At 36.8% G+C, this 144,179-nt stretch overlaps 1 protein-coding gene across 1 annotated transcript; it reads left to right on the top strand.

Annotated features, from left to right (window-relative positions):
* Positions 1 to 41,869: 41,869 nt before the first annotated feature.
* Positions 41,870 to 126,340, top strand: TBC1D32 (TBC1 domain family member 32; the record flags this gene model as incomplete). The annotated part of the gene is made up of 33 exons (XM_084284720.1): positions 41,870 to 42,024; positions 44,729 to 44,890; positions 46,657 to 46,834; positions 47,474 to 47,545; positions 48,749 to 48,874; positions 49,825 to 49,903; positions 50,041 to 50,141; positions 50,228 to 50,289; positions 50,726 to 50,870; positions 51,628 to 51,687; positions 53,256 to 53,355; positions 53,627 to 53,764; positions 55,324 to 55,416; positions 55,667 to 55,809; positions 60,699 to 60,826; positions 62,031 to 62,232; positions 66,004 to 66,086; positions 67,757 to 67,895; positions 68,548 to 68,635; positions 70,145 to 70,263; positions 70,948 to 71,064; positions 72,805 to 72,893; positions 83,452 to 83,574; positions 85,300 to 85,408; positions 86,197 to 86,290; positions 96,322 to 96,447; positions 103,782 to 103,865; positions 117,860 to 117,929; positions 118,772 to 118,887; positions 119,868 to 120,022; positions 121,672 to 121,812; positions 123,005 to 123,193; positions 125,659 to 126,340. The coding sequence occupies 33 exons, from the start codon at positions 41,870 to 41,872 to the stop codon at positions 125,776 to 125,778; spliced, it is 3,906 nt and encodes a 1,301-aa protein (XP_084140846.1). The 3' UTR covers positions 125,779 to 126,340.
* Positions 126,341 to 144,179: the final 17,839 nt, after the last annotated feature.

The raw sequence follows: 144,179 nt of genomic DNA, 5'->3' as shown, positions 1-144,179 counted from the left end.
GTGAAGTGATACCAATGCACCTTGCATGATTTTTTGTTTCTATGACTCATAAATAGATCTTTACTTATTCAACTTTTGTTCCCTGCCCTCAATACCATTTGATTTCAGTAGGAATTTTACATCAAGAACAAATAGAGCCTCTACTGACCTTTGAAATGGAAATGTAGAAGTTTTAGTGTGAAATGGTAAAAGTCCTTGGCATGCAATCTTCTTGACCCACAGACTACATTTGAAAAGTGCTATCATGTGTTTTAAAAGCTCTGGTATTATATACCACCATAAAAAAGCTCACTTCTACCACTGATCTCTGCTGTAACAACTCACCATGAGTTTTTTTTTTAAAAAAGAGTTTTGATCTGATGATGGATATGCATACATTTATAAAAGGACAGGTGATTGAGAATTAAGTATATATTGCATATAATTACTCTGAATATTCATGAAGTCTAGGGAAGTGCATTTAAGACAATACTATGCACTTAAAAATGTGTGGAATGTCCTTTGGCTGCCCTGCAAAGCAGGCAAAAACATTTTGTTTCTTTCATTCTGGAAGCTGTCCCGAGGAAGTTTTATTCCCATATACCTAATATTGGTTGCCAATGTTTTCAGCTTAGGGGTGAAAGCAAAAACAATGAAAGAATGAACAAATATAGACTGTCGTATTCTTGAAGATACTAAGAATATGAAGGAAAGCAGGATAGCAATGAGCTGATCAGATCCATAAAAGGATCCTAGCACTGCACTTCTAATCAATGAAATCATAGTGATGATCACCACAAAACAAACAAAAAACCTATTCTAATTCCTATTCTAGCTTAGAAGGATGCTTTCCTTACATAGACTCCACAGGCAGAGGCATCAAACAGCTTCATGCTCTCAAGACTGGCATACTTGCATACATTCACAGCAGGAAGCAATTAAGGAACTTCTCAGAAAATTAGGTGCCTCCAGATACAGCAATTGCTGACTTGGAGCTTCCAGACTATTACAACAGTTCAGAAAGACCTAAAACATAATTCAGCACCAAAAATTTGTGTGCCTTCCAGCCAAATTTTTATCTTAGTTCTATATGTTATTCAGAAATGTAATCTTTCTTTACATCACTGTTAATTACTGGTTTTACTACATGCTTGTATTTCTGAGTAGCTCTGCAAATGAAGTTTTCAGATAAATATTAGACACATTTTTTCAGTTTGTGCCAAGAAGAATAACTGCTACTGGGTAAAATGCCTGACAGATTGTTTAACATCCCAGTCCTAAGCAGGGTAAGTTTTGATGGCTAGAAATAGTGTCATCTGCAGTCACAGCAAATTAACCTGGAAGACACTGAAGGACAGCACATACAGGCCTCCATGTCGTCCTTACTCAGCTTTGCACCACATCTAAAGCTCTGTACTCAGAAAACATATGAAAGCATACCTTAAGTCACTAATAAAATGTTCAAAAATTAGATATTTTCCATTTTAAAAATGTTTTCTTCGTGGCCATATTATTGAAGAATGACAGACAATATATGATTTTACTCAACAATAAGGCTTAGCAAGAAAAGATTTGTTTAAAGACATGAGGTTTATAAAAGGAGGGATTTGGATGCTCACTCTTCCTGCCAGATCCCGCTAGGGGGAGGTGTGAGATAAAGGAGCATCCCTGGATGCCAGGAGGACAGGCGCTGGTGCTACAGCCAGTGCTACTGCTGTGAATAGGCTTTGCTACAAACGGCTAAAGGCAGTTGCAGCTGGCATTCAGGGATCAGATTTAGTCGGGGTGAAGGCAAAGTGAGAGCCGAAGAAGGGTGCAGACCTGTAGTAGCAGTGCCTGTGGTGGTGCATCCATTGTAACTGCAACAGTGAATAGCCTGTACATTAATCCACATCAAACCGAAAGGAACCTCCACTACCTTTCTGTTTCATCGATTCCTTATACCTCCATCAGCCTACGCACATGCCCATGTATACAACCACAAATAAGCACTTTTTATATTACATGTTAAAAATAACATGCATATTTTGTGGATCTACCAACAACAAAGAGGTTCATGGAAGCAAGAATTAACTGTAAAAGTAAAAAATGTCATTTGGACATCAGAAGTTTTTTGGTTCATTCTGGTTATTCTTCTCTTCTTTCAGGAGTGAATACCCAAGAATTTGAAACTAGTGAGTTTGAAAGGCTTCCACCTGAAACAGTAATGAATCTTGAAATACATTTCAAGGCTTTTTATATCATGGTCTATAATATATACTTGCCATAACATTTTCAGACTTTGACAAACTGATAAAATACTTGTGTTTGGTTTTATTTTTCTAGTGAAAGTCAAGATATGTCACAGAAATGTTCGCTTAGCTATCTATCAGCTTGGAACATCTGCGCAATCAATCAGCTTTCACCAAGAGCAAGTACATTTCAGAAGGTCAGTCCTTTTTCCTCTTTTACAAGGATTTCAGTATCATATATGAAGTACCAAATGTATATAGTGTAGCAATTTGGCTAGCACCCCAGAACTTTCAAGGTCTATTAGTACAACTAATTAATTGTCATTAACTGTTTTCTGTGTTCTTTATTATCATTCTTATTACTCTATCCAAATGTCCGGGCTCTTTTGGGAGCAATATGTTGCATTCTTTTGTCAATAAACGTACAACATAGACATTTTTCATTAAAGGTGTCAATCAGCTCTATCTGAAGTGAGCACTTATTTATAACTGAATTGGTCAATTCCTTCTAGGTAACATTATAGAACAACTATTTTAACAATTTAATCTTCAGAACATGTATTTCAAGCCATAATGTTTTTGTCTGGGGATTGTGTTCACCTGCAGTAAAACTAGGTACTTAGATCACCTGAGATCTAATTGTATTTAAAAATATTGTAATTCCCTTACAGTAAGTAAATAGAAAAAGTATAGATTAATAACAATACTTAAGGACATGCTGTCACATGCTGTCACTTCCAGAAAAGACACTGTATGTGTTTGGGACATACAGAAATACTGCTGGGGCCAGTCATGAGTGTCATTCCCCAGGGCTCAGTACTGGTGCAGATTTTGTTTAACATTTTTATCAGTGAGGGGAAGAGGGGTTTGAGTACACCCTCAGTAAGTTTGCAGATGATAACAAATTAGGTGGGACTATAGGTCTGCTTGCGGGTAGGAAGGCTTTGCAGAGGGATTGGGATAGGCTGGATCAATGGGCTAAGTCCAATTGCATGACATTCAACAAGGTTAAGTGCCAGGTCCTGTGCCTGGGTCATAACAACTCCAGGCAGTGGTATAGGCCTGGCAAAGAGTGGCTGTAAAGCTGTTCGGCAGAAAATGGCCTGGGGGTTGATGGTTTACAGCTGATTGAACAAGAGCCAGCAGTATGCCCAGGTGGTCAAGAAGGCCAATGGCAACCTGGCCTGCATCAGAAACAGTGTGGCCAGCAGGACTAGAAAGATTGTCCCCTTGTACATGGCACCATTGAGACTACACCTCAAATACTGTGTTCAATCTTCTAAGTGTTTGCACTAATGTATTCCTACCTCAGGAAAGCTCCTGATATTCATCATTCCAACTCTAAATTCCCACAAGTTATTGGTAGGCTATGGTTTGTGCTGCTAGTGTTTTTTACCGCTTCATTGATTTCATCTTAAACCCACACTGGACTTTCTAGGAGATCATGTGATGTCCTCTAGGTCATCCCTAATAAAAACGTATTTTAAAAAGCATGTTAATTTGATTCTAGTATAGCAAAAAAATGCCTGTAAATAAAGTTTCTCCTGTTTGACCCTAAAAAAAAAAAACAAAAAAAAAAACTATAAGGATACAAACATAACAGGTAAAGTGCTTAAGAAGCCAAGATAATCCCATCTCCTCTGTTGGCCATAAACTACATGAAGGAGATATGGGTTTTAATTAAAAAACACTTTCTTACAGAATTTGTCCTTTTTTAAATCTATGTTTTTCATATCTATGAAAATCTTCTAATGCTGGCTGCATCTGAATTACATAGAAACAAATCAAGACAGTAGACAAAACAGTATAATTTACAATCCAAACCCATAATACACAAATGGGAAATGAATTGGATAATGGCAAAGTTCAGAATTTTCCTATTTGTCTAATTATTTGATTTTCTCTAGAGAAGAAGAGGAAAAAAAAAAAAAAAAAAAAAGAGGAACTGAAAAAGAATTGAAAATAGAAGGCAGACTACTAAAGATGCTCTCAAATGAAGGAAAACCTTTAGCAATAATCAGAGAGTAGAAACTAAAAGTTCATGTCTTTTGTTCTCTGCCTCCTCAGTCTTTGTATGGCCTGAGTTGTTTATAACTCACTTGGACAAAAATCCTTGAAAGACAGCAATTCTGAAATGGCAAAATCGTAGATGATCTAATGAAAGCTACTTCCACCTCTTAATATTCTAGTTCTGACAGTTGAGGTCTACTCTTTTATTGTAGCGGGGAAAGCTGAAATATAGGAAAATCAGAGATGGCTGTTTCTTGTGTCCTCTTTGAAGGCTGTGGAGATTAATCTCCATGAACTGAAAAGTGTAAAGATATATTGCCAAAGTCATTGGTGATTTTTATACATCAAATCAAAGAAGATGAAGAAATCTGAAAAGAAATATATTACCTAAGGATTAAAACCTCTTACGGGTTTCAACCCATGCACTGCAGGATGAATGTGCATGAACTTGTTCAAAGCACACTTTTGCATGGCAATTTTTAGCTAACTATTGTCATGGCAAAGATAGCATGATATTTTAGAATTTCCAGTAGTTGGAGAGATCTGTCAAACAGGCAGGTCCTACAAGATTGTGAGAGATTTTCATGGGAGAAAAATACATATAGGTCTGTATGAAATATTAATGATACAAAATATACAGGGGTATGATTAATATAGTCTGGCTTTGTTCTCACAGCAAACAGATTAAGGCATTTGCTTCATTGTGATTACCCTACTACCCATTTACAAAGTTGTACCTTGGGACCAATGGATGTCTTAATATGATTTGACAAATGATGAACAGGTCTGTATCTTAGTATCAATAGTTTAAAAGCTTTTTATTGTCTAAGAGCAATTTTAGGTTAAACAGTTTCACAAAAACACAATTTCATGGTGATAGGTATTTTCCTAAGAGTTTATCTGTTTCTACTGGATTCTAGGAGCTGGTTGCCTTACTCACATTTTTTTCCCTGGCTGTAAACAAAGAGAAATTCCTCTCAGATGGTTTTATAACTTGGTTAAAGTAACTTGGCTATCAGATTAACCCTCAATTTCCATTCTTTAGTGTTTTTGCCTCCAAAGAATGATTTTCCAAAAACGAAGACTGTTGAATTTTCTTTCTACCTTGAATCTGGATATAAGAGAACAGCTGGTTTACACAGTGAATTTCATTTTGGAGTTTTGTTACCAGTTTCTCAAGATTTCTGTGTATTTGAATGTTTCTGAATTATTAAATAATTCAGTTGTTTATGTTAATTTGAAACAATTTTCAGTGCTTTCAAAGAAATTTTATCAATGCTTCTAATGGAAATTTGCATTGAGACCCAAGTAGACAGCTAGTAATCTGAACAATTTCTGTCAAAATAAGCCAAGACTATCAGTAGCTATGTATGTGTAGAGCAAAATAATATGAATTTTAATAAAAGGAACTGCTTCCCCTTCAGCAGGATTTTAGTTGACATTTGTTTCCATTATTCATTTGAATCATTTAATAATCTGTTGCAGTCCAATTAAAAAGTGAGATTGTTCTGAATTAGGGCATATCACTTTCTTTTGCTGTCAAAATTCTGTTTAATTAGCGCTGAAATTTGCAGCACCTACCTTTCCACCTAAATTACTCTAGCCAGCTAAAATGCAGTGTCTCCATACCTGTAAAATCTTCAAGATAATCTGGAGAAAACATGTTGCGCTTTAGCTCAGAGTTTTCACATTCTCCTACATATCTAGCTGAATACACTCACATACAAAATCTTTACCAGAAGCAAAGAAGCAGATCACAGACCTGGCAATACATTCAGATCTATTGGAAGGCAATGAGCCTATTCAATAATTCAGGTGAGTTGAATCCATTACTGTCCTGGTCTGAAAGCAAATCTGTTATTTTAATGTTCAGTGTGCTCAGTAGAGCCAGGCTGGTGTGTGTGTGTTTGTATAGAAGGAAGAGCAAAAGGAAGAATCACTAACCACAGAAACATTAAAGTCCATATGTTCCCAACAGCTGCACAAACTGGAAAATTGTCAGAATCCAGGCTATATCGGTCTAACAGTGTCATCTGCCTGGGTGTGCAGGGTGCATGGTTTTAATGTCACAGCCAAATTGCTGCATATGGTGCTGTCTCAATAATAGTTGTGGAGCTTTACCCTACTCCACAAGTACCCTTCATTTTTTAAACGGTTTTAGTGAAATAAACAGGATCTTTCTGCACAGGAACTCATACTGAGTTTCAGTGGGATGATTTCCAGGGTAAGAGACTGAGAAAGCATTTTGGTATGGTGAAGAGCAGTCTTGCTTTACAATTAATTTCTTTTTCTTTTCAATAACTTGCCTTCATCAGTAGTTGGAATTTCTATCTGGACACCAGGAATTTTAGTAAGGGAAGAGCTACATTGAAGCAGTTTGCTGCACAATCATTATGGTCTGTACTGGAGGTTCTTGTCTCATATTTTTTACCACCACTAACTTTTACTTTTTCTGTGGATGAAAGTTGCAGCTGCAGAGCATGGATTTATTCTTACTGAATAAACAGCTCAGGAACCTCAGCGGAAGGAGTATGATGCCTAATTTTCAAGTACCAGTCACTTCCAGACTGTTAAGAATAACATGGAACAAAAATAATTCCTATTTTGTTGCTAGAATATTTTTTATTGTTTTTATATATTTTTTTTTCTCCTCCACTGACACATCCTAAAGCTGTTGCCCAGGTTTGTCCTTGAGAAGATTGAACTAAATTCTGTGTTTCCATTATGAAACTCCCACCATTTTGATGTGCGTTGAACCAGAGCTCTTTCTAGGACTAGGTAAGGAGTTCTTCAAGGTGAATTGAACCGTGCAGCTTTGAAATATGTTTTTGTGTTAGAAAACTGACAAGTATCACATTTTTACCTTGTGCATTCATTCTTTGAAATATAACTACAGTCAGCTTCTAATATGCCAAACACCTAAGCCTCTTTTTCCTGTCATCTGTGAAGGAGTATTTTCTTGATATAGAAAACTGGATGTCTTTTGTGTGTATGTGTGTGTGTCTGTCACTGGAAAACAAAAACTGTGAGTTCTAATTTAAGTGACAACATCACTTCAAAATGATGAGTTGTCACTCTACTTTGAAAAATTCCAAATTGCTAAGAATAACATACTACAGTAGAGATGTAACTTTGATGAAAATCTTCTATGACAGCAGGGTTGTGGTTTTTTGTGTGTGTGCTAAAAAGTGCATTAAACAAGACACTGCTAAGACTACATTGATCTTCAGGTAAGAAATCTTAAAATTTTATTTCATTTCATTTTATTTCAGACATAAAGAAAAGGAGTTGAGTGTCTTCACCTGTCATTCATCTAATAACTTCTGTGTTCATGGCTTTGATCTTACATTAGAATGCATTTCCACATGTGCGTTAAAGTTAGGAGGGAGGATTGTATTACTGAAAAGCAAATAGACTGGACTACCATGTTATACTTAAATGACAAGGCACTGTTTCATACACAGGATATAGGCACCTAAAAACCTAAACAGGAGCTAAGGAGACATTAAGTATGAAATTTAGTTGCATGAATTGCAGATAGTGAAACTGTGTGTATTTAAAATGTGGCTAGTGACATTTGATAGGTACACTTAGGATATCCAAGACATCTACATGGGGCTGGGAGAAAATCACAGAGATACAGGAGATTCTCAGCTCTCTAGCAAGACTTGCCTGTAAGTTCACCTTAAGTTCATTGAAACCCACCTTCACTTTAAGCTCACGTGAAAGAAACACACATGGCTTGACTCAGTGGACTAAAACAGGCATCTAGTGCCATTTGAGACGTCCTAAGGCATAGAGATGACTGTATGTATCTGTCAGATGTGACACAGGACAAACAGGATGCCTACACCCTTCTGGAGCAGCTGGATACCAAACAATGTGCCTCGAGCATCCCAAATGGATGGTATTAGACACCTGTTTTAGACAACTGATTTTGCTGCTTATTGACTGGCCAGCCTGTTTACACTCTAGACACCACTGGTTGTGTTGTCTTGCTTGCTATGGACAAATATGTGAATCTAAGAAAATTGAGATGCATTTAAACACCAACATGTAGACTTCTAAATTTATATTTCTCAGGTTGCCACATGCCCTTAAAGCATGAATCAATTGCACATTATGTTTGGGTACCCACCTCACCTTCAGGTGCTGTCCCAGGAGTGCATGGATCTTACACAGATCCTTGTGACATCTTTACTCATACCATGTGCATTTCTCAAGCTTCCTAGCATATTTCAAATGTACTAGACATCTATGTTTGTGCAGCTAGGTTAAATTTAGAGCTTAAAAAAATGCCCATGTAGCGGACTCTTAAACTCAGCAAACTTATCTCTGAGTTTGCTCTAGATTTCCTAGGCATCCACATTTTGGCTATTGTGAATTTTTCTCTACTTATTCAAGTAATCTTTAATGGTACATGTCCTCATTGTTTAGGATAATGGTATTTGTGAAGGGTGTGTGTGAGGGACAGGGAGAGAATCGGCTGAACTGCTAGAAAGAGGCTACAGGATATATAGAAATCCCATGCCCTCTAAGAAACTTTCAAAGCCTATAGCCACAATAGTGTACTGAGGTATAACAAAAGAAACCTATACTTAACCAAGGCATTTTAATGTAAATTAATTCTGAATAAGAATTGATTTTATTAACAGACATTATTTTCCCATTGTTATCTTAATATTGTTCCAAAGCATTCTCAGTATATCTTTAGGGTACTTTACAGTCCTCACTGACAATGACAACTTCTAAATACCATGCAACGTGGCTTTGTTGCTCAGTCCTGCACAGCAGCATGTCTCACATAGCCAACAGATTAGCACTTGCCCGTACTCCATCACTAAGAGTGTAGGTAGGGGTAGAAATAATTTTATGAGACTCCTTTGAGTTCACTAAAAAGAATGGTTTCATTAATCGTTAATTGTACTTTAATTCTCAGCATTGATGATGGGAAAATTAATGACTCAGATGTAGACAGAATGGAAGTAAAGGCTAGTGATTGCTGCAAGAGCCTCTGAGCTCTTGTGCTTTTCTGTTGCAGAGAGTCTGTCAGGGAAAAAGGCTAAGCAGTTTCATACCAAAAGAGGTCTAGCAGAAAAATTATTTAACTTGAAGTTTATGAATCCATAACTTGACATGGACCACACCTGAATTAATTCAGTTTGTGTTTTCTTTCAGCTCATGCTTATGTGATTCATAATTATGGAGATTTTGAAAATTAATTTTAACCAGTTATTTTAGCCAGAACTCCCACCAGTTCCAATATTGTAAATGAAGGATGGTTTCCAATGGGCAAATTTACTAATGTAAAGTAAGCAAAACCAAGAGAAACAATAAAATATTTTTAGATTGCCTACATGTCTTGTATGCATTTACCAGTGTGCCACTAATCCCTTCTGAATCCATTTTGTTTATTCTCCTAGTTAGCAGCTACTCCATTAAAGAAAGTATTTTTTTTGTCTTGTTTGTTATTCTTAGACCCCTAGAATCATCCCAAGGAACTGGCTTCAGTATTTTATAAACTAGCTAGTTTATAAAATACTTCCATTTAGCAGTTTTAATTAATGTAAATACTTTAAACAAATTAAGGTTTCTGCCTTTATTGTGTTTGAGATTTACAGTTCTAAATGCCTTAAGATTTACCTAGCAGGATACTTAAAGTTCTTGTGGATATGGTAGGAAAGAATAGATGTAGTGAAAGGATGCAAATCAGTGAGTTTACAGAGCTAAAACAGGTAAATTAAAAAACCTTGAGCATTGAGAAAGCCATGGTAAAATATTAAACCAGAAAAGCTCAATACTGTCAGTGTGGCATTTCTGAAGAGATGTGCTAAGCGTATGCAAACATTTAGAGGGTAAAATATCTGCTATGGAGACAGCTGTTCTATAGCAGTGCCAAGCTGAAAAGCATAGGGCAAAGCCTGTGAGAGTGTAGAGACAAAGCATTCCTTGTAGGAATCCGGCTATGGAAAAGAAAACAATCAGAAGAGATTATTATCTGACCTCCTTTAGGAAACACAGTAAAACCTTAAACTTTCTGCTTCTTCTAAGAACCACCCTGCTTTGTGCTGAGAAAGATCAATTCCCCCCAACTTCCTCTTATCCCACCCTAACCCTCCTGGCCCACGTTGCAAAATGGAAAAATATAATTCTTAAAACAATTTAAATCACAACAGCTAAAAATCACAAACCTTAGTATGAGCAAAGATCTATAATAATAATAATAATTAAAAAAAAAAAAAAAAAAAAAGAGAGACTCTTTGAATTCCTTTAGGGACTTCATTGTTATCGTTGTTTGGCTTGAAAGATGATCAGATACTATGATAATGAATTGCAGTATAAAACTACATTGGGAGTTATTTTCAAGATAGGAGCAGTGAGACTGGATAAACAAAATGTAAATCGGATGATCTGGCCTCCCCCAAACAACAGTTGTTGTTTCTGCCACAAGAAAAACAAAAACCAAACCAAACTAAACCAACCAAAAAAGAAAAAAAAAAAAATCCACCAAACAACAGACAATAAAATTGGACAAGCATGCACTAGAAAAAATTCTGAAATAACCTCCAGGGGAAAAATCCTTGACAGACATAAGGACAGAGGGTATGACCTTAAGGGCTAACTTTCAAAGGGCTTTTGGCTTTGGCTGTAAATCGAGTATGCTGCCTGCAGGCACAAACAGGATCTATGCTTGCAGATAAGATTTTGCAATGCTCTCAGATCACTGCTGGGTCAGTCACTTACTTGCCTGCAGTGGATCTGCATAGAGTTTAACAGTCTCTTGTAAAGTTGGTATGTTGGGTCATTTCCTTCTCTAATTCAAGTCTTTGTGTGACAGCAAATGCTAATCTATGAACAGTTTATAGCATTAATGTATTCAGGAATGTTCCATGCTCTACATCCAGCAAGAAACAGTTCCCATCAGCAAATGCAGAAGGCACCAAGCAATTAGTTTACTCCATCCGTTGGCTCACAGCTTTGCATTTCTGGAAAAAAAAAAAAAAAATATATATATATATATGTATATGTATATATATATATATATATATATATATATATATTTTTACATATATATATGTGTATATATATATATATATATATTGTTTATTTATAAGGGTAACTTAAATTTCACTGTGGCTCCTCCTTCAATTTACCTCTTTCACTAAAGTTCCTCCAAACTTTTTCCTCTTTTTCTCCTGGTCTTTCTTTCTCCCCTCCTACTCCAACCAACAGAATCTGTTCTGAGTCTGCAAGAGGCTGCAAGTTTTACTGGGCTTTCTGGCATCCCTAAAGATGTAGCTTTATTTTCAAAATTAGTTAAACTGGAAGAATGAAAGCTCTTAATCCAGCTTCCTTAAAAAGAAATTTCAACATTCAATTTGCTATTTTTATGGACAAGCACCACAGGATATACTGGTGCACTCACAGAACAAATGCCATTATTTGGAGAAGATGGGTATTAAAAAAAAGGAAGTTGGAGTGTTTTATTCATAAGGTATGTTTTTTTCTTGCAATACCACAATACCATTTTTAATTAGTTTCTTTGGTGAGTCTTCTCTCATCTCCAAGAGTTGATGCAAGTATCAGTGAGAAACAGGGAGCTTCAGGGCATGGATACACAGGGATACACAGTGTTTCAGAGTGCTCAGAAGGAGCTCTGAAGGACTGTCCCCTGTCTCATGCTAGTGGAACCTTGTTCCAAACATGGCCTCTTTGGAGTTGTATGATCAAAGTGGGCAGAAGAACCACTGTGTGGCTTGCTACATTTAAAGGAGCCACCTCTCTCACTTTAAATAACTGATACCAGTTGGTGTTTTATTTCATGCCACTGCAACCACTGCAAAATCCATGTGGCAGAAATGATCTCACCAGTTGAGCACAAGTTCAGCCTCTCTGCCTTTTCTCTGTCCTTGATGAGTTCGCCACTGTCATGTTATTCAGGCCATAGACTGTATTTTCTTCATATCTAGTCTTGTCATTAAAATGTATTGAGACATCACTGTGCATCCATAATTCATTTCTGGTTCTCCTTGCCCTCCAAAGACATTGTCAGGGTGCAGTGAGGGCTGGCTGTTCCCTGAGGATTAGAATTGCACTGAACAATACAGAAAGTTCAGAATTAAGAGAAAATCTTAGCTAGAAGCAACATATAAAAATGAAGTAAATGTAGCAAAGAACATCAAGCAGCTGTGTCAGAGGAGGCCAAACAGCAATTGTGCAGTCGGGATAGCATTTTTTGAATGGGCAAAGAAAATATATTTTCTCACATTGCATTTTATTATACTTAAAATATCTGTAATACACTGGTCATCTTTAAAATCAAATGCACAGCCACATCAGTGCTTTGCATTTGTTTACATCATTCCAATGAAAGCTGTACAGTGGGAAATAAAAGCAGCCTCAGTGGAGAGATGCAAAGATACTGTGACTTTTCACTACATCCACTACCCAGTCATATAGCAAGCTTGTATCAGCACAATACCTTTCAGACAGTGCTCAGCTCACACAGCTGCTGAATCAGCTGAGTTAATATGCAGTATTGGCTAAGCACTGCCCTCTTGGTGGTAGAAGTGCAGGCTTCACAGTTGACTCATGCTCTCAGTCTCTTTCTCTCATCTGACAGAGAGCCTTATAGCTCACTGCAACCAAGCTGCCTGCTTGTTTTCTTTGATGGACGACGGTTTCCTGTTCTTCACAGCAATCAGGCATAGGCTGAATGTTTCACAGCAGGAAGGGTTATACATTAACTTACGGTGTAAGCACTATTTCTAATACACATTGTTATACATGGAGTGGTAATTCATGTCGAGAAAATAGTTGATATTAATAAAGAAGGGGGAAGTTTGGGAGTGTGGCCATGTGGGTTGGAAAGCCCCGTGGTTGAGATAACATTAGAAGCGGAGCTGCGCACACAACAGCCTCTCGCTGGTAAGCAGTTGCGCATTATGAGGAATCATACATCCTTAGAAACAGACTGTCCTGGTAACCTTACAGCTTATTCTCCTTATTAACAATCGGACAGTTTATGATCCTGAAACATGGGACCAAATTGAGGTCAAGGTGTAGGACTCTGCAACTAAAAACTTAAAGGATTGTTTGTTACCTTTTCTGATTGTATAGGCATACTAGGGTTTAGTATTGTTACAAATGAAGTCTCAACTCAATCTGAATTTAGTAATATTTATACTTATAAAATGTATAAAAGCTATAAAAGGTATAAAAGGCAAGTAAACAGCGCTGGGTGTGCGGGGAGTCCACGCTCCACCAACACGCACACACGAACATCAAACATTCTAAATATATAGAACATTGCTTTACATACTAAACCCAAGTATGCCTATACATACGTACAATCAGGAAAGTTAACAATCTTCTAAGTTCCATGACTTACTAAACTTGAGTACGCCTATACATATGTACAATTAGAAAAGGTAACAAAAAATCCTTTAAGTTCCATGACTTAACAGTCTCAATTTTCCATTCCTTTTCTTGATTACATACAAGTCTCCATTTTCCATTCCTTTTGAACAGTATGTCTCGCTTTAAGTTGTCAAGCAACTCGGGCTTCAGTATCTTCGGCCTTATGTATCCCGTTATTCCCATATCGAAGGAAAGCATATCCATCTCCTTTTCAAGGCCAATAAGCCTGGGTCAAAAGGCACGCCCAGGTCAGCAGGGGGCGTAACAGCAAAAGCCTGCGATGGCTGTAGCAGCAGAGGGGCCCATGGCGCAGCAGTCGGATCAACGAGCCCACAGCTCCCTCACTATCTGGCAAGCCACGCGTTTGTGACTGTGGCTCCACATGGCTCTTTAAGGCCTCAGAGATTGCTCGCCAGGTGCCAAGCAATCCCACTGCAACCTTGTCATTTTTAGTTGCAGAGTCCCACACCTTGACCTCAGTTTGGTCCCATGTTTCAGGATCATAAACTGTCCGATTGTTAATAAGGAGAATAAGCTGTAAGGTTACCAGGACAGTCTTTGTTTCCAAGGGCGTCTGATTCCCCATAATGCGCAACTGCTTACCAGCGAGAGGCAGTTGTGTGCACAGGTCCGCTTCTCTCAGCTCGAGCTTCTCTCCATTTCCAACTCCTTTCAAGTATGAGCTTCTCTGAGCAGTTTGCTGAGTTTGGCCGAACCTGTCTTCATGAGGCGATCAACGTGCCTGTTCCCGTCCTGGTCTCCATTCTATTCTGCTAGCCTGTTCCTTTTCATTCCTTCTTTCTGCTTGTTTATTGATGACATAACTTCATCACATCGCATTGTCTTTTTTTTTTTTTTTTTTTTTTTTTTTACCTTGAGGACAGGCTCCCCTCTTATACTCTTCTCCCCACAGCAGTTCTTTTCAAAACAACTTTTCATTGGTCAAACAACTTTGAATATAACAACAACAGCAAGCACCCAGAAACTTCCATGCCTTAACTGCTGGAGAACTAGCAACCTGAGACTGCATGGAGTCTCCTGAATCACCTTTCTTTGTTCCCTCTAAACTCTTTTACATTCCTGATGGCCTCACCGTTAAGAGTCTAATGTTATCTCAACCATGGGGCTTTCCAACCCCCATGGCCACACTCCCAAACTTCCCCCTTCTTTATTAATATCAACCATTTTCTCGACACGAATTACCACTCCATATATAACAGTATGTAAAAACAATGTTCTGTATTTTTAGAATGTTTGATGTTCGTGTGTGCGTGTTGGTGGAGCGTAGACTCCCCGCACACCCAGCGCTGTTTACTTGCCTTTTATACCTTTTATAAATATTTCTTTTATAAATATTACTAAATTCAGGTTGAGTTGAGACTTCATTTATAGCACACATCATGGGAAATTCAAATTTTTGCATTTTATTTGCATAGTATATCAGTAGGAATGTGGGGCAGTGCAGTGGGGTGCTGAAAGAAAAGCTTAAAGTGATGGAAGCACCTACTTTTCCCTAAGTATTTTTACCACCACCACAGCTTCACACCACAGAGCAGCTGCTGTTGCTTTCATGGTAATTTCCTAGCCAGTATACTCATAGTCAGGGTGGGCCGAATGGCAGGTGCTTGTGCCCAGATCAATGGCCACAGGCGTTGGCATCAGTGTAGAAGCATGAGATTTATTGTACTGTCCACACAACAGGGCAGAGCTCATCACTACCAATGGAGGAGCCCCCTAGCCCTGCCAAAATCCTGCCCCTCATTTCTGGGAGCAGATTTCCATTCAATGCCATTTTTACAAAGCACACCCATCCACCATTCTTTAAATGACTATAAAGAATTAATAAATTAATAAACTTTTTTAAATTAATTTTTATTATATATATGAATAATACATAATATAAATTATATATAATAATTTTCCAGTGCAGTTCTCACCTTTTAGGAAAGACTTGCAGTCATTGAGGCACCTTGCCACTGCAGCGCAGCTCCCTTGCTGCTCGGTGCCTGCAGACATATCTGTCTTGCTGATTTTCATGCTTTTCTGTTCTCCCTCACTTCAGCAGACCACCAGACCACAACCACAGGCACAGCGGGGAAATGCTCCTGTGATGTGGTTTCTGAAATTTGGCTCAGTTTTTCTTCCCTTGGCAAAGGTTTATCCATTTCCACACTCTGAGCCAATCCTGTCCCAAGTCAATAATAGCTGTGTGAATGCATTTGAGTGCTGCACTTGGCTTTTTGTGTTCATCTGGTTTCATGATGAATTTTTTTAACTCAGTGTTCATTCAGGCAAATAAATTCAATTTTAAGTAAGCAGAATTGCTACTTAGCAAGTGTTCCTCTTAAATTAATAAATAGGTGAATTTCTAATTCACTTTGATTTTATCTTCTTTTTTTCTTAATTAAGAAAAAAAAAAAAAAAAAGGACCTCGTTTTTAAGAACTGTTCAGAGCCCACAGTAGATTAAATTTTCAGGTGAGTAACATATTGTTCAGCATTAATAGATTTTAACAACATCTGGTGTCTCATGTAAGTAGTTTAAAAGTTACTTACATAATAAGCCTTTCAGTAGCAAAAACCTAGCATCATTTCTAAATGTGTCTTTGTCAGAATGCAGCAAGTGACAGTTGTACAAAAGATACCCATCAAAATGCTTCAAAAATCACCAGTGTTTTTCTGTGATACCATACCCTGGCCAAGGGAAAAATAAAATAAAATAAAATAAAATCTGTGGTCTGTGACATCTTTTGTCCTGTTCAGGACTACCCACAGACCCAATGTTTTATCAAAAATCTCAAGAGAAGCTACAGAAGCACAGAGTCACAAACAGCAGAGGTTGGATGGGCACTCAGGATGTCCGTGGCCTAGGCTCAGCCCTGAGACCAGGCTGGGCTGCTCAGGGCTGTGTGAGGCTGGGGCTGGTTACCTCAAGGATGGAGCTGGTACAGCTTTTCTGGGCAGCTGACCACTCAGGGAGGAAGTCTCTCCCTCTTTACATTCTGAACCTCTCTCGCTTGGTTCAGCTGTCGCTCATCCTCACACATTTCACCATTGTGAAAAGCCTCACTCCCTCTTAACCAGCTCCCTGTAGGTACTGGGGAGGTGGGCGGGGGAGGGGGGTGTGCTGCAAACTTGGTGGGAGTGTTGTCCATCATCTCCTCCAGGTTGTTAGCAGTGATGATAAAACAGAATGGGTCCCCAGGTAGATCCTGGCAGTAATCCACTGTCACCGGCCTGCATAAGTACGATCCATTAACTACTGTCTGAGACCAACCACCCAAACAGCTTTTTACCCATCTAGTAAACACTCACTCACACTGTAACGCCTCAGCTTAGATTCAACATTATTGTAGGAGATACTGCTGGAAGCCTTGCTAAATCATGGTAAATGGCATTCTTTGCTCTCACCTGTTCCATAAAATTAGCAATTTTAAGATAGAAGGCAATCAGGTTGGTCAGCCAAAATTTTATTAAAAAAAAAAAAAAAAAAAAAAAAAAAAAAAAAAAAAAAAAAAAAAAGTAAAGAAGGTAAATCCATCCTAGTTTTTGCCAGTCACTTTCTGCTCCTTCACATGCCCAGAAATGTGTTCCAGGGGGACTCAGTCCATGATTTTTCCAGGGATCAGTGTCCTAGAGACTATTCTGTTCATAGATCATTTCATCTTCTCCATAAAAAATATCCTCTTACATTTCCTTTTACTTTACTAGATGAATTGGAAAACTTATGAGTGGATGCAGCATTTAGTTAACCACGCAAATTCATTTTAACTGGATGTCTTTGGGAATCCAATTCATTAAATTCCACTGCTTTCATGATCTCTTTCTCCCATTGCCTGACAATGGAATTTAAGGCTTGGGATATAACATCCCACCAAAGCTGCTGAAATCTGTACATGGATCTGAGGGAAGCCTTTTTTTTTTTTTTTTTTTTTTTTTTTTATCCCCACCTCCAAAAAACAATGATGAGCATAGTCCATTAAAATTAATTCATTATCAAAACAATGCCTTTAGTTTCATTTATTATTAAACTTGTATATACACATTTGTTTGCATATTTTTAACCATGTCAAGCAAATCTGATTTATGGCTTGAAATGTTAAATATGAAAAAGAAATATTACGTTTAACATTTCTTTGCATATTAAACCTGTGTTTAGGGTATGTGCCCAATCCTAGTATACTTAAATGTCTACTGAGATGTCTGAAAGGCAGTTTTACAGGAAATGTTCATGTGACACTTCCAAATTTCAACTTAGGTCTATATCTATTTTTTTCTTTTTAATGTACACAGCTTCTTGCTTGTTCCTGTTATTTGTATGCTGTGATTGTAAACCAGGCCAGGGACTGCCAGTCTTTCTGTTTTGTGTTTAGACAGCACCTGGGGCAATGCAGTTCGGGTGAATGAGTGAGTTTCCTACCAACAGTAGAAGGGAGGGATAGAGGGATATACAACAGATGTGTAGCTGCTAAGTTTTGAGACACTTCTAGGTTATGTTTCACTGCCCAAACTGATTTTGCCACAACTTTCTTCCCGTCTTCATCCCCATACATCTTCATGTGATGAAAACAGGGATGCTAATTATCTGGTCTGCCCATCCGAGGGTCTGGAACATAATTAAGAACATGGACTTTTTTTTTCTCTCCTCCTCCCTATCTGCATCATACATGGATCTTGGTGGGTTCTGCAGCAGATTTGGAGTAGATCTCATTCTACTGTCTTAACATGGTATTTTGTCATCATATATGGGTTGCATTGGAAAGAGAAATTGTTTTCTGCTTTGGCAGAATCAGCTGAGCCATAGAGCTTCACAATTCATGATTATTTCATCTTCCTGACAATATTTTTTCTTTTCTGGATGAAAGAAAGGAAATGGCAATATTAAGCATTTATATCTCAGTAGAAGCCAGCCAGAATTTAACAGGATAAAGAAGGAATATTTCATAAAGCATGATTTTCCTGTCAAAATCCTCCTGCAAGTAATACGAAAAGAAAATATTTCAGAAAGACCTGCATGAATGTTATTAATGGAAAGTGTTAAAAAGCTAAGATCATCCCTACTTCACTTTCTGTCCTTATAGCAATAAAGGTGGGCAGAACCTAATACTCTGGAGATGGAAAGATTTCAGTTTCAACGTAGGAAAAGGAGAGTAACTGATTATCACTCTAAAATATGTTTCCAAAGGTTATTTCTTAACTGTGCCATTAGCCAACATAAATGAGAATGTGCTTCAGCACCATATTCAGAACCGCATTCACTAAGCCAAATGAAGACTGTTTTTAAAGTCCACCAGAATTTTCATAAGACAACATAACAGATTCATTTTCATGCCTGAAATAACAATTGAGTCAAATTCAATGATGTTGTCTCCAAATATACTTTTTCTCAACAACCTTTGAAACAAAATGGACATGGCTGCAAAAGATGCTGTTTCACAACATTTTATTTAAAATCAGTAGGACTTCTTATGAAAAGTAAAAAAAATAAAATAAAATAAAATCAGGAGCATCAAGTGAGAAGTACAATCACAACAGAAACTTCCAAAGAATATACCTGTTCTTAACCCCACAAAATAACATGTTATTTTCTGTTCAATTCAAATCTCCATTCCTCCACATTTTTTTTTCATGTAATGTTAATGATTTTTTCAAGAAGAGAGTCAAAAATAAACAGAAAAATCCTGCATTCCTTTACCTTCTGCCTGTGGGTAAACTACCTGTTCTGATCATTCAGGATGCTTTGTGTTTGAACACCTTCTGGCTTTCATGGCCTTTAAGCAATTTTTATTATCCCCCTTGTACACTCCAGTGGTGTCTTCCTTTCACCTATAAAACACTGCTGCAGGCCACCACACACACATTGTCAGAATATTTGGACTCCAAGGAAGATGGTAATTTAGCTTCCTAGTTTTTAGAGCCTTGGGTTCAGTAGGGACCCTTTGTTCAAATATTGGTTCTCAGAGCGATTTCCAAACCCAATGCTACTGCTGAAAAGATATCCAGCAGCGATATCAATAAACAGATTAAAAACAAAAACAAACAAGCAAAAAAAAAAGCAAGCAAAGAAAAAAGAAAAAAAAAAGAAAAATAATGAGAGGCTGCTATTAAGGCTCATTACAAAGGCTCATTATTAAGGCTTATTACAAAGGGGTTTTGTAATGAATGGGGGGAATGGGCTTAAGTTGCGCCAGGGGAGTTTTAGGTTGGATATTAGGAAGAACTTTACCGAAAGGGTTGTTAGACATTGGAACAAGCTGCCCAGGGAAGTGGTGGAGTCACCATCCCTGGAAGTCTTTAAAAGACGTTTAGATGTAGAGCTTAGTGGTATGGTTTAGTGGGGACTGTTAGTGTTAGGTCAGAGGTTGGACTCGATGATCTTGAGGTCTCTTCCAACCTAGAAATTCTGTGATTCTGTGAATTTGCCATAAATTAAGAAAGGCAGATTGCTGATGGAAAAAAGAAGAAAAAAAAAAAAAAAAGAAAAAAGAAAAGAACTTTCCTCCACTTTCATAAGGCAAAATCTAGATATCTAGTTCTGCATTTTGTACACATTATTCAAGTTATCACAGAAAGCTTGGGACACTGCAAGAAGATATATCAAAGGAAAATCAGAATTCAGAATTAAAATCACTAAAAAAAAAAAAAAAAAGAAAAGAAAACAGTAATACGCTACTGAAAGTGACAGAAAGACTAAGGAATCAGTTCTTAGACTGGCAATCTGATCCAAGCTATACTAAGGTTCTCACCAACATTTGGTTGTGCAACTTTGATTAAGAAATCATCCACACAATCTTGTTATTAACACACAGCACTCTTCAGAGAGCATCACATCAGCAGATTCTCCTCATGAGAATAAGAGAAGGGGATCAATGCACACCTAGGTAGAAATGAAGGATCAAGTGTTCCAGTGTTCTCCTTTCCATGAGGCTTCATAGTGTCACTTCCTTACATGGCAACAACAGCAAAGGCTGTGTCCTGTGTCTTTTCTCAGCTTCAAGTGATAGAGGTCTGAATATGCCTTAAAAGAAGACCTGCAGGAATCCCCTCCAAGCCTGACATTAAGAAGTAGAGGGACAATTCACCATTTACTTACCTGAATGAGAAAACATCATCAATCTCTCCGCAATGTTTAATCATTTTCTTTGTCTTATCCTCTTTTAAATTCTCTTGGACTATAAACTAAATGTGATAAATTATTTGGGGTTTTGGTTTTGACATGAATGATATTGTCTTCTCTCTTGGCTCTGATTCACAGTTATCACTGAACAAACAGCTTACCTGCTTCACAGGATGATTTTTTGACAGTGTGACTTCTGGCTGTGTAAAGTAGCAAAATTATCATTTGTACAGTCACCCCTTTTCTCCTTGATGAAGGATTATTATTTTTTTTTCCTAATATAAACTGCATTGATCATATAAGTTGGCAGAAAAAAAAAATCAAGTTGAGAAATCTTAATAAAATGAGAGGAAAGGATTGTAAATATCAACAACAAAAACATTATCTGTGGACCGGCTTACCTAGAGTTTGTACTGTATTTATTCAACATAACTTTAAAGAACAAATCCAGCACATGACACACACAAGGATTTAAAAACATACGCAATTCTAGTTATTGGGAAGAAATAAAAGACCCCAGAGACTATTCTGATTTAGTTTGAAAGACTTGTAAAATTTTAAAATTACATTTCAGGGTCAAAAGTAACTGGCAAGATAGGTTTACAGAGGAAAAATCTTGTGATCGTTAAGCCAAGAACTCATGAATACCCAGGTGCACACAGTTACATGTGGCAAAAAGAAACTCCAAGCTTTGCACAGTGATTTTTTTAATGGTTCATTAAAAACATAAATGTCAGATGTTCATCTTGCTGTGTCAATTTATCTGTCAAATGAAAAAGTTTGACAAATTGACAAAGTTTGAATGGGATAACTTAGCTAAGGAATTGAAAGTTTTTAAATTCACTTCAATAAGCGGAAGAACATCACTGAATGAAGAAGAGGTTCAGAGAGGAGCAACAAGGGTCAGAAGGCTAGGACTAATCATAAACTAGAATTAAAAGTCCTAAATACATCAAACTTAGGAAAACTTTGACTAAGGGGTAATGTAACCATAGCCACAGATATATATATATATATATATAAAAGGATAAAGTAAAGCTGGAAAAAATTGGCTAAATATCAGTAACAATTGAGAATGGATGTTTTCTGCTTTTCCTGATGAAAATTAGAGGAAGTTGCATAGCCTGGAAATATTTGGTATGTGAGACAGCACTGTAAATTTATAGATAGACTGTATGAATTGGTTGGCTGCTGCACTAAATATATATATATAAACTTTGTGAAAAAGGAGCAAAAATTCTTGATATTACCATCACTGAGAAGGCAATTAGTTTTCATAAAGCTCAAGACACAAGTCAAGAAAGAGCTTCTCACTGCAACTCTAGCTGACACTAGACACAAACGTACACAAACGTACTGACACTAACAACACACAAACGTACAGGGGAATATTAGGGTGAGCATTCCTCTGACTTGCTGGATGAGGTCATTATTGTGCACAGAAACAAATCCTATGCAGCAGCACCAGTTCTATGGTATGATGGTCTTTATCCAAACCTCCCAAATCATCAGGACTCTTTCCACTGACTTAATAGACTTTGACGTCCTCTCATAATAAAGTGAACTTATGGCTAGCACACAAAGTTCAGGAAAATTCAGAGGAAAAAGGGCTGACCTTTCTACGCCCAACATAGGGAAAATGCTAGGAAGGAGGAAAATGTAAGGGAGAAGACTAGGCAAGCCTTATAATAGCAGTTTTGGGGCTTTCTTCTCTGAAGCATGTCTAATGTAATGATACATGCTGGGGCTCTTTTCCAAACTCTTTTCGGAACTTGGAAATCACAAAATGGTTGGAAGCCATCTAGTCCAACCACCTGCTTAAGCATGACCACCCAAAGCAGGTTGCCTAGGACCACATCTAGGTGGCTTTTGAAGATTTCCAAGAAGGGAGACTCCACAACCTCACCGGGTGAACTGTGCCAGTGCTCAGTCACCCTCACAGTAAAGAAGTACTTCTTGATATTCAGTTGGCACTTCCTGCATTCTAGTTTATGCCCATCGCCCCTTGCCTGGCAGTAGGCAACACTGAAAAGAGCATGGATCTGTCTTCTTTGCACCCTCATTTCACATATTGATATTCATCTATGAGATGCCCCCCTGAGCCTTTTAGCCTGTTTAGCTCCAGGCTAAACAGCCCCAGCTCTCTCAGCTTCTTCTCACCGGAGAGATGCTTCAGACCCTCAACCTACATTAGAAGGGAAGAGGGACTGTAAGAGGCTGGGTCAAGGAAGAGGAAAGAAGATCCTGGCAGAGCTTCCATGAAGCTCAGGAAAGAGCTGCATGGATTTAAAATAATCCAGGTACCTTTTGAATCCACCCTGCTCTCCTATTCCTATGACAAAAATCAAGCAAAACTGTACAGCAGAAGAGACAAAGAGGAACAGATGTTCTCTGGTGGTGAACAGAAAGAAATAGGCTGGAACTGAGGGGGGAAAAAAAAAAAAAAAAAAAAAAAAAAAAAGCAAATTAAAGACATAAAATGCAATGTCTTGTGTTTTACTACCATAGTAGTATATACTGAAATATTGTGAACTTCAGGATTGTTAAGAACCCAAAGCTTCCGTGAACTACATACAGATTGGAAAGACGAGGAAATGTATATGACAAAATAAATGGAGATGAAACTTACATTTTCAGGTTTGATATTTTTCAGTAGATAATGGCATTTGGTTCTTTCTCTTATTCAAGCATTGAAAGCACTAACTGCTAGGTGTCAAAATAAGACATATGTCTGGCTTTTGCCCTAGCAATCTGTTTGAAAGCAGCTCTGGATGTTATCCTGGGAAGGTACTTCAATACTTTCTCTAAGGTTCTCTGCTTCAGAGAAGACTGTTCTGAACACAGAAAGAATTGCATTTGTATCAGCTGAGCAGAGTTCATGGCTTCGCTTTTCCTAAGAAAAGGAGTAAGGACTAAATAAGCACACACAAAAAAAGAAAATGCACTGCAGGAAAGTCAGCATCTTTTCAGTACTGATTCAAAAGGACACAGGAGAGCAGAGATTCCCTGAGTTACCCCTGCCTTCAATTCTTTAGAAGATGAAGAACAGATTGCAGCTTAATCCCAAAGATTCCTGATGCTCTGATCAGTAAAAGAAACGAGTGAATGGCAAGTGGTGTGTGCCCAGTGTAGATTTACCATAAGCAGTGAAACAGAGGACAAGCAAACACTTGAGAAGGTCCCATCTAAAAGCAGCAGTTTTGTGTGCCTCAACATGCCCCACTGACTTCAAGTGGTGGAAACTGCATGAAGTTCAACAAGGCCAAGTGCCGGGTCCTGCACCTGGGGCGCAATAACCCCAAGCAGAACTACAGACTGGGAGAGGAATGGTTGGAGAGCTGCCAGGCGGAGAAGGACCTGGGAGTGATGGTGGATAGTCAGCTGAATATGAGCCAGCAGTGTGCTCAGGTGGCCAAGAAGGCCAACGGCATCCTGGCTTGTATCAGGAACAGCGTGACCAGCAGGGCGAGGGAGGTGATCATCCCCCTGTACTCAGCTCTGGTGAGGCCGCACCTCGAGTACTGTGTTCAGTTTTGGGCCCCTCGCTACAAGAAGGACATCGAGGTGCTTGAGCGGGTGCAGAGAAGGGCGACGAAGCTGGTGAGGGGCCTGGAGAACAAGTCCTACGAGGAGCGGCTGAGGGAGCTGGGCTTGTTCAGCCTGGAGAAGAGGAGGCTCAGGGGTGACCTTATCGCTCTTTTTAGGTACCTCAAGGGAGGCTGTAGCGAGGTGGGGGTTGGCCTGTTCTCCCACGTGCCTGGTGACAGGACGAGGGGGAATGGGCTTAAGTTGAGCCAGGGGAGTTTTAGGTTAGATGTTAGGAAGAACTTCTTCACTGAAAGGGTTGTTAGACATTGGAACAGGCTGCCCAGGGAAGTGGTGGAGTCACCATCCCTGGAAGTCTTCAAAAGACGTTTAGATGTAGAGCTTAGGGATATGGTTTAGTGGAGGGCTGTTAGCGTTAGGTTGGAGGTTGGACTCGATGACCTTGAGGTCTCTTCCAACCTAGAAATTCTGTCTTTCTGTCTGTCTTAAATGAAAATCTGAAGCATGCCACACATCCATGTCATCCTGTTGTTTTAGAGATTTTAATATTGTTCCCTGGTATGGGGCTTGTGCCTTATATAAGCAGAGACAGAAGTCTGAAATTGAATCTGCCATGAAAAAAAAATCACATACCACATGTCACAGGCCCTTGGACACACAGGACAACTGAAGGCACAGAGCAACCATAGACTACAAGCATTTCCAGTAAGTTCAGTAAAAGTTATTTTTCGCATTCACTGAGATAGAGAGGTTTATTTATTTATTCCCAGATACATGTATCTACTGGCCTACTGGTAGATGAGCTTAAAAAAAAAAAAAAAAGCAAAAAAAGGGGAAAAGAGGGAAAAATTTCCTTCCCTTCAGCAAGCAAATATATTCACCAGAGGGTGAAAAGCAAAAGGGACCTGAGTTATTAATGAAAGACAGGTTTTTTTTGTTACTTACACAGAATCACAGAATCATAGAATGGCTGAGGCTGGAAGTGCCTTCTACAGATCATCTGGTCCAACCTCCCTGCCAAACAGGCCCACCTAGAGCACACTGCACAGGATGGCATCCAGGTGGGGTTTGAATGTCTCCAGAGAAGGAGACTCCATAGCCTCTCTGGGCAACCTGTTTCAGTGCTCTGTTACCCACACAGTAAAGAAGTGCCCCCTCATATTCAGCTGGGCATTCCTTTGTTTCAGTTTGTACCCACTGAAAAGAGTCTGGCCCAACCCTCTTGACACCATCCCTTCAGATATTTATACACATTGATAAGATCCCCTCTCAGTCTTCTCTTCTCCAAGCTACACAGGCCCAGATCTCCCAGTCTCTCTTTGTATGAGAAAGTTTGATGAAATCAAGAAATATTATTATAATTAAAAGCTATTCTTTCTACAACCATAGGCATACCTGAATATTTACATGTTTACACAGAAGAGAAGGGTTTTGCTCAGAAAAAGACTTTGTGGTTACAGCAAAAGGCCCATAATCAGAAAAGATGATGAAAAATGGGCATGGAATAAATAAACTTGTATTACTCAAGAGATTCCAGCATGGATGAAGTAGAATGGATGAACTTTGAAAGGAATTATGAGAAGAAATGGGAAGAAACACAACATCCACATTAGAGATCTGTTGACATCAATAATAATCTAGCAGCATAAGTGAAACAACAGAATAAGCAGTTAGACTGACTCTGTATCTTCTTCAGCTCATGGAACAAAAGTGAATTGACTACACGTCCAAACTGAAGGATATCCAAGGGAAGTAGTGTATCTAAAAATAATCTATTGTACCTCAGCTTTCTCTTCCTACTCATGTTCTCTACAGTTTATTTCATAAATTAATATTAGAAAATGGTTTAACCTACCTATTTTACAAGGCTAGCAAAATGTCTATGAGGCTGATTACCTGCAACTGAGACAATCCTTAAAAAGTTTCCTGCAGCAGAACATATACCTCTCTGAAACTATCTGTACTTTAGTTTAGAAATCCTTAAGAAAAAGTCAAGACTACCCTGTAGTTATAGTGTTCTTAAAAGAAGAACGACTATTCCACTCATTAAAAACACCCCCCAAAAAAAGAAAAACAATAAAAGACTCAACAACACAAAACCTTTTATCTGCTCTACTGAAGGTATTGCCTGCAGTAAAGAATGCATTGGCATATTTCTGAGATGGAGTTTGTGCTAATAATGTTTTAACCCAAGAGTGTATCAAGATCTTCCTTATAATGCACAAAAGATAGCTTTAAAATATGTCTTTCTGGGATGTGGCAAGTCACAAACCAACTCTGTAACTCCTGGAGAGGGTACAGTCCTTCATTAGGGCAGGAGTCATCTCCCATGTGGCAGGTGATGTACAGGGCTTTCACAAGCAGCAACTGCAGTGGAAGGGTTTTGCCTGCCACCCCCTGCCAGCCAGTGCAGCACAAATATTTAGTCAAGTAGGAAAACAGCAGAAAATAATAAAATAAAAGGAAAAAATAGAAAATCACTTTGTTAGGACAGTGGAAACATTGCCAGAAATTTAAAAGTATAATCAAGCCACTTAAGTCCAGTCATAATGTTTAGATTTTATTTAATCCTAACATATTATTGTAACTTATTTTTGATGAATCAGACTTTTAAAAATCTTTACGTAAACTGTTCTTTGGATTTATATGCAAATACTACCCTTTGTAAACCTAAAGTGCTGGAATATTTTATTAACACAGTTTACAAGTAGCCTAAGTATTTACCTTGCAGATTATTCCTAGGTCTTTTGATGGTAAATAGCATCTAAAATAAGGAAAGTGTTACCTTTTGGTACATCACTAAAACAAACAAGCTTGGGGATCATGAAAGTCCCTCTGCTAACAAGCTGACAAGAAAGCTAATCTGAACAAGACTGGTTAGCTCGATTTCACTCATATTATTTGCTTAGTATACACAGTAAGAACAGTTCAGGCAGTTATCTGCATTATAAACGAGCTACTTCAAAGACTGCTAGAGTGTGTCAAAAGTCGTTTTATCTTCTGATGTTCCTAGTTTACCAAAATGGTACTCATGAGCCTGGAACTGCAGTGAAACCTCTGTATATGAAAGGATTTCCAATTCTCTACTGTTCTATGAAAGGGGAAAAAGCTCTTTAAACTCCAGCCATATTAGAAACATATTTCTACTCACTTTTATAGAAGTTTCCACACTTACATAAATTTTCCTTGTACTACAAGTATCATAATCTCTCTCCAGGAGCCTGGAGAGATCCAAAAAATCAATAAAGCTAAAGTCACAGCCTGAGTTAACAGGGTGAGCAGTGACATAAAAATTGGGTATACACAGTAAAGGGACCAGAGTCATCCAGTTAGATCAAGAAGTCCCTACCCTCAGCTTTTGAGAGGAACAAGATTCAAACTTCAGTTTATGTTGCTTTAGATTTCCAGGATATTTTTCTACACCCTATATTGCAGTTGACAGTCAGAGCTATGATTTCACTAAAATGCCTATAATATTCATACTGCATTTTGGTGCAGCCTATAACTAGGTGCTCATATGGAAGGTGCCAGGTCTGCTTAGTTTCACTCATGTATTTTGCATAAGAAAGATTCACAAAACACTCTGTATAAAATCTGTTAGGCATACAGAAACACATAAAACCTCTCCAACAACACATTGCTAAATTATACATAGCACTGCAGGCCTAACATCAACTTGCACCATTTTCTGATAGCAATCCTATATAAGCACCTTCAAACAATATATTTAAAACGCAAAAAACCAGGATAAGATATAATTAAATAATACACCATATCTCTCCATAATGTAATTTAATATCACTTAGAGACAAAATATCACTTTCTCCTTATCAACAAATTAAGCCTCATTTAAATAGGTACTAAAATATTTAATACTTAAGAAATCAGACATTTTAAAGAGTTAAGACAAAGCTCTAAACAATAGTAAAAAAAAAAAAAAAAAAAAAAAAAAAACTAACAAACGTAACAAGGTTTACCTGGGGAGAGTTTTAGCTCATTCCCACATATGTTGTTTAAATCTACTTTGTCCCTTGGTGGTACAGAAGCAAGTTATCAGTATGTGAAAAGTACTAGGGAAAACAGAAGGTGTACATTAATTTTTTCCTAATTATTAATTAATTTGCTCAGGCTCTGCTGCAGTAATCAGCACTTGGAACAGCTTCACTTGTTCCCAATGAGCCGCGCAGTGTCTCTGCTTAAAATTCCAGGGGGGCCACAGCTGCAGCAGGCTGAACAGTAATGACTGTAGAGAACTTGGTCTTAGTCTTCCTTCTGCGGGACCTGCACTACGTGCTTTTTGTACTACCAAGTATGACTAGATCACTAATGCAGATAGATATGATTTACTCCTGGTGGTTGAGTTACACATGTGTAAAACTGAAGTAAAAGGGGATTCAGGTGATGTAGCTTCATTCTTCTTGTGTTCCTGTTAAATCATAAGGGGGTTAAGACAAAGGCAGGGTTACTGACATTGGAAAAATTATCCAGGACACATGAATTTCCATTATGTATTACCAACAAAGGCTTAGTGCTCTGATATAAGCAATATAGAGTGTTAAAAGATGACAGGTTCTCCTAACATGTAAACAACACACAAATCATCTTTGACAAACAGATGATGTGAGAAGCTAGCTGGAATTTGCTTACATGCTGCTCCTCTTTCAGATTAAAACTTCTAGAATACAGCACAGATAAGTAGTTCCTTGTGCATTTGATCCCTTTTGCATTTTATTCCCTTTTGTGTACCATATAGGTTGTAAATTGCTATAACATCTGTCTGATAAAAAGCCTTTCATTTATACAAAATAAGTGAAAAATTGAAAAAGATCACCTTACTTACATGAAGATATAATACATTCTTTACATCTTATCCTTATTATGTTATATTCTTGGTATCAGAAATTGGTATAAGAACTGTCATTGACCTAGAGAGAATTGAGCAGAGAAACAGACACATGTGAAATGTGGAAAACCAGACTCAACACAGACTCTGGTATAAATGAGATTAGGTAAACTTTATAAGCCAAAATGAAAATTAGGATGCACCCTCCTCTCTGGTTATGAAGATCCCAGATGCCCCCCTACCTCTTTCTGTATGTCTTAAAGTGCCCCCTGACACTGTCCCCCATGATATCCTTGTCTCTGATTTGAAGAGACATGGATTTGATGGATGGACCACTTGGTGGGTGTACTGAGTCTGGCTGGGATGGAGTTAACTTTTCCAGCAGCGACCCATATAGTGTTGTGCTCCGCACTTGCAGCTACAACAGCCCTGATATCACAACAGTTTTGTCTACTGTTGAGCACTGCTGGCACAGTATCAAGTCTCTCTCCAACCTCCCCTACCCCCACCCCCCCCAAGCCAGTAGACTGGGGGTAGGCAAGATGTGGGGAGGGGACATTGCCAGGGACCTAAACCTAACAAAGGAATACTCCATGCCATACGGTGTCACACTCAGCAATAAAAGGTGGGAAAGGAGAAGGAGAGGGAGTGACTCTCATTATGAAGATATCTGTCCTCCAAAACAACTGGTATGCATATTGAGGCCTGGCTTTTCACTATGTGGCTGAACATTGCTCATTGATGGGAAGTAGAGAATAATATAAATTTTTTCTTTCATCTATGCTTCTATGCAGGCTTTTTTTTTTTTTTCTTTTACCCAGTATACTTTCTTCTCTTCCTCTCTTCTTTTGAGCAGGGGGAGTGAGAGATTGGTTGTGGTGGAGTTTGGCTGCCCAACAGGGTAAAACCACCACAAGGAATTGGCTGCATGGTCACATTCAAAGAGTTGTGGTCAATAGCTCAATATCCAAGTGGAGATCAGCAATGAGTGGTGTTCCTCACAGGTCAGTATTGGGACCAGCACTGTTTAACATCTTTGTCCATGACACGGACAGTGAAATTGAGTGCACCCTCAGCAAGACTGCTGATGACACCAAGCTGTGTGGTGTGGTTGACACACTGGAGGGAAGAGATGCCATCCAGAAGGGCCTGGACAGGCTCAAGAGGTGGGCCTGTGTGAACCTCAAGGTCCTGTATATGGGTCAGGGCAATTGCAAGCACAAATACAGGCTGGGTGGAGAATGGATTGAGAACAGCCCTGAGAAGGACCTGGGGGTGTTGGGTGATGAGAAGTAAAACATGAGCCAGCAATGTGTGCTTGCAGCCCAGAAAGCCAACCGTTTCCTTGGCTGCATCATAATAAGTGTGGCCAGTAGGTTGAGGGAGGTGATTCTCCCCCTCTCCTCTGCTCACGTGAGCCCCCACCTGGAGCACTGCGTTCAGCTCTGGGGCCCCCAGCACAAGAAGGACATGGAAGTGTTAGAATGAGTCCAGAGGAGGGCCACAAAGATGACCAAGGGGCTTGAGAACCTCTCCTATGAAGACAGGCTGAGGGAGATCAGGTTGTTCAGCCTGGAAAAGAGAAGGCTCTGGGGAGACCTTATAGAGTCCTTACAGTGCTGAGAAGAGTCCTACAGGAAAACTGGGGTGGGACTCTGTCAGGGTGTGTAGTGATAAAACAAGGGGGAATGGCTTGAAACTAAAAAAGGGTAGGTTTAGATTAGATATAAGGAAGAAGACATTTTCTGTGAGAGTGAGGCCCTTGCACAGGTTGCTGTGAGAAGCTGTGGACGCCCCATCCCTTGAAGTGTTCAAGGCCAGGCTGGATGGGTCTTTGGGCAACCTGGTCTGGTGGAAGGTGTCTCTGCCCATGGCAGGGGCTTGGAATTGGATGAGCTTTAAGGTCCCTTCCAACCCAAACCATTCCATGATTCTGTGATTCTATGTTTATCCACCAGTCTTAGAAACTAGGAATTCAACACAATCACACTCCTAGAAGAATGTTATAGTCGATGAAGAGAAGGCTGGGCTGAGCAGGACTTTCCCCTTCCCCTGCTGAGGATTTGCAAAGGAGTTCAGGATCCACCAGAGAGGGATGGAAAGCCAATAAAGGGGAACTTGGCCCTGCATAATCACTAGGCTTTGTGGGTGGGAATGAAATGATGGAACAGACTTTGCATTTTATATTAAACAGTCATTGGATTTAAGAGTAGCAACAGGAAAAGTACCGACACTCCCACATCAGTACTTAACCATAACAGAGTCAAGCTCCATCCTGCTACAGGAATTTAGCAATTGCTTTAGGCTACTTCCTTCCCCTCCCTGTGGTGCTCACATTAAAGCAGCTGACAGGGGCTTTGCTGACAGGAAGGCTTGGGTTCTCTCATGTTGGAGGATGCTTTGGGTGCATCTACCACTGCAAAGATCTCCTCAGACAGAGCTAGGACATACCAGGAGCTTTGCCTCATTTATTCAAGCCCATCTTCATGAGCACTTACCCTCAGGAGAGAATGTGGACTCTTGATGCCAATAGCAGAGAGAGACACATACCTGCAGCCCTGAACAAGGCACCTATGCTCCACAGTAGGGTTTGATGGACAGTGCCTCACTTTATATTTTCTACCTGCATCTTGCTTATTATGCTGGGGGAAGGCAAAAAACAAGCTGAAGGCTGTGGGCCTCTGAACCTTTCCATGCACTGCCTAAAAAAATGCTATTTCATTGTCCTTTTTGTATATTGGGTCCAATTCTGGAATCAAGTGCATAACGTTAAAGCCATGCAGGGTATTTCTCTAAGTGATTATACCATCTGCAGTGGAAAACTCATCTCGGTAAGCTTAACTAAGAATTTGAACCTCTGATGGATAAGCATTGGAGTGTTCTAGTTAAATTGAAAAAAAAAATCTACAAATGGGTATAAAAGAATAAATGTTTCAATTCTGAAAAGTGAGATTCTTGGCATCCATTCCCTTCAGAAAAAAAAAGAGAATTTGCAATAAGCCTCAGGAATGTTCTTCAAGTAACCTCTGAGGAAAAACATTACAAACATAAGCTAATTTTAAAAAGCAAGTGTAAAAACCATAAAATTATTGCAGAGCTTATTTACTACTTTATACCAAGATCTATGTTTGTATAAAATTCCATGAAAATTGCACCTAATTTACCATGGGTTATTTCTTGAATAAAAAGTAGGAAGAAAGGGAATAATAATTTGCCTATATTTTTTTATTATTTTCATCACAGTAGGCAACCTACCTGTAATAAAAAAAATGCAGCAACACTGTTTTGTAATGCTATGTTTATTGTATTGAGTTATATGCAATATAACACACATCAATACCATATGGTGCATAAACAGGAAAATAAAGGGTATGAAACACAATGGCATTACAATTATTTAGTGCTATAAACACTATAAAGCATCAGAGAAGCTAGTGAAATTATGCTGAAAACTAAGCAGATATGTATTTTTAAAGTTTTGGGATAATTTTGCCAAGAACGGCTCAGCATTAAGTACATCCTACTTAAAACTGGGGGTGAATCCTCCACTGGCAAAAATAACCATCGATCCACCAGCACAAATCAAGTCAACCAACATATAGCAGCTTATAGACTGTATCCACACAGATTCTTCCTGTGAGCTGCTGCAGTGCTCTCCAGTGCAAGCCCAGGAACCACTGTTAAGCAGAAAGCACATACCAAATAGGAAACAAACTTTCAAATAGTAATTAACGCATTATTTACATACTTTGCATTGCTACTGGAGCTCTCCAAGAATTCCAAACAGATTAATCAGTCTTCAATCAAGTCATCACATGTTCACAAAACCAATGCTACAGATGAGATATTCATTATGTGGAAGGACTGAAGGTTTGACTTAGCCTTATCGGAACAATACGTGCTTGTATTTTTTTTGTCTGTAAAGCCAGGTGGTGATGGAGGTTCCTGGTTCCCATCACTAGCTGACTTCTTGCATCTCACAGTCAGATCTCTTTTCCTCCTCAGTAGTACATTGCAAGTCTGGTAAGGTAACTGAGACCACTCAAGACCAGAAAATAAGCTGCATCTTAAATCAAGGGACCTGAATGCCACCATGTGGATTTAAATAAACTTCTGACCCAGGAAAACAGGGAGCTGGTGTACGTTTTTTTTCAGGTAGTTATCCTAAGTGGGTACGCATAAGTGCAATTGCCTAGATGGATGAGCCTCCCTTGAAGGAATTGAAGAGAAGAAATCTTCTGACTTGAAGAAGAGGCAGAGAAGAAATACACTCTGCATTTTTTTTTTTCCAATTTTCTTCTGAGTTTACAAACAGATATTAAAAACTCAAGAGATTTCATGTCTGAGAGGCTGAATATTCAAAGTTGTGGTTGGCGGGAGACTAGATCTGTCCACCTGACTGTACATTTGCACTTTTCCTAAATCACTAGCAGAGAGTCCTAATAATCTCTGTTATGCCTAGTCTGTAGATAAATTTCCTCATTTTGCTCTAAGCCATATGGCTTCCATTAAATTGCATTTTTTTTCTCAAAATACTAAAATAAAGTAGAACATAACTAGTATTTTATTTCCTTGCCAACATCTGGGGACAATGATTTAGTCTGGGATAAAATACGCATTACAAAATTTGTCATAGTTACTGCAGAGGTATATAGAAATATAGAGGCATGTGTCTTATTCTTTGCTGAAATGAGTTTGACTGATAAACCATGTCTCTATTGGAATTTTACTCATGTCACTAAAATAAATGTCAATGAAAATATTAACTATTCTATTTGTTACTTAGATATTATTATTTATGTCAGAGAAATAGATTTGTAGACCTACTGATCGAACTTATCCTTAACACTAACATTCATGGGAATTATACCAGAGAAGAGTGTGGCCTATTGACTAGAACAATACAGAACTATAACACATATATTTTTTTATTTCTCAAAAAAAAATGAGATTCATTATCTTAAGGGATGTCTGTGCTTTGACAGCTAGATTCCATTGCACAACAGATTCTGTTACACAACAATTGCAAAGTAGGATTTTTTTTTAAATAAAAACACATTTTTTTGTGTGTGTGAAGGCATTCAGAACTGATGTTTTTCTTCATCAGTCTTTCTTTACTACAGATACTGTATTTGTTCAGAGAAGCTCCAAAAGCTTTTCTCAGATGCAAAACTCTGTTAGAATCCCATATGTTACAACCTATTTTAAAGGAAAGTAAAAAAAGCATTTTCCAGAATTTAAATAAACAGTGTTGTTACTAAGCAATGTTTGCTTGCACCTTTTCTATAGAACATCACTTTGATGACTGATGAGGTCACAATTTCCTAGGACACAAAATATTTGAAAAACAAAGCACATATTGTTGAAAGTTCACAGAGGAATACAGCAAGGCAAAGCAAAGGCTTTCTGTTTTACCAGGCATGACTTATGACGTATTTGTAGGGTATACCTACAAATAGGCAGTGAAGAGCACAATTGACTTACTTTTCGAGCATTTATTAGCATTCCAAAAATGAAGAGATCAAACTTTTCTGTTTGTCGTATCCTGCTAGATTAATCTGTGCTTCTGGAAGAAGAAACCCTGAAAAACATGACTGTAAGTTGTGTTAACTACATAATATAAAGCAAATGTTTACATAGTAAATGTCTCAAGTATTTGGCTCCCTGCAAATATTAGGATTACAGAAAGCACTTGATGTGATGGTGCAGCGAGGAAATTACATTTTGGTTGACAGTGTTATTCAGAGCTATAGAAGGATAAACCATTGGACAAGGTAAACTGTAGAGTTAATCTGGAGGGATGCAATTTTTAGAAGAATGGGAAACAGAGGATAGAGAAGGTGTAGAGGCTCAGTACAGTTTTCTATAGTACAGTTAGAATAGTAAAGGAAATGACAGCAATCCCACATTTTAAGTAAACCTAAGAAGGGTAGAAATCCAAAAAGGAACAAAAGTAGGTGTCTGCAACAGAATCAACACATCAGCAACTAAGAAGAGCTGATGAATAAATTCTAAAATGTCACTGTGGTTGGTGCAAGAATTAATGTTAAACTTTTGAGAAAATCTGAAGGAAGCTACTATTGATCAGTGATACTGTAAAAAAGATGAGCATAAAGTCATGCAATTATAAAAATATCCAACTTCAGGATATTAAAATACAAGTTGTAAGGCACCTAATACCCTGCAGTCCTGGGGTGACAAGGGAAGGGAGGAGAGCCCTGCTGCAGGGGCATCATTGCTGGCTTCGTGATTCCCCACTGAAGCTGCGTCTCGAATATGCAAGCTCCACATCAGTCAACTGCTCACAAATTGGAAGGAAAACAGTTTTCTAATTGGTTTCCTATTTCTAAAGTTGATGTTATTGCCGTGCCTCAGTAGCAAATATATTTCATGATTATGTGAACTGTATTGAGTCTAAGGCAAAAGGTGAAGTGGGGAAGCTAGTATTAAAGATTATTTCTGAATTAAAATCACGTGTTGGTGCTATGAGATACAGTTGGCCTGAGTGACTCTAACAGTGATTAGAAATAATTCTGATCAAACAGAGGAATGGCACTGAAAGAAACCCTATAGACAGGCTACAACCTTTCAGTGATCACAGATAACGTTCAGTGTTTTGAAGTGCTAATGTAGTGCCCACAAACTAGCTAAGAGTTCACTTCATAAAATGTACATGAACCAAACTTCACTGAAGTCCATGGAATGGATAACTTTAACTGCAAGCAAAGTAAAATGATAACTGAAAACATTTAATACTTAAACACATTCCTTTAGCTTCTTAGTTTTTACCAGACAAAAGAAAAAGCAACCCACCAGCCCCACCCCAAGTAAACATATTTTCTTTAGTCTGTGATGATACTGCACATCATAAGTCCCCAACTACAATATCTATGCCAGTGAAATTTGACTACAGTATATCATAAATAAAAATAAATACAAATACATGTACATTGAAAGAAACACCATATAGGTCAAGAGGTTAAAAAGTCAGACATGCATGCAACTCCTGAGTATTGCTGCCACCTTCAGGAAGCATGATAAAAAAAAAAGCTGGAAATATAAAAGAGATGGTAAATAAATCAGAGATTTAAGATGATGCCTGCTAATTATTTTGTACTTCTGTAACATTAATTTTCACAATAGTATATAATGCTCATTTTATTATTCTCAAATTCCAATGAAGTAAGTCCAGTGCTAAGAGATTTGTCCAAGGCCATTCAGAGTCAGTGACAAATATACCCTTAGCTTCTTGAAGTTTCACCATGAAAGATTTGTGGATCAGAAAATAATTTTATTGGCATTTGGATCTCAGTTTCAGTAGTTACTTTAACAATCACACGCAGAGTATCTGTTGCAAACTGCTTCATAAAATCGGGATGGAAAAATCAGACTCTATATATTCACTAAGTTAAATTTTTAATCAATAACATTCCTTGTTATTATTGGATAGGATGTTTCTGAGTTGTTGCTTTATAATGTTATGTGAGAGTAGTATTGATTTTCTGCCAGTTTTCCACTTTTTCTCAGACAAAAGAAATCAGGAATAGCAATGTAAGATCTTCAGTCTTCAGTCAGTATTAGAATTATTGAAGTGCAATTACTGAAAATAAGTAAATAAGTGTAAATAAGGAAACTGTAAACTGACACAATTTTATATTTGATTGTTGTAAGAACTTACATGTGGCTTATATTGACTTAGCTCTCACTAGGAAGATACTAGGAAGATACAAACTCATCGGATGTAACTTTACACTAAAATCATGGTAGTTTATTTATTTATTTGTAATTGAGCTGATGTAAATTCTGTATAGACATTTTAACAAAATTCTTCCAAGTTGAGTTGGAAATATTAAATGATCCAGCCTACTATAATCCTGTCCATTTACCCACTGTTTCCTTATTGTTTTTTTTTAGAAGGAAACATCTAGCAATGGGTTAGCATTTCCCCAGAGTGCACAGGGAGGAAAGGACAGATGGTCTCTGAAATAGAAAATTTCCTTTGGAGATTATTTAAAAAGACTTTCCCATCAGCAGTAATATTTTAAGCCATTTCCTTTTTGATATTTATGATTAGATTATAATCTAATGAATTCTTAAAACATGCTCATTGTTCCTCTAGATTTGGGAAACTTCCATGAATAGTGATGTGACAGTGCAACAAATGCTACGTTGGTCATAAAAGGGTTGATGAAGTGTCATCATTTTTGTAGGGCTCAAGAATTGCTTAAAGGATGTCAAAGTATTTAGAACGGTGGGATAGGCTTCTTGTGTTATCTGCAGAGACAGATTTCACACTTACTTCTCCTTTCCTGACATCTATCTTAGTCCTAGTTTGCAAAACTCTAAAGTGGGGATATCCTGGCTCCACATGGTCTTGATTTAGCTCTGGAATGGAGTATAAAAAGTTGCTTTTTTATTTTTTATTTTTTCCCCTCAAGTGTTGTTTTCCCTCCCCTTTAGCTTTTCTTTGGTATATGCTCCTTTGAAAACCTTATCAGGCAAACAAAAGCATACAGTCGGATTTCAATACATATTGGTTATGATAAGTTATTCTACCTGATACTCAAAAAGCGATTCCTTTAGTTTTCTAAAGTAAAGCTCATTTTGTTGCTGAAATTCTTAATTAAACATTCTTGGAGATGCTAATGGCTGTGTATCACCTAACTACCTAAACCTAAATCTCTACAGACCTTTGTGTGCTATCCACGAAAGAGTTGTCCTGTGGACAGTTACAGTGAAAGACAAGAGAAGAGAACAGGGCACAGCAGAGCAGAACAGAAGTAGAGGAAAGAATATAACTGGTATAATGTCACTAGCACTAAGACCAGCTGTTTCTACCACTACCATTAGCTGTAAAGAAGATTGCTTTGTTGTCTGTGGTTTCTCCTCTCTGAACAGCTACACTGAAGACATTGCAGGAATATTTTATCCTTACAGAAATTTGGAATAAACTTGTTCTGAAAACAGTCATTCAAATTTTAAGGTATGAGGAGAGAATCTTATTAATCATCAGGTATAGGAGCTAAACATATCTGTAGCACTTAAATGACTCATATCCCTGTAATATTTCACACTTCGAAACTTTGCTTACCTTATATGCCACATATTTGAAGAACTGGTTCATTTGTGTGTTCCTCTAAGTTCCTAAAATCATTGAAGTCAGCACTAAGAACCTGGAAATCCTAAGAAGGCTTGTTTGTATTGCCTGTCTTCCTGATCTAGGAGAGGTCTTCCTGTTTGTACTACTGGGAGAGAAAAGCTGGAGTATTTTTTGCCTTTGAGAAGGATGCCTTGGCTATAAGAGACAGTGGAATTTCACCAGTGTGAAATCAGTGAAGTCAATCAGCATGATCAATTTCAGTGACTGCAACCTCTCTCATGTGACTCACACCCATCCATGTAAACATAACGAACTTCAGAATAGAATGTAAACATAATGAACTTTTCTCAGTGTGGAGTATCACCCTCAATAGGTATCTGCTTGGATGCACACTAATGGTCATGCCAAACAGCACCTGAGATCTGCCAGCTCTGCTCAGGAAGACTCCAGGTTCCAGTAGCGGCTAACATGTAGCATAAGCAGCTGAATGAAACACATAAAGTGGAAGAGAATAGAAAGGAATAGAAAGGTTCCAGAAGGTAGGATGACAACCTCCTGTGAAGCTGCTATGGATGCAGTTTGTTAAGGTGTTCTATAAGATAGCAAAGGCATACTAAAATGAAGCGTCTTTCATTAAGGACTAGGAATCCTGAATATTAATTTTATTGTTCCTTTATTCTATACCAGCCAAGAAACTGAGATGCTGTTACTTAAATGAGCACTTGTAAAGCAACATGTACAATGGGAGAAATCAGAAGTGATGTACCACAATAAAGTAAGTCTCAGTTGTTATCTAGACAAAAAAAAAAAAAAAAAAAAAAAAAAAAGCCCAAACTCTCTCTTTTCCATGAAAGAGGAGTACAACATAGACCAAGAATAAGTTGCTGTTGATTGTAGCCAAAACACTGCATTTATGACATCTGGAGAGTGCATGGCTGAGCTAGCAAGACTGGTGGCTCAAGATCCTTGCAGGCAGCAGTCAGCAGAGAATTATTCTGCTGTTTGTTTTGTGAATAGCACTGTCCACAGCTAACAGGTGAAGAGACTCCATTGCAGCTGACCACAGCCTTTTTTCGGAGGAGCCAACAATAAAGCAGGTGTATGTTTTAATTCCTGAACCATCACTCTTCAATAGAAATACTGCATCTTTCATGTTTGAACCCAATTTGGCGGTAGCTCTACTGTAAGACAGCAGACCCAACACTTCTCGGGAGGGACTACAGATGCCCTTACAGAAACATCTCACCATGGAAGATTAGAAACATTGACATGATCGAAATCATTAGCAAAGAGTAAAGGATAAAAATGCAGTGTGTCACTTTACTTGCAGGCACTGTCAAACACAATTTACTGTGAATGCCCACTATAGCTCATTCTGGGCTTGTTATAGCTAAACTAAGGGGAAATGATTTCAGGTCAAAATGATTTTGCTCTTTTTGGTTTTGCACTTATTCGCAGAAAAAAAAAAAATATATATATATATATATTTTTGACCACTTTGTAGCATTCCCACCATTCCATGCTACCAGTTATAGGGCACCAGAAAATAGAAATGTCGGTGCAAATTGGGATAACGTTAGCAAACGTGATTTCGACAGAAACCCTGCAGGGAACAAAAGGGGCAGAGCTGCCGGGGAGGTCTGGCGGCTGGGTCCGGCGCGGGGCCCACGGCCGCGGCTTCCCGGGGCGGGCAGGGAGGAGCCGGCCGCGGCCCGTCCCTCGTCGCCCCGGCGGCCTCTCGCGATGTCGCTGCGGGCCCAGCGAGAGCCGGCAGTGGGTGCCGCCGGTTGCTAAGGGCCGCCGCCGCCGCAAGGTGATCGATCCCCGGCGGGCCGGGGGCGCCGGGCGGGCCGGGGGGCGCGGGGGCCCGGGCACGGCTCTTCCCCGTAGGGGTGGCGGGTGAGGGAGGGCTCTCGGGCGGTGTGGTGAGCAATTCAGCTTGGTGCCGAAGGCTGCGAGCTGCTGGAATGACAGGCGGTGGGAACTGGGAGAGGTGGGAATGCCGGCCCGATTGCTGCTGTCTGGAATCGGTGGGTGGCTGCTAAAATGTGACCAACACCTTGCCCAGGCAAAGGCTGGTGTGAAATGCCTCCTGTGGTGGGTAAATAGGGCCGCTACAGGGCGCTTCTTCGGTCATCCTGTAGGATTTTGGGGCAGGCTTTCAGCTTTGGGGCGATTGCACTGAAATGAACTTTGAGCTTGAAGAGGCTGCACAAGCCAGGCTTGGCATAAGGATTCCCAGAGAGAAAAAGATCATTTAACAATTTCAGGGAAACTCAGTGAGTCACATGCCTGCTGAAATAAACCCAAATGCAAGCCATTACAAGTGAGTTTTAAGATAAGCAAGCTAGTGATTAAGTCAAGTGAGACTTTTCAGAGGGAGCTAGAGATGAAGCTGGTATCTCCATAATCTGTCTTTAAAAATGCCTTTTTTTTTTTTTTTTTTTTTTAATGGGGGATGGTACAGGGACTGAAGGGGGCAGCCCTTGAGAAGTGAACTGGTAAGACACTGTCTTCTGTACTTGATAGATATTTCCAGTTTCTCACTGCTGCTGCTCCTAGTTTTTCCTAGTAGCTGTAGTTTTGAAATGGGAGGACTCTGTCGGGTCATTTTGTTGATACAATAGGAAAAAAAAATAAAAATCTAACATTTCCACCTGGCCCGTGTTGCTTGCAAAAGCTGCCAACACCTTTCACCATGGGCACTGCAATAGCTCTGAATAGAGGGATCCAAAAAATCAGGACGGGGCACCAAAATTATCTGAGAAGAAAGTACAAGATTGTTAGAGGTTTCTCGTTTTGTGCCTATTCGATGGACTGTTCTTCAAGCAACTGCACACAGAACTGTAGGATTTCTTAATACAATATTCTCAGTAAGAATATTGCCCCAAGATTACAGGAGGTCCATTAAAACTGATTTAATTGTATCAATTCCAGTTTGTCTGAAATAGACTCTATTAAATATTTCACATCATGTGTTTTGTTACCATGGTCGTGTGTTTTGATACCATAACCTCATGCTGTGTGTAACAGGAAAAAAGTGAGCATTTGAAGATTTCATGCTTTTCATGCTTTTGGACCTGTTAGAGTCAGTCCAGAGAAGGGCGACAAAGATGATCAGAGGGCTGGAACAACTCTCCCATGTAGAAAATCTGGGAGAGCTGGGGCTGTTCAGCCTGGAGAAGAGAAGGATCCGGGGAGACCTCATCATGGGCTTTTAATACTTAAAGGGGTCTTACAAAAAGGTTGGAGAAGGACTTTTTACTTAGGTAAAAAGTGATAGGACAAGGGGGAATGGTCTTAAAGTAAAAGAGGATAGATATAGATTAGACATTAGGATGAAATTCTGCACTGTAAGGGTATTGGGGCAATGGCACAGGTTGCCCAGAGAGGTTGTGGATGCTCAATCCCTGGTGGTGAGCAAGATGAGGTTAGATGAGGCCCTGAGCAACCTGATCTAGTGGGTGGCATCCCAGACTATGGCAGGAGGGTTATAACTAGATGATCTTTAAGGTCCCTTTCCAACACATGCTGTTCTATGATTCTATGATTTTCCTCATCTTAAGGTGAAGAAAGAAAAAAGAATCTGTGAAAGCATGTTATTTTTGTATTTGCTTCATACAGATGTCTCAATTTACAAGTGAAGATGAAGCTCTGTTGCAGTCTATGCTTCGACAGTTGCTGCAAAGTGTGAAGGAAAAAATTACTGGAGCCCCATCAGTGGAAAGTGCAGAAGAGATTCTCTTGCATTTGGAGGAAACTGATGAAAACTTTCACAAGTAAAACTATTTTGCTATTTTTAATATTTTGAAGGAGATGAAATTTGATGAGCTTTGTTATTCATGGGAAGTGTTTGCAACTGGTATTGATGTGTGAGTGTGTATGTATTTTTTATATACGGATTCTTGACACTAATGAAATCGCAAAAGATTTCAAAAGAGAATACAATGAATTTTGCCTTTTTCCTGATTTTTTTCCCCCTACTCTTGGCAACACACTATTTTTACTGTAATTGTTTTGTAAGTTTCTCTCTTATAAGCAGCTCAACAATTCCTACTAAACATTGTCAACAGTAATGCACATGCACATGTAATCAGATCTTCAGAAAACATGTAGATGTAAAACTTAGTGACGTGGTTTAATGGTAGACTTGGCAGTGCTAGGTTAAAGGTTGGACAAGGTAATCTTAGAGGTCTTTTCCAACCTAAATGCTTCAATGATAATGTACTAAATGCAAACAGAATTTAGAAGAAATCCTGACTGAAGACTGTCAGGGAGTGTTTCTGACAGCTGCAAGACCGTATAATTTTGTTTGTCAGGTACCTTTTTAAAAATTTAAGTTATTCTGGCTTCCATTTTTGATTGTTCTGTCTATCATATATTGCTGAACCTTTGTATATCTTATCAGTAAGTTGTTCTTTAATTTGTTTTGAATAAAGCAGAAATGCATCACATTTTTTTATTAAATCAGATTTGACTGTGTGGCCTCTCTTACATGCTGCCCTAAATTTCTGGAGCCCATACTCCTCTTTTCCTTTCCATGGTACTCGTACATGTTTGTTTTTTACTATATGGAGGATTTTCAGGATGCATCTGTGACAAGTCAAGAGAATACCAAGCTTAAATGACCTTGAAGACATTTTCATGATCAGAGTTCTGTGACTTGATTTCTCGTGAGAAAGCTGGTTACCTGCCAAGTTTTGAGACCTATCTACTCTATCTTTTGTTCCCACTGTGATGTAGAAAAGAGAGACACAGGGACCTCAGAAAATAACAAAAAGAAAATTTGAATCTAATTTGAAATTTATATGCAGTAGTAAAACTCAGATTTTTTTTTTTACACTATATAATTAGTACTTTTTTTTCTTTAATCTAAGCCTTAGAGCGTTCTTAACACTTTTATTTTCCTGGAGCGTCTTTTGTAAGCCTAAACAGTCTGATCTGCTTTTGCATGTTAAGAAGTAGTTTTGAAATGTCTGAAACGCTCACAAAATGTTTTTAAACTGGAAGAGCGATGCAGAAGATAGCTGTAGGACATCAAGCAGACATAGACTTTGTGGCATGAATAATGATGTAATTGTGTATTTCAGAGTGAAGCAGTCACTGCAAAGATGTATACCACGGAAATGATGGAAATGTTACTGTCATTAAAAAAAAGAAAAAGGAAGAAAGTTTTATGAAAGCTTTCATTCAGTGGAGATTCATGCAATTTCATTATTGCAGGAGTAAAAAGCTAGCCTTGAAGCTAGCCTTGACAAATGAAAATGCAAATAAATATGTTTGTATCTTTCTTGAAATGCATTTCCATTACTTTCGTTGAGAACAAAAGTGATGTGGGAAAGGAAATAATCGGGGGAAAAATACAGGGCAGTTACACCTGATGGAACTTGAGGTAGACAACTCAGTGAGAAAGTACGTATCACGATAGCACGATAGAAGACAAGATTTCCTGTGATTTTGTTTTTTCTGTATCTTGAGTGTAAATTTTTGTTTTAATACCGAAAAGCAAAAGCTGATAATTTATAGTAGTAGCTTTTGTTTACTTCTACATTTTATAGCTTTAGACTCTATATTTTCATGGTCAACTGACTTTTAAAAAAATTTTCTTACTACTAATTTATTGTAATTAATGAAAGTAGTTGCAGATCTGCATTTGATAAAATGAAAATACAGTGATGCACCTAGTGGTGAATATAGTTATTTTTTTCATGTGATTCTGTTTGCCTTGTCTTTTATGCAAATTAGAAGGTTAACAAAAAAACCCACAAAACTTCATATATTCTGAAAATGATTTTTTATCAATTTCTTTAGTGAAGATGTGTTCTGAAGTATGTCCAGTGAGTTTTTTTTTATTATTATTATTTAATGTTTTGTTTGTGTAAGTATCTAATAATAAGAATGTGAAGTGCCAGTTTCTTTCCATTTTACACGTCCATATCATAGACAGATAGTCTATGAGCTTGGGTGAGACTTTCGGCGTTATCATCATGAGACAGTTTTAAAGTCTTATACATGCCTTTATGTTGGATGAATTTATAAGCTGAGTTTTCTGTGTTTCTTTTCCTTTTTTATGCTCACTTTAAAATGAATAATACCAGATGAGGATAACATAAAACAGCAGTATATTCAGGATGCTGAAAGTAATGTTTCTTTTAGAATTTTAAATTTGAGATTTCTTGTTATTTTGTTTTTGTCTGTAAAACATTAATCTGTTCGAGTAGACTTTTACATAAGTCTTAGAAGAAGCACAACGGGAAATTAGAAGCTATTTGATATTGTTCCTTCCTAGAACATGCTGAGAAGGACTGTATTGAAGAAAATCAAACTTTATTGTGTGTTTTCACAGCTGAAGTTTATTTCTCTGAAAGTCATAAACCCTTACTTTAAAGTCAGGAAAGGAGATGGCTAATATTAATGCAACATTGAAAATGTTTGAGGGTGAGCTCAAAGTAATTACATTTTAATTTTACACATTTGTTTCAGCTATGAATTTGTGAAATACCTTAGACAATATATAAACAATACTCTGGGCTCTGTGATTGAAGAAGAAACAGAAAAATGTACTGCTGCTCAAAATCAGGGTGAAGTATCTGGCTATGACACTTTCGTTCAACATGTTACAAAGAAGACTCGTGAATCCAAAGAGTAAGTACATGCATGTAATTCACATTTTTGTTACTTCTTGGTCTTTGTCTTACTTTTTTCTTTCCAGAATGTGTTTTGAAAAACATAACTTCTGAAACATAATGGTAACAAATGTGATTCTTTGCATTCAAAAATCAGTGCTAAACAATTCAGATATTCCCACTCTTTACATTTCAGTTTGTCATGTTTCAGCTCACTCTGGAATGAAGAGTGTGAACCATTGCATAAAATAAGTATCAAATCTATGAAGCTTCTGAGATATCTGAGATTACAGTTAGGTAGGAATAAGGTTTGAAAGATGAGAGTCACTATTTCATGTTTGTTCATTATTTGCATATGAAATTCAGTTCTAATATGGAAGGTGGCCTAAGTGAAATATTGTATTCTTATCAAGTATTACAGTATGGTAATTTCCTTAGATATAAACGGAGATTCTGCATAGTAAGCATTAGAATACAGGTGTGTTTTGAAGATTGCTTCATTGAGATCTAGTGAGGTGTCTTTTGAGAGTAGTATGTTTAGATCACTGGCAAGTTTAGAAATTGATGTTTGAGCGTTCTTCCTTGGATTCAAAGATACCTCTGCAATGCTGTCTGTCTGTGGTACAATTGTTACATATATCAACTGTGTAGAATTATCTAAGATTTTTTGTATGTTTGACTCAGAATGTCATCCTGAGTCAGAAGTCAGCCAGGCAGAGATTAGTAGGTTAGTGTGGAAAACTACCTCAGCATTTTACATGGCATATTACATGGCATAGTACAGCATCTTACAGTCTGTGGTCCAGATTCATTGGTTTTGAACACCATATTTAGTAAAGAAACTTTAAATAGACAAACCTCTGCGAGCACCAGTTATTTTCTTGTTCATCTCTTCCCTACAAACTTTCTTCCCTTCTTGTGGGCATTGGGAAGGGAACTTCCCTTTGGAATACAAGGGCTTGTAGCTAATATTAGCTATCATTGAGAAACATGATAAGGACTTCATTGAAGTTAAACTTGTACAATGTGAAAACAGTAAAATTAAAAGCAGAGAGAAAAAACAATAATTTTTGGCTTTTTATGTTTTAACCACTAAAATGATTTTATGCAGTACTTCAGTTCTACTTTATGATGTCCTTGGTGACCTTAAAATTAGTACTAATAGCCTTAAAGTAAGAAGTAACTTGAAATAAAATACCAGTTTTAAAATAGAATGTTTTTCTAAAGCACCAAAGGTTTTCATTTTGAATTGCTTCTGCATGGATGTTATTATTCTTTTGTTTTGTAATCTGGAAAAATCATGGTTTTGTTGTTTCTAAACAGTTCTGTGTGCATGGCCTGTACTCAAGAGTCAGGATTGACATGTTCTCTTCTGCTGGGTTCTGTTCAAGGCTTATAGCAAAAGAAAAAATGGGAAAACATAAACAGTAACAATGAACTGATCTGTTCTGTCAGGGACACATTCTCCCTTTGTGTGGGTTCACATCGTTCCTTCTTAAAAAACTCTCAGTACAGGATTACCATGTGATGATTTCATTGAATGGCTTTAGAAGGGCAAAAGAGTTTTATTACAATTTTAAAATTTAGTTTCCTGGAAGATCTAGATACCTGCATGTTTTATTGCTTGTTTTGGATTTGCATTTGTTTTTTGTTCATTTCTGTTCCTTCAATGAGTTTGGGTCTAAGTAACGTTATGCCATATTCAGTTATTCATGACTTAATTAGTGATTTTTTTTAAATGTGATTTTTATGCTCTTTAATATTAAAATCCTCTTTACTTTGAAGATACAGAGAAATGATGCATGCCTTGAAGAACATCATGATGGTTGTGGTAGAGTCTTTAATTAATAAGTTTGAAGAAGATCAAATGCGTAATAAGGAGATGGATAGTAAAACAAAGAAAGAATGTCAGAGCGGCTATTATACAGACAACTGTTCTGACAGTGACTCTTCGTTCAACCAAGTAAATGTATTTTCTCTCTACATTATAAAATAAGCATGATACTGCACAACTGTTAAGTTTCTGCTAGTGGAAATTGAGAAGCAGCCCTAGAAAATGATTCATCCTTCCTATCTTTGATAAATGAATGAATTGCCTTTCTTGCAAATTGAACTACTGAGTTTATACTAGCTGTCTAACCTTTAGACAGCATATACTAGATGAGGTGAATCCTCTGCATATACTCTAAAGTGCCTATGCAAGTACTGAAAATAATGGAAAGTAAACAAGAGAATATAATGGTAAAAGCTACGTCTCATCCAACTTTTTGTGATTTTTAGGAGCCAAATACGATGTAGTTTTTCCAGAGTACTGCACTGTATTGTATTACTTAATGAGTTATTATAAGGCATTTTCTGAAGATAAAGGAAACTTCTAAGTAAAACAAAGAAAAATGCGTAAGGAATAATTTTGTTGCTGAAAATTTAACTTTGGCCAAACCTCAGACAATATTCAGAATGTTTACTTTAATTTAAATTAGTATAAAGGATGAAGTCCAAATTATTAAAAGTAAATTAGATATCAAAAAGACTGATGATTTTAATCTTCTGCTGTTCAGTTTAATAAAATACACTAATGATCATTTTATAATGTGTATTACAGAGTTATACATTCATGAGTCAAGAACAATTGCAAATGCTTGTAGAAAGACTTGACCCTATTCAGCCTAAAGAAGTAAGTTTAAAAGAAGAAATTTTAATACAAATGAATGTTTATGGCATATTGGAGAACAGACTATATGCATGTAATTGTTCTTACATATGTAAGTAGAATCTTGTGTTGGTTCATATATCTTGGCTTCAGCGTGGTAAGTGCACTGCAGTGCAATATTTCATTCTTTATAACCATTTGGCTCAAAAACTAGTTGCAGCAAGTATCTTATTTTTTTGGTTGGGAGTTTGTGTTATAGATGGGAATTTTAATTATGTGAGAAGTAAAATTATTCAACCTCGGTTTCCTGCACATGTATCCTCTGCCCTTCTTGATACCTTCCCCGTTGTCCTTTGAGTGTCCTTTTGAGTCCTCAGAAGAGAGGGGTGCCTGCTGTTTCATCAACAAGCTGCTGCCAGGTAGAATATATAATGTCCAAGTTAGGTTTGCCTTTCTGTCAGTGTCAGTACTAATTTGGGTCTCTGACCATCAGTAAGCTTTTAATATTTTTGAAGCTTGGAAAATCATTATTGTTTTGATCAATCTGTCTCGCTCTCTCTCATTAAATTTTGCATGTGATTGTCTAGCAATTGAAATAGTCATGGTAGATGGGAACTGGTATAAATGTGATCATATATGCCACATTTTCTTAGAAAACTAGGTAAAAAGTCTGATGCTATTAAATATGCTTAAAATTTCCTACAGTTGGTTTCAGCAATATGAAATAAAGGGCTAGCGATTAGTTGTCTACAAATAGAACAACAAAGAAAAAGTTATTTTAAATTACTTAATTATGAACGTGATGAAAGTTCTGCAGTAAAATACAGAGTGTTTTATTTCCAGTTTTCCTTATAGACTTTTTTATGAACTGCTAGGTGCAATTGTAGCATTCAGAGATAAGGTAATTTTCCTATAATTCTTGATAACAAAATCATTCATTACAAGCAGAAAGTAAACCAGAAATTAATATAATACATGCAGTATTGAAACCTAATATTTTAAAATGGTTTTGTTGCTTCTTAAAACGTATTTTTTTTCCTCTTCTCACTGATGTATTGTTTTGTCCAAATCACCATGATAACGTAGCAGAAGGTAAGTATTTTGGGACTCCTTATCTGATGTACAACTAAGTCATATTTCTTCCTTCCTACAACTTATATTGTAAATTACCTATCTGAGAGGTTGCTCTGAACAGATTTGTATTGTTTGTCTTTTTGACCACTTCAGGTTCGCCAAGAAGCATTGCAGACACTCTGCTTTGCCCCTCCCTCGAATGTACTCAACTCTGCGGGTTGGCCAAATCTGCGTAAGCATCTAACGATGTCTCTGTCAGATCCTGATGCAACATTCAGTGTAAGCTGATGTTCTTCTATGTTTAGTTATCAGTTATGTAGCTGTAGTAAACAGTACTCAGGAGGAGCAAGAAGTTGCGTATGTGTTATGATTATTTTAGCAGGATCCAAAGACACTTATTGTGTGCGTGTGTATCATATAGTTTTTTTGTTGTTGTTGTTGTTTTTTTCTTTTCAAAAACTTTGTTTAATTCCAGCAGGTCTTGATTTAAAAGATTACAGCAGCGATTCATAGAATTTTAGAGACTGCTGTACTCCATTATATATTTTTAATGGGGAGTGAAGGGGTTTGAATGGTTTAAAAAAAAAAACAAACACATGTTGCCAAAACTCATGTAAAACATATAATGTAAATATTTCCTATTTAAGTTAGGTGTATACTCCATGATGATAAGAAAATGATACATATTAATATTACACAGGCATTGATGAAAACAAAATGCGGTAGCTTCTTAAACTACTTTCAGATTATTTATTATGTCAATCAAGCCTTTTTTCTTTTTTTTTTTCCTCCCAATTTTAAAGTGATTTTCAGAGAAATGAATGTTGTCTCAGCTGCTGCTATGTATTATTCTTTCAGTTTAGGTCTACAGTTGTTTTTAAAATAATGCTAGTTACAAGTCATTGGCATGTTAATGACATAAAAACATTAAAGATAATGGAAAAGTATAGCAATATTACTTGATCTGCTTCTTTGTATCTCAGTGAGGCTTTACACAGGTGCTGTCAGTAGAAGTATTCAAGAAAAACGTCTTCCATACTGTGTGCTCCTGTGGTCCCAAACTATATATTTATAAAATGTGCTTCACATCTGTATAGATAACTGAGCAATATATTAAGAATAATGTCATTACATATTCGTTATTGTGCAGTACTAGTATACAGTTCCATGGTTATATAATATATTTAATACATTGCTTTTTTTTTTTTTTTTTTTTTTTTTCTCCGTAGGAGAAAATTCTTAGGTTTTATGCAAGAACATTTTCTTCATCCCCATTTAATATGGCACGAGAAGTCTATACAAGTTTAGGTATGTGCATTAAATTATATTTAAGACTCCAAGAGTCATGTACTTCCTGAAAATCGATTACCTTTTACTGTGAGACTATTATATGGTCTGTTTTGCCACTCTTGTCATTGAGATGGGTTTTATTTCTTCTGTTTTAGCACAACACTTGGAATTTTACTTTCTTTCTGAAGAATATTCACTTCGTATTTCAGCAGGTCTGGATGTATCTAATGCAAACATAAATCATTTACTTAAAAAGGTATAATTGAACTTTCCATACCTCTTAAAATTTTTGTTGTTACTGAAACATCATGTAATCTTTTCTAATTATACTAATATTAACAGGTCCGTCTTTTAAATGAGTACCAAAAGGAAGCTCCTTCTTCCTGGATTCGTTATCCTGAAAAGTATGTCACCTTCACTGTCTCTTAGTTTAGTGTTTTTTTTTTCTATGTATTTTGCTAAAATTACTAGACTATATTTTCACAGGCTCCACACATCACTGGTCAGTGCTAAGGAAAAGTGGAATAGGGAAGTTATATAGGAGTGGTCATGGATCCTATTAGGCTGCAAATTTAGCTTTCAAAGCATTTTGCAATGTCATAAGTGTAACATTTAGTGCTTATGAAATATGTAATCATGTAAGAGAATATACATGTATGTTGCTGTTCATTTTATTTATGGTAACACAAATAATTAATATCCTTACAAGACCAAATTAAAGATAATGTGTTTAATATTTAAGATATGCATGAACAACAAGGATTTACAATAAATTTTGGGTATGAATATTACTGATGGAAAGTGATTTTTGTTTTATTTTTTTCTTATTTGTATCATAAGGTATATGGAAGAAATAATGGAGAGTACCTTGTCATTGTTGTCAGTAAAACACGATCCTAATCATCCTGACTCTCAAGACTTTTTGAGTCCAGTCTACTTTTTGGCTCTGCTAGATATCAAAGCTGTGTGGTTTAAAAAGTGGACGGTAAGCAAAAAGAAAGCAAAGGGGAGAAAAAGCAAACAAACTTGTTGATGTCAGATGTATTTTGAAAAGCTTGATTTATAACTACTGTTATCAGAGACCTGTTGTGACCTTGATAACAACCTATTATAAGAACTATAATAAAGGAAGTGTATTGTTTTAGGCATTTAAGTCCTTTGCCCCTTAACACTGCTCCGTCCCTTTCTGTTTGGTTACTAATCTACATAAATCTTTGGGGAACTTGCTGCTTTTCAGGCCATTTTTTCTGTCCATTTGCTGTAATTGATTGATATCTGCCAAAAGACTCAAATATTTCTTTGGAAGACGTGCTGAGCATGAGAGTACAGTTATGTTATCTTACAGAAATTGTCTGCTGTAGTGGATGTTAGAGAATTTTGCAGACTACCATGTATAAATTTATAACTTAAAATTTACATGACAATGTAAATTGTCATGTCAATGTAAATGCTAGACATGTAATCTAGCATTTCAACATTATTACTGATTTTTCTGTTTTACTGTATGTTCTGCACATTTCAGAATTTTTCTAATGACCTTTTTTTTAAATCTTAATCTACTGCAAAAAAAGGCCCAGTTGGGTATAATACTGGTTTACATGAGCTGGAGTTTAATACGTTGAATATGTACTGTGCACAGGATTCCTAATGGAACAAAATTGGAGATAATTTTGACTTTTTGATTCAAAAGTAAAATTTATATTTTTGGAGTTGACTCTAGTTTCTATTCTTTGTGATTTTAGCACGCGTATTACAGCAGAACAGTGGTACTTAGGCTTTTGGAAAAGAAATATAAATCTTTGGTAAGTATTTCCCGAGGAAATTTTACTTGGAACTTGTTTTTGCTTTGTCCTTTTTGTCAGAGCTGTTCTATGTTCTTTATCTAGATTAGCCTTTTTTTTTTTTCTTTCCTAATTTTATCTCTGATTAAATTATGAAGAAGGGTATGTGTTCTGTTTTGGGTAAGTAGAAATTTGATTGTTTTATGGCAAGTATTTAATTAGGATTATTTTCTGTTAATTTCTTATGTTGCATCCACATGCAACATAAGAATTATTTAGAATTAAATTTAGAATTATTTCTATCAGTGTATAAAAATAGAAGATGAAAAAATGCAAAAACTCAATGCTGAATTTGGATTTTTGATGAAAAGAGACTCAGAAAAACATTTTTTTCTTTAAGTTCTGTTATGAAACATGGGTTCAGAGTGTCAGCAAAGTAAAATGAAACTCCGTGGAACAAAAAGTTTATGATAGGAAGTTCATTAGCAGAGTAGAATAATATAATGAGTAAGCATGCAGTAAAAATGTGTTTTTTTTAGCACATCTGTATGCTTTACCTTTTCAGTGTGTAAAAAAGTTAGCAGCTCCAAAATGAAAAAAGTTTAAATTTATTGCATATGCTGTATTGTGATTTGTTTCTAAATACATTCTCCTGGAAAAGAGTCCAGCGGAGGACCACAAAGATGATAGGGGGCCTGGAGCATCTTCCCTATGAAGAAAGGCTGAGAGACCTGGGTCTGTGCAGCCTGGAGAAAAGAAGACTGAGAGGGGATCTCATCAATGTGTATAAATACCTGAGCTGTGGGAGACAGAGGGATTTGGCCAACCTCTTTTCAGTGGTTTGTGGGGACAGGACAAGGGGTAATGGCCACAAGATAGAGCACAGGAAGTTCCGCACCAACATGCGAAAGAACTTCTTCATGGTGAGGGTGATGAGGCACTGGAGCAGGCTGCCCAGGGAGGTTGTGGAGTCTCCTTCTCTGGAGATATTCAAGGCCAGTCTGGACGCCTACCTGGGCAGCCTACTCTAAGGAACCTGCTTTGGCAGGAGGGTTGGACCTGATGATCTTCTGAGGTCCTTTCCAACCCCTATAATTCTGTGATTCTGTGATGCACAATGATACAATTTCAACTTGTATATACAGTTATATACTTGTATATACTGACCTTTGCAAATGTCAGTAATAACACTGGCAGCACCCAGTAACCAAACTTACAATTTAGTACTTGTAGTGTAAACAGAGGTTTTTTCCATGTGAATAATGAAAATCTTCTGTATTAACCATATAGTAATCACAGATTGTTATTAACTTCTCAGAGTACTTGCATGTTCTCTGTACTCTTTTTTTGTAGATTGATTGTCTTAATGTTTATATAGCTGAAGTTTGTGTTACTGTGTTTTAGTAGCCATGTAAAATTTTGTATCCTCTTTGATGGTTACCCCAACCAAGGCGCTGAAACATGAGGTAGTTGCAGTGATGTGAGAGTTTACATTCTTGTGTTAATGGACAATACTAGAATACAAAAGTAAACACATTTCTTGTAAAATGCCAGACATTTTATTATTATTGTTATTATTTTTTCCACAGATTAACGCAGCTGTCCAGCAATGTCTTGATTATTTTGAATTTTGCAAGACAGCAGTTAATACAACTTCTAGAGTCAATGACTTTTCCCAGCAGTATTCTAGTGAGTATCTTTGCATGTATTGCATTGTTTGCACATGTATTCACATTCTCTATGTCTTTAAGCATGCTGCCTCAAGATAAAGACATCCTATATGATTTTCTTCTTTCAAAAGTATTTTGTCTGTCTTTTGAGAGTACTAATAACAGTGGTTAACTACTTATGCTCTCTGCTTTTATATACAAAATGACTCATATATGTTACAGGTAGTAGCCAACTACTGGCAAGTAAATTAATAAAGACAAGTTCTAATTTTTTGGTTTTATTGTTGTAGGTGATAAGCAGAAATTTTCTTACACTGGACCAGAATTACAGTATGTCTACTTTGTTCATTCGCTGTGCCTTTTAGGCAGATTGTTGATCTATAAGCAAGGCCGAAGTCTCTTTCCAGTACAGCTGAAGAATAAAAAAGGTAAGAGGGAGGGGTGAGGAAAATGGAACCTGTTGAGCAACAGTATGCCTATACCTGATGTTTCCACTGCAATGTTGTGAACATTGTAGGATGATGTTCTGTTTTAGTGATTCTGTGCCTGTAAAACTTTGTTAAAAGATGGTATGGAGAATTTTGAGCATCATCACATTTTTTTTTAAATCTTTAATGGATATGGTTGAATAGACACTTTTTTCTTTATGTCTAATATACTAATTTCATGTTGAAGGGGATGTGGCTCAGTATGTAAGTGCTTCAGTCTTTTTAGGTACGAGTAATATATTTTGTCAAGGCAGTTGATATAATTGGTTGGAAAAGAGCCATGTTCAGGCACCCAGACAGTTTTTCAGATGTGAAACAAAATCAGTACTTCAAGCTAAATGTAAATTGAAAGTAATTGCACTGAGTTTGACTTACTAACATAATTAAGATAAAAAAGTGTAGAATAAACTCAGTACCTGTGGAACAGAGGTGTCAATAAGGGCAAGGGAGCTCAGATGTAAAAGCCTTTGCAAGTCCAGAGAAATCTACATGTAGTGATACATTGTGTGGTAACAATTGTAGCTTTGCATTCTATTAATATCTCTATTAATCCAATACAGAATTCATAATGTTTCTGGATAGTAATTCTTTTGTCTTTTGAAGGTAATTTATACCTCTGGCTTGAGGATCATAACTTTACACCCTGTATAGAACAGTGGTGAGGAAGAAACATCCACTAATCAAGTCCTTTTGTCATTTATGGATTATCTGTATAACTCCATTTAACCAGTGATCCATTGATGATGCTTACTTTTTTTTCTCTCCCCCATAAAAGTAATGATCTTATCATCTGTCTTCTCTGCTCCTTCTCTGCTCTATGGATACCAATCCTTTCCTCACAAATTGTCAGATTTATTAATATTAAACTTGGAGCAATACTTCCCAGCATGCATTTGGCTAATCATTGTTTTTCGTTTGAGACCTGAGGAAGGGTTGTATCTGACAGCTTGTCCCTTTTCCATCCGTATCACTTAATGTAGTGGCAAGGTCATGCATTTTCCAACAGCCATGTACATTCAGTTTTTTCAAACTCTGGCTGCCACCTGCTTCAATGAAAGACATGGTGAAAATGTAATTGGCTAAACTAGGAGCAAGATTAAGCCTTAAAAGTTGATCATGAATTAACCCAGTAGATTTCCTGGGAAGTGCTTGTCCTTTGATGTATCAGTTGTACATTTACCTGTTATTTACTATGAAGGCATAGTTAGTTGCTCGGAGAAGTTGGTAGATGCCCCATCCCTGAAAGTGTTCAAGGTCAGGTTGAATGAGGCTTTGGGCAACCTGATCAAGTGGTAGATGTTGCTGCCCACATGGCAGGGGTTTGGAATTAGATGATCTTTAAGGTCTCTTCCAACCCACACCATTCTGATTCTATGTATAATGTTGATTTTTCTCAGCAAAACAAACTGTTTATTACATATTTACATAATTCATTTTATTTATAAAATTAAAGTCACACTTTAATTTCAAGAGTGCTTTCTTTTGATTTTTTTTAATAGATTGTGTATCCCTAACCGATCTGTTGGTGTTATTTACTCAGCTTATTTATTGCTCTCCAAGTTATTCAAAGACAACTTTGGCAGTGCATACAGGTAAATGTTTGTTTTTAATATATGCTACTATGTATAATAGTAATGAGGCCTGTGGTAACTGTTTTTTTCAATTTTTAATTTCGGGTCTGTTTCTTGTGAAGATTTTTATATTTTCTTCCTCTCCTAGCTTTTCTTCATCTCTCTGTTAAATCAGTGCTTAATGAAATTATGATTCAAAAGCATTTGCATATGCTATATAGGAATGTTTGTGTAAGTTGAAATATAAATTAATACTTCTTGTATTTGACAGACAATTATTCTCCAGCAAGTCTTGTTATGGAGATCCTGCAAGTTTTTTGTGATCAAACAGGTTGTGCTGCTGAATGTTTATATACAGATGCAGTGATAAATGCCCTACTTCATCCTGTTCAAAGTTTACTGAGTGGTACAGAGGTTTGTAGTAGTCTTCAAAATAATTTTTAAATTTGTAGAATTTTTGTAGATGTAATTAAAATGTAGATGTAATTAAAATGCAGAATCATTTTAATATATTTTCTACATTGAAGATTTATGTAATCATGTGGTAACTTCTGTAGTGTTTTCTACATTAGCTATTACAGTGTTCCTTAAGTTGTGCATGCTGTCATTATGAGTTGTCTGACAAAAGTGTTTTTTTTCAAATCTTGTGAATAGTAACAGAAATTGAATAGTAGTGAGACTATTCCCTTTGGAAGCTTACTTGATTTTTTTCCTATGTTCACAGGTGTATTTTGCATATTATCTTTCTTATCAGCTCTGTCTGCTATTTAGAAGGAAACTTCTATTAATTTTTAAATTTGGCTGGCAACTTGAAATAAAATTGTTTCAGTAATTATTATGGGTAAAGTATGTAATTCCTTATAGAAAACTGTAGTTTTCTGAAATGTTAGAGGAAAGAGCTTTTATTCTTTTCATTTTTTTTTCTTTTATTTTAAATGTCTCTATTAGAATTGTAAATATTTTGTGTAATGTTACCTACCTTTAAGTTCTTGAAAGCCTAGTTGCACTTGCCTGCAAAGAAGTTTAAGTTTCAGCCCATCCTATTGTTTTTGTTTTGATGGAGATGCTTACATCCATCTAGGTGACTGTTAGTCTCAAGACAAAGAATTTGAGGGCCTGAACTGCAGATGGCATGCGCTAGCTGCCTGAGCTGTCTTATTTTGAGAGAAGTTAATAACTGAGAATTTTTTAATTTCCTGAGATTAAAGCATGTAAAGACAGTTTAGGTTCTTAACTTAAATACCTCATCCAGATTCTTAAAGTTAAATTTTTTCAACATTCTCCTGATTATTTTTTCAGTGCAGTTTGTTTATTTTTCAGGAAAGGTTCTTCATATTAATGCCTGTAAATATTTTAATTTATCAAAATATGCCAGTGCTTTTTGAAAAAGTGTAAATAGTATTTCCAAATAAATATTTTAAAGTATATATTTCTTTAACGTTTAAAACCATAGTCTTAGAAAAGCTTGATCATGTCAATACTTCTTTACTTCTTTGCTGTGTGCGGGACAGAGCACTGGAACAGGTTGCCCAGAGAGGCTGTGGAGTCTCCTTCTCTGTAGGTATTCAAACCCTGCCTAGATGCCATTCTGCAGTATGTGCTGTAGGTGATCCTGCTCAGCAGGGGGGTTGGACTAGATGATTTTCAGAGGTCCCTTCCAACCTTGGCCATTCTGTGATACTCCTTTGCAAGTATCTGTACTGAGTTTACTAGCATTGCATTTTATTTAAGGCATACTAGCATTTTATTTAAGGCTATCTATGAATGCTTTGCAGGGTTAGCACGTTAAGTTGTCTTGATCTTATTGTAGGCTGCAGAACTGTAGCACAGATTTTTTTAAAAGACAAGAAGTCACTGAGCCTGCATATAGCTTGGACACTGGTAATCTTTGGGGATCTCATCAATGTTTATAAATACCTGAACTGTGGGAGACAGAGGGATTTGGCCAACCTCTTTTCAGTGGCTTGTGGGGACAGGACAAGGGGTAGTGGCCACAAGATAGAGCACAGGAAGTTCCGCACCAACATGTGAAAGAACTTCTTCATGGTGAGGGTGATGAGGCACTGGAGCAGGCTGCCCAGGGAGGTTGTGGAGTCTCCTTCTCTGGAGATATTCAAGGCCCGTCTGGACCTTTTCTTTCTTTAAAAGAAAAGAAAACAAAACAGGTCATATTCAGGAATATTTATTGCACAGTGGCTGTAGTAGGCTGTGTATGTGTCGTAAATCTGGAACGTGTCATATTTGTTCCAATGAAAGTGCAAATTGTTTTATATCAGTTCTGGCAAACCAATAGCTGGAAAAGGTAGGAAAAGTCAGGGTAACCCTGTTCCTCTTTTACAAAAAGTGGGATTGGTTTTGTTTCCCAGCCAAACCACTGGCACTTCTTAGACACATAAGAATCACACGTCCCTATGAAGGATCTATTGTCTGTCTCTCCAGTGCTGGATTGTGGGTATACGGCTCCTCAGTTGCAGAATAGGCCTGATGAAAAAGTTATGCTGTTGTTTTTTTTTGCCTGTTTGTTTTGTTTTGTTTGTTTGTTTTTGTTTTTTTAAGCAGAGTAGTCTTCCATATATGCGAGGGAAGAAGAAACTTGGTGGCTATGAGCAGGAGTAGTCAGAAGGATTGGTTTGTAGGTAGTAGTGTTGACTTTTGGAGCTCTGTAGTCTTTTAAGTTGCTGCTGAAACATAGGTGGTACAGATCATAGTATTCCCATTGTAAATAAACAAAGTACTATGTGTGTTTTTGTCTTGCACAGGGAAAACAAAATAATAACAATACTCTTTTGAAGAGACAATGACAGCACAGTATGTTCCTTTCTTAAAATTCTGAACAATTATGCCATGTACTCTAAAAATAAATGGTCAGAGAGAGTTTTTTAACCCTCTATTTAACATGAAAATTTAACAAAAAAAAAAAAAAAAAGAAACAAAAACAAAGCCTGACTAAGAAAACAATAAATTCTAAAGAGAAAAGAAGGAACTTACTCTATGCTTTTCTACACTCTTGCTTCATGACCTTTTACACAAGAAGAATCAGGAAATTAAATGATTCCCCATCTACCTAATAATACAGTATCTATATGTACTTCTGCAACTAGGTCAAGTTTTGAAATAAAGTTATATTTTTCTCTGATTACCTTGAGCACTGGCAATAATAGTAAATTACTTAAATTGTAAAGTAAATACCATTTATTTTTCCTTGGTGCAGTGTATAAAATATAGAGCTACCTGTGAGGGAAGAAGCAGGAGCTGGATTGCATAGCACTGTAAAAATCCCTGCTCCCAGGAGTCCAGCTTTCCTTGATGAATAACAGAAGAGTGGAGAGGATTTAAGCAGTGGACTTCAGCTTCAGGATAGTGGTGCCTTATTCCCTGCTCTGATGTATAAAGTATTCAACAAGCATTACTGGGAGCAGTAATCCTCCTTAGTTCATCCTTGCCTAAAATTCATCTCACTGTTGACTCCATTCTGTTTTCCTGGGTGTGTATAGGGGGAAATTACCAAAGGATATTTTTTTCTTGCTTTCAAAACTGTTATTCTTTTTTGTAAGTACATCTGTTCATGAATTCTGGTAATTTGGAGTGTTTCTTGGTTTCTGGGTGAAAACAGCTCCAGTTATTTCATGACTGTGTGCTCATTCTGTATATTCACAGAATCACAGAATGGCTGAGGTTAGAGGAGACCTCTGGAGGTCATCTGGTCCATGCTCTCCCACTCAAGCCACTTGCACAGGACCATGTCCAGACAACTTCTGAATATTTCCAAGAAGGGAGACTCTGCAAGCTTTCTGGGCAATCTGTGCCAGTGCTCAGTCACCCTCATAACAATAACAATAAAAAAAATGTTTCCTCATGTTTAGATTGAGGCATATGGACAGGAACAGGGTTTTTGTGATCACCTTTAGGACCCTGGAATAAGTTCTGCAGAATTATAGCTGCTGTGTACTGGCAGGCCCTGGACACATCTCCTCCCTAATTATCCCATCCCTGGGCTTATTTGCTTGGGCTCAGGGCCAACCTAGGTAGCGGTATGGATGTCAAACATTGAAGACAGCTGTTTGATAAAGCTCTGTGAGGAAGCCTCATTGGAGATCCCCCACAGAAATGTCTCTTGTAATGTCTCAGCGTGAACTCACTCCATCTCTGGAGTGGGTTTTAAGTTGAGGTTCTCCCCCTCATTTCCTGCCTGTACTATGTTGTAGCAGCATTGAAGCCAGGCATCCCATTTATCTGAACCCCATCCCACAGACGAGACTTGTTGGCTTGTTTTACCTCAGCCTTGTTACTGTAGAGTTGCCTAGTGATCACTGGTCTGTCTGACCCTGATCGCTCACTGATTCAGCTTCATGGCTTAACCTCAGACCTCTCTCATCTCCATGGAAGGGATCTGAATTGTTGAGTGAACTTGCTTACCATCACTGGACCTGGTCAGCTCAACTTGCTTGGGTATGGTGGGAATACCTGCCAATCAGATGGAGAGCCACTGCCTCTGGCTGCCTTGTTATCACTCTTGGCTCCTGACTTCCCTTCTCTTGCAGAGCAATTTGCCCTTTCTGCTCCCTGACAGGTCCTTCATGGAATACATGAATTTTGCTTGTCTACTATTGAAATAGTGAGTTTACTTACTAATGAGCAATAGCTAGTTTAGCCTTTATTCAGGTAGGACATTCACTAGTGATAGTACTAGACTAAACTGAATCCTAATGTTAAGTGTTCAGGTCCCCTTGATTACAGCTCAGAGGTGCAGTGCTCTGAAGTGAATAAGGAATTAGCAGATGACTTCTGCTTTGCTCCAGTGTGGAAGGCTTCCCTCATGGTTCCAAAGCAAGGGGCTGTTTAGACCTACTGCTGCCAAGAAATGAGGTGGACACACAAGATTTTCCTGTGAAATTGGAATTCCGTATCTTGCCAAAGAGTTGCCAATGCATATACAGCAAAGAGGGAGTTAGCATGTATTTCACCTTGACTCAGATACTGTTCTTGCATTCCTAAGTGACTTATCAAGAGTCTTTCCACGTTCATTGTGGGAAAAGAGAAGAGAGTTTAGAAATGTGTGTTCTCTGTGTCTGTGTAGTCATTAGATTTCTGCCATAATCATTAAAAGTAGCAATTACAACCTTTTGTGATGAAGGTTTTTATATGATGGCATTTGAACGTAGGCTACTTACTTCTTGTTTAAACCATTAAGCAGACATCAGAAAGGTGACCTTCATTCAGGTTCTGCATAGATAAGCCAGACTTGAATAAACAGCTTTCACAAAAGCATTGAATTTAAAACTTCTTTTTTGGCTTCCAAACAGGTATATATAAATTGCCTTGAAACCACTTTAATTGATCTAGCTGATATTTTGGCAAGGTTTGCTGCTGTAGAAGAAGGTCTTTCTATTCTTCTTTATGGAGGAAATAAAAACTCTGCTAAAGAAGATAGGTAAGAGAACATTAATGAATAACATTAGTGAGTAATGAATTACATTAGTCTTATGAAGCGAGACTCATTTCAGTTTTTTTTTTGTAGCATGATATGTTTTGTTTATGTTTGGAGTAAAAATATCTCATTATCAATTAAAGTAGGAATTGTTTTGGAGAATGTGTAAGGGAAATATTTACGTGTATAAACAGGTAAAATACACTTTAAAATACTTTTATTAAGGAAGATTTCCATGGTTTCTTTGTTTTTCCTATTCATTTGAGGGCTTTCTTTTTCTCTGAATGTAGTTCCAGTATATTCATAGTGCTGCTGTTCAGACCAAAGTCTAATATCGTCTATTTTGCTTGTTTTTAGAATAAATATTAAAAATCAACCTAATTTACTGAAACAATAGATTTATTGTAACATTCACTTATTAATACATGTAGAGGCAGATCTTGTATCAGAAACTGACATTTGTAACAGCGTGCCTAATATAGTATCTGTATAATATTCTAATCCTGTGTGTAGTGCATTCTTAGCTGATGCTAAAGTATGAAATTGGGCAGTAAAATTGAGACTAGCATTTAAAAGTATCTAAGCTGCAGGTCATTAAAATAACCTTTATGTCAATTATTTGCTGCTGTCAATTATTTGGAATATATGTCTTCTGAGAGGGGAAAGCTCAGAAGTTGTGTACATTTTTATGGGAGTATGGACGTAAAAGCTTTTTGGAGGAAAATGGTGGTGAATCTGATCTCTTTTGGGGAAGGAGTCGTATTTTGTGTTTTTAACCTAGAAGATTTCAGAAGCAGTTCTCAGATAGGAAAGAGGAAGAACAAAGATAAATCTTGCCTGATGTGCTTCAAGAATACTAATAGTCTTTTTGATTTAGTAAAAGCTAAAATGATTGTCTTGTTACTTTTCCCAACTGGACTCTTATAAAACACGCAGTTTGTGTAGATTGTGGCCATGTGGACAAGATGGAAGGTTGTGACTGCATTTTTGTTTTATGTTAACCCGTAACCAAAGTAAAATCACTTGCTGTGCATTTCTTTTATTCTGACTGCTGTTGCGAGTATTAATATAGTTGGTCGCTCCATAGTGGGTTATAGTTTTTTTCCATTAGCCCTAGAACAATTTTTATAAGCTCTGTCAAAGGATTTGTTTCAAGGCTCATTGATGACTACAAACCAACATTTAAAAAATGTTATTTTATTTCTAGTCCTACAGCTGTTCATGTAATTGTTCAGTTTACAAAGAAACTTCTTCATGACGACATTTCTCTTTTATCTGGATCCGAGCTTTTGCCAGTTGTTAAAGGAGCTTTCATTTTTGTATGTCGTCAGATGTACAGAACATGTGAAGGCCTGCAGATGCTAATTCCTTATGGCTTGCATGAATCTATTGGAGAGGCCTGGAAAAAGGTAAATCTTGCTTTGGATTGGGAAGATCAGAAAAAAAATTACTGTAAGAGGTTCAGGTTATGTAATAGTTGTTCTGTGCTTTAGATTCCCTATACTTAAATAGTGAGATAAGAATTGTTCTAAAAATGAAGTTCTACTTTTCAAAATTTGCTTCTATATGTGAACCTATCAGACACTAATTTTAAGCCTTATGTGCTTGAAGATTAAACCAGGATCTCTGAGGATGTATAGGAAGACCTGTCATTCATTGATCAATTCTTCTTTAAATACTGTCCTTGCTGCTAGAGGTCATCTGATGTTCACAATTTGTCTACTTATTGTAGGATTTTAGTAAAAATTGTTTCCCAAAGTATTCTCCTGGAGAAACTGGCTGCTCATGGCTTGGACAGGCGCATAGTTTGCTGGGTTGCCAGGCTCAAAGAGTTGTAGTGCATGAAGTTCAATCCACCTGACCGCTGGTCACCAGCAGTGTTCCCCAGTGATCAGTACTGGTGTAAGTTTTTTGTTTGACATTTTTATCAGTGATCTGGATGAGGGGATCAAGTACACTCTTACAGACAATACCAAGTTAGTGGGACTGTAGATCTGCTTGAGGGTAGGAAGGCTTTGCAGAGGGATCTGGATAGGCTGGACTGATGGGCTGTGCTCAAACACATAATGTTCAGTAAGGGTAAATGCCAGGTCCTGTGCCTGGTTCATAACAACCACATGCAGTGGTATAGGCCAGAAGAGTGGCTGGTCAGCAGCTGCTTAAACATGAGCCAGTAGTGGGCAAGAAGGCCAATTGCACCATGGCCAGCATCAGAAATAGTGTGGCCAGCAGGACTATGGAAACAATTGTCTCCTTGTACGCAACAAGGTCTCCTTGAGACTGCACCTCAAATACTGTGTTCAGTTTTGGGCCCCTCACTGCAAGAAAGATATTGAGCTGCTCAGGCATGTGCAGAAAAGACCGATAAAGCTGGTGAAGGGATGAGAAAACAAGAGTTGTGAGGAATGACTAAAGGCATTGGGGTTGTTTAGATGGAGGAGGCTGAGGGGGAGACCTTATCACTCTCTACAGCTACCTGAAAGAAGGTTGTAGTGAGAAGGATATCCATCTCCTTTCTCAGGTGACATGTGGTAGGACATGAAGAAATGGTCTCAAGCTGCACCAGGGGAGGTTTAGATTGTGTCTTAGGAATAATTTTTGGTTAGGTTTAGTGGAAGATACAGAGAAAAATAGGAGATTACAAATATTTGACTGAAATGCTTAGATGCCATTGAAATATTCTCAAGAGACTATAATGAGATGTGCAAGCAGGTGTTCTTGTCATACCTGTACATGGATATCTTATGAAGTATAGAGATTGTATTTTAACTTCTGTCTGATGCTAGTCTAGTGTTTATTCTGCCTGAGAGAACTTGGGTCCAACAGCTCTGACAATTTTGCTTTCTATTATAAATTTACTGAACAAGAAGTGTAGATCCTTGCTTTATTCACTAAACTTTTCTATTTTCATTGTTCCTATAGCAGAGTTCCTATGTGCAGTTTGAAAATTCTTATCATTTATTATGTTATTGTTAATATGGAAAAATGGCAGCAGATGCGGCAAGAGCAGTTTTCAGAAAGTTCACAGTGAAGTAAAAATCAAACAGAGGTTGGAATCACTAAAATTACAGTGTCAATATTTAGATAAGGATAGTGTATTAAACTTCAACTTTGGGTTCCAGCAAAACTGAAACAGTATATTTAAACAACAGATACTAGAACTCTTTGTGGAAAGACAAGCTGTGCTACAGTACTTTATTCTGAAAAATTGAAACTTTTTTTTCCCCTCTCCAGTGTTTGTAAAATACTTTCTTAGAGGAGAAGGATCAGACCAAGCTGGAAAAAAAAATGTTTAAAATGCTAAACCTTTTTTTTGGAAGTCAAGGAAGCGGGAGAGAGATTGAATGCAAGGGAAACAAAATGGAACATCTGTTCTTGTCAAATACTGTACGCTTTTATAATGCTTAGAAACACAGTCACAATGTAAACTAAGGCAGAACGTATCAGAAAGATAAAGCATGAAAGAAGACTTGAATCATTACCTTGTGGATATTTTTCACTACTTTCGTATACAAGTATTATCACAAAAGCATAAATCTTGATTGAAAATAAAATATTACAACCATAATTATATCACAGTAAACTCTATTTCCCATCAGAAAATGTTGGTTTTGAAATGTTCTTCCTTGCATTGAAAACTTTGGAGTTTAGTTCAATTTAATCATGCTGTAATTCACATAACTCAAAAATCTGTCAATCTTTCTGTGCTTTCTTGGTATGTAAGTAGTCAAGTAAGTCTTACTTGAACTAAGTTGTTACCCTGTTTAATGTTTATCAGTCAGACTGTCATATACTTTTGATGGGTATTTCCACTTATTTGCTCTAAAGTACCATAGCATCTACACATACACAAAAAAAAACAACAACAAAAAAACTTTGCACATCAAAAGATTTTATTATGATAAATAACATAATTTAGACAAATTGTTTTGACACATAAAGGATAAATAGCATAAGTGTGTGGAATTGAATCATGAAACATTTAACTGACAAAATTCTATTTCTTCATATTGGTTTGGAGATCAAGGGGAATCGGCTTCAGGAATCAACAGTTTAGGACAGCAAAGTCATGTTTTCAACTCTGCCATCTTGATTTTTTTAAATATTTTTCTGTTGTTCAATTTCAAAACATCTGCAGTTTAAGATATTCTACCATTTATTCTTGATCAGAAATGGCAGACCATGAATAAAATAAAAATAAAATCCAAGCATTAGTTACAAAGATTTACCACCTGTCTTACATGGCAGATCTTGCTGGAATTTTGAGGGAGAAACTGGCGTTTTTGTACAGATGATGAAAAAGGGGAAACTTACCAGGGCCAAGGTAACTAATTAATTTAATTCAGGAATCTTTTGTAGATGTCTTAGATCACATTTATAAGAGGGTAAGTTAACTGAAATTAACAACTTCTCACTTACATTAGAATATTATAATATGGTCCTTATCCCTAGAAACATAAAAATTTTAAACCATTAATCCGAAATATAAGGTGCTTTTCACACAAGTTAATTTTAGACATCTTTTTAATTAAAACACCATCAAATATGTTTTTATGTGTGCATGCACACACATATATATAGAATCTTTATCTCTCTGTAGCTTCATGTATATCCATACCTATACACATAAATCATATAAATAAAATTATAAATAAAATATAAATAAATATAAATATAAAAACAAATATTATAAATAAAATGAATATTATAAATAAAATTAAAATAGGCAGAATTACTCAATAAATTTGCATTGAGTCATTGGTTCCGGAGGTTGTTATTTCCATTACCTGTGGCAAAAGCAGAATTAAAATGTTGTTCTGTTTCTTTAGTTTTTGCATGAAAATTTTGGCTAAAAAAAAATCTGATTAAAAAGTACATTTTTTTAATTTCAAAAATTAAAGAATAAAAACTTAAAAAAAAAAAAGAAAAAAAAAAAGTAATAGCTTTAAAATGGTTTATGCCTGAGTTAAAAATGGAAAGTGAGCGTTCCTGGAATAAAAAATGTAGTAGAATGATATATTCTATACCAAAGGCTAGACTCAGAATCTGATCACTGTTGTTTTTTTTTTTTATTAATTTGTTTGTTTTTTAAAGTGAAATGAGCAAGATCTGGAGCTTAAAAATGGTGTAAATAAACAGTGTAAGAAGGGTTGTTTATTATTATTACTTTAATTTCACAGATGAGCTTGCTTTCAGAAAGAGTACCCACTCCTGTAACTGGTGCAGACTCTACTTCATCAATAAGTCTAGAGTCAAAAAATGTGTAAGTGTTGATGCTTAATTTATACATGTGCACAAGTATGAATGGACACTGCAATTTATTCACAATTCAACATTTTATAACCCTGTATTTTTTAGGGCTTTTGCCAGGAGCATGGTCATCCTAGCATGAGTCTCATCTGAGTGGCTCTGATGGGATGTTAATTTAAAACTCTTCTGCTGAATGGTATCTACACCTTCATAATACTATGTAACAAGATTGCCTACATTCTGGCTTAAAGTCAGAATGTAGGCCATCTTACATGTTAAGACAAAGACATCCTTGCTTTTATATTGCAATTTAATTTCCCTTATGTGTGTATATATATATATACATATATATATATATACATATATATATATATACATATATATATATGTGTGTATATATATATATATATATATGTATATATATATATAAACCTGTATATTTCTTATCTGGAAGCATACAGACCTGTGAGCCTTAAAATTGAGATTTATGTTGGTGTTAGTGCAGAGCCAGTTATTTAAGCAGATTTTTTATTATACTTTAACATAGATCTCATGTATAATTTGCAAACATACCACAACAGTTTTGACTGCAGCCTGTAGTGGTAGCATGTGGACTGGATAGCAATTCCAAACTAGTGGTGAAAAGAAATTCAGAAATGCGGAGCTCTTACTAAGGAGGCTATCACTAATCAGTACCATTGGCATAAGCTACAATTTCCTTCTATCATCTAGATTTTCTATTACATTACAGAACGAGAGAAACTGATAAATTTCTGTGTGAAATTTTTGCTTCAGAACACAGAATGGCAAGGATTGTGCAGCAGTGATTAAAGTTTGGGGTAATGGTTGACTGCAATGAGAAAAGCTGCTTGCTGCACAAGGATAGGATTCTTAGTGATAGGAATCAAAAGAGGGAAAATGAGAACTACAAGTGAGAATCCATTAAGCAAGTGCTTTTAGGGAAGCAGAATCATATGAGTCTAGTGACGCCTGAAGTGGTCGGTAGTACCTTCTCAAAGGTCATGGAATTGATTCACTTTTATTTTGGGGGACAGAGTATTTTATAGGGCAGAAGGCATCATCATACTTCCTTCTTGTAATTGCTGTTTTCCCTGCCATGTTGGTAGAAAGTATTACTGCTCTTAAAAAAAACAAACAAACTGTTGTATATATTGCTCCTTATTTTCATAATTCTGTACTAATTTTCTAGCAGGAGTCTTTCTCTCTTCAAACATGGATTTTTATTAGTTACTCACAGTGTATTTACATCAGTGAGAAAGTCTTTGCCAGCTTTGCCACTTCGCAACTGCCACATTAATGCCTTAAAAGACTTGTCCAGAATTAAACAGTAAATCATAGGTACATGTATGGATGACACAGGTCTTCTCGGTTCCCTTCTGCTTCATCTGTCTGTTCCATGCTCCTTCCTTACCATGTAACCTAATCCTTCTGCCAGGATGAGTTTGGATGTTTGTGCATTATTATTATTATTATTATTATTATTATTATTATTATTATTATTATTATTATAAAGATAACATAGACTAAATGTAGTAAAGTGAATGAAACCTTTTGCTTTTTAAAGTTAATTTATAGTTTTTCCTTTTTTCATGATTTATATATACATATAAAAAATATATAAATATATATATATATGAAATGATTATTTTGCTACTCCTACAGTTTATTATGGGAAGAAACCTTGCTAGATGCCTTGTTAAATTTTTCTGCCACACCGAAAGGACTTTTTCTGCTTCATAGTACAGGGGCCATGAATGACTGTGTGAGCTTTATGTTCAACAGTTTATCAAAAAAACTCCAGGTAAGCATTACAGAGCAGGTACAGTATTTCTTTCCTTTAATGGTTACAATAAAATAAAGAAGAAAGAAAATAATAAGAAAATAAATCCAGAAGAACTTTTGTCGTTTATACTGCACAGAAAATTAATTTTAATTACAGATAATGATCTTTGATGTTAGTGTCCTATAGATATAATTTTGTTGGATGTTAACCATCTTTAGAATGCCAGACATATATTGAGTTTTTATGACTTTTTACTGAGAAGTTCAAAGTAAAATCTTGTTGGTAGGCATTGTTGAGATCTAGATAAAATGTTAGCATGTAACTGAAAATCAGCTTATATGCATTTTAGGAGAAAAAATGTAGTGGACATCCTACTGAAAGTGTGCAAAGAAATTTATAATACCAAAGTTTTTATTATTTTCTGATGTTGCATCTCCCAAACATAGCATTTATCATTTAAATTTTGATAAGATACTTTACTTGATGTTTTGTTTGGAATCTGACCCTGGCAAGTCTGTACAAGATAATATCTGTGAACTGTTCAAGTCTAATATTACAGTGGATTAAATTCTATAAACATAGGTAGGAAATATAAATATTTAAGAGATCTTTTGAGAGTTTCATGTCCTCTGCCATATTAACTCTGTGCTTTTATATTTGTTACTAACAGACAAACAAATGTGAAGAGTTTGGTAATGGAGTGATTATTGCACAACTGGCAACAACACCAACAGGTGCAGTAGCTCTACAGAGTTCAGGTAATTTTAAGAAGGAAGTTACAAGAATAGTTATGCGCTGTAGTCTTGCACAGTAGAAAAAAAATGGTGGGAAAGGTATTTAAAAGATGAACTGACTGGAATAATTATGCATTATTAGCAAAGGCTCTTTAAATGCCTATAGTTTTTTATTATTATTATTCAGGGAAATTTATTCTTTCAGACTTGAAAGTCATTCACTTATCTCAATGAAAGCTCCCTCCCGCCCCCACATTACACAAATTTTTATTTCATTGTTTGTGATTTCCAGAAATCTCCTGCTTGTGCATTTATGACTGTTAATAATAATAATAATAATAAAAAGCTGTTAATAATTTGCAAGTACTTATTGATTGGCAGATCAGAATTATTAAGTGCTGATTTATGTAATTTATATATGCACTTTTCCATGGCTACTGACAACTCAGAGTGAGAAGCTTTATAGACCTGAATGTCGTTTATGCTCTGGTGCAACAATGAGACAGAACTGAGATTTTTTTGATTCATGTTCAGAGAAATTAACTGTTGTCATACCACACATGTGTCTAGGTAGTCGTTGTGTTAATTAGAATCTTAGCAATAAAGTAAAGCTATCCTCAAGTTGCTGAGGAATTCGGTGAGGTACAGAAATTGCTTATTTTCTCTTTGAGTATCTAGAAATAGTTGGTGTGTAATTAAAGTGGCTTGGCTGAAAGATTATTACAAAGGCAGGGAAATTCTGCCAGTCAAGGAAACTGATTGTTATTTGTTTATTATTTATGCCTCTGGGATTTTTCAGAGAGCAAGGAGCAGACTTACTTGAGTAAATCCATCTGTCCTATTTAAGGTTCTCTTGCTTTTTATGGCCTTCAGCATCAAAGAAAAATGGTAGATCAAAAATAATCAGCATTGATTTTCAGCCCTTAGAGCAGGTTGTGTAATGTCTGTGAAGTTTATAGTAAGTTTGTAACTTAGACTTGGAGATTTCAAATGTAGATGTCTATTTTTACTTTTTTTAAAAAATATTATTACTAAACTACTTAAATTCAGCTAGTAGTGTTTCCCTTACAAATATTTTTCGGTCATTATAGTATGTTTTCATACCCTTTTCATACTATAACTCACCAATAAATTGTGCATAAATACAGATTTACAATATCTTACCAATAAAACCACAGAGCCAATGCTAGGTAGTCTTGAGAAGTTAACTAGTTAAGAAACATCAGCTGCTCATTTACATGAAACATGCAATATATATAAATATCATCCTACTGTAGTACAATATTCTTTGTGAACTGCTACTGTAAAATTGAATATCAGCACACTGCTGTAGAAAGGTAATTTGACCAAAGGATTGAGAATAGAAGGGAGAGAGTAAGACTCAGGCAGTCTGTCCTGTGAAATTTTAGTACATAGTGTAGAAAATTTTGAGAATCTGAGTTAGAACTGTGGTATAAAATGTTTTTTAATATGTAAAATTGTTTTTCTGGTATTCTTACCATTCTCATGATTAAAACAAAAAAATTGTTTTAGGGTTTATAAAGGCCCTTGTAACTGAATTATGGACTCTTTTGGAGTGTGGAAAAGATGATGTGAGGATAACTCAACCCAAATCTACTCCAGTTGACCCTATTGACCAAAGCTGTCAGAAGGTGAGAAGTTAATTAATAATCTTCTTTACTGACGTGGAAAAAAACAGTACTGTATTTCAGATATTATGATACATAACTTTCACTAGTTTTTTATTGCAACTATGCCTGTTTTCTGTCATATGGGGCGAAATTGATGTAATATGCTAGTCAAATAATGGTTAATTGAAAAAATTCTTTTGTTACCCGGTAGATCACAATGCCAATGTTCCATTAAAGATGATATAACAGTAAATAGGCATGACAGAAGTGAATATCTCAAAATACTAGCTATCAGTTCAAGTCTTGAATTATAGTAGTAAGATCAGGGAGGAAGATGTGTTTTTAGAGTGTGCTGTGTCTCTAAAATTTAGAATTGCTTGGTAGTACAAGTGTTAGGATTTTATAGATAATTCTGAAGTTATTTCCAGAATTATATTTCATTTACCCCATTGGAAAAAAATTCAACTTTACTAAGCCACCACTTGTAAAATGTGATTGCTTGTACATGCTTCCCAGAGACTACTGGCCTTTTTGCTTGTATACACCTGGCAGGTTTGCAGTGATTTTGGCAGCTCTATTTATGTCAATTCCAGACTACACAGAAGGATAAGAACAAACTTAAAGTAAATAATTTTTAACATACATTTTGTTATACTTAGCTGACTAACAATACCTTTTGTCATCCTTCTTATTTTCTTTCTCTAGTCTTTTCTGTCTCTGATAAACTTGCTCACTTATCCTGCAGTTCTTGAGCTCCTGAGTAAACAGGATATACCAAATAAACCAATGTATTCACTCCGTGAAGTACCTACAGATATTATTGTAAGTAGAGTTTTATAGATTTTAAAGAAAAATAATAGTTACATGAGGATATTTTTATTGAGAAATTATTACTGTAATAAAAAGTAAGTTATTACTTCTCCTTTGAAATTTTCTGCATTTTGTATTATATACAGCATGAGGGCAGTATATGCACGTATCAATTCATGTTAACCAAAATTTTCATTTTGAAATCCTAAAGATAATAAAAAATTTGATGCGTAATTTAAAGATCCTATTTCCTGGCTTGTATGAGAGTGTGTTTTTCCATGGAAAAAGTGACATTGTTATCTCTGTGTGTGCATGCATGGTAGCAAATGCTGGAAAACACCTATATATTTGTATTTATATAATATTGCTTTATTAGACTGTGGATTCAAAAAAAAAAGATAAAAATAGAAGCACCTCAGGCTTTCTTAATAGCACAGATGATTCATGCAAACAAAAAAACACTAACCGGAAAATTACTGATCAAGGCATATTTTAGTCTTAAGAAAAATAGTATTATGTTAGTATCATTTGGTATCACTTCTTCCAGCCACAATCCATTTATTTTTTTCTCATCTGTGAAGCACAGGCAAATTTAATCTGTGACCTTGAGTGGCAGTTAAAATTAGATCTTTGCTAATGAGCTAGCACTTTGAATTGCTGTTGCATTAAAGTGTTTGCTTAGTGCAAACAAGCTGGATTGGTGATAGTTTAAGTTGTTGTTTAGACTGTGTATATCATAATAGTGTACGTTATGTTTGGAAAATATTTTTGTACTTTTTTTTTGGTGTGTGTGTTTGTTTTTCTGTAACACCATTTTGTTGATTTCAAGAGTGAATGGTGTGAAAAGTTTCTTTTTTTTTTTTTTTCCAATTCACTCAGTGTTGGCATGTCCACTGATAGATACTACTAAAGTAAAGTCATAAAGTTTTTTGAGCTACTGGAAGCAGGGAAGATGTATGCTGAAGATGATAAATATTTCATAGTTTTCAAACTGTGGTAGATCTTAAGTATTTTTTTTATGGCTTTTGAAAGCGTATGTTACTTTGGCTTTTGTGGAACTTCCAACAATTTTCTGGAATTCTCTAGGTTTCCAGGTATAGCAATACTGTATAAGTCCAAGTTAGACAATCAAGACTGTGTAGTTAACAGAAGGAAAATAGGCATTAAAACGGGGATGTTCATCTAACATTAACATATAATGGTTGAGTCTGAATACTCAGAAAACTCTCTATTACATTAAATGATGTAGGATCAAAGATATAAACCTCAACATTCAAGCCTAGTCATCATGGATGGCCTTGGATGCTGGCCTCTGAAGGTAAGTGACAGTGTTTTGAACCAGTGTTAGAGAGGGTGTTATACTAAAGGACTTGCTATTTTTTTCATTAAATTAGATATAAACACATTTCAAACATGAAAAAAAAAACAACACACACACACACACATAAAATAGTTTAACATTTGTCTTGTGATTTAATACTGAATAAGAACTCAAATACATGCCATGCCAGGATCTTTTTGTATATTCAGTGATTTTTTAAATCTAATTACTATGTTATTTTCCTAACATTCTCTGTGGTTTCTTCTTGCTTTCCACCAAAAAAAAAGTCAATGGCACCTCTTTTTACAGAAATAATTTAAATATATATATTTTTAATAATAGGTTTCATTTTATAGTAAACATCCCTAAAGAACTGTTATCTGTGTGAAATACAGAGGTGTTTTTTTTTTACATTTGTCTTTCTTTTGCAGGATATCATTGACAGGCTTATTATTTTGAATTCAGAAGCTAAAATTCATTCCTTATTCAGTTATGAACAATCACATATCTTTGGTTTGAGGTAAGATGCTCTTTTATTTTTATTCTCTGGTCACATTAACAAAATAGGATATAGCATGCTTGGATGTGTTGCTTCTGATAAGATAATATTTGGCTTTTATTATGCATGAAGGTGAAATTCTACATACCCCCCTCCCCCCCCTTTTTTAACAGAAGAAGATTGAATGAAAAATGTTCTACAAAATGAAAATGACAATGAATCTAATCTTATTATCTGTAAATGGATATATTGTAATATGATAAGCAATAATAGAAATTGTGTGTTGTTATTTTGTGTAGCTGATTGAAAAGAACGTGTTACATTGATTGTAGTGCATGTTGTGCATACAACAAAAATCATATTGAAGTACTATAGTAAGCCAAGTATTTTAAACTATATGAGGTTTTACTATATATAGTCTCCCTCTACTTAGAATTATTTTTTAGTACATTGGTTTAAGTATCACCAATTTCACCCATACTTACTTTGAAAATAGCAGATCACAATTATTTCTGTAACCTGAAGTAATATTAATATTAGAAAACATGAACATGACAATGTCAGCATATTTTCACTGTTTTATAATATTTTAACATACTAATTAGAGTTTCTGCATTTTTTGTGCTTTTCCCCCCCTGTTTTCCAAAGATGTATATATAAATCCTTTAATTGACTTATTTATTAGTAACATGTTTTGTGCAATTGAAATAAAAACTGTCTTGGATTGTGCTTCATAGTATGGAAAAATTTGATAATCTTGCTTGGGCAGGGATTGGCAGGAATCCCAGTTGGTTAAGGACTGCAACATTAGCTTTCTGCAACTGTATCTTTACTTTAATACCAAGGTAAAATTATTTTATACTATGTATGACTAATGATAAGATGTAGTGTGATTTGCTGATAAGTATGAGTATGGAAGATATGAACAGTGGCAGAATTCGTAGGTGGGAGATAAAATGATTTTGTCTTCTAAATCGGGATTTATAAATGTTGTTTTGGGGAAATCAGTGGTTGGATAGGAATGAGAAATTCTAAGATATTATTTGAAAATTAACATGTTATGAGGCATTTAGGTTTATCCTGACTCCATAAAAAGCTTGACAGAAACCCCAATGACTTAAATAAAGATGAGGGAAAGTGAGCTGTTTTAAAGTTTAAATTAATAATTTGCTTTTAGATTGTGTTCTAGACATATAAGGTAAAAGAATGCACTTCTTGTACCGTGATATTGGAATGCTTTTCTTTGTAGGCAAAAATGATTTACTGAATCTGAGCATGTAAGCAGTTGATTCCCATGCTGTAAGGCAAAGGCTGTTATACAAATCCATGAATCATGTGGTGAAGTTGTGTTTAATGCCTACAACATTTTTAACACAGCCTCTGCTCTGTGAGGTAACAGAACTACCTGTAACTACACATACAAGCAATGTAAAAAAGTCATCCATAATCAGTCAAAAGAAGCCATATGGTTAAGCAGATAAGATGGGCTTTAGAGTTCACTGTGGAAATGGCATTTTCTACTGAAAACAGACAAAGTCAAAAAATAAGCAGAAATCCAGAAGATGTCTGATATTCCTCTTTTCACTTAATATGCAGAGCCAAATCGCCAGATTCTTCCTTTTTTTTTTTATTTTAAATTTTTATTTTTGTTGTTGTTCAAAAGTTCTGTTACCTTCTTACCCCTTCATTGCCTTTCCTATAAAAGAAAGGATGATTCAAGTCTAGGGATTATAATACAGGCCTATGTACACCAAAAAAAGAAAGTAAAAGTAATGAACTGTTTTGTTATTGATTAAGTAGCCTTTTATGAGCTTGTGGGGCTTGCTGTTATTTTTATTTTTTTCCAAATAATTGAGAATTGGCACATATAAGCCTTCTATTATGGCAAATCCAAATGCCTGCACAAGGCAAATATATAATATTATGTAGTTACTCAAAATTTTCTACTACAATAATACAAGAATTCTGAATGAATCTGGTATTTGCCGTGCTTATGGTATTGTTTACAGTATTATGCCTTGCAAGAAACCCTAGTCTATATTATTTTAATGTGAGAGGTATACAGTTGCTGTTAAATACATTTTGAAAGTGAGTTCCATGAGCTTTTCTGTGAACCCTGCTGACTACGGACATCTGTGTTCTGAAAAGTAAACCTTTTATTGTGTACTTGGTATGCTCCTTGACCAAATCCCATCAAGAATATCAAGCTTAGCAGCACTTAGATCAAATACAGTATCAAATGTTGAACAGATCTGAAAATGTAGGCAGCTCATTAAAAGGAGCAAAAGAACTGTATTTCTCTGCTGCTATGTAGAAATAAAACACTTAAATTTTTATGATAACTGTGACATTGAAAAACTGAATTGTTTTGTAGGATTTTGGTAAAACGTTTACCTAGATTTTTATTTTTTTTTCACCCAATGACTTTAATACTAGTAAACAGCCCAAACCACTTTATCTAATTTTTCACAGCATCTGCACAGCCATGTACTTTGATATTTGGTCAGGTACCATTGTACTGTGGCTTGCCTAGAGCCGAGTGCTGAACTTTGATCTGTTTAACTTATAGGTTATATTCTCAGGTCCTGTAAAACCTTTCTATTGCTCAAAAGTGTTACAAAATTTTTTATTTGAATGCTAAGCAACTTCTGCCATTTACCACTGTATTTTTTTTCATGTGTGTACTGTGCTTCAGTGATTTAAAAATGTTTAGTTTATTAACTGTTTAACCATATGCAATTTAAAATATATGTGTTTCCATGGTTTATTTAAACAAAAAAGTATAGGTGTATTCATTTATCTCTTCAGTGTTATTATTATATTTTCTGGTGGCTGATTGTTTTAATTTTGATTAAGTATGAATTCTGAAGTATTACACTGATGGACGCCTCTGCAGAGACTCTACTGACAGCTTTCTTTTTCACGCTTTCCTCCTCTGAGAAGTAGTGTCAGGGAAAAATCAAAGGGAAATTGTAGGGAAGCTCGATAGGGTTTTGCATAGCCAGTATCTCTTAGCCTATAAAGAACGTTCCTGAGAGTGCATTTGTACAGACAAGTAAAATATCAGTTCCACAGCAAGTTATCCTAGTGGGAGGCTCCTTTTTTGTAACTCTCAGCTAGGAAGTGGTTTGGCCTAAGAACCTTCTTCAGCAGGCACAGATGGTTCATTGTTCTTGGACTTTTGGCAGGTCATTTCTGATCTGATCCAGAGAGATCCAAAGGCTCTTGGATCTTGATTTTTTGAAGCCCATTGAGTCTTAACGTTTCAGGTGCTCTCAAGTGTAGTTTTCTGAGCACACTTCTAGGTGTCTGTTTTCTAGTCAGGGTTTAAACACGTAATTTCTTGACCCACAAAGGTGAATGACATAAATCCCATACATTTCGCTCTCCCATGGGAGCACTGGTATATATTGCCCAGAAAGGCAGTGGAGACTCCTCCTTCCTTCGACATCTTCAAAAACGACTTGAACATGGTCCTTGGCAACCTGCTTTCTAGGTATCTGATCTCCAGAGGTCCCTTCCAAACTGAATCATTTTGTGATTTTGCAATTAAATACATTTTTTTAATTTTTTTATTTTTTTTATTTTTTATTTTTCTGATCCAGTTTTCTTTTATTGCAGCTATTGCATATTTCCAGGATAAGATCTATTCACCTGAAGGCACTTTTCATATTTTTTTATATTATTATTATTCAAAAAGGGAAACTTTAGACAAGAAATTGGAGATAAGAATAGAAAAATGAAAGCACATAGTTCCTAATGTATATATAGAATGATTTTCGAACTGTCAGTTCAACTTCAAAGCAGATTTGGACTTATTTAGAAGCAGGAGGAATTTTTTTCAAGCAGTCAACATTGGCTGATAAAAGAGCATTGAAGACTTTTTCAGTTGCTGTACAGCCTGAAAATCTGGGTGCACAGGAACCCATACAAAAATTCTCGGTAGACTTTCTATTTTAGATTCTTAACTTGAATTGCCATCAGAGCACAAATCCTAGGAAAAGGGAATTAACAGCAGTAATCAAACTAAGAAATTTGAATGTTTTATTTATGGAGAGAATTTCCTTAATTTACTGATCAACTTAATTTCTTTGATACAAGCATACATATTGATTGTATCTTAAAAGTTATTGGATGGGAGAGAGAACAATTTTCATAAAGGTGTGACACTTAACCACTTCCCTTTCAAGGCTGATCTCTTTGAATCACTGTAACTTTTATTAACAAAGGAGTTGAGTAAACAGTGGTAACATACTTTTTTCTTTCAGACCAATGAATATCCCACATCAAGGCAACTCATAGTATTTCAGTAGGGTGAATACATCTGTGAGTCGAGTTTTTTCTCATGCTGAGAAAATGTATGCATAATATATGTATTTTCAAAGCCTCTGCCTAAAGCATTATTCAGGCATTAACATATAGCTGTGCTCTCTATTCAGAAATCCAGTTTTCTGTGAATTTTGGAGTGATACTGTATTGTTAACTGGATTAAAGCATGGCAAAGTACCAATTTTTTACCTTAGATAACGAACCCCCAGTCTCTAAAAAGTATCAATAGTCCAAAATAAGTTCAAAGTCATCCAGTCAGTTCTGACTTGCATAAAACAGAAGAATACTGTTACTGAGAATAGACATGGACATGGTTCCATGTTTCTTTTTTTTCCTTATCAATCTTATATTCTTACATACATATACTACAACCCTCAGCCTTTTTTTTTTTTTTTTTTTCCCCATAGGGGATTTCTTTGGTTATAAGTCAGTAAAGCTCCTAAATGTTATGAAGTCAAAAGATCTTGTGTATGTACTTTCAGAATTAGAAGAACATTAGTTGTTAGCCCTGCACTTGTTCACTGAAACACCTTGTGCTAGTAGGCATTAAGCAAAAATAACAGTACTCTGTTCAAGAGTTTGTCTTCCTGCAGGAAAGTACCTGGAAAACTCAGAGAATCAAATCCTCTTCCTTCAGATAGGCAAACTGGGGCTGTTTAATTTTAAAGACAAAATATGCTTGCTTAGCATTAGAGACTTCTGAAGACAGTGTGTTTTGTAGAATCATAATTTGAACTGCAATGAAAAGTAGATTAATTTCAGGCATGTGTAAGGTAAAGCTGAAAAAAAGAGTATCTGTTACAGTGCTCTGTATGGTACTTTTAAATGTATATGTTTATGAAAAATTAGAGAAAATTGGAAATATTAGTCTAAGTCACAAGTTCGTCAATATCAGCTTCAAGTTGTAGAGCTATAGAGCTTGCCACAGTAGAAAGTGGGTATTGTATTATTATTAGATTAGTGTAATAAATATTCTGACATTGTTAGGTTGTATTTTTTTGTTGTTTCATAGTATATCACAGTGAATACATTTTTTTCTTCTAATGCTCATTTTTTTACTTGCTGAATGGGTGCAGAAGATTATAAAAATGCATTATATCTATTTCTATTGTTCTACAAAATCAGTAAGGGAAAGATTTAGGAAAGAAAATTTTAATGGCTTATACTATATTGACATCAAAATCAATCAGCCTCTTGAAATTTGCCTCAAAACAGAATGTATTAATCTAAACTTCCTCTAGTGCATTCCAGTGAAATCCAAGTGAATGAATTAAATCCTACAGGAGCTGGGAGACGAACAAATATATGATTGTTAGGCAAGAGATAACTGCATGTTTAGGAAGAGTAGATAATAAACACCCCTGCATTCTTTTACTATTTTCATCAGCATTGTAAACATGCCCCCATAAATATAATTGCATTTTAATAATGAGGTAGCTGCTGCATGTGAAATAATTTGTTCCTTTTGTACTTACATTATGTATATTGTTAATTAAAAGCATTTGACTTTAATGCTTGTAACACAACAGAAAGAGTATTGATTCTCATGTTTTATAAAGGTAGACTGTATGAATCCTTATAATTCTTTTTCCGTAGGTCAACATGCTATTTAGATTGACCTCTTTTTATTAAAAAGCCTTATGATCAGCAGACGGTTTTCTTATAATTCTCCAAGATTTCATGCATTTCAAATTGAAGGAAGACTTCTTATTTAAAACTGTTTTCTTTATATGACTTATATCTTCTATTTAAACAAATTAAACTTCCCATTTAGAAAACGCAGTGTTCTTTTACCAGTTTCATGGGGTTTTTTCCATCTTCCTTGTTGTACATCTTGTCTTCCGCATATCTGTCTTCTGAATATACTTCCTGTGAGCTCATGAACACTGTTGTCTAATGTGTCTGATAAATCTTTTGATCACTAGCATTTGAATGACAGGGCTAGGACATCAAGTCCTGCAACAAAATTTGTGATGCTATTGGCTGGATGTACTGAAGAAACTCTTTGCATGACACGTCCTATGTCATTATGTATTTGGGAATGAAAGCAAACCATGTTCATTGAGTTCTTTCTTTCAAGGGGAGAAAATGGTATGGTGAGAGAGGGGGGAATTGCGTCTGATATTATGTATTTTTCCCTCTTATTCTGCCACATTCAAATCTTATGTTGGAAACATGAAAGACTGTGTAATCCTCCAAATATTTTATGCCAAGCCTTTTAAAGCTGAATAAGGAGAAGTGATTAATAATTAGTGAGCCATTTTTTACTATTTTAATTGTGTTTTCTGTTTAGCAAGTGATATGCAATTCTTTGGAAACCAGCCTCTTCCCACTGGAAGTGCATGCTGTTTATGGGCAAGACTTGATCAGTAGTGGTCACTGAAGATTGCACATATATCCTGTAAATTTGACACCTGTTTAATAATCTAAATGTACAAGAGAACAGAGTCTACATTACTAGTGATGGGGAGCTGCAACAAGATTATGTTCATCTGCTTCCACGTTACATACTATGTTAATTCATTTTTTTTTTGTTAGTTTGTATGCCAATATATTTGTTAAGTATATTAACGTAGAACAACTTATACTGAATGGAATGGGAATAGCAGATTCTGTGATTGGATTCTATCACTTATTTGTTGTTTTTTTTTTGTTTGTTTGTTTGTTTGTTTGTTTTTCTTCATACATACTGGAGGAAATTAAAACAGTTCACTTCCTGAAATTTAAAATCAACTTCACTTTAAGTCCTCTAGGCTGGCAAGTGAGGCTCATGAAAAACATTTCTGTTTGTCTAGGGAGACTCTTACCATTAACAATCATGTTACATGTGATTTGTAAATACATTGGAGCAGAAGTGCTCTTTTGAAAATCTTTTAATGAGGAAAACGTAATAAGAAATACATAAGTCCCTGAGCTCCCTTACTGGGAAAAACGTGACTACCCAAAAATAGTCTTCTTCCAGTGTAGGTAGTCGAACTTCCAATGGCCAAGGCATCTGAGGTGTAACTCAGGGTATTGATAAATACACTGTACCCACATCATCTCATATTTCTTCAATACCCCAATCAGCTTTGCTTTCAGTAGGACAACTAAAAGCCTTGATTCTTTAAAAAATGATGTGTGGAGGCATACTCTCTCTGCTCATTATTACTGACTTCTGTTCAGTCTGTAAAGGCAGCTTGTGAAGCTTTGCATGGTTGTGCCCATTCTGCTGTAAAGCCAACTTGGATTTTGGCTTCTTTTTGCTAGCTTTTCTGTACTGGTCTGGCACACATGATAGTAATTGCAACTCACTTTTTGGATCAATGTTCTCATTGGAGCTCAGGCAGTTACTCAGAGTAATAAAAAATAAATCAAATTGGTAATGTAGGCTTTGATGTTAAACATTTTAATGTTAATCACCTATGATGATGACACTGGAATTATTTAATGAAAATTTTGCTTTGGGTTTCTGTGTTGGTATCCATATTCATTTAGCAAGAAGGAAATCATGCTGCTGTAAAGAGGTCCCAATCCTCATTTTTCCCCTCATGTTTTGAATATTGATTTCTGAGAGAGAAACAAAGACCCATACTCTCTGTAAATGTTACACTGTATATTTGAACTGAGCTGAATCATCCATGCCTGTATTTAGAGCAGGCAGAAACTGCAAGCCAAAAGAAAACCTTTTTCTGAAGACCAATCAAGAAAAGGGGAGTACAAAGAATATGCATGTATATATATATATGTTTTTTAAAAAGGAAACTCACAGGAAAAAAGTGAGAAGAATAAGATATCTTCATAATGGGTGCTTGTTAGTAAATCAGAAATTTATATGTGTTTTTATTATTTTGTTATTTTAGGTGAAAAAAATAGGCAACTTAAGAATTGATTTTTATTTATTTTTATTTTTAGCAGATAGATTTCTGTTTCCCATGAAGGACTGACTGTTCTGCCATAATTCTAGAAATCATTATGATTCCGTCTACCAAAACTAAGGGGATAGCCAGTTTACATAGTTACACAAGTACCAGTTAACATGCTTTCTTTCAGACTAGAAAGTGCTACTCTAAAGTAGCAGTTGTGATTGTAAGTGGAAGGGGAAGAATTCAGGAAGCACCCTCCAAGAAATACAGCAATGACATGGGACAGGAAATGCAGAATTCAGAAACCAAATTATTTATCATTGCCATATTTTCACAACTATTTTACCTTTTTCTGAATTTCATTAAAAATCGGTGTTCTATAAAAGACTGCCCTCAGATGAGGTTTTATCTGTATTGCATTTTCTTCCTGAGAGTATAGTATATCTTACTATTATTTTCACATAATTATACAATCATTTGGGATTGGAAGGGACACTGGATATTGTCTAGTCCAACTGCTCTGCTCAAAGTATGTTCAACTAGAGAGCATTGCTTAGGGCTGTGAACAGGCTGGTATACAGTATCTCCAATGCTGGAAATTCTGCAACATCTCTAGGTAACCTGTTTCACTGTTTCAACAACATTACAGTATGTAAAAAAGGCATTTCCTATATTTTGCTTCATGCCCATGGCCTCTCTCCATTGTGTACCACTGAGAAGGGTCTGGCTCCATCTTTTCATACTCGATTATCAGCTTTTTATGTACACTGATAAGAACACTGCAAAGCCTTCTCTTTTCCAGACTGAACAATCACAGCTTTCTCAGCCACTCTCCATGTTAGATGGCCTAAACCTTTAAAATGTCATTTGAATACCCAAGCAGAGGCTGTTCATATTCATGTCTCTTATATTTTGTCATTTATCCTACCGCTATCCCTTCTGTTTGACTATGGTTTGTTTTATTTTTCTGCTCTGCCTTGTGTACCAAGGATGTTCTAAGCATTCTTAGCCATCAGTATTCTCCTGGTTGTTTTTGACTGCTGGAAATGTCAAACAGGTTCTTCACCATTTAAAGTCATCGTACTTAATGGGAGAAATGGTTCGTCTTCGTAATGGCTCCAGTGCTCTTTTTGTGGATTTTTCTCCTATATTGCAATAAAAAAATATAGTTGAACTATCATTTCTTCTTTTGTGATTTGGAGAAGTACTGAGAATGAATCAATGTCAGGAACTAGTTAATGTAAAATAAATAGAACATGCAGAAATTTGAAATGTGAGCAGTTTAAAGTAATACTAAAAAAGCAGCAACAACAAAAAAGACGTATTTTCATCATGTCTATTTACTCTTTGGTCACAACTGTTTGAATTTTCAGGCGTTAAATTACTTATGGATGGCCCATGATTTTTTGCTATTGTCAGTAGAAGCATATTGGGAACTACATGGAAGAAATGAGCACTGACTAACAGATGAAAAATTTCAAATATGTATTCTCTAGTTCATACCAAGTCTTATGTGAATGCAAAATATAATTCTGATCAGACTTAATTTATGATGAGTTTTATGATTGTGATAGAACAATATAAGAGTAACAACAAGAATGTTTAGTTGTATCATTTTCCATGAACAGTAAACCTTCAATGCAATTTGTTTCTGTGTTATAGTGAACAGATAAGTTAAAAAAAAAATAAAATAATAATAATAAAAAAAAACCTTGGACTTGACCTGGCTCAGATTTATATGAAATATGTTGGATTAGTTTCACTGTTAATTTACTCTGAAGTTACAAAATTGTGTGTAATGTGCTGTCATGCTGTTGTGATTATTGACTTAATTTACCATTTTTTTGCTTTTCTGAAATAAAAAAGTAAATTTGTTGGTTCTGTTGCATGTTAAATCTTTTATTGCCTTTGAGCTATTTTAAATTTGATAGTACAGAACCGTTTAAGAGCCTTTTTTCTAAAGGAAAGATGTGTTTTTATCTTGTCTCTCCCTGACACTTGCATTGCCCATGGTAACCCGATCTTGAGTTACCTTACCTATCATATAATTTCTTCACATGTACCATGGAATGTCTTATTAAGTCTGTGTCACTTCTGTGTTCTGTGATAGAAATTCAAAACCAGACTGAGCTGACCAGTGATTATTTTCTATGGTTGTTCAGTGTACATGTAAAATCTATTGGGAACCCGTTCCCTGTTTGCTCAAGTCTGTGACACTTGGGTGGCTAAAGAGGATACAGAACCGTTCCTGACCCAATTCTGTCTGGGTATTTTTCTGATACTGAAAGTCTTCCCCCCCTTCCTCCCTCACCCCATTTTGAGATCTCATAAACATGTTCACCTTTGTTTTATTGTGCATTACTGGAATTCTGACTGATGCGCTATCACTTCAATGTGTCCTGCAGGTTGTTAAATGTGCTTTGCTGTGAGCTTAATACCCTTTTGTTCTTGGAGACTCGCTATAAAGTATCACAAGTTTTACTAACTGCTCAGGAAGAAAATGTCACAGAAACTTCTGAAGGACCAGGGTAAGAATTGGCCTATGTAAATGTTATTTTAATTGTCAGACTTTTTTCCTGAGTATATATGAGTTCCTTCGTGGCTTTGAACATAGAGATGCTCTCACTGTAGTTAGCATCTAATGTATATGTTTACTTACGAGCATGTTTATCATCAATCTTAAATTGTCAGAAGATACTTCATTCTTTTTCCTACTTCCAACTCAAAAGTGTAAAAGTGAAAGGCAAGTATTTTTCTCCCTTTCATTTGCATAAATCTTAAGTTATTTATTTTTTGTTTTTTTAAAAAGGGAGTGCAAAATTTGTTGGTGCAATTGTGCCTTTTCAAATTACTTGATGTTACTCTTCTATGTATATAATATAAAATAAGGGTATGTATGTATTAAAGGCATATTAAAGGCATCACCAGTACTTTGAATTTTTTTTTTATTTGTACCTTAGTCAGCTCTCCAGTTTCTGTGAGATCCTATTGCTGACTTTTAAGTAAAATTGCACAATTTATCTTTTAAAAAATGAAAGTGTATTTTGGGGATTGAAGTGGATGTTCGTTTAGTCCCAACCACTTTGTCCTTTCTCTCAACATGTTTAATGTTAAAAACTTAACTCTTTCTGTTTGCTGTATGGGACCAGTACAGAGCTTGAATCAAACAGTATGGGCTAAAATCTCAGCAGATAAACATTATTGTTATATACTATTTGAACAGGAGACCTATTGTTTCCTTAAACAATAGCTACTGTATTCTAAAAATCTCAGTATATAAAAATTGATTTTTAGTTCCTTTAAAAAAAAATTTGTACCCTGAGGTACAAATTGATTTAAGACAGCAAGTTAGGTGTGTGTTAAGTTCTGAATAACTGCTTACTTGGGAAAGCAGAAATTGCTGATAGGCCAAAAAAGGGATCAGATTTTGATGCTGTTAACTGTTTCTGCCCTAGTTACTGAGCATGTGGGCATAACAAAGCCTGAAGTTTTAGAATCATAGAATATCCCAAGTTGGAACGGACCCATGAGGATTGTTGAGTTCAACTCCTGGGTCCCCAAAGGACCGCCCAAAAAATTAGACCATGTGTTTGAGAGCACTGTACAAATGCTTCTTGAACTCCAGTAGGCTCAGTGACCATGACCAAGCTCCCTGGGGAGCTTGATTCACTACCCAACCATCCTCCCAGTGAAGAACCTTGTCCTGATATCCAGCCTTAACTGCCCCTGTCCCAGCTCCATGCCATTCCCTCAGGTCCTGTCGCTGTCCCCAGAGAGCAGAGCTCAGCACCTGCCCCTCCGCTCCCCTCGTGAGGGAGCTGCAGGCCGCCATGAGGCCTCCCCTCAGCCTGCTCTGCTCTGGGCTGAACAAACCAAGGGGCCTCAGCCGCTCCTCACATGTCTTGCCCTCCAGTCCCTGTACCATCTTCATAGTCCTCCTTTGGACACTAGACCCTTCACCAGCTTTGGAACCCTCCTTTCTACGCTTTTTTTTCCCCTAATTGCTTAGATGTTTCCAGCCAGTATTAGGTAGAGGAGTACAAAATTAGAGTAATACTTGCAGACTTCTCAAAACACTTCATGTTCCTGTTTATTTCTTTATGCCTATTTATTGCCCAAGTCATGTTTTAACTCTGTGCTGTGCATCTCTGAAGTTATTCTTGCTCAACACAGTTTTCTGAATTAAACAGTCATTGGTAAATCAAAGTGGTAGTGATTTTTAAATTTTTTTTGTGTGTTGTTTTGTTTTCCAGAGATATTATAATTGATGGCCTATCAGTTGAGAGAAACCATGTTCTTGTTAGAGTATATCTTATTGGAGGACCACAGGAAAGGATTTTGCCTCAGAGAGTACTAGATAAGGTTAGAATTTAAAATTTATTAATTTCTGTTTCTTTACCTCTTATCCTCATTAATTGAACATTTTGTTGATATTTTAGGACATGGAAAATTATTTAACATTATAAAATAGCAGTCCACCTTTAGCTTTATAAAGGGCTAACACTGACACTGAAACAAATACTTTTTTTTTACTGGATGCACTGTTGGCATGTGCCTAGGACACTCCACAATCAGATAAAGTTTTTGTATTGATGCATTTTAGTAATACTTTTCTCACTATAAAAATGAATGCAATTTGTCCATTTTTTACTTCTATATTTCTGTTTTTTCTTTATTACATTTTCATTTGTTATATCATGTTTTTTCCATGCTAGAGTTTTCATTTGTGGTACTTAATACTTGGAGCTTTCATCAATGTTCTAACAGTACAGTGTTCGTTAAACAGTTCCTTTAAATGTTCTACTTCTTATGAAGTAACTCTTACAAAAATGGAACACAAATTACTGTCAGCACAGGAAAGACAGCTAGATCAATGCATAAAATTGGAATTACAAGGTTCTTTTTTTTTTTTTTTTAAAAAAAACTTCCAATTTCCCTTTTGGTTGAAAAAAGAATTGTAACATCAAAACTGTCAGTGGTACATACTGGAACAAGTTTTGGCTCAAAGTCTTTGTGGATTTTGTGTCCTTTAACTTTTATTTTAGTTATGAAGTATATCATCTTGAATTGTATATCAAGCCTATTTTCTTATATAATCAATAGTTCTGGGAACTTGACCTAATTTAATTTCTTTTTGGTCCTGTTTCTAGGGCAGTGATCCATATCCTTGGCCAATGTTTTCATCGTTCCCTTTGCCAAAGTGCTATCTTGCAGAAATTCCTAGGAAAACTGAATTCAGACAAGGTATGTACAAAGCGTTCAAATAGTGTAGATGTTGAACAAACATCTGTCATTTTATTTTTTTTATTTTTTTTTCCTTAGATTATGATCTCATAAATACCTAAGGATTTTTCATTGTTGGCTGCATTTGTAGCTAAGTAAGTTGGTTTGGTTTTCCATGTCTGGCTTTGTGCAACTGTCAATCTGCAAAGCTCTGTTTACTAATCTAATTCCAATGCAAACTTAAAGATTAACCTTTTGGCTTGTCTCAGGTGGGTGAGTCATGAGATATATTTATATCATCTCTCTAGTAACTGAAGCAAGACATTATGGTTAAGCTACATATCTTTTGTACACTATTTTCTTGATTCAGATCCCCGTGTTTACAAAACTTGTTGGTGTGTGAAATAGACAGAGTTTAGGATAGTTGGTTTCCACATTGAATATCAATTTGTAATGTGGGTAGACTAAAGAATCCTTTGAAGAACTATCTAGGGAAAGCAGTTTAGTTCATACGGAGAAAACATTTTAAGATTTTAATTTGCATAGACTATGCAAAAGAACCTGGTGAATGAGTTATAATAAGTAAATTGTCTTTTGTATTTGTTCATGTTCACTATATCCTTGAGATGTTCTTATTAAACTTACTTGTTTCTTCAGCCAATGTAGATTTTCAGAAGTGATAGAAGTTCTACATCAAATGAAGTTTAGATAATATTCTCTATATAGATATCAAGAAAAATAAAGCAGTTGACAAAATTTGTAAAGAACAGAATACTCTGATTCCTTTCTCTGATAAGAGAAAAGGCAGTGTAGTTATAAAAGAAAGGAATTTTATTTACTTTAGTAATACTGTTCAGGTTTCCCATGGTAATTTTCATAAGACACTAAATTTTTAGATCAAATCACTGTAAAATGGGTGCCCAGTTCTTTTAAAAATGTCTTCAAGAAGGCAGGTGGCCTTACTCTTCAATATTTGCTGTGTCTCTCAGAACTTCTCTTGTCTTGTTCAGAGCAATTCTGTTGCTTGTCATTAACAAGTGGCCTAATGGAATGGGGTTGGTGTTTGTTGCTTTACAGGATGACAACCAGTTAGGAAAGCTTTGTTAAAACTTTTTGACTAACAGTAAATTTACTAGAATTAAGTTTCAAAGATATGCAAGTATGTTAGATAGAGGTATGGAAATATATTTTATTTCAAATGGCATTTTTATATTATAAAATACTATATAACTCAAAAATGAACAGTGCATTTGGTTTTATAGTCAAACAAAACATTTAATGCTTTTTACTTGGGAAAAAAAAGACACTACTGAGTGTGTTCTGTTTCAATTCTAATTTTTTAAAATGAATTATTCTTCATCAAACTGTGAATCTCTGATTTGCTGAGCTGAAGCTTTCAGGATGTGTAAGTTCTTGTGGAAAAAAAGCATGAGAATGAATAGATCAAATATGAAAAGAATTAAATTCATAAATTACAGATTCCTGTAATTGGAAAAAAAGAAATCAAGAGCAAGATTAGAAAAAGGTGTATATCTGGACTCAATTTTTCAACACTATAATATGACAGTGATATGAGGGTTCTTTCACAAGAGATAGGAACAAGTTATGATTAATATCTATGGGTTATGTTTGTACAGGACAGAAGATAATTGTTTGCCAGTTGAAGCCGGTGAGTCCTTGAGTGGAGTGCCTCTAGCATGGGTATAGCACTCTAAGAAAAACAAGTACATTAGGGGGATTCTAGAGCAGAGCTACAAATCGTGCCTTTGAGATGTTATGTATGAATATAGACTGAAATCACAGTATCACATAATATTTTGAGCTGGAAAGAAACACAAGTATCCTTGAGTTCAACTCCCTCCACATAGGACTACCTAAAAGTTAAACCATTGTCAAACACTTCTTGAACTCTAGTAGGCTCGGTGCCATGATCACTGCCCTGGGGAGCCTGTTGCAGTGCCTGACCACCCTCTCAATGATGAACCTTTTCCTAACATCCAGCATAAACCTCCCTTTACACAACTTCATGCTGTTTCCTTAGGCCCTAGTATTAAGGAATAATTGCAACTGGCTGATGTTGAAAGAGCAAAGGCAAGTCTCTCAGTATATAAAAAGCAATTTTAAGGAGGAGAGTTAGCTCTTCCATGTCCCTGTGCAGAAAAAGTAGTTGGTTTATTTGGCAATGAAGATTTGTTACAAATTAACTTAAAACAATTTAGTAGGATGCATCTAGAAGTCATGAAATCATCAGTGGAGATTTTAAACGCAACCTCTTTGGAGTTGTATTTATTCAGCATTCATGCTGTATAGCTGTTACACAGCTTGCTAGAAAGTTTAAGACATTTTCGTTAGACATTATTTCTTTCTCAGTGCAAATAGCTGGACAGGGCTCACACAGACTTCATCTGTATGGCAAGAGTTCTGCAGCCATTCAGAAAATTGTACATCATATGAGTGGGGATGTTTAAATGCTTGTTATATCCATCACTAAAGAACAAAGGCTAGTGCAGTTCTTCTGTGATTCCCTGAAGTTGTTGGTGTTCAGATTTCACGCTGTGATGTTATGTAACTTCTATGGTATCATTTCTGTCCTCTTCTTGGGGTGCTTATACTACATGAATAATTAAAACTACTAGATTCTTAGCACTGTTAAAGAATGTACAATTTCTTTGGCTGAAGTGGAAAAGGTTTTAACTGTAGGTTTTATTCTGACTGTCCTGACCTCTTTTTAACCTCCCCTCTTCTTACCCAGGTGACATAGACACCTGAAGAGAAGTTTACCTTTCTTTTTTCCTTTCAAAATTGGTTCTTGTCTTATAATTGTGGTGCCACCTCTAAAAAAAAGATGGAAGTTGCCTTTTTGAATGCAAGCTGAAATTAGAGTGAATATTTTGGAACTAGTATGGCTGTTGCTTTCTGTAAAGATTATGTACTACTGAAGTCAGGGAACCGTAGAGCTTCATTTTCACACTCCCAGACCTGAAGTAGCTTATGAAAGTAGCAAATGTAATGGAAGTCATAGATAAAAATTGAAGTAGAATATTGATGGGTGGTCATTGAAAAGAACTTACTCACGCTGTGTTTATGATGAAGAAAATCCAAGAAATAGTTTGTTCTTCCATCTCTAAATTCTTTTGAAGTATACATGCGGCAGTGGTACCTTTCTGGTTGTGCATTTTGGATGTGGACTGGCACCTGGATATTTTGCCTCACTGGATCAAAAATGAAGCAATGATAATTTATGCTGGTAAAATTACATTCCTTCATTTCATGATGATACTTTCAATGGGTAGACTCAACTTTTGGGGTGTTTGTGGAAGGTGTGGACTGTGTGTGTTTGAGGAAAATCTGTAGTGCTTCATTCTTTACAAATATCTGCCCTGGTTTAGCAGGTGTTAGTTAGGCACTTGCCTGAATGATGTACATAGCTGTAGGAAAGGATATATGGAAAAATCAACTTGATGAGTTGTGCTTTAATGTGCATTAATTGTTTCAGCCAGTATTTAAAGTTGCAAATCTGTTGGATAGCAGTGTATTAATGGCTCACCTCTGTCAAATACAATTTATAATGAAACTTCAAATTATTTCTACAGATCATTATTTAAGTGTGGAAATTAATTATGCCATTTCCACCTGTTTACACTGCTGCAAGATATCCTGTTGCTTTTCTTTTGTTATAGTTGTTCAATTACAATTTCAGTAATGTAATTTGAGGAAGAATTTTCAAGAGCTTTTCAGAGTGATATAATTCTTTGTTATTCAGGTTACAACTCTTAAAAATAATGTTGTGTTTTTTTTTTTTTTTGACTTGTAATATTAACTACACCGTGGGTTATTAAAAGTTAAACTTTTAAAATGATATTCCATGTAATATTCATTCTTCTATTAGCACAGATCTGTTGTCCTTTTCTTCTCGTAGCTCTGCAGTTGTGACAGTTGGTGATGAGTGTGACTGAAGAATTGTGTCCATAATTTTCCTACAATTACAGTCACTGCTTAGAATTTTCAATGTACATACACACCCCATCATACGTTTTGTCTCTGTGACTGTTAGAATTCAGAATCGCTACCAAAAATCTTCTGTAATCATGTTCTTAAAGACTTTTAATGTTTTATCTTATCCATTGTTCTGCCTTTACCTTATCCTCTAATGTGAATGGAACCCCCACCCCTGGTCCTCTGTCAGTGAACCAGCTGTGATAGCTTTCCTGTTACTTTCGTCACCTGCACTTTGTGACTTGTCCTCTATTTTATTTTTGGCAGTCTTCACATATGAGCTGCTTTTTTCCATTTGAAGAAATTCTACTCCATTAATGAAAGGTGAAAGAGTAAGCGTACAGGCAAATCTGAAATGAGCACAGATTTTCGTAAAATAAGGATCATAATAACCCTTGCAGGGATTTGTTTTCATGTGATAGTGCAATATGATATGGTCAGGTTATTTATTATCTCTTACTTCAGATTTTGAATAAGATACACATGGCTTTATGGATCTGAATTTCTTTGTAACAGAAAACCACTTTTGTTGTGAACATAATCAAATGAGAAGGGGGTTGTGGCATTTCTGATGTTTTGTAAAGCATTTATGAATTTTCCTCTGCTTTGCCTGCTTTAAACACAAGAATAATTTAAAGAATTATAAAGCAACATATTTCAGGGAGTTAAATCAGTTTAAAGTTGCAGGAAGCTATGGTGTGGTGATTTAAATCTCACACATGCAGCTGTAGTGAGTTGTAGTTAAAACCCAGAAGACAGCAAGCACCACACAGCTGTTCACTCACTGCCACCACCAGTGGGATGGGAGAGAGAATCGGAAAAAAAGGTAAATCTCGTGGGTTCAGGTAAAGACAGTTTAACAGGTCACCTAGAGACAGAATGACAGAAGAGGAAGGAAAAATATTAGTAATGATTAAAAAAATCATACAAAGCAAGTGATGCACAATGCAATTGCTCACCACCCACTGACTGATACCCAGCCAGTCCCCAAGCAGCAGTCCCCAAGCTGCCTGCCCTGGCCAACTCCCCTGGTTTTATTGTTGAGCACAGTACCACATGGTGTGGGACATCCCTTTGGGCAGCCTGGGCCAGCTGTCCTGTCTGTGTCCCCTCCCAGCTCCTGGGGCACCCCCAGCCTCCTTGCTGGCCGTGCAGCACCAGGAGCAGGAGAGGCCTTTGCTCTGTACGAGCACTGCTCTGCAGCAACTGAAACATCCCCCTGTTATCAGCATTGTTCTCATCCTAAATCCAAAGCTCTTCACCATACCAGCTGCTAGGAAGAACATTAGCTCTATCCCAGCCAAAACCTCATGAACTGGTACATGTGGTTATTCTTTTAATAAGGCTACATTGAAGAACTAGCACTAGCACAAAGGAATGGAAGGGGTGGAAAAACAACCACATACAAGGAAAAGGGCGGGACTGCAGCATATGAATTAAATTGACATAAGCTTCACTTCAATCACCCTGTTAAGGTATGATTTTTTGTTATTTTTGGGCCTATTTAATAGGTCACTATTATTGGGAAAGGAAGGACTCACTTATTTCCTTCTTCACCTTTTATTTCCTTTCTCTTGTTTATTTTCTTCCTCTGCCCTCCTTACTTTCTGTCTTTCCCATCTTTCAACAGTTCTGGCATTTCTTACAGAATAAACCTATTCATGTCATTTATCTAGGATAACTAGTGAACCCATTTAATAATGTACCAGAAGAGAGGTAAAAGAAGATCAAGATTTGGCATCAGTATGTTTTTAGAACGCTTCTAGCAATAATGTGAAACTCCACCCTTAGTAACGTGCAGTAGGCTTCCTCCTTTGCTGAGGACTGTGTGGTGATAGGACTTCCAGCTAGTCACTGCTGGGCAAGTTACAGTTACCTACTAACTCATGAAATTGGGATGGCGTTTATTTGGTATCATAAGTTTGTTGGAAGAAATTTTCATTCAAAAATAAAATTAAGGTGCTCTTAGACACAGTTTTTTGTACTACAATGACCTGTTGGAGGAGGTGCTAGTCCATGTTTAATGACAAACTTAGGAGAAGCAAATGCTTTAGCTGGAAGAAAAAGAGTTACCCGTTACAGACTGTAATGGGTATATTAAATACATGGTTATGTTAGTATCCTGGTTGCGTGGATCTCAAGCTAGTTTCTCTGTCAGAAATGAAAAATAAGTGTTGACACGGCAGGGGTATTGAATACTTTACTGAGAGTATTTATTCTTGGGTTTTGTTACTTTTGCAGACCTTTAGTAGATACATACAAACATATCTATGTTTCTTATATTTGGTACATATTTGAAGTTGCGTAAGTTCCTTTTTCTGTTGTTGTTTTTAATTAGTAAGTATTACCTTCCCAGAGAAACCTTAAGGCAAATGCAGTAGTCTATGGTCTCTAGCAAAGTTTCAGAAAAGACTGTAGTACAGTAATCTTTATTTCCTTATTCTGTTGTTGGAGCATAAATTAGCATTGCAAAAGACCAATTTAAAAAGCATTTAAACAGTATAGTTTTAGACACATTGATGCTGCTAGCTATTAGCTTGCGTGCTTTTCAGCAGTCACAAAATAAAATAAAGATTTAATTTTGTATAACTTGCAGGAGAGGAAGAGTATGATAGAGACTATCTGCAAAGAAAAATAGGGGTCAAATCAAGAAGCCAGGAGGAAGCAGCAAAGATGGATGGGCCATATTCTTGAAATGCTACTTTCTTGAAATTATTGGGGGATTTTTTTTAGTAGTTTTATTTCCTTCAGTGGTATCAAAATTTCACCCTGGTCTCTGTTTGGTAAGTTGACTTCTTAAATCCCAGCTTGTATTTTCTGATCCTCAGCTGCCAAACTGAATTACTACAGTCCTTAGGAAGTGAAAACCTGTTTAACTTGTAGAGCTATGTTGCTTTGCTGTTCTATGATTTTCTTCAACCTTCACCTGTTATGGAAATGGCAGAGGAAGAGAGAAAAAGAACTAAGAATCCTGTTGATAATACTGTAAGAGTAAATCATTCTTTGCATTAAATTTTTGTACTCACATAAGCTGTTCTAAGCATCAGTGCCATGTTATTTGGAAAGATACTAACCGAGGATTTAGTTATTTGAGGATAACAAAGGAATCTAATGTTAATTAGTTTGGAAGAATTATTAATGATAATTAAGTTACTGTAATCAGCATTTTTAAAAATACTATGTCTCCCTGTCACTGGAATTTATTAAAACAATACAATTTGCTGATTATACATCATTAAGGTCATTAGACCAGCTTAAAATAAATTATATGCAGTATAGTAATTCTGTTGAAAATCCTTTAATCAGCTTAAAAGAATAAGATCATTTGAAAAATGTATTTTGATTGTAGAAACAATTAAGGTGTAGTGGAAAACTGAATACTGAAACACTATGAAGGTGTAAAATCACAGAATTATAGAGTCATTAAGGTTGTATAAGACCTCCAAGATCATCTGGTCCAACAGTCCCCCCCTCCCCTTCTCCTCCCCAATATCACCCACTAAACCACATCCGTAAGCACCAGGTGCAACCTTTCCTTAAACACCCCCATTGATGGTGACTCTACCATCGGCAACCCATTCCAATGCCCAATCCCTCTTTCTGTTGTTACTCTTTGAAATTACAGCAAGATTTGTAAATAGCCATAGAGTGGCTCAAATGCTTTTTGAATCTTTAATTAGAAGTCACCTTTCATGACAGAAGTCATTTCTGTAGTGATTGTTGTTTTTTTTTGTTTTATTTTACCCCAAACATAAAAACAGAGCAAAAGAAAGTTTGAAACATATGAAGAAACTCTGTCATCATAGTGGATGCTTAGTGGTAGTGCAGGCTATGATCTTTCATAACAATAGGAACTGCATGATCCCGCAGCAAAGGGAATGTGCACAGTTGAAGTGAACTCATGTGCATTTACCTTGCTGCAGGATACCAACATTTTTCTTCCCTCTAGTTGACCACAAAATATTTCATAGCACTCCCAGGTGCTCTGGGAACCAAGTAGCCTGAGGAGAGATGGTCTTACTGATTGTTTCCATTTTGTAGGGCCAGTATTTTATGCTAGAAAACTGGGTTTGATCAGTCTTATCTTACATATAATTACTTTATAAAATTAGTTTGCATTTTAACTTGAAATTTGTTCTGCCTTCAGGGGAAAAAAAAAAAAGAGTAGAAGAGCAAGTCTTTCACATTAATATTAGCATTTTTCTTTTTTAACAAATCTTGGATATGGGAAGAAAATATTTCCTCTTTGATTAACCAAAGCATATGTATGCATTCTTTTAATCAGTACTTTGTATGCATTATTCAGTGTGCAGTCTCATGTGTCAAGAGATGGATTGCTAGTATTCATTGTTCAATCTGAATTCCAAGATAGAAATTTTGGTTGCTGAAGATGTTTCATTTAAAGAAAAATATATTCAGACTTTAAGTACAGATACCGTATTGTTGAAAGCCAACTTAACATTTTCATGTATGATTACACAAGCTGGTTTTGCATTTGTCACTGTGGTTCTTCTGTTTTCAAACCTCTATTAGACTCAGCCAGTTGTGAAACTTACTGGCTCAGTCTGAGATTGTTCTAGAAAAATGATAGAGTATGTGTAATTTCCTCCAACTTAGTAGAAAATAGTAATAATAATAATAAAAAACCACAACACAAACTTTTTAGACAAGAGAAAAGAACGTACATACTTACTGGTCTTTTGTCATTGCATCAATGGCAATATTAATATTGAAGATGTGTTCCTATTGTAAAGAAAGAGAGAATATGGCTTTAATAACAAGGTGAGAATAACAGTAAGGAGCAATCTTTGAAGTTCTATCTTTGCATTAAAAAGGATTCTTTCATAAAAATCCTTTTGTAAACTATTCCTTGAGTTTGTTTTATAAGCAGGCTGAACTTTTAATGAAAAATGTTATCTGATATTTTTGAGCCTCATATATAGCAGAATTATATACTGTACTTTAGTAGTGCTCAGGTAAAATTCAAGCATTCGGAATTCAGAAAATTCCTGAGTTATATTCTTGTATCCTGACAGCACCAATGAAGAATCTGTGGCCCTTGGCTGTGGAACATGCTGGGTTCACCTAGATTCTTCAGAGAACTGAGTGTGACATTCTAAATTTCTCTAAATGTTAAAATAAATAGGCAAGGTGGCTATTAGGGCGTGTTTCAGTGACAGCAAACATATACATTCAGTGTAGTCTTCTGCAAAGTTTTGTGTATTTGTGCTAAAGTTGGGAAACACTGAAGATAGGAGTTCTCATACCATTGACAATCCAGTATATTTTCACAAAATTTACTTGATAGGTATGCCTGGCAATCTGAAGGCATACACATATATGCCTTTATATCCACCCATAGCAGAAGCATCTGAAGGAAATCTGCTCACTGAAAGAAGTAGAAATTTTCTGAGGAACACTGTTACTTTGCAGTTTATCTAGCATGCTTCATTTTGTGTTCAACAAAATAATGCTGCCACCTCACAGTTTGTTTTTTTTTATTAATCCGCGTATGTATGATAAAGGTTCTTTGTCCATTTTTTCTCTTTTAGCTTCTGTGATGAAATTTTAGGTTTTAGTTTAGGTTTAACTTCTATCTTTAAAATAAGTTTCCAGTTCTTATCATTTTGGGACAAATAAGGAATAAATATAGTGGAGTTATAAAATGTGCTTCAAGAACATCTTAAATGTTCAAAACCCTTCAATAATTAAAATGAGTATTTCTGTTCTGTGTAAAGCGGAACATCATCAGCTTTAAGACTAGTTGTTTCTCCAGTTTAATTGTCATGGATAGGGGATATTTAGTTAGTCTTTTCTTTATTATGCGTGAGGTCTGCCAAAAATACCAGGCAATGATAATGCTCTTATATGTGTCTGACTTCCCTGATACTTGGTACGGTTTCGTGCTTCTGAATGCATCTACTTTGTCTCTGTGGTACTTTGTATCTAGTAGCTGCTTATTACTTACCATAGTTAAATTTTAAACAAGAAAGAAAAATGAACAAAAAGAACCCAAGGTTGTCATTAAAAAATAACACTAGTTTAATTTCTTCTAGATAAAGACCTTGACAAGCTGTTATCACTCCTAAAAAATCCAGATAAACAAAGTGGGTGGGCAGATATTTGTAGAAGACAGTTCTGCAAAGTCATGAAAGCCAGACCGGATATCATCAGTGGAACAAGTAAGTATGACTTACAGAGTTGAAAAAAGCAAGTAAACGTAAAGCCATTGGTAAGCAATGGTTCTTTAAAGTTTTATTGAGGATTATGTTATATTTTGAATGGCTTTCTTGATTTGCTAAAAGGAGATACGAACATTCCTCAGACTTTTGCATGTATGTCTTCTGGTGCAGCAGGACTGAAAGTACAGAATTTCTTTTGGTCTTCTAAAAGAAAATAATATTTTCTTCTAAAAGAAAATAAAAAAATAGAGAAGCAGCTTCAACATTCCACAGCTCTAAGCACAATAAGCTCAGACAGAAACATTCCAATCATTCCTTCTGTAAACGTTCCATAGATTTGTGCATGCTCATGAAATAGCTGCTTATTGTGCAGTTTTGCGTGTCTCTGGGTTGCTCAGATCAGCTAGAGGACCACTGATACAGTCCTTAGTCAAGCTAAGTCTTTTTGGAATAGTCTTTGCAGTCTCCCTGAAGCATCTTTAGCACATCAGGGCTTTCTCTGTATTTGAACCTAGGCTTTAGCAGGAAGAGAAACAGGTAAATCAACTCTCCCCCAAAAAAGATTAGATTTACATGGAAAATTGCAGGGCTGTGTATCTAGGCTTAGTGTATTGAATGTTCAAATTGTTTGTGTGATAGCAAACTATTTTTTTGGCCTGTTTCAAAAAACCCGTCTCATTCCTCATTCATCGGGATTTGCAGAAGCTTTTTATTATGTTGTTGTGGTGGTTTTACCGTGCTGGGCAGCTAAACCCCACAACCGCTCTCTCACTCCCCCTCCTTTAGATAAGGAGGGGGAGAAGTAAAGCAAAGAACAACTCACGGGTTGAGATAAGGATAATTTAATTAAAGGGAAATAATTATAATAATTAAATAAAGACTACCATGAACTAAACAATTTAACTAAGGGGAAATAAAAGGGAAAGGGGAAAAAGGGAGGAAAACAAACAAACAAAATAAATGAAAGCGATATGGAAGTGCAGAGGAAAGAAATTACTCTCTACTTCCCACAAATGAGCGATGATTGACCACGTCCTTGAAGCAAGGCCTCAACGCACGCAGCCGGTGTTCGAGAGGAGGACCGACGTCTTCTCAACGAGAGCCCACCCCTCCCCTCTTCTTCCTGTTTCCACCTTTTATTGCTGAGTGTGACACCACATGGTATGGAATATCCCTTTGATTGGTTTAGGTCAGCTGCCCTAGTGATGTTTCTCTCCTCACTTTTTTGCCCACCCCCTAGGAGGGTTAGAGAAAGGCCCAATGCTGTGCCACTGCTGCTCAGCAGTAGACACAACACTGGTGTGATAACACTGCTGTTCCAGCTACAAGTACAGAGTACGGCACTGAATGGGCTGCTGCCGGGAAAGTTAACATTCCAGCCAGACCCAGTACAGTTGTTGTTGCTGTTGTTGTTGGTTTTTAGCCCAAGAAATCTCACTTATCTTTTCCCAGTCGGTGTTGTATCAGCAGCTGACCTCTCTCCTGTCTGGGGGCAATCCAACATCCTTAGTCCACTCTTATCTTAGGAGACTTTAAACTCTACATAAGAGAAATTGAGGGTGTTGCAAAGATCATGTAATTATATAGTAACATTCTTTCATTTATAATGAGAGGTAATCCATCCCCAAATCCTAATCATTTTCATCAAGCTTTATATCTATACGTGGATACGGATAGAGATAACAAGCTCAGCTACAATGACTTGCTCCTTGGGGGGCATTCAGTCATCATGGCATGATTCCCTCAGGAATCTGGACTTAGATCAGGAGTATTCTTTAGGATCTATCCATCTACTTCCAAAATGTTCTCTCTTAAAAAGTGAACAAACAAACAAAAAATAAATGTGGGAAGGATATTTCTTTTTTGGAGCAATTTTTACCTTCAGGTAGTTATTATTTTGGTCTCAGCAACCATTGATTGGCTTCAAAGATACAAAAAACATAATCAGAAGCTCTTGAAATTGCATCTGAAATCATACTAGAAAACACAGGATTTTTCTTTATCTTTTACAATGAGTTGAATGTTTAATGACAATAGAGTCATTACAATCAACACAGTGTTTTGGAATTCATGAAAAGTCATTGTGATGTTCCTGTGCTACAGCCTTTAGCAATCACTGCAAAAAGTTGAAAGTAACATCAGATCTTACTCCATGGGATGGGCAATGAAAAAGATGAATATTTTCAGTAGGTATGACTATTTTTTTCTCTTCAGTATCAGAAGACAATAGACTTGGTTATTTTCAAAATAACCCAGTCAAGGGTTGAAAATGTAGCTTATATCAAGACACACTTGACAGCTATCTGAATCGCAGCAAAGAGAGTATTTCAGTTGTCAGCACTCTGCTGTAGAAGTTAAGATAATAGTTACAGACTTTCGTTTTTGATGAAAAGGGTCTTCTGGATTCAAAGACAATGAAATACTATGTTTCTACCATTATTAGAACATGTTGCTACTTTTGGAGGTTGAAAATTATTTAAATTTCAGCCTTCAGTTGGTGCTACTAAAGAAGACTTGACTAACTTCAGTCTGCGGAGTAATCTTCCATAGATTCTCTTTTTAAAGTGTGTGACAGAAAATTTTCTAAGCTATGATTTCAAAAAGACAAATCAGAGTAACTGCATTAGATTGCCCTTCTGAACTGATCTCCAGAGGAGCCTATAAGAAGAACCTAGATTCTCTAATTTGAGCTTAGTCTTTTAAAATATGGACCAAATCTACTGCCTCAAAGATCATGCAATCAGATCTTGATTCTGTCAGTGGTCTGCTCTCATTTTCTGTATGACCAATTGCAAAATACTGGATTTGCAGCAGAGGGCTTTGGAATAATACAAAAAAAAAAAAAAAAAAAAGATTTTTACCTTTTTTTGTCTTTACTTGATTTTTCAAGGGGGCTTGCTTCAGAATTAGAGTGAAACAGTAGGTATTCCATGTCACACAGGAAGAACAATAGTGGATCTAAACTTCTGCCCCCAAAACAGTTTGAAAACATCCAAAGGAATATACAGTAAGTGGTGTAAATGCATGTAAACATTCATGCTTGTGTGTAAAGATTACACCGTTTGATGAGTGTAGGATCTGATAGTCTTGTTTTTCTGTTGATAAAGAAGATGCAAGTATATTGATAAAAGATATGCAACCATCATCTCTAATGGAGACACTGTCAGAATTTTTATTGCCTCGTTTTCTTATATTCAAACAAAATGCAAGTTGTGCTTTTGCCATTTCAATGTATAATAACTGAAGTCTCTCCATTGTCTTGGGAATTCAGAAAAGTCCTCCTTCTTGTTGCCTTTAGGAATGGAGTTGCTGACTGCATTTTTCATAGATTTATTGTCACGATGTATGGTTGATGGAGTTGAAAATTTCTGATGCTACTTATAAAAAAGTCAACTGTCCAAGGTTTTCATTCATGAATTTTTAACCTCTAACACAAGTCAAGAAAGACTACTGTTGACTCTTAAGAGAGTTCTTTTTCTTCTAAATTCCTTTGAAGTATCTGTCAGTTGGTATAGAATACGACCCCCTAATACTAGTTACATTAGAGGATCAAAAATTTTCTAATATGTGCTGTGATTTTTGACCTTTTTGGCTTAAACCCCTCAGAGAAGTAATTAAGTAACCTCTTCTGGTTGTTACCTAATAAAACAGTTGGAATCATAATTTTTTAAATCAGTGTTCTTATGCAGTTTAGAAGCAATTTGAATTACCTTCCTTTTGTACATTAATTCTTCAAGAAAAAATAACAAAACAAAACAAATGTCCTGTAGGAATACAACTGTTTTATGGCATACTGAAATAGTTTAGTAGATTTCAAAGTTCTTCCATTTATTTTGTATATGATTACACACTCCCAAGCTACAATTCTCTTTATTTCGGATGCGTGGATTCAATTTACATGAGGTAATTGTCAGTGTTTTAAAAACTTTGATATTTATACTGCCAAGCTACCATAATTTAAGAAAATTAACATTGTAAACAAATTGGTAGGCCTTGACACTAATTTTTGTATATGGACATAATCTCTGCGTGAGATGTGGGCTATTGTGACAACACTGACTGTGTTGTACAATGAACTTTTCTAAATTTCATTTGGCTCCTTTTCCAATTAAATGAAAAATCACTGAGCCAGTCTCCATCTTTACAAAGGTTCCCTGATTGTGTCTACATGGCAGCTAAATGATTTAGTATTATAAGACAAAAATTAAAATAACTACTTGTCATTTCACATGAACATTCTTGTGAAAGAGAAAATGTCCTGTGAAAACCCTCTATTTCCATATTAACCAAATTTGTTTTGATAAACTCTTCTGCATCTTTTCTCCTCTCAAACTTGATTAAAAGCTTTTCAAAGATCCTGATAGGCACTTAGATAAATACTTTCAAATGGTGGAAATCAATTTTGTGCTTGAGTTTCAAAAAATTGCTTAGTAGTTGTTGAGCTGTCACTTCTCATATTAACTCAAGCACTGAACTGGAATATTTAACTGTTAGGTCAAGCGTGTGGATGGCTTCCAACAAAAAGGGGAAGAAAAACACAGTGTTCTGACTTGACTTACATTGAATTATGAAATACTTTATTCCTCTTTGCTATTTTTTTTTCTTGCTTTACTTACGCAAATATTTGTTACAATGTTTGTGGACCAAATTTCACTAAGCCTATTAGTGAAGATATGAGATTGTTTATTCTTACAAAATAAATAAACCATCGCTCTTCTACAAAATATTTTTTTTTTGCTAGCCCTATGTGGTTTCTTAAAGGTGTGACTCAAATAGTTCTTTTCATAAAAATGCATAACAATATAAATAATATGTGTAATATTTTTCATTTTGATTTGCTAATCCTTTGCAATGCAAATTTTTTTTTCTTTTTCTTTTTTTTTTTTACTGTTGGACCTGGTTACTATAACTGTAAACCTGTTTTTAGCTGTTGTAGTGAAACTTCTTTTTCACATATAGGGGAATACCCAAACTCAGCATTTAAAAAACTTCAAAACAAAACTGGATTAGTTCTAGATAAATTTCCATAAATGTTTTTATCCAGTTAATCATTAAAACAAACAAACAAACAAACAAAAACACACAATTTAATGTCAGTATATTAGCTTAAAAAATGGTTGTTAGCTTCCAAATGGTTGGAATAAGAGTTAGTTATTGTCTTTGAGATTCTTTTCTTCATTATTTTTCTGGCATAACAAGCATCAGACTGTGCATGGAGGTTCTGTCCTTCTCCTTCTCCTCATGCACTGCAAGCTTGCACTCCTTCTCTGTCAGTTTTCCTACCAACAGTTTTCTGCTTTTCTGCTTTTCTCCGTTGCCATCTCCACCACAGATTGTTATGCTTCGCTTGTGTTGCTATGACTGTACATACAGCTACATGCTAAAATATTTTATCGGAATTATTCAGCTTAAAAATGACAAGACCTGTGCATGCATGAAGTTTTATGGGGCTAGGTGCTGAAGCTTCAACACTGTTGAGTTGCATTTGAGGTGATGTCAAGGACATTGTAAAGTGCAGACTTAAAAGGGGAAATCCCAACTCTTTTTTACTCTGTAAGAATGCTCCCTTGCTTTGCATTACTGCAAAAAGTTATATCGCTATTCTTTAAAACCAGCTTATTATAACAATAGCATTTACTTATCAAAAATGTTCATCATTGCTATATCAAGTTCTTAATATGGCTAATCTCAATATCCTCCATGCAATATTTATAAAGACTTCCTTGTATCCTGTAGTTTACCTCTGTAGGGTGTTAGTGTGTTCAGTTGCAGGAGCCTCAAACTTGCAGAATTGAAGATCATTGAAAGTTGTCACTAACTTCCTGGCTAACATTCTGTTAAGGTGGGATATGTAATTTCTTATGTAGTGACAAGATTTCAGCATTGGGCTTCTCTGTGCAGTATGTGCAGACTCAAAATTCCACAGAAAGAACTGAATAACAACATTCCAGCCATCATAGAATCACAGAATCACAGAATTTTCTAGGTTGGAAGAGACCTCAAGGTCATCGAGTCCAACCTCCAACCTAACGCTAACAGTCCCCACTAAACCATTTCCCTAAGCTCTACATCTAAACGTCTTTTGAAGACCTCCAGGGATGGTGACTCCACCACTTCCCTGGGCAGCCTGTTCCAGTGCCTCAAAACCCTTTCAGTAAAGAAGTTCTTCCTAACATCTAACCTAAAACTCCCCTGGCTCAACTTAAGCCCATTCCACCTCGTCCTGTCACCAAGCACGTGGGAGAACAGGCCAACCCCCACCTCGCTACAGCCTCCCTTGAGGTACCTATAAAGAGCGATAAGGTCACCCCTGAGCCTCCTCTTCTCCAGGCTGAACAAGCCCAGCTCCCTCAGCCGCTCCTCATAGGACTTGTTCTCCAGGCCCCTCACCAGCTTCGTCGCCCTTCTCTGCACCCGCTCAAGCACCTCGATGTCCTTCTTGTAGCGAGGGGCCCAAAACTGAACACAGTACTCGAGGTGCGGCCTCACCAGAGCTGAGTACAGGGGGATGATCACCTCCCTAGCCCTGCTGGTCACACTGTTCCTGATACAAGCCAGGATGCCGTTGGCCTTCTTGGCCACCTGAGCACACTGCTGGCTCATATTCAGCCGACTATCCACCATCACTCCCTGGTCCTTCTCTGCCTGGCAGCTCTCCAACCATTCCTCTCCCAGCCTGTAGCTCTGCTTGGAGTTGTTGCAACCCAGGTGCAGGACCCGGCACTTGGCCTTGTTGAACTTCATGCAGTTGACCTCAGCCCATCGGTGCAGCCTATCCAGATCCTCCTGCAGAGCTTTCCTACCCTAATATCATATTACAGATTTTCCAAATGGAAATACTCTACTCACTTAACTTTCAGTGTATAGCTTTTATAGTTAAGTGTATAGATTTTATCTTTTGGGGTCATAGGTCATGTTGGAAACAGCCCTTAAAACTTTATTCACTTTTCTTGGCATTTTTTTGTTGTTGTTGTTGTTTGTTTTTTTTTGGTCTACATAAACAGAAAAAAAAAGATAAAATATTGTAGTTTAATTATAGTTAATTGTAATTTTATATTGAAATAATGTAGCAAATTCTGAAGTAATACAAAGATAATAGGGAATTCTCTTTCAGTTTACACTGAATATATTCTAAATAAAGCTATTTAAAATCTAATTTAAGCTAGGAATGGTGGTAGGAATGCAAAAGCACTAAGTATGCTTTGAATTGTTCCCCCATAAAAACATGAATAAACATGCAGAAATTCAAATAGCTTTAGTTATCTTGTTAGGCAATACAGTTCCCCACTTTGTTCATTGCCTTTAACATTTAAATATTTTTATTCTTTTTGCAGTTTTGGCAGAATTAATTGAAAAGTTCGTGTCACGTCTTTCTGAAAGCCGATTGGATTGTTATTTCAGCATGGAAAGCTATAAAGGTCAGTTTCCTAATAATTTATTGCTGTGAAGCCTCTTCATATTCAAATTACCTTCCTTTTAAATATTTCTGTAGTGGTTTGGGGATTGGTGAAAATTTTCCTTAACAACTCAGAAATTCATTACTTAACTGATGTACCTCAGTTTGGAGCAAAAGATGATGTACTTGAGGAAGCAGTACAGACAATTATTAGTGATATTTTCACATTTCTAGTGTGCAGTGGAAAGGAATGAAGAACAGGCAAGGGTGTCATTCAAAGTATTTGTTGACACCTATTTCAGGATGATTTGCAGACCTGGTGGCATAAATATTTAAACAAGCTTAAGCAATCTGGTGTACCTTTTGAAAACCCTTTATTATGTAATCAGCCCCTAAGTATGCCATTTATATCGCATTAGTAGAATTGTTATTGTTGGCAGAGCAATCTGAGTGTTAGTTTCATACAGATATCATGCTTACAGCCAGGAACAAAGGAGGAATGATAAAGTTAATTTATTCTGAATGTAAAGTAATACGTTTTATATTACTTTTTATATGTTTTATATGTTTTACTTTTATATGTTTACTTATAAAATCAGAAGATACAAAAGCATAGTTAATAACTACTGGAAAATGCAGTTTCATTCTTTAATATCTGTAAAGACTTCTTTCTTAGGTCGTAGTTTACTTATTTGGAGTTCTAGAGAACCAAGCCGTCTTTGGGGAGGACCTATTATTTATACTTCTATTTTGTTCTCACATCCATAGGATGAAAATATAATGTCTTCAGACATGCCTTTGAAATTTCAAAACATAAAACACCTTTAGTAATTTAGATCTCTTTCTTTTATGTAGTGGTGTTGCCATTTAGCCAAGTATCTTCTGAATACTTTAACAGAGCATTTTATTTGAAAATCTTTCTCTTTGCTTAAGGAAGAGAGTTGCTAAGTGCCAGTTCTGTCATTTTTTTATTCCTCCTTAAAAGATCAGTACTGAAAGATTCTTCTAAACCCTATTGTCCTGCATCAGTTTATTACTTACTTTTTGACTTCTCAAGAGGCATAATGAGCAACAAAAAATTTTTCATTGACTCATAAAATTTGCTATTGACTCATAAAACTTGCTATTTGCATAGATCTGTCTCAATTCAAATCATTATTTCAGCTACTCTGTTAAAAGTATAACATCTTCACAACTTAAAAGTTTTGACACCTAGACTTCCCAACTTCCCAACTTGCTCCTCTCTGTACATTTTTCTTTTTGGGTCAAAGTTTAAGGTATTGTACTATCTCCAATGATATTAAAGGCTCAGGTGCAATTTCTTGTCCTGCCATGGGGGCTGCCTATCTCTTGGTTCTTTAGAGGATAGTACAGCCTACAGACTATAAAAGTTCTTCCTGTTAGATGTTGTCTGTTTGATTTGATCTGAATAAGGCAAAAACTTAACTGAAAGAAGAACAGAGGAGGAACTGTGCAACTGTGCAGAGAAGGGCGACGAAGCTGGTGAGGGGCCTGGAGAACAAGTCCTACGAGGAGCGGCTGAGGGAGCTGGGCTTGTTCAGCCTGGAGAAGAGGAGGCTCAGGGGCGACCTTATCGCTCTCTAACGGGTACCTCAAGGGAGGCTGTAGCGAGGTGGGGGTTGGTCTGTTCTCCCACGTGCCTGGTGACAGGACGAGGGGGAATGGGCTTAAGTTGAGCCAGGGGAGTTTTAGGTTGGATGTTAGGAAGAACTTCTTTACTGAAAGGGTTGTGAGGCATTGGAACAGGCTGCCCAGGGAAGTGGTGGAGTCACCATCCCTGGAGGTCTTCAAAAGACGTTTAGATGTAGAGCTTAGGGATATGGTTTAGTGGGGACTGCTAGCGTTAGGTCAGAGGTTGGACTCGATGATCTTGAGGTCTCTTCCAACCTAGAAATTCTGTGATTCTGTGATTCTGTAACTTCCAAGTGGATGTCTTGCCCAGCAATGCAGAGCATTCCTGCTGTTTCTTAATCACAACACTTAATCATTAAGTGTTCCCATCTAATGTGGAAAAACTCTAATGAAGGGACACATCTGTACCCTCTGCACTTAGAAGTGCAGAACCTTATTTTCAATCCACTCTTGTCCACCCATTGTTCAAAATGAGTATTTAAAACAAGTTCAGGAAGGTTGAACTTGAATCTTCTACTTCATTAACCTATGATTTCAACATGAACCATTGATCAGATGGAGCTGTCAACAATAACATACTGTTCATCTAAAATTTAACGCCAACTTTAAAGAAACCAAGATTGAAAATTGTATGACAATCACATACATGAAATTATACCTTGTGATTTTCTGTTCTTAAAAGATAGATACAGAGACAAAACAAATATAACAAATTAAAAGCTCTTGAAAATCTTGGGCTGGACAGGTTTTCAACAAACCAACCCATTTTTAAAAATTCTTTTTTAATATATTTTTCAGAAAACCAGTCCAGTCTGTATAATATTCCTTTCTGTATTTTATTTTATTATCGCCATTTGCCGAGGCGATCGGCTCCGGGGCAGACGCGTTCTGCAGCGGAGCGGGGGATCGGGCCAGGCAGGGCTAATTTTTTCCGGCATCGAGCCTACTGGAGGGAGCCGCCAGGACCTGGCAGCCCTCGTGAGGGAGGCTGACGAGGCGAAGGCGGAGCCAGCAGCGCCCCCTCCCCAGCCGTTCAAAAGCTGCCCCTAGGGAGCGCGGCGACCAGGGCGGGCAAACAGGGCGTGGCGCGTCAGAAGGGAGTGGCGCGGCAGTTAGCGCGGCAGTTCGCGCAGGCAGGGCGCGCAGGCAGGGCAGAGCGCTCCCCCTACACACAAACAACACCTCCTTAACAACAGCCGTAACTAGGTGATAATGGTCGCCACCAGGCACGGCGCGCTCTCCAGAAAGTCGGTACACACGCAGACCGACTACCCGTTAAAAAATGCCGCAGTTCAGGTCACCGGATGCAGGTCTGAGCCTGTTGCTGCCATCGGCGGGAGGCAGAGAAACTGCGTGCGTGAGGTGCGAGCAGGTGGATGACCTGGTCCGCGTGGTGGCGGAGCTCAAGGAGGAGGTGGAGAGGTTGAGGGCCATCAGGGAGTGTGAGCGGGAGATAGACTTCTGGAGTAACTCCCTGCAGGGCCTCAAGGGGAGGTGCCGAGGTGAGACTCCTCAAATGGGGGCGGACCCCCTGCCCTGTCCCCGTCGGGCAGAGGGAGGGGATCCGGGAGCTGAGGAGGAATGGAAACAAGTCCCTGCTCGACATCGCAGGCGATCCCCTCCCCTTCCGGCCCCACCCTCCCAGGTGCCCTTACACAACAGGTTTGAGGCCCTAGAGATTGAGAGGCCGGTGTGTGAGGAAGAGGTAGCAAATGTTCCCAGGAGGATGCCTGGGGCGAGGAGGTCAACTCCGCGCCTCAGGACTGCCTCCACCAAGAAAGACAGGAGGGTTATTGTTGTTGGTGACTCGATTCTTAGGGGAACAGAGGGCCCTATTTGTCGGCCTGACCCTACCTGTAGGGAAGTCTGCTGTCTCCCTGGGGCCAGGGTCAGGGACGTTGCCAGGAAGCTTCCTAACCTGGTACGCCCCTCTGACTATTACCCCCTTTTGATAGTCCAGGCGGGCAGTGATAACATCGAAGAGAGAAGCCTCAAGGCTATCAAAAGGGACTTTAGGGGACTGGGTCGGTTAGTAGATGGAGCGGGAGTGCAGGTGGTGTTTTCGTCCATCCCTACGGTGGCAGGGAGGGGTTCAGAGAGGACACGGAAAGCCCACCTGTTAAACACGTGGCTCTGGGACTGGTGCCAACGCAGAAATCTTGGTTTTTTTGATCATGGGGCACTTTACTCAGCACCTGGCCTGATGGCCGCAGACGGGTCCCTATCTTTTAGGGGAAAAAGGATCCTGGGCCAGGAGCTCATTGAGAGGGCTTTAAACTAGGTAGGAAGGGGGATGGGGCTGAGGCTAGGATTGTTGGGGCTGTGCCAGGGGGAACAATGGCAAGGCCGGAGGATAAGGCTATGGCCCAGCTGAAGTGCATCTACACCAATGCACGCAGCATGGGTAACAAACAGGAGGAGCTGGAAGCCATCGTGCGGCAGGCAGGCTACGACTTGGTTGCCATCACGGAGACGTGGTGGGACCAGTCTCATGACTGGAGTGCTGCAATGCCTGGCTATAAGCTCTATAGAAGGGACAGGCAGCATAGAAGGGGTGGTGGTGTGGCTCTCTATATTAGAGAGTCTTTCGAGGTTGTAGAACTCGAGGTTGGGAATGACAAGGTCGAGTCCCTTTGGGTTAGGATCGGCAGGGACAACAAGGCTAGTGTCCTGGTCGGGGTCTGCTATAGACCGCCGAACCAGGATGAGGAGACGGATGAGGAATTCTACAGGCAGCTGACAGAGGTTGCAAAATCGTCAGCTCTTGTACTCGTGGGGGACTTCAACTTCCCTGACATATCCTGGAAGCACAACACAGCCCTGAGAAAGCAGTCTAGGAGGTTTCTGGAGAGCGTGGAAGATAGCTTCCTGACGCAGCTGGTTAGTGAACCTACCAGGGGTGGTGCCCCGCTAGACCTTCTCTTCACAAACAGAGAAGGACTGGTGGAGGATGTGATTGTCGGGAGCTGTCTTGGGCAGAGTGACCACGAAATGGTGGAGTTCACTATTCTTGGCGAGGCCAGGAAGGGGACCAGTAAAACCGCTGTATTGGACTTTCGGAGGGCTGACTTTGAGCTGCTCAGGACACTAGTTGGTGGAGTCCCTTGGGAGGCGGTTCTGAAGGGCAGAGGAGTCCAGGAAGGCTGGGCGCTCTTCAAGAGGGAAATCTTAATGGCGCAGGAACGGTCTGTCCCCACGTGCCCGAAGACGAGCTGGCGGGGAAGAAGACCAGCCTGGCTCAACAGAGAATTGTGGCTTGATCTTAGGAGGAAAAAGAGGGTTTATAAGCTTTGGAAAAGTGGGCAGGCCACTAAGGAGGACTTTAAAGAAGTAGCGAGGCTGTGCAGGGACAAAATTAGGAAGGCCAAAGCTCATCTGGAGCTCAATCTGGCTACTGCCGTTAAAGATAACAAAAAACATTTCTATAAATACATCAACACAAAAAGGAGGACTAAGGAGAATCTCCATCCTTTACTGGATGCGGGGGGAAACTTAGTTACAAGAGATGAGGAAAAGGCGGAGGTGCTCAATGCCTTCTTTGCCTCAGTCTTTAGCGGCAATGCCGGTTGTTCTCTGGATACTCAGTACCCTGAGCTGGTGGAAGGGGATGGGGAGCAGGATGTGGCCCTCACTATCCACGAAGAACTGGTTGGTGACCTGCTACGGCACTTAGATGTGCACAAGTCGATGGGGCCGGATGGGATCCACCCAAGGGTACTGAGGGAACTGGCAGAGGAGCTGGCCAAGCCACTGTCCATCATTTATCAACAGTCCTGGCTATCAGGGGAGGTTCCAATCGACTGGCGGCTAGCAAACGTGACGCCCATCTACAAGAAGGGCCGGAGGACAGACCCGGGAAACTACAGGCCTGTCAGTTTGACCTCAGTGCCAGGAAAGCTCATGGAGCAGATCCTCCTGAGAGTCATCATGCAGCAATTGCAGGGGAAGCAGGCGATCAGGCCCAGTCAGCATGGCTTTATGAAAGGCAGGTCATGCCTGACGAACCTGATCTCCTTCTATGACAAAGTGACGCGCTGGGTGGACGAGGGAAAGGCTGTGGATGTGGTCTCCCTTGACTTCAGCAAGGCTTTTGACACCATCTCCCACAGCATTCTCCTCAAGAAACTGGCTGCTCTTGGCTTGGACTGGCGCACGCTTCGTTGGGTTAGAAACTGGCTGGATAGCCGGGCCCAAAGAGTCGTGGTGAATGGAGCCAAGTCCAGTTGGAGGCCAGTCACTAGTGGCGTCCCCCAGGGCTCGGTGCTGGGGCCGGTCCTCTTTAATATCTTCATCGATGATCTGGACGAGGGCATCGAGTGCACCCTCAGTAAGTTCGCAGATGACACCAAGTTAGGTGCGTGTGTCGATCTGCTTGAGGGTAGGAAAGCTCTGCAGGAGGATCTGGATAGGCTGCACCGATGGGCTGAGGTCAACTGCATGAAGTTCAACAAGGCCAAGTGCCGGGTCCTGCACCTGGGTTGCAACAACTCCAAGCAGAGCTACAGGCTGGGAGAGGAATGGTTGGAGAGCTGCCAGGCAGAGAAGGACCAGGGAGTGATGGTGGATAGTCGGCTGAATATGAGCCAGCAGTGTGCTCAGGTGGCCAAGAAGGCCAACGGCATCCTGGCTTGTATCAGGAACAGTGTGACCAGCAGGGCTAGGGAGGTGATCGTCCCCCTGTACTCAGCTCTGGTGAGGCCGCACCTCGAGTACTGTGTTCAGTTTTGGGCCCCTCGCTACAAGAAGGACATCGAGGTGCTTGAGCGGGTGCAGAGAAGTGCGACGAAGCTGGTGAGGGGCCTGGAGAACAAGTCCTACGAGGAGCGGCTGAGGGAGCTGGGCTTGTTCAGCCTGGAGAAGAGGAGGCTCAGGGGTGACCTTATCGCTCTCTATGGGTACCTCAAGGGAGGCTGTAGCGAGGTGGGGGTTGGCCTGTTCTCCCACGTGCTTGGTGACAGGACGAGGTGGAATGGGCTTAAGTTGAGCCAGGGGAGTTTTAGGTTAGATGTTAGGAAGAACTTCTTTACTGAAAGGGTTGTTAGACATTGGAACAGGCTGCCCAGGGAAGTGGTGGAATCACCATCCCTGGAGGTCTTCAAAAGACGTTTAGATGTAGAGCTTAGGGATATGGTTTAGTGGGGACTGTTAGCGTTAGGTCAGAGGTTGGACTTGATGATCTTGAGGTCTCTTCCAACCTAGAAAATTCTGTGATTCGGTGATTATGAATCACTTTTTCATGCATAATTATACAGGCAGTATTGGACATGAATTCTCTAAAGAAGTTTATGTATACAGTTCTCAAATAAAAGTTCAATGATGCATTGTGACCTCACTGCTTTAGCTGCAAAGAGAAAAAAAGTGAATCTCAGAATTCAGCAGTATGCAAAGTCCTCCTGCTTTTCTACAGGAAGATTTGTTGTATCTCCCAAATAATTTAAAATGACTAGTTTTATCAGATATCTCATTCTCTCTAAATTATACTCATTTGCTCTGATTATGACGAACTTATTCCTTCAGAACTACTAGATGATAAATTAAACCCTAAAGTGACCCAAATAAAATAACAGAAGTTTGAAGCTAGAGTAAATACATTTAAGATCAGAAATTAAAGATGACACTTTCACAGTAAAAAAAAAAAAATCAGGTTGGATGATGAACAATTTTCTTTTGCAAATTTTGATATTCCCTGTCTTAATAAATATAAGGTTAGAAATGGGATAGCGAGAGGCCTTCTGAAGGATTGTCAGTAGTCTGGAGATAAGACACTGATGTGAACTGTAGGCAAAGGGCAGGTATTCTCTTAATGTTTTACCCCCCGGTCAACAGTGCCATCATCACACACTCTTTTTGTGAAGAGTTCTCCAGTCCAGGAAAAAGTGTTGCTCAGTCAAACGGTGTGATTCATCAAAGGTTTATTTTATGTTTTACAGGAAGTCAGTTAATAAAATTTCGTAACACATTTTTCAGACAGGTGTAGCAATGAGTATTTTCCAGTAAAACCAGCTAAGACCAATAAACTCATGCCGATTGTCAAGAAGGTGAAACAAAAATATGATTCCAAAATTGAATCTAGGATTATACAACACTCTGGTAGATTAAAAAAGCTTGACTGTATGAATCAGTTGTATAGCTAAATTTACACTCATTTCACTCTTTCTTACCCAATAAAATATACAGTGTGGCATTCCTATGAAGACGGAATGTGCTGAGAGGCCACAATTCTGTATTACACTTCCAGTATTTGCACAGAAGGGAGAAATGGATGCATCTTCCTAGCTCAATATCTAAGTAAGCCAAAAATGCATTTTGCAATTGCATGTGTCCCCCATTCACTCTCTTCAATAAATCGGGATTTGGGGAAACAATTTCTAACTAATGTTTAGTCTTAATGAAGAGAAGCCACAATTTTCATGAAACTGGATCCAGTATAGTGTATAGATATTCAGTGTTTATCATGTTCCTTGAAATGGGAAATAGATTATCTTAAAAAAATGACAGCTTTCTAAACCCGTAGGTAGTTGTAATTAGAATAACACAGTCATCCATCTGCTGTGGAATCCCTCAGGATTTCAGTCTATTATAATATCTGCAAATATGGAAAAATCAAATTAGTTTGGGTTGTTATCATTTTAAAGATAAGGGATAAGAAAAAATAACTGATAAACCACTATGCATTTGCAGTGCTTAATTATAAACAGTAATACAAATCTTACTTGAAGTGTACTTTTTGCTAGCAGCAATGATACTGCTGTGATGTGGATTCAGATGAGGAAAATAATATACAGTACGTATGTTAAATGTTAATGAACTCTGCCCACCCCCTTTCCCAAGATTAATACTTTACAGTTTGCTTTTATTTGTCTTTCTTCTGAAAAAGATATGAACATTGAAAGCCAATCCTTGATGCCTAGCTGTCAGAGGCAATAGGATGGCAATAGGATGCAGGAGGCAAGGAAATGAAATTTGCTATAGCAGTAAAACTGGCGTTATGCATTAGGGATATGAAGTTACTAAAATAGCTACTTTATCTTCCTGTTACCAGCAAATTCCAGTTCATTGAAACACAAATGTTTTTTGTAAATGTACTAGTTTTCTCAAGGTTCCAGCAAGCCTATTTCTCAAAGAACTCCACTTGTAGTGTTATCTTTTTCTTTACCGTGAGGGTGACAGAGCACTGGTGCAGGTTGCCCAGAGAGGCTGTGGAGTCTCCTCTGAAGATATTGAAAACCCGCCTGGATGTCGTCCTGCACAATGTACTCCAGGTGATCCTGCTCAGCAGGGAGGGTTGAACTAGATATCTTCAGAGCTCCCTTCCAACCTCGGTCATTCTGTGATTCTGTAATATGCTAGTGTCATGGTCTCCACCACGTGTTGAAAACTTCCCATACTCAGGAATGCTATGACCTCTCATGGTTAACTGTTCTTTTGGGTAGCTCTGTTGGTGCAGGTGACCTTGCAGTTGAGTTTTCTATTTCCACTGACCTCTACCTCTGAAACAGCTGAAGCAATAGAATCGCAGGTATTCAGGCCTTAGGCATAAAATTGAAATATCCTGCTCTGTTCCTTCTCTAGTTGAGGCTCAGTTCTCCAGATGAACAAAATCTCATAGGAACTTTCTACCATTTAATAAGCTTAGTCTACTAAGGATCAGGTGGATTGGGTGATGAACAGAAATTTTAAAAATGCCAATGGGAAGCTTCTTAGAGGGAGTAATGAATCAGAAATACAGGACTACGTCACAAATTGGGCTGAGAGGGAAGGACGGAAGGAGGGGCATTCATCCCTTCCTCCTGCATCATTTGTTGGATGCACTTCTTTAAAGATAGGTGCTATTACCAAAAAGCATTTTGCCCTTTCCTGGTTGTTATGTAACTGGACTGAAAATGTAGTTTATTCTTAAAGATGTTGCTGCCAAAAACAGCTTGAGTATTTGTGATGACCAATACTCAGAGAAGTTCTAGATACGAATATTTTGATCTTCTATTATGACAAGGAATCTTTCTGATGACCTAGCAGATATTTTCAGCAATTAGAGTAGAATTGCACTTGAGATTACTTACTTACCTCTGATGAGGAGCCATTGTCTGTCTTCATTCACAGTTTAAAAACAACAATAATAATATATTTCTTTGAAATGGGATTTTTTTAGAGACAATTCAAACAATGAATACAAGATTCAGTCAGAATCTTGTCAGAAGCGTTACAGATGGATAATTTTTTGGAGGAGATGATGTTTTGATGTTCATTAAAGAACAGTAGCAAAATGGCAGAAGAGAATATGGTGATAAAAGTATGATTTCCACTCTTCCCCAACTCCAAAAAAATATGTTTTAAAATAGATAATTTTCATAAGGATATCACACAGTGTTTTATACTGCCTCCTTGGGTACCTTTACAGTGCCAATGTTTAGACACATACTAAAGAAGAAAAATAAAAAGAAAAGCTGATTTTTATTTAAATAAAAGATTTGGTCAGTTTCACAATTCTAGTTTTTATGGACAAAGCCAAAGACTAGAGATCTGATAGGAAAAATAACTACGTATTGTAAAGTTCCTTGAAGCTCATACAAGAATTATGCAGGTGCCTCTGACCATCATGGGATATTCAGTAGCTGTTTGCATTTTTTTTACTTACCTTTGATTAAAGGAACCGTGTAATTTCTATCTATACAAAGAAAACTAGTATTTCTTACCTAAAAATAGACTGAGTTAAAATTTAGGATTTTGCGGAGGTTATTTGTGTTACCATAAAAAGATTTGGCCTGAACATCAACAAGTGAAAAAAGGTAAGTCAATACTGTAAGTACAGCATTAGTCATTTTTCCCACTTACCACAAAAGGAAAGGCAATAGTTTCTTTGGGATAACAGCAGTGAAATGGGAATAAATTATTACCCAAAGACCATACAAGTTGTATGAAATGTACTGTAAAGCTGTTTCAGCTTGGCATCCAGTCGCTTCATTGTGAATGCAATGTAGCCCATTTTCTGACTTAACCACATAAAAGTTTCTTTGTGGTAAGAGGAAAAATGAATAAGAAAACCTTTCAGATGAGTCGTAAAGTTGATGCATTGAAGTTTAGCCTGATCAGGAAGAATACTATTGGATTGTGTGTGCCACTTAACTCACTCTGAAGTATCTGTAGCTAAAGATTGACTTTAATAGCACTATTTACTTGCCTTTGCAAGTTGTGCTTTTTCAGAATGTCTGTTTTTATGCTCCTGAATGTTACAAAACTTTTGCAAAGTGCTGTGCATTGAAGCACTTGAAATGGGCGTAACCATAGTACAACTGATCAATCATAACCTCAAAGCAAGAAAACACTGAGATTGCATAAAGAATTGCTCCTTGTCTTCCCTTTTTCCTGTTCTTCCTGCTTCCCCTAACTTTTTGGGAAAGCATGAAAGCCAAGGAAAGGAATTTGCAATAAAACAAGAAGACAAGGAAAGGTTGGAAATAAGGGAAGATCACAAAATGATAAAAATAAGTACTTCCTTATTGTAGAAAAACTTATTATTCTACATTTTTTCATACGTAGTGTTTATATTCTCATGTTTAAAGTCATTATTGGCAATTAAGAGTTTGCAGTCATTGATGTTTCAAAGGAATCTTTTTCTCTTTTGAATTAATAAGATTGTATTAAATTATGGCTTCCTAAAACATAAATTATGCCTTCCTGTTTATATCATATATCAGCAGCCATACTGATATATTTTTTTTTATGATCAGCTTCTTAGAAGAGTGCATGGTAGGTTGCTAATGTAAAGAGTAGTTGCAGGGTTAAACAAAATGAATTGTTTACATCCTAAAGTGGTCCATACCTACTGCTGTGGAGTCATACGTATTTTAGAATGAGAGACAATGTCATCTTCCCATTGTAACTATTATTATTTTAATTGTAAGTCTATACAGCTCTTAAAGGAACATGTGGAATATCTTTCAAGTCATCCTTCAAGTTTCAATTTGGGTTAATTTCCATTTTACCATATTTTGATTTTTAAAATAAGAAGTATAAAATACCTATTTGACATAGATTTTTCTTTTATTAGATAAATAAAAAGGAAGTTACTAAAGCATGTTGTTCATTCCGTTTAATAATAGTCACAGTGCAGTATCATGTTCTTATCTAATTTACAGTTCAGAGAGGTGTTCTGCCATTTGTTTGAGGGTAAATGGCATTCTTGTTTAGAAAATTGTTCCATCAATGCCTTCTGCTTTTCAAGACAGTTAGTTTTCAGGTATATTGATAAATAATTGTCAAATATGTTTTGTAGAATATCAAATTGTGTACTAAATCCACAGAGTCATGAGCATCATTATAATAGTACAGTCACAACATACGACTGCAAGCTTGCTAGTAAGCTTTTTATCGATGGATTGCAATATGCAATATCTTCATACCCAACTTATTCTTAATAATAATTCACTAGCTTAATGGAACATTCAAGGTTTCTAGGTCCAGTTTATAATCAGTAGGAAGTGGTCTTTTGTGTATTCTAAATGGCTTTGTAGTTTTCTAACGCCTAGTGTTCCCGGTTTGTTAATTGGAAAAGCAAAATGGAAATCAAAAATTTTGACAAGGAACCTCAATTTCTGTGTTCATAGTGTGAGTTGTCGATTGGTAGTAACTCAACTGCGTAGTGTACAGAGCTATGATTATATCAAGTACACTGGTGTAAGAAAGTGAGAGTTTTTGCCTTGATGGCAAAAACTTGACTGCATAATATAGAATTATTCGGTCCAAACTCTATGTTAATTTTATCTTCTTTCATAATACAGGGGAAAATATCAAAGGGAAAACTGATAAGGAAAAGATCCTTTTCAGCAACTAAGAATTATTATACCAGAAAATAAAAGGCAATGAGAATGAATGAAATCAGTTATGTTCTTGTAATCTTGGTAGGAAGTAAGCATTCAGTACTTGCTGTAAGCTGTTACAAAGTGGAAACTGGTTCAGATGGTGTGCTATCATATGGCTGTTTCTCACGACACCCTTGTTGGACTCTGAGAGCAGTTCCAGCATTTCCACCCACAGAAGGCTCATCTTGAAAAGGAAGTAGAGCTTCCTTGGTGTAGAGATTGTTAGGCTGTTTCCTTCTCTCCTGCAGTCATGCAGGACTGAATATATACAGTCATGCCAGGACTGAATTAACCATAAGTTACCATTAGTCAACTCATTCAAATTCTCCCTGGCTTGTCTTCTAACATGGTTTCTATGTTACAGTATAGCTCTGGCCTGCACAATTGCAAATAGGAACCTGGGAATGAATGCACTGTTTAGGTGGTATTTGCAGCTTGAGAAAAAAGGTAGCTTGGAACAGTAGCTGTAAAAAGTTAGCAACTGTTTCAAGCATCTCCAGGGCTTTATAACTGAAATGCCCTGTGATTTTATATGTATTCTTTCAAATACTGTTTTTCTTGAACTTCTATTCTGGGGTTGAAAAAAAAAAAAAAAGCTTTGACTTGAGATTACTATTTCAATCTCATCAGTTTATTGAATAAATTCAAGATAATTTCAGTCTACAGCTCATCTGAGCAGGACACTTCTTCTTTCTTTCTTTCTTTTTTAGACAATTTTTTAATTAAGTTCATTTTTTTTTCTTTTTTATTAGCACTTTGTCTCAAAGAAGTATATTAAAGGCTTAAGACCTCAGCTTTTAGCTCATAGTATTACTGTAGTGAATTTTTTTTTGAGGTGTCGTTTTCTTAGATGAGATGAGAACACGAAATAGACAGAACTTCATCTTTTGCATTTAAAATTTAGCATGTTGAGAAAATGTTACTAACGGGGTTGTTTTAATTCACGATTTATTAATTTGTTTATCTAACTTGGATTTCTCATTTAAATAAATGCAAAAGAATGGTGGTATATATTACTGTGTGAAAGAAAAATTATGGAACTACAGGATATTTAAGAAACAATCAATTATAAAATGTTCAATGAGATTAATATCAAAATAGAATTTTTGTTAGCAAGGTTGGCTTTACAGCTTGGTGACTTTAAGGCCACTGGAATGGAAGAAAGTAAACCAGAAAATGCGGCTTTGATTTCTTGGCAAGAAGGAATGAAGCTCTGCCAAGAAATGGGTCTGAAGATGATGTTTGTTCTCATCATGCTTTAAAGCTAATGATAACCATATTAAAAGTGAACATTTTCCTGTAAAGAAAGTGATTTTAATTTAAAAAAAAAAGTGTATGAGGAATACAGGTTCTTGATGTTTCTTTGCAAATACTGCTAAACTCACTTAAATATGAAACAGATCTCCAAAATTAGTATCTGTGCATGGAAGCTTTACATTAGTATTAAATCATATTTTAAATCATATTTTTCATAATACTTTATTATATTTTTCTTTTGTTTTAGCCATGGATGCAGATGTGAAGAAGGAATGCCTTTCATCTGTGCAGCTGCTTGGTGTTGAAATGACAGTCAGGTACATGGTATTAAAATATTTCCCTAGTGTATTTCTAGAATTTGTTTGATTTCATGGAATGACTTTAATGATACTTAATCCATTAACTCAGTGTTTTATGCCATCTAAATCTAAAGATAATCTTTTGAGAAAATGAATTCTAAATTTCAAAATGAAAAAGGTACTAGTACATAATTAAATTATCTTTACAGATTATATAGGTTATTGTCCTTGACTGCTGCAAAGGCTAATTGTAACTTGTTAGTAAGATTTACCACTTAAATTACATTATCCTGAGTTATGTTTCTTTTCCTTCTCACATAACTTCTCTAAATGGTTCTGTTTAGCTAAGCTTAGTTATATGCCATTAACACATTTTATTTCGCTCATAATTTGCAGAGCTATGATGAAAGAAAAGTTAATGTGTCTGTACTTCCACAGATTGTTTTCTTTAGCATTAATATTTGAATTCTGATGCCAATAGTTACGTATAAAATATACTTTAATTACATATAAAAATATACTTAGCTGGAATTCTAAACAACATACGTGAAGAAAATGAGTCATGTATCATAGACAAAGTCCTTGTTCCTTCCCATCACAGTTGCTAAAACTTTGAATTACAAGGAATTTGGGTAAGAAATTGTAACACTGAGTATAATAGTCTGCCATTCCCAAATGAAGAACCATAGCTTTTATTAAACCATTTTTTATATATCTACAACATTGTGGTTTTGATGTTCAGTGTGATGACTGCTTAACTTTTACAGGCCTATTAAGTATGAATTCTTTCTTTTTATTTTTATTTTATTTATTTATTTTAACGTATTTAAGCAATTTCAGTTTTTAATTTCTTGTGTTAGATATGGAAAATACCTGAATTTGCTAAAAGAACATGCTGAAAATGATCTGTGCTTCGTCTTAATGAATTGTGAGCAATTTCTGAAACAACAGCAGACAACTGTGGTATCCTCACTTCGTATCCTTCTTGATTGCATAAATTGTGTGGCCTAAGAATGCTAGTGGAACTTGAGCCCTCAATTTGGGTTTATGATGGTGGTGTTATACGTGTAAATATATCCTGAAAGAAGAAGAAAAAAAGGCACTTTCTTTGAAATTTTGTTAAGTTAAAATGCACACACAATGCACTCCATAAAATATTTGTCATTCTGTTCCATATTTTGTTAAAATTGTTTCTCATTCATTTTTGTCATAAAGTTTTTTGGTGTAGGGTCACATATTGCTGTATATGCTAAAGAGTCTGAAGCAATATACCTTTGAGTGTTAATAAATATTTGTGGTACTCCCGCAGTATCAATGTTCTGGTGCTATGTACTATGTAGATGTACTGCATATGTATTATGTAGTACATACGTACTGTGGAACATTATATATCTATATTTTTAATATAGCAATGATAACTGTTTCCAATAAGCTTTTTTCTTCAAGCATTAGGCTTAGTGTATCTCTATTAAAATATACTTCAAGTAGTCAGCATATACTTTAATTATTTTTTTGAAAGCTTTTATTTTACTTTTTCTTTTTTTTCCCCCCATAATCTTCACAACTCTTGTTTTCCTCCTCTTCCCCTACCATCCTCTGTTCCTGTACTGTGGGCACACTTGTTTTTGTGTGAGGGTTTTGTATTTACATATTTTGTACTTACATATTTCTCTATTTTTTTTTGTTGTTGTTTTTTCCTGATTTGAAACATTTGCTTATGGACTGGAAAAGAGTAGACTACAGGGAAAACAGCTTAAATTGTTTCTCTTAATTCAGTTGTAGAGACAGGTGTGTCTCTAGAAAACTGCTTTCTGTGCAGCTATATTCTGTTGTCCCATCTGTAACAAACAAGCTCTTAACTCTGTATGTTCGGACCTGGGGAGTGAGGAAGGCTGCAATTCCTGCATGGCAGCGCAGAGAAGTTTTTTGCCCAAGTTCCTTAACTTTTTAATGCAGACTGCTTGCAGGGACGCTATGCTGGCTATGACTGGTTTGCATCTTCTGTGTTCCTCATTATGTCAGGGGACAGGGAGAAGACTCTAACGTTTCTTCAGCAATTTTCTCATCTTCTTGTTTCAGCATTTCTCTGGCTACCAAGACTGCATGTATCTGTAAGAATTTAAAAGCTGATTCTTTCTGAAAGACAACTTTGAAAGTTAAAATACATGTTATCAATTTCCCCCTTTTTTAAAATTGCATTAAGTTTTCATTAAAGCCCTCTAACTGAATGCATAACCCTGATTTTTTTTTTTTTCCAGAAAAATACAGATTTGCTCAAATGGTTGTTTAAAAGTAGTGAAATAACAGGTAGACTGATGGTAAAGGCAATGTTACCAAGTTTTAAAGCTGACAGTAAAATAAACCTTGTTAGTGGCATCAAATTCTGATGCAAGACCTTTTATTATTAGTAGTAGTATTACAATGTGAAGTTTATCCTTCTGATTTTCAGTAAAACTCAGTTTTATGGTTAAAAGCACTAACATGTATTTATTAAATTTGAAGAATTATTACTGAATTCTGAACGCCCAAATTCTGAATGCTTTGCAATTTGAAATTAGTATTTTGATCAAGTTTGTAGTATAGGCAGCATGATTTCCATCTTTGATTGCATGTGGAATCATCAGTGTAAAACAAAAATCTTTCATCTTTCAGTTTGACTTCATACATTTTCACATTGTCTTGAATGTTTTGACCACAAATTATCAAATAACTGTTGTCTTTACTACAGAGTTCTGGGGCATAGGATGCACCATCTAGATTTTGTGCCTCTTCTGTATGCAAACCTCTGTTAAGACGAGTTGGTCTGTCTTTTCACCAGCAATGATTGTATTGCTCCACTCACAACGCCAAGGCCAGCCCTAAGGCTGTTCCAACACAATTAAATTTTGCTCCATTATGTGAATATAATTGTGCTAAATTCTCAGTGCTGAGAATTTTAGTGTCTTCTTCCGTACAAGAGCTAGACAGCATTGCAAAGTTGCTGCATTACTAATGTCCATTCTAAATACCTAAATGATTTCTCTTTCACAATATATCTTGAAGAAACAAAGAGAAAACTAAATAATTAACCTATTTGCATAATTTCCACAATGTAAACTAAAATAAAATGTCAAAACATAAATGAGGAATTATCCAGCCATTAGACTGTAATGCTTTAGGAAGCATTAGACTGCCTTAGGAAGGTGGAAAATTCCCAAGGATGTGCACTAACCTTCTAGCACGAAGCCAAAGATTCATTACCTAGAAACCAAACACGGATACCCAAAGCTTTCCATAATGATAACCTCTGTTTCTTTTGCAGCTCGTAACAAAATTTCTCTCATACTCACCACACATACTGCAAAGAAACATGCACCTAGAAAACAACTTTAAATACCGCAGAAGTTCGACTTTTTATCCACCAGTAAAAGGGAAAAAAATCCAACAAAAATGAATTGTTGTTGTTTGTTTAAAATGCAGCAACATTTTCTCCCTCCCTGCTTTGAGAATTAAAGCATAAATGCAATAAAGACTTAAGATTGTAAAGGATTAGTTAAGATATGTTTTACAACAGTTTCTAGCTTTGGATTTTCTTTAGTTTAACTACGTGTTTTTAAGATGTCAATGCAATCTTTTTCCATATTCACTTATTTTATTTCCTATCTCTAAAATAATTGTGATGACTTATCTTACAAGTATATATATTTTTCTCAGAAAGGTATTTTAAAGTAACACACTTCTGTGATCTATAACCATTTTCCCCAATTTTGTTGTTAATCAGGTGCACCTGCCTATTACCACAGTGGAATCTGGCATCCATCCAGTCTATTTCTGCAGTGCACACTATGTTGAGATGTTGATGAAAGCTGAGTTACCACTTGTCTCCTCTGCCTTCCATATGGCTGGTTTTGCTCCATCCCAGGTAACTGATGAAATATCAAAGTATCTTCAACTTCTTGATTTAAATCCACAAAATCAAAGATGTTCAGAGTTAAAGTTGGAACTACTGTGGTTTTTCTATACATGTGCGTGGTGGTTCTAAAACAGCATAAGAGATTGTTGAATGCATAGTGACTCAGGGCATTTTAACATAAATATTAACTATCTTCTGTAGAGTAATGACAGTATACTGCAACTGATGATCTTCCATTACAAGTTCATGCAGAAAATCTGATAAAAGTGAGATACTAAAAACTCAGATTTATCATTAAAAACAATAGAGTATCTTATTCTCCAGAATAATTTTCACTGTTTTCCACGGGGAGGAAATGATAAATTTTGGACACATATGTAACAGAAAGCAGTTCAGTTGATATTAGAAAAAAAATATATACTTTTTAAGGACTACTATAACTATTACAATCAGGTAAAAAAGATAAAACAAACCGAAAACTTTTATAATAATGAAATGTTACTAGAGAAAAATATTCTCTAGTTAGTTTTTATTTAGTAACTTTTTATATTACGTACTTAATACAGTGCTTTGGAAATACCGAATTCTACATGTTTGTACAGAACGTTGCTTATACTACAGTCACGATGAAGCATAAACAGCTTCATGCCAATGCATAGGATATCTCACTGGAGTAAGAGAGCTTATTTCCATTCCAAGGCAAGAAATATATTTTTCATATTATGCTTTCAAAATTCCCTTTTGCCAGGATTTGCAGCATAAGAGGGGGGCAGATGCCAGCTTTAAATAGTCAGTTTAGGATTTCTTTTTTGAGAAGAGTGGCAAATGAGGGATTTTATCTCAGCATAGGAATAATGAGGTGCCTATAATTAGATGATGAAAAATCATCTTGTATTTCACTGGTCTTGAAGTTTTATGCCTCAACTTCAACAGTTGCTATATATTCAGGTACAATGTATATGAACAGATATGATATGAACAGAAGCAGGGTGTGAGGTATAGCAGAACTCAGTGAAACTATTTTGAAGCTGTGCTTTTGCAGGAAGAAAAAGGGATTCTTGGCCTCTTTTGTACCTTTTATTTTTGTAAGTAGGGTAATGTTATAGGAAAAGGGCATTAGTATAGAAAAATTAGGAGATAATACTGATAAATTATGACTGAATATCTACAGCAATTTAATTATAATTTTATTCTCACCTAGATTTGTCTGCAATGGATAACTCAGTGTTTCTGGAATTACATGGACTGGAGTGAGATCTCTCACTACATTGCTACATGTATTTTCCTTGGTCCTGATTATCAGGTATATATGTGTATTTCTGTGTTCAAACATCTAGAGCAAGACATCCTGAAGCACACTGAAGCCCAAGATCTTCAGGTTTTTCTTAAAGTAAGGGTTTCTTTTTGAATTTCTTTCAATTGCCAAAGGGAAGCAAAATTCTCTATACTGAAAATTAATATACTACTTAATCTGAAGCACTTACTGAATTTCACCTATTGATTTTAACTGAGTGAAATAACACTTTAATTTTATTTTCTTCCTGGCAGGAAATTGTGGTTTAGTATTTTCCAGAGAATGGTTTTCCTGCATATTGTCCTGATCACCTCTCCTTGTAAGCAACTTAAATAGCCGCATTAATTTACTAGGGCATTTGTTTCAATTCCATATATGTGGCCCTGATCTCCTTAAAGTTGATATTCTTCAGAAGGGTGGGTTTATGCATTGGTCTCCTTCTGAAGCCTGAAGAGATGTGGCACAAAGCTCAGTGATCTTTGTTATTCTGAACACATGCCAATTACTATACAATCAGCCTTTCTTAGATAATAGGCAACTGCATTCTGCCAGTATACTAAAGCAAAAGCACAGCAATTGGGGGAAAAACAGTGAACTCAACTTGGAATCTGATTTATTGTTTGTCTTTCTTTCTATTGTGCTGAGTATATATAAGTAAGGCGGGATGAGATCGATACATACTCCTTTGGCAAGATCTTGACATATCTGATACCACCTAAACTTTACATTAAAATGAAGTCATCAGTTAACAGCAAGTCATTGCAAAAATCAGTGATTTTGATCTCTAGTTTATTTACGGTTATTTTGGATATAACTACATCCATTTAACAATGGTAGACTTCTAATTCAATTAATTTATTAAATTTGTGGCAGCTCTGGATTTTGAAAGTTGTTTGTGCAATTCTTCTGATACAATAATACTCATCCTTTGGGTTATTTCAACGTCCAGAGTGAGTATGTGTGTGGTTTTATTTTTTTTTGTGATCCTGTATGGGATTTCTGGTCAGTGGCAAGTTGAGTCAACAGTGTGGTATTGCAGACAACAGGGCCATCCATATCCTGGGTGCATCAGGCACGGAATATTTAACCAGTCAAGGGAAGGGATTTTCTTGCTCTGCTTTGCGTTGGCATGGCGTCACCTCAAGCACCATGTGCAGTTTGGGGCACCACAGGATAAAAAGTACATAAAAGTATTAGAGTGTGTCCATAGGAGGGTTGTGAAAATGATGAAGGGTCTGGAGGGCAAGACATGTGAGGAGCGGCTGAGGCCCCTTGGTTTGTTCAGCCCCGAGCAGAGCAGGCTGAGGGAAGGCCTCATGGCGGCCTGCAGCTCCCTCACGAGGGGAGTGGAGGGGTAGGCGCTGAGCTCTGCTCTCTGGGGACAGCAACAGAACCTGAGGGAATGGCATGGAGCTGGGACAGGGGAGGGTCAGGCTGGGGGTTAGGGAAAGGTTCTGCACCCAGAGAGTGGTCACTGGAACAAGCTTCCTAGAGGAGTGGTTGATGCCCCATGCCTGTCAGTGTTCAAGAGGCATAAGGACAATGCCTTCCGTATTGTGCTAACTTTTGGTTATCCCTGAAGTGGTCAGGTGGTTGGAGCTGATGATCTGTGTAGGTCCCTTCCAAGTGAACTATTCTAAATATGAACAATATGTCAGCTCAGTCACCTGGGTTTAACACTTGCAAAGGTATTGGTCAGTTACCATTCTGTTGAAATACAAAAATTTAGGTTTGAGCTTTAGCCTGTAACTTCTCAGCACAGCATTCACAAATGTTAATTGCTGTAGTGGAGCAATTCCCCCAAAAATGGAAGTCTAAACTATTCTAAGAACATAATCCAAGTTTAAAAAACAAAAGCAAACAAAATTAATAATAATAATAATAAAAAACAACCTTTGAGTATTCATTTTATATTTTCTTAAGTAATGTCACAATTTCATACTAGCAGTGGTCACTTACCATATGAAGAAGTCCTTCTGCCTGTTTTCCTTCAAAGAACTGATAGTAATTTTTCAAGCTTCTAACCTACATTATATTTCATGAAAAAATTATGATTTGATAGCAATACACCTTTGTTGCTATTATCTAATGAGTAGTTACATGTAGCTAGTAAAATTAAAAACAAATATTATTTTTCTTAATATATATATATATTTAAATTTGCACATAAAGAAAGAAGTTGGAGACAACTTTGCTGTGAATTAAGATGATGTTATGCCTTTTTAAAAAAAAAGAGTATTTTAGTACCTGATGTTGCCTTTTTAAAGCTCACTTTATTTTCATTAAAAATCTTCATATGTCATACTTCCCAAAAATGAGATGAACAACTTCTTTGTGAAAAAACTATTTGTTACCAAGAGTTAAGGAATTACTGGAAGTACCTTCTGGAACAGATATGCTTATTATTTATTTCTAAATATATTTTAATGTGTGTACTTTAAGTACTCAAGCCATGGCAAGCAGAACAAAACTAACTCTATTCAGTAGCCTGGAATTCATTACATTTGAGTCATGCATCCTTTTTCTTATCTAATAAATGTTCTCTGTGTGTATTTGTACAGGAAGAAGCACTCCATGGATTTCGAGTGAGTGATTATCTAGAATACATGCAAAGCCTGGAGCTGATCTACAGACCAGTGCTACTGAAAGACATGAAGAACATCAGAGTACAGAATACGTAGATCAAGCAAGATAGATTTTTTGCAGTTTTGGTTACATTCTTTAAAAGAATACTGATTATTTGATATATCAATCTGCACTAATACAAGTCAGGCTGTGTAAATGTATATACTGTAAAATAAATAAGGAGGGTTTTCAGAATATAGTTTTTGAAAAAGGACTTCATTTAAATTGGATGACTTACAGTAATCATATTTTCCCAGACAGGCTATATGCATAGCCTCATTTTTATTTGAGAGAAAGCTTCAGAAATCACCTGTAGATTGTTGGAAGTGTCTTCCTTAAAATGCCTAGAACCTGTTTCCAAATCAATTCATTATTGTCATATCCTTGTAGCACAGTCCTAAAAACTTCATATATTGTAAGGGTCTGACAAAGTGATTTTTCTTAGAAGCAACTGTTAGTATGTATTCATATGCATGAGAACTGAACAAATGAAAAATAAATTCTCTGTACACAGCCGTTCTGAATTTGTGGATAAGGTTGAGAAAAGAGTGATCAAATGCATGCAATGAAACAAGACTGATATTCCCTTTTTTTTTTTTCAATAAATAAATAAATCATTTTGTGTCTTAAAACATCTATTTGTAACATATAATTCTGGTATGCATAAGTGAATGAGAAGTCCCTAGGCAGCCTGCTTTTCATATCTCTGAAAACAATCCTCTTTAAAGATTTTGATTTCATTCAAACAGGGAAACACTGATATAAAGTTTAATCTACACTTCCCTTTCATCATCTGTGAAATGCAAGAATTAAGGCTGCTAGAATTAAATCTGTGTTTTCTAACACCGGTACAATGTAGGTAAAAGTTTAAAGTTGTTGAAGTTGATTGAAATTCCCAATTTCAGAGGAAACATGTTTTCTTGAAGAGCACTGTATCCCATTTGCTCTGGGACAGATTTTAGATAAGTCAGTGGGCAGCTGAGTTGATTAAACATTCTAACAGCTTTCTTTTCTATATTACATTATATAACTCTTAAATAGATATCTAATCCAGGGAAAAAAAAAAAAAAAAAAGCAATTTTCTTTGCAAATACTTAATACTAACTGTAGTGGTCACTGTAGACATTGTTTTATGTCTCATTTCTCTTCTTACTCCCTCTACCAGTGAAAAAAATGAATAAAGCACATCCTAGCAATCACTGGCCAAGCTGAAGCTTTCTCTCCTGTCTTGCCTCACACCCTCCACAGTATTTGGAGATTGCTTGTTCTTTTCGCTTTGCAAGAATTTTACTTGCTCAGTTCTGTATTTTGGTGGGCTCCTCTATTTAGGGTTTTCCATTTGTGCTTTCCTCAGTAATAGTAGTGATGTTGCTAGAATACCCATTCATCTGCCAAGGTAGTTTATCATCTATGACATCTGATCATCTATGACTGTGTTCTGAAGGCTGGGTTTGTGTTTTGCAAATATTTTACAGATCTGGTGGTCTGACAATTCACTCTGCTGTAGGCATTATGTTTTATAAATACCAGCAGTATATCATACCCCTCTATATTGACTCTCTTAAGCTAATATGCAGTGCCACTTTCTACATAGCATTTTATTCTTTCTGGGATTGTTCAAGGGTAATATCTAGTACAGGGCATCTTCGTGCTGGTGGCGGTTGGAAAGAAGCAGCTAAAGAAAGGCTGTTGAGGAAATTTCTACTATAATGGCTTCCAGAGTGTCCAAATCTGATATACCAGAAGAAGGAGGTGAGAACTATCATAACAGAACCAGCTGTCATCAAACCAACTGTTCAGGAGTCATGCTGGGATTCAGAACATGCTGCAGTAGCCGTAGAACTGTAGAACTGGCTTTAAATGCTATGTTTACTTCAGAGCATCTGGAAATCCTTTTGCACTGGTGCAGGGCACCCATCTTTTCTAAAAGTGGCCTGGAATACAACTAGATGACATTTTCTAGGTTGTCTATTAATAATTCTATATCACAACTGTACATAAAAAGGCCAAAAGGCCTCTGGATAGATTCTGAAATTGGTGTATAACTATTCTGAAGAAATTCACTAAGGAATCTTATTCCTGTGTGATGAGTTGGCTCCCAAGCAGTTGATTATGCAATGACTATCATTTTATCTTCCTGTTTAGAGGTGGGAAGCAGTCTGCTTTCAGAAATGTCACAGTTAGTAGGCAAGTCTTAGATGAAAGTTGACTTAATTAAATAAACCAATTAATGGCTTTAGTGGAGATTTTGCTTTGAGAGCTTCATCTGTATACACTCTCCTATCCCCAAAATACTGAATATATCTTTTTCTTACCAGATATATCCTTTCTTCAGATTTCAGTTTAAGTTTCAGCCAAAATAATTTTCGTACTATTTCAGTCCAGAGTGAAATAACCTGTTCTTACAGCTACCTTTAAAGATTTTTTTTTGTAATTACTTCACCTAGCAAGTTCTGTATCGTACAATATCAGATGTTCAGTACTGTGATATTTTCAATGACATTTCTTTATCAAATGAAACAAGATTCAGCTTCTCTAGCAAAAAGTTATTTTTCAGCTCTATTCTTATAGGAGTAAGTCTTTGTTGGGTGAAGTATAAATAGCCAGCATAATTGGTCAACTGTCTGCTATGGCTACTTTAATAATTAAGCGGTATAAATTCCCCGAATGCATGCTAGTTATGTTTACCAGGTGATGTTGCATAGAGTTAAGCATTAAGAAGTTCCTTATTCAGTTAAGGAACAAAGGAAAATTCGATATTTTATTGACACCTGCAATAACATTCTCTTTACAGATTAGCTTTTCAAAAATATTTTGATTAGAATTCAGATATAATAAAACATTTTTGAAACACCAACAGAAACGACAAGTGTTGAATTTAGACTTAACAATTTCATTCCACACTTCACCATGAGTTAAACATTACTATGAAATTCTTGAAAAATCACTTCACTGGATAAAATGAATGTGTGAGCACATACACATTCAAATTATAAAACTACATTAGAACCTGCAGTGAATTTCTGTAATTACATGTAACCTGAGAGTGAGCACTACTGACAAAGGTTTTGCTGCTAATTTCTATTTTCCTGACTGTGCATTTCATAAGTTCATGGGTTTAACTTTTTTCCTATCTACAAAAAAATGTTTAAAATATTTTTGGACTGCTGTGAACTATGTTGGCTTACCTACATTGATAAAAGAGGCTTGCAAGTATGAGGAAAGAGTTATGACAACAAATTCTTGCCTGACACCAGGGTCAAAGAATGTTAAGACTCACATAAAATCTGTTTTGTTTTTTTTTTTTAAACTTACTAACAGTCTCTTTTTTTAAAAAAAAATCTCTTTTTAAAAAATAAGACAACTGTGTTGGCTTACTTCCCTAAGCAACCGAATGACAAACAACCAAACTGCGAATAAGCACTAGGAAACGTGTGATTTTAAGAATTCTGCACATTTTTAGAGAGATTTTTGGTAGTTATTAACATACCAATTATAAAGCTATCAATTCCTTTATCAGCAGGAGATATTTGTCCAGAAAATTAGCTCCTGTACTATACATTTGAGTAACCCAGGGACTCTTAACAGCTAAATAGCTGCCGCTTTATATTCCTTATCCCCTAAGAAAGAGAGAGGTACTGCAGAGCTGACCCTTAATACCAATGAGTTTCATCAATATTGCATCACTCAATGCAAAGTACAGCACACAATAATCAGAAAGATGAGTCGAATGCTAATATAAAGCCAACACCCTTAGCACCCAATTGCTCAGGCAAAAGCGCTTTTTACATTGCCTCCAGCAATTAAATCAGTTGCAGTTTCCTCATCTGCAAAACAGCTTACAATAGCAAACAGTCCATGTAGGAGCTGGGATGGTACATTAGAGTATTTGTAAAACATTTAATGCATGAAAATGTAAGTGCTAAATATTAGTACCTGACAATAACCTAAAATTCCATTGTGCCATTATAACAGAAGCAGTACGTTGACACAGTACTAGGAGACTGAAACAGTTTGAAGTGATGGTAGTCAGGGAAACCGCTAGTATCTTCTTTGGATCAAGGGTAATCTAAAAACAAATGACCATTTAAGCAAGAGATATCTGAAGACATGCTGACATGCCATGTTACCTCTGGTTTGAAGAGTCCCTCACTCAGCTTTGCTGGCTTACATATAAATTTCTTCCTTCACTCAAATCCCCCTTTCTTTCGTGAAAATAATTAAGCATAGGAAAACTATAAAATAAACAGCCAGTAAGTCTACTAAGATGTAAGCATTTTCTGTCTCTAAGTCTCCATATATTTCCAGTTTCCTTTTCTCTGCTTTCTATCTCAATCATACTTACCTCTCTCAGTCTTTTTCTCTCTCTTATTTTCAGCTTTCATTGTACCCAGTCCCCAACATGCCCCTAGTCTAAGCACTGAAGGATAAGAAGCTTTTCCTTGCTTATATCTAACAAGTGTAATTAAACGTGATTTAAAGGAAACATAAGGGGTGGGGTGGACACAGAGGAATATGACACAAACACTACCAACAACAAAAACAAACAAACACACAACCAACCAAAGAAGCACAGGAAACACTAAATAAAACCCCAACTTGGATATGTTAAGAAAAAATTGTAAGCAGACACATCCCTCCAGCTATGCAGTCCTGACCCACACTCCTACTGCAGGGAGCTACCAAACCACTACTGCCTCCACCTCTCTCTCTCATCCCATCCCCCCAAGCATCAGCTGGGATGCCAAGCTGATTAGAAACATCTGTATTATTCCTAAGAGAAAAGGAGTTTCCAGACCACCTCCTTCATCAGCCTCTGCAGCATGACTCAGCCATTTGGGAAGAAATCAGTAATATACAGAAATAATTTTCACCTGGTCATGTCTACCATGTTGCCTTTTGCCAAGTTATTCTACTTCTGAAAGCTTTGCGTATCTGTCATCTACAAAAATGCAAGTAATGTTTACTCGTTTTTGTTCAAATGACAGATCTGCAGGTGGAAGCAGTTAGCTTCCTCATTACTGTATATTGTGTTCATGCAACAAGAGGAATACCAGATCTGAAAGCAAATAGAAGAAAAAAAAACAACAACCAACCAACCAAACAAACAAACAAAAAAAAACACTTCACATTTAGTAGGAAAAAAACACTAGATCAAAGTTAAGACAGTTATACTCTAAACTGTTTTTGATTGTTTTAAGATGTCCAACTCAAACAGCCACTAGGTCAACAGAGAAACAGTCTCAGCTCCTCTAAACCATTTTGTGTTATCTCAACACTGTCCAGCTAATCCACAGTGATATTCCATCGATTTCAAAAGAAGCTAACTTTGGTTAACATCAAACTCAGATTACAGCAGGTCCTTCACTCACTAGTGAGTTAGAGCAGCAGCTCCCGAGGAAGACTGTCAGGGCATCTGCCAACAAGGTGTGTTATTGGACATCATTACTAAAAAAAACAACTGCTAAGAGCAATTATGTCAAGCTACAGCTCCTAAGGAAACAGGCTTATCCTTATCCACATGCCCAGAGCAAGGACACATAGCAGGACCTGCACCACCAGCAGGAAATGCAACCTACCCAGTGATATGGGAGAAATGTTAACACCTGCTTTCAGAACACTTCCAGATGACCCAAAAACTGATGGAGTGGTAAATAAAGACTGAGACAACTAAGTCATAGAGATTTATCTGGGTCAGTTGGTGAAGTAGGCTAATTTTAATTGCATTTTAATACAGCCAACTGCCAGACCATATATCTCAACCAGGGTTAGCACCGTGTTTAAACATGAAGGACTTTGTTGTGAAAGGCAGGGACAAGGGCAAGGACAAGTTTGCTATCCACAAAGAATCCCATACTGTTGCAACAGAGAAATCTGTGAGTTGTGGCTAAGAAAGTAATCCTAATTTGTGACTAAACAGACTATCTTCTCTATTCATAACATTAGGAACTTTAGGCACCCTGGCACCCTGGCCCACAGTGCTGGCTGCTGCAGCGAGTGGGGTTGGCTGCCACTAGCTACCAGGCGGTGGCCTTGCGGTGTGCCCGGGGGAGTTGTGGATGGTGGGACAAGGGGAGAGTGTGCGAGTGCTGCATGGGAGCAGTGAGCTCCAGGCTGGACCAGACGGAGCCCCATGACTTGGGTATGAGGGCCTGGCACCTGGGTAGGGATAGTTATTTGTACAAGGAAGGTAACTATCCACTAGAACAGGTTTGCTTCTAACGTAGTAAATCATCAGATCAATATCAACAGTCAAGATCTGGTATTTTGAGATACGTGCTGCTCTAGAACACGGGTCATACTAAAGTATATAATTTGTTCCAAGTTCCACAGCCTGTTTTTCATAGTTTTATTTCTAGAATATGTATTTTTTTTAAATTGCATTCATTTATTATTCAATGGGATGTGATATTTTCCAGTTATCTTTGATGCATTTTAGGTAAATAACAGCAACAAAAAGAGTTTGAAATGGACATATCTCATATCTGAGGTGGAAGAGCAATAAATAAATAGATAATAATTTAACAGTAGGTGATAATGATGGAGCAAATTTCCCATGTCAAATTACAATGTATACCACATTGGAGTAGAACTGTAGATACAATTTTAAGTAGCCTGAGCAGATGAAAAATCAAAACTTGTTTGAAACATAACATCATTACATTAGTGTCAGAAGAAGCAACTAGCATTTATTCCCTGCAAGGAAGTCATTTGGAGAGCTGCAAAATTTGTACCATTTCTGCAAATCAGAGAAATATATTCATGACACCTCTTCTGGCATTTTATTTATTAACTGGCTATACCTAAATAGAAAAGGTATAATTCTTGTTTCAAAGCTAGCTTATTGCACCTAGTTTCCAATCACTTACAATGTTATTTCTGGACACATAGACCATGTGCTTTCGGATTCCACTTTTGATCAAATTCTGAGCTAACACAGAACAAATATTTTATTTTCAGATCATGAATGAGGTACCAGCTTTAGTGCTTCAACTAACAAGAACTGCTCTAAAAGTTTCATATACTGAGTGGACTGACAGGAAAAAAAACCATACCACCTCTATTCCTCCAATACCAAGCAACCAGTAAATTGAAAAAGCATGATACTGTTTGATTCTGTTTCAGCAGGGGAAAAAGTAAAAAAAGTAAAAAAAAAAAAGGTTTAAAGCTTAACATACAAATGCACTGGTGCATAGGGAGGTATCAGCATGATTTGAAAAATTAGTTCAGATGGGGTTAAATTGCGCACTGACACTTGACTAATATTTCATCAGGTCGGTTTCCTGCTCAGAAATAGAACGAGACAGGGAGAACATATGAAACTACCTCAGAATGATGAATAGGAAAAGCAGGGATTTTTGTGGTAGATTTTTAAAGAAATGAACACAGCAAAAATAAAAACTCCAGGGTAAATTAACCATTTGAAAGAAATCAATGTTTCTCTCAAAAGCTTTTATCTGCTCTCGGTATTTCCCGTTTCTAAGTCAGAGCCCATCATGGTATCACATTCATCCATGATGTGGGAACTAGCTGCTTTTAAAATGGACTCTGTTTTATAAATGTTGCTTTATATTAATGCAGACATTCATAAGCCAATACAACAATCCGTATACACAGCAGCATCCCTCTGCATCACGGCTGCAGGTAAGGTCACTGCTGTAAGAAAGCAATATTCCTAATAAAACCTGGAGGCTGAGGGTCTCGCCATGCTGGTAAAATGAACATTAATTGAAAGGGAAAGGAGTGCCTAATAACAAAATCCATTTGTCAGCTGTTCTCTAGAGCTGAAGATGAAAGGTTCAAGCAAAGTAGGAAAAAGCGATGAAAAAAAAATCACAGAGAATATAATCATTTAACTAATTGTGCCCATTTTGTCTTATCTGCATTCATCTAATTGAATTGCCCTCTTCTCCAAATTCTTGATTGTTTAGATAAAGTGCATTTTATGGAATTATCAAGACTACCTTCTGCAGCACAATTTTCACTCAGAAGGCACATTACAAGTATTTCTCAGATTAACCTCTTTTTAGTTTGTGAAACACCATGTTATGAACAGCCCAGTATACTCTCCCACTTTGTGCCTGTAAGCTTTCAGGTCCAGAAGAACTTATTCCTTACTTTGATTTGGTGTGGTGTTTAGTTATGATATTATTTTTCTCCAGCTATATGTCAACAAAGAAAAGCTTCCTGTTAGAAAATAGGAAAGCAAGGTTTGGAACAAACACAACTTTGGCAAGGAATTCTTTCTGAGGGAAATTATATACCCATAAAGCTAGTTAGACCATCTGTTTAAATCACTTCAGAGGCATTCAGATACTCTTAGGAAGTCCATTTTCATAAGATCATGGAGAGGAGGGGAAAACGTGACCTCTAGATACCTCAACTTCTTTAGACTCCCAGGAAAATTAAATATAATGACTTTCCAGCCAAAACACTTGGAGCCAAATTGCTTTCTCCCTTAGAGAAATTAATTATATATCCTGAATGATTGCCTTCAACATGCAGTAAGCAGACTTGAAGCTTCCAAAACATCCTTCAGTGCAGGAGTGGTGGAATCTCAGCACAGCACACAACAGCCACTGCTCTAGATTTATTCTGCAGTGCTGCTGCAGGCTGCCACTGTGGTTGTTCATAGTGCCAGCTGCTTTTCATCTACGAGGTCAGATCTGGAAGCAGCTACTGACAACATTGTGCAAGACTAACATGCTATGCTGAGGAGAAGAGCATCGTATTCCATCTGCAGGCTGCTGTCTCATTCACTTTTGTGAATAATAACGGAACTGGTCACTGCAACAACATTCTGACATGATATTTTCCTCAAATATTTTCCAGATTCTTTTCAGAGGAGGAAAACCTCTTAAATGTTTCACATACCCACCACTCACTCCCCTTCAATCATCACTACCCCCCAAAATAACAATGATTTATTTAAAATATAACACTCCTTGGAGGAAAAGAGTAGTAAAGAACTTCCAGGACATGCTCTTACACACAGCTAGAACAACCTGTGAAGCTGCTGTCTCCCAAAATCCCCCGGCTCCTATATTATACACTGCCATTGCTTGAGCCACCTTGACTTTTTCCAGACCCTTCCACTAGCTGTTTTTTTATCATCAAAATAACAGAAGGACATCTGCTTATGTTGTGGGGTTGCTTTTGAGGTGCTAGGAGTGACATCAGGCTTGCAAGCTGAACCTGTGTGATGAGTAATGAACCTGTGTGATGAACCTGTGTGCACACATGGAAAAATTTCCTTACCTCCACCTGTGTCATGTGCAGTTAAACTGTCCATTGTTAGAGCAAAGAAAATGAAATCGTCAAGACTCCAGTACAGAATGGTTTGCTTTCCCGCTATATAAAGATATTCCTACTACAAATTTCAGCTATTAAAGAAGAAGTTTGAAAGATCTGAAGAAATACATTAACGTACTTTGTGGTATAGGTTGTAAGCAGCAAGTTTGACATGACTTTGGAGAGCAGCAGAGGTAAGCAATCAGAATTGTGTCTTCCAAATGAATCCCTCAGAAGATATGAATAGCTAATAAACCAGCAACAGCCAAATGTTCTTTCCTGTTCTAACCAAGAAAGCTAGATAAGCACCTACAACACAGCACCCTTTGGGAAAATCCTGGCTGAGATCCACAGTAGATTTCCATGTAGTTTGACTTCAGCTTGCTGATTGAACTGTCCTTTTCCTCCACTAATGCCACAGTTGCCAGCATGTATCCCTAGGGTCCTTCTATACCCAACATACTTTTTAAAAAACAAACAAACAAAACAACAACAATGAAACAATAGCAAGTTATGCAATGACTGCAACAGTATAAGATGAGGAATTCATTTTACCAAATTGTTAAGCCTGAAGCAGAAGGGTGTTCTCGAACCAGTAGCTGTAAAATACCCAAACCATTAATTGCAAAATCCAGGTTAATGACAATACAGTCAGCTTGTCGTGATGTGGGGTCAGATAATGTGTGCTGTGGATCAGCCAGGTTTAGCCTTTCCCCAGCTTCCCTGACTACAGTCACTAACTCCTTGCACAAGGATTTACAAGTTTTTGCTCAGCCTGTTACTGTTTAAAATTTATGACAGCTCCTACAGAAATCTGTCTAGAGGTTTTTTCAAAGTGAATGTTCTAAACACAGTCTCTAAATGAGAGGTAGTTACTTAAGAAAAAAAAAAAAAAAAAAGAAGAAGAAGAAAAAAAAAAAGGTATGAGCTATATGGGAAAGTCTACGTATATGTCTTCATAGGTCTTTTGTCAGCAGAGACTCAAGACAGAGTTGTGTTTAATTCCTTGTCCTACCACATTTTGCCATGTAGTAGAGGTTAATATTGACATATCTTTTCCTTATTTAATCCAAATTATAATTTTACTGAGATTACGTTGGTGATTTTGGTGTTGTTTTTTTGTTTGTTTGTTTTTATTTTTATTTTATTTTTATTTTTCCCTAGATTTAACCTCAACAGTGTCATCAGTGAATACAGAATACCATGCTAAAACCTGATAAATCAACTCTGCAAAAAGGCAGATTGATGATTTTAGGCTAGATGTGATGGTTAAGTCAATATGTAACTTTAGAGTCATTTAATCTAGCTAAAGAAATTAAAGCTTTAGGTGTTCTGCTTGCAAAGAAAATACTAAAATTATGAGTTTGGTGAACACCAGTGCAGAGCAGATAATTTAAAACAGCACCTTGGAAAAGTACATAGATCTCTGCTGGTCTCAGACTAATATTATATTAAGATACATCATTACCTTTAACTTTTTTTTTTTTTTTTTTTTTTTTGAGGGAAATCTCTTGCTTTTATTAGTTTCAGAACAACTGGCCTGTTAAGATCCAAGGTTTTCTTCTGACAGAGTTAAATGTTAGGTAAAGTTTCTAGTCAGACGTCAATATGGCGAGTGAGAGCTCATAAAATTCAGCAGAAGTTCCAGCAAACATACTGTGATCACTTCTGAGGTGACTGTGCAGTTTGATAGATTGCAATTATTACCAGTTAAATGTTCAATTCTTTCCACAAAGTAATCAGCCAACAAAGATTAGCTCATTATGCAAATGCAGACAGTGAACACTGTGTGCACAGTGGTGTAGCAAAGATGCTGCAATGGCAGCAAGCTACTTAAGGTACAGAGAGAAACCAGAATTTAAAACAGTAAATGTAATAATAAAAAACAATTAGAGGGAGTGTAAACATTAGGTCTGAGACTAAGAAATTAGAAAAGAAATAACTATCAAATTAGTATGCCAGCATGGAGTTGGAAAGCAAGGGCCTTCATAAAATAATCAGAGCACAACAGAGACAATCAGAATTTAAATTTGCAGTTCCAATGGATATGAAAGTATTATCCGCTTGCAACAAAAACCAACCTCAAGGGGTATATGAAATCAACAGAGCTCTCGCCCTATTGGAGAACAGTGCCTTCTGTGCAATGTTGCCTTGTGTTTATGCAGCTGACAGTTTCTTGACAGAACCGTTTTGATAAAACTGACAGTGTGTTGAGCTTCAGGTATCTCTTTTGAAACACCTTAGAATGAAGAGTTTTGCATAAACCCAAAGCAGGTATTAAAAACCCTGCTTGGCCTACCTGAGATCAAGCTCTTCCCATTCTCCCATCCTGTCTGCTCTGGGAGTGCTGGCAAACCCCAGCAGGAGCAAAGAACATCAGACAGACTTGCAGCTCAGGCTGTAAGCCAACAAGGCCCAGCCCAGACAGAAAGATAAAACTGGAGATTGGATAGGAAACATTTTCTCATTCTCTTTTTTAAAGAGTTTCTGGTCCACATCTCACTCTGATGCCAATAGGAGAAATGTATTTTTATTTTACAATTGTGATGATATTACAATAAAGGCAATTTTCCACAATACCAAAGGTATTAGGACCAAGCTATATATGAACCCTTTTGTTAATTTGCCTTTGATATTGTCAAAATCACTGCTAATCTCTGATCTAACTCAGTAGATACTTCAGGCTCTGAAATTTCAGCTAGGGAGATTTCCATACTGAGCCCAACCCCATTTTAAGCCCTTGCTCTAATCAAAAGATGCAAGCTGCAGCCAAAACCTTACTAAAATTCTAAAATTTACACTTGAATATTCCATAATTCCTAAAGCTGTACAGTATTATACCTAAATTTTAGGTGTATTATCAGTCTATCTGCCCATGTACAAAAGAGATCAGTAAAACAAATTTAAACTAGCTACATGTATTACGTTTCTAAAGAAACTCTAAGGGCTCATTTTTTACAACCAGTCTAAGGCCACTGTGCACCTGACACCAGTCCTCATTTGTGTTGCTTCAGTTCCCCTCTAGCTGTTTGCCTGTAACAGCAGGGATGCAGTAGGCTCATCAAGACCTGTAGTTTAAGCAATAGAAGTTCACTCACTGCAAGCCAGAGTTCTCTGGTGTAAGCTTTATATCTAATGACTGACCCAGAATTATATTAGCACTTTAGATACATACTTAAGTAACATTTCTACTCATTCTTTTTCTGCTTAGTCTCCAGGAGCCAGGCAGGAGTTTGCAGAGCTGTAGGCTGTGTGAGGCCATAATTTGGTAGGGGCTCCATCATGGCATATGCTGTTTCCAACATGGGTTCAACCCTGCTGAGTAGATCATTTGAAAGATAAAAGGCCTTCGTTTTTCTTTAAAATGGTTTTTTGAACCTTTGCCAAATATGAACTAGGCATTTTGCATTTGAAGCTATGATTTCAAACTTCAAAAGCAACAAGGAAGGCACCCCCACAACCTCCTATGGAAACCACACCAAGAACAAAGCAGTAAGAATACTTTGGTGATCACTCCCAGACGTCTGTATAAATTAATACTGCAGCTTCGTTTTGTCTGCTCTCTCCCCCTCCCTTCACCCTCCTTCTTCAGCAAATGCTAGAATTTGTTTTCAGTTTTGTTCCTTCCAACATCCCTTTCAAGTGTTCACTGCTAGAATGTTCTTTAATGATAAGATGATACTTGCATGTGTATTAGTGCAGTACAAGATATCAGCCTGATCAATTCTGCTTATTCACTTCTGAAGTATGGTACCAGCAAGCCCACCAATTTGTCTTGCAGACTTGCAAACACAGTCTAAAAACACCTCTACCTTATACGCTAAGTTATAGTCAATATTCACAGGCTGATACACAATTCTGTTTCTGATTAAGTTATCTGAATGCTCCATATAAAATCTTGGCAAAAGATCTAACAAAATTTCTGTTTTGCTTTACCAATCTTTCACAACATACAGTTTCTTCCAGCAGGAGATTCCTGTTTACCTCAACACTCTCCAGGATACACCTTGGCATCTCTAATGCCTGTAATCAGTACAGATAAACCAAACAATGTGAGTTTTTTTTTTGTCATGCTCTAAAACCAGGTTGCATTCAGACTGATCGATAAATAGTCCGCTGTGTTTATAGTCTGAGGTCCTGTTGTGTTGTCCTGTGCCTGTACTTTCAAGGCTTTTGTTATCACCCTGGGACTGTCATCTGACATCCTTAAAAACCCTAAATGATGTTTCCTCAGAGGCAGTTTCTGAAAATGTCTGCACACCTTAATGACGACTGCTACACATGCTTGCTACAGGGCAACTAAAAATTCATTCTGTATGGCAGAGGCTCATTAAAAGAATTTATATACACAATATTTCCTCGACTACTCATTTAATATCTCTATGTTAACTTCATTTGTATATGTTTGATTTTTCTTTTTCAGTTTATAACATTCCTCTTCTCTTGAAATGTTTCTCCATATACACGTACATGTACTATACTGTTTGGACAAGTAAGACAACTAGCTTTAGGACTTTTTGGTTAGCAATGTTTGTTGTTATATCAGAACACACAAGTATCCTGCTGCCTCCAGTCCAAGCACCCTTCTTCTCACCATGCATAGCTTTACTCTGGAATTCACAGCACTTTTTCACATATTGCAGACATTGCTTTCTCCACCCATTTTAAAAAATAGATTAATAGTTCAATATGTCATCTATCAGTACTAGGTATTTTCATTTCTATACCTAAAAGTGGTTTTACTCCATGGTACGTACTTCCTATGATTAATATTGTCATGGAAGTATGTAAATTCACAAAGCTAAAAACTTCCTTAGCCCATGAGCATGTATGGTATTCAGCAACTTCTGATTTTACTGAGCACAGAATACCTGGAAAGCAGAAGTGCCTCTGGCATTTCTGTTTCAAAAAACATCCAACAACCAACAAAATTTAATCTTAACCTAACTGGTGTTTCAGAGGTGGGTGCACCCCTGTTGCTGAACAGTAATGACTGGTTTGAAAAAAAAAAAAAAAAAGTATCTTATAAGTAGTATCTTATTGGATATCTTTTCTTTTCTTTTCTTTTCTTTTCTTTTCTTTTCTTTTCTTTTCTTTTCTTTTCTTTTCTTTTCTTTTCTTTTCTTTTCTTTTCTTTTCTTTTCTTTTCTTTTCTTTTCTTTTCTTTTCTTCTTTTCTGTTTTAGAGCATATTACTGATACAAATTCTTCTGTATCAAGCAAACCAATACTGAGTATACCACAGCAGACCTTAATGCCGTTTACAAAGACAGCCCCAGGGGAGTCATTACTACCATCCATTGACATAACCCAGTGTTTACGGTTCAGGAGGATTCTTTCCCTGGTAGTGGATCATGTCTTGAAACAACACGGAGTACCAAACTGCACCATATACCAGCATCAGGAGGGCTTTAATGAGAGCAGAAGCTCCTTTGCATTACCAATATTCTTAGCATTTTCTTTTTTCCCTTGGAGATCAGACTTCATAAGGAGCCTACCATCACCATGTAAGCATTTTACATCTTCTTCAGGCAAGTGGACAGGCATTAATGTGCTGAGGTGTGCATCAGCCAGCCAGGTGTACTTTCAGTACCTACTGCCAGACATGAACTTTCAGCCATTAAGCGTTCATGCTGAGTTCACAGTGGCCTCCAATAATGTCAGGGTAGTTTTCTCAGCAATTTCAGTAACTTGGTAATTCACCTTTTGTTTTTCCACCTTTGTTTTTATGTAGAAGGTAAGATTTAATGGCACATCGTTCACATACACAAAGTGGAAATGATACAGATACATTTTGTTTCCCTTTGTCAACTCAGTCTTTTTTTTTTCTTTTTTTTTTTTCTTACTGTTCTTTTAATAATAGTGGCAGTACTTGCTGTAGGGAGAGCACTGAGATTTTTTTATTTTTTTTTTAAGAAGGAATAATCATCTTACTGTTACAACTATCTTATTTACTAGTTACACATGTAAAATGATTAGAGAAAACACTTGAAATGTTACATTTTGCTTCAAACTATCCAAGCAACCCTCACTAATTGCATTGATTGTTACAAAAATGCAGATCTCAAATTACCAATTATCAATATTTCTCACCTTTCCAAGAAAAGCAAAGCACTTGTTCCAATAAAATTAATTAAAGATCTGAATCATCTAAGTCTGAATCATCAAAATTATGTTATTAACAGTCCAGTTTCATTTTATTGCTACTGACTTTAGCAATAAGTCAGTAAGAAAAACACTTTTTCAATACACACACATACAAAGAAAAAAAAAAAAAAAAAGAGCCACACATTAAATCCTTCCTTATTTAGTTCAAATGTACTTTGCTTTATTTGATTGTCATTTTTTTTTTTTGTTCTTCCTGCCTTACAATGTTGCCTGTAATGATTAGCTTTAATTTAGTGCTAAGCACCTAGCATGGCACACCTGCACTACACCAAGGCCAGCTTTGCCAAGGGTTGAATTTTTGAAGGTCCCAGATAGTTCATCCCAAGCTTTTTAATGTCATCCTACCTTGAGTTGACTACACACCACGGTGCGATCTACTCTTCTAGCTGTGAGGATGCCTGGTAATCCTATAGCATCAGTGAGAAAAAAACAGAAGGACTTCATGAGCAATAAATCAATGTTGGATACACAGTGTGTCAGGGGAATTGACATTTGCTTCCTGTTGATTACAAGAATTGATCATTTTTCAACTATAGAAAAGACTTGGTGCCTTAGCCTCTTTGAGGTACTTAGGATGATTCTCCATGCTCTCAGAAATATGTGAAACATAATTCCTTTTAAGAGAAATGAAAGTCATCATCAGAAGCTCAGCCTTCTAGATAGGGGTGAAATATAATTTGTTCATTTTGCCTGACACTGTGGTCTTGAACAATGGATTTTTTAGTGCGTGACTGACAGGAAATGAGACTCTTTTCACTGGGTGTCACTGCCAATGAATTGATTTGGTATAGCAAAACTAACTCAGACAGCTAAAAAGGCAGATGAGGAAAATAAGTAACTATTCATATTGCTTTCCCAGCCCATTTAAGAAGTGATGCAACTCTTCAGGGAGCCTTCCTTTACAAGCTGTCAGTTATTTGCTGTGAACATAGCTGACTCTCATTAGATTACCATTCCTTACCCTCATTCAGAATGAAACTTGTCTTTACCAAATATATCGAAAGATTACATTTCCATAAATAAAAGTTATGATTCTGAACATAATCAGCGCATGCAGAAACCTTTACAGTGCATGGCTAAAAGTCTCAAAAGTTGATGATTCTTTCCCCTTCTCTTATATGCCAACAGAAGAGAAAACTGAAAATTTCTATACATTGTTAGTATCTTAGGAAGAATAAGAAATACCACTTTTTTTTTTTTTTTTTTTTTTTTTTTTTTCCATTATTGTGAAGTCCTGATTTATTCTTTTATTAATAATGTAGCTAATTTATGGCTCCATGATTATCTCATTAAACAAAGTGATCCTATGCAAAACTAACAGGACACTCAGATATTTAAAAAACTTTATGACCCACCATTTCGTGATGCAAATTTCATAGCTCGGACCTACTTTTTTTTTTTTTTTTTTTTTTTTTTTTCCTGTGGGCAATGCTCACCTTAGTCCACATCACTTATGCAAAAGTAAATTCCACAGTAGCACAGAATTATAAGGTAACTCTGGGTATCAAATGCTAAACTGGTGTACTCTTAAAAGTGAGCCAGATGGAAAAAAAACACCACACAGACTTAATGATGTAGGGTGCCAGCCTGTGCTTCTCCTTCCAAGAAAGTGTGCAGATTTCTACATGCCTCTAATAGATCTGTAGCTTTTATGATTCGCAACTAAGCTACAGAAAACTGTTTCATATTTTGTTATTTATTTGTGCAAACATAACACCTGACATTGTTGATCTCCTTATGATTCATGCAGCAGAGCCTCAAGAGTAAGACATTTACAGGCTCAACTTGGAAAGACCTTTGCTGAAAAACTATTCCCTTTTGTTCTTTCTTTAACTTCAGTAAAATCAAGAGCAACCCTCAAAACATAGCCTATCAGGTACCCTAGAGTCCAAAAAGCATTCCCTTAGGCTAAGTTGTTGCTTCCTGCTTTAGGCATTACAATATACTGACACACTCAACAACTCCTGTTAGCAAATATCCCTATACTAAAACTTCTCCCACTTCCGCAGATGAAAAGGGAAAGGGGAAGGGGAAGGGGAAGGGGAAGGGGAAGGGGAAGGGGAAGGGGAAGGGGAAGGGGAAGGGGAAGGGGAAGGGGAAGGGGAAGGGGAAGGGGAAGGGGAAGGGGAAGGGGAAGGGGAAAAGTTTTGGTTCACCAACCCCCAAGCATCACAACTTTTTATAAAGCACAAAACACTGGTTTGAAAATCTATTTCTACACAGCCTTTTGGGACAGTGTAATTTCTATTCTACAACAGCAAAGGAATGATTCTCCCATGCTGTCTCCTGGCAGTGGTGGTTATACTACATCTTTCAAAGCTGTTATCAGTTCATAGGGAATACTGATGCCTTTCTGTTCAGACTAGCACAATTTGACAAGGAAATCACCCTTTCCTGAATTTAATTCAGCCCATTGGCATTTTCTAGGGCATTGAGCTCCCACCATCCTCACAAAGCCAAACCCATGGGCAGAATACAAGCAGGGTGGCTTAGTGCAATTCCACCTCAGCTCCCTCACCCACTGCAGTACATGCAGGCTATACACCTTACAAACACATATAGATGTCCCCTTTGCGTGAGAAAGGTCTTTCCTGAAAGAAGGAATACATGGTACTGTACTGCAATGAATGTCTATTTCATCTGCCTATTATGGTCACATATCTCAACTCTAATAAACCATTACACCTTCATCCTCTCATTCCCCCCATCCCACTAAAATCAATTCTACAATGATTTACAGTTACTGAGAATATTGTCTCTGTCCTATAACTCCATTTTTCTTTCAAGAAGAGATGAGAAAACTCCTGGCAAGATGGATGAAACATTAAATCTGAGCAGAGCCAATGCTGTGTTGATATTGAGTGGTCATGGTTTTGTCTAAATTCATGGCATCTACAAAAATTAACCCATCTCAGGAACTGTTACTTCAACTGCAGTGAGGATCATAACGAGGAATAAGCCTGAACAATGACGTCAGCAATAAGCAATGTGTATGTATA

This window comes from Netta rufina (assembly GCF_964035555.1).
Source record: "Netta rufina genome assembly, chromosome: 3".
Classification (NCBI taxonomy): Eukaryota; Metazoa; Chordata; class Aves; order Anseriformes; family Anatidae; genus Netta; species Netta rufina.
Note: the sequence above shows the minus strand (reverse complement) of the source record. Positions and strands in the feature narration are given on the sequence as shown.